The sequence below is a fragment of the Camelus bactrianus genome, chromosome X (assembly GCF_048773025.1).
Source record: "Camelus bactrianus isolate YW-2024 breed Bactrian camel chromosome X, ASM4877302v1, whole genome shotgun sequence".
NCBI classification, from domain to species: domain Eukaryota; kingdom Metazoa; phylum Chordata; class Mammalia; order Artiodactyla; family Camelidae; genus Camelus; species Camelus bactrianus.
In genome coordinates this window covers 104660960-104805138 of record NC_133575.1, presented here as the reverse complement: position 1 = coordinate 104805138, position 144179 = coordinate 104660960, and the positions used below count along the sequence as shown (strand labels likewise).

General features: G+C 42.6%; 3 protein-coding genes across 5 annotated transcripts; all 3 read right to left on the bottom strand.

Moving 5' to 3' along the window:
• Positions 1-43631: 43631 nt before the first annotated feature.
• Positions 43632-65566, bottom strand: VGLL1 (vestigial like family member 1). Of its 3 annotated transcripts, XR_006724048.2 has the most exons (6): positions 65343-65566; positions 60843-61061; positions 49973-50392; positions 47969-48028; positions 46382-46634; positions 43632-44862 (listed from the first exon to the last, which is right to left on the bottom strand). XR_006724048.2 is itself a non-coding variant. In XM_010952543.3 (5 exons), exons 2-5 carry the CDS (start codon positions 61042-61044, stop codon positions 44819-44821), a joined length of 726 nt encoding a protein of 241 aa, XP_010950845.2. In that variant the 5' UTR covers positions 61045-61061; positions 65343-65565; the 3' UTR covers positions 43632-44818. The 3 variants fall into 3 exon arrangements, 2 of the variants coding, with proteins under 2 accessions (XP_010950845.2, XP_074215430.1); XM_010952543.3 differs by lacking the exon at positions 46382-46634 and having other exon boundaries at positions 65343-65565; XM_074359329.1 differs by lacking the exon at positions 43632-44862 and having other exon boundaries at positions 44873-46634.
• Positions 65567-83801: 18235 nt separating this feature from the next.
• Positions 83802-100831, bottom strand: HTATSF1 (HIV-1 Tat specific factor 1). Its single transcript, XM_074358805.1, has 10 exons — positions 100623-100831; positions 100201-100441; positions 98312-98492; positions 97607-97654; positions 96984-97138; positions 94852-95015; positions 93475-93574; positions 87668-87757; positions 86611-86748; positions 83802-86082 (listed from the first exon to the last, which is right to left on the bottom strand). Exons 2-10 carry the CDS (start codon positions 100384-100386, stop codon positions 84829-84831), a joined length of 2316 nt encoding a protein of 771 aa, XP_074214906.1. The 5' UTR covers positions 100387-100441; positions 100623-100831; the 3' UTR covers positions 83802-84828.
• A 4118-nt stretch (positions 100832-104949) lies between these two features.
• Positions 104950-109482, bottom strand: BRS3 (bombesin receptor subtype 3). Its single transcript, XM_010952516.3, has 3 exons — positions 109055-109482; positions 107123-107474; positions 104950-105392 (listed from the first exon to the last, which is right to left on the bottom strand). Exons 1-3 carry the CDS (start codon positions 109480-109482, stop codon positions 104979-104981), a joined length of 1194 nt encoding a protein of 397 aa, XP_010950818.1. The 3' UTR covers positions 104950-104978.
• Positions 109483-144179: the final 34697 nt, after the last annotated feature.

Below are 144179 nucleotides of genomic sequence, written 5' to 3'. Positions count from 1 at the left end.
ACCTCAAAAAGAAACTCCATACTCTTTAGCTGTCACTCCCCCCTCGCTACCCCCACTCCTGGCCCTGGGCAACCACTAATCTTTTTATTTCTATGGATGGCTCTATTCTGGACTTTCATATGAATGGAATCATACAGTATGTGGTCTTTTATGATTGGACTTTTCCTTGGCATGATGTGTTCAAGGTTCCTCCATGTTGTAGCATGTGGCAGTACTTCAGTTCTTTGTCTGACTGGATTATATACCATTGCATGGATGAATATACCACATTTTGTTTCAACTTAAATAGAGGCAGTGGGGGAACAGTGACAGGGGCTAGGACAGGAATTAGTAGGCCTGGTGGACCTTAGGAGCTGATAAGTCTAAGAGTCTTTGAAAATAGACAGAGCACGTGAGTATCATGCAGGATTTGCAAGTCCTTCTAGAGAGACAGAGCCCTTTGGTCTGGGTTTGCATCAGAGCAGTTTCCAGAACTGATGAAGTAGAGATACCAGCCACAGGGAATCTGCCCTGCCCATCACTCCTCTTACCCTAAATGTCCATGAGACTCCCGCCCTTACTCATCTTGTCTGACTGCATCAGGATTGGTGGGCGTTTGAACAATGACGGCCCCTTCTTAGGCAGGCTAGTGCCCTGTGTAGGACTCTTGTGGCCTGGCTGACGGAGATGAATTTCAGCAATCAGATTCCCCTCTTGGGAATATGGTGATGGGGAGCTGAGCATCTGAGCCATCATCGAAGATGGGACTCAAAGGCTATAAGACAGACTTGAAGCTGGGCCAAATGTGAGGGACCATCTATGAGCCAGAGTTAGGAGGAATCCAGTCAAGAGAAAGAGAAGAATGGAATGGATGTGCACAGAGGAGCAGAGACACCAAAAGAGAGAACATGGGCCTTTGGAGGAAGAGCCAGGAATTGTAGCTGCCTGGCTTCCTGTTCCAGGTCCCGCTGTGGCAGCTCCCTTGAGAGTGCCGCGAGACCTTGGTCTCCTTACAATAACTTGTGCTCTACCCTCCTGCTCCCTCACACACTTTGTTGTTGAACCAGCTTGAGTGGGTCTCCGTTCCCTGCATCCCAAGGAGCTCTGACTGAAATACACACAGAACGAAGAACGGGTAGAGAGTCAAGAGAGGGAAGTGGGGATGGAGGGGCGCTGGGGCAGCAGAAGTTCAATAGGACGATGGACTTTGGCCGGGCAGCACTGGGGTGATCCGGCAGCTTGGCTGGGGAGATAGAAGAGCTGCCTGGTAACAGAGTGAAATACAGAGGGGCCAAGGTACCTCACGTGCTTCCTGTCCAGAGCTCCGTGGATGTGCATTTGCGTGTGTGCCCACATGTGTGTATGTCTGTGTGTGGTAGATGTACAGGGAGTGGGGCACTAATGGCAAAAATTTAACCTGAAGTGAGATATGCATGTAGATCCCAGAGGCTGAGTGACTCAAGTGATGGTCACACTCAGCTGGCACCCTGAGCACTGCCTGACCCTTCTGCCTCCTGCCTGAGCCACGTAGAGCTGCACTTTTCATGCAGCCGCTAGTGGACGTTGGCAAGAATAAAACCATTCTGCTTAGAACCGCCTCTGGTGACAGCAGCTGTTATAAAGCAGAGAAAAGCTTGGGGACAAGGGTAAGGGAAAAGTGTCTGCTGAAAACATTTTCCTAGATTTTTCTTCTTTAAATATATATCTAGAGAGATGCACACAGACTGTGGTTGCAAACCTACTAAGGCTTTAAAGCAATAACTCCAAACTCCTCAGGAAAATCTTGGGAAATTCTTAGTAAACTGAAGCAGAGGTGACTCTACAAACTACTGACATTGGTAAGTTGTGCCTGGCTTATGGTCCGGAAGTTAGCAAAGGCATTTCCTTGGGGTTCTTATGGGCGGATTCAATGCAGTAGAAGCTGTCAAAAATCTGGGCCTGGGGCAGCCTCCTGCTTGGGGAGGCAGGACTTGACATCCTTTAAAATTTTTCTTTAAAAAAATGAAATGCTCTTCTAAGAGTACAATATGTCCATATGGAAAAAATCAAAACATGCACAAAAACGTAAAGAAGATTTCTTTAAAAATCTGCAGTAACCTCGTACCAAGATATAGCCACTGGTCACATTATACTGTATGGTAATTGCAGCCTTTTTTCCCCCTATTGTAACAGGACTTTTCTTGGCATTCTGCCAGGAGCAGGCCAGCCTGGCAAGGAAAAGCAAAAGTTGAAACAATTGTGCCACCTGCTGCCCAACCTATTCTCCTAAGCAGCTTTTTGGCTCTTTGAAGCTCTTTTTCTTTTTCAAATCCTTATTGTTTATCTTTTTCTAATTACAAAGGTAATACATATTGGCTATAAAAATTCAAACACTAGAGAAGCGTATGAAATCAAAAGTGAAAGCTCCCTTCCATCAACCCCCCTGCTTAGAGGTACCACAATGACCAGCTCAGTGTATCCACCCAGATCTTCTATGCATTTACATACATATATGATTCATTCCAAATAAATGTTTCTTTAGGGACTCTTATGTGCCAAGCTGGACACTGGCCTTGGAGCTGTGAAAAAAACAAAATCTCTTCCTTTTTGGAGCTTACATTTTAGTGAAGAAAGATAAGCAGTAAACAAATTTACAATGAATCTGTAAAATGCTAGATGATGATGTGGAGAAAAGAAGACAGGGTGCATAAGCTGCAGAATGCCCGGTATGCATGCCCATGTTTAAAGGTGAGAAAGATGAGGAGAAGCCAGCTGAGGAGACTAAGGCATGGCCAGTGAAGTAGGAAAAAACCAAGGAAGGATGCTGATTTGGAAGCTAAGGGAAGAAAGTGTATTGAGGTGGTAGAGTAATCTACTGTGCCAAATGCCCTTGATGGGTCAAGGAAGAACAGGCTTGAAAATTGACCATTAGATTTGGGATTTCCAGTCAAGATGGCAGAGTGGTAAGACCACGAGCTTGCCTCTCCTCGTGACTACAATGAAACCACAACCGAATGCTAAGCAACCACCGGAAAAAGACTGGAATCTAGCAAAAAAGATCTGCAGCTGGAAACATTAAGAGGGAACCACAGCAGGATGGTAGGAGGGGCATGCTCATGATATAATTGGGCCCCATATCCCTCAGGTGGGGGACCCACAAGCTGAAGATTTGATAAGTCGCAGAGGCCCTCTCATAGGAGTGAGAGCCCTAAGCCCCACATCAGGCTCCCCAGCTCAGGTCCCGGCATTGGGAAGAGAGGGAGACCCCAGGACATCTGGTTTTGAAGGCCAGCAGGGCTTGGTGCTGGGAGCCCCACAGGACTGGGGGAAACAGAGACTCCATTTGCTTGAGAAACGTACATGGAAATTCACGTGCACCAGGTCCAAGGGCAGAGGCAGTGATTTCATAGGAACCTGGGCCAGACCTGCCTGCTGGATTTGGAGGGTCTCCTGGGGACGCAGGGGATGGCTGCAGCTCACTCAGGGTACATAAAAGCTGGTGGCAGACATTCCAGGAGTGTTAATCTACAAGAGCTTTCCTGGAGGCTGACATCTTGATTGGATCATTAGCACCAAGACCTAGCCCCACCCAACAGCCTGTAGGGAAGCCTCAGGTCAAACAACATACAGGGTGGGCAAACAGCCCCACCCATCATCAGACTTCCTGAGCCACAAAGGCCTCTAGACATAGCCCTACCCACCAGAGGTCCAGGACCAAGTTCACCCAGCAGGGGGCAGGCACTGGCTCCTCCTGCCGGGAAACCTGCATAAGCCTCTAGTCCAGCCTCATCCACCAGGGGCAGATAATAGAAATAAGAAAACAATAATCCCAAAGCCTATGGACGGAATCCACAAACACATAGAAAGATAGAGGATATGAGGCGGCAAAGGAATATCTCCCAGGCAAAGGCACAAGGTAAAATTCCAGAAGAAATAAGTGATGAGGAGATAGGCAATTTATCTGAGAAAGAGTTTAAAGTAATGATGGTCAAGATATTCAGAGAACTCAAGAGGAGTATAGATGCACAGAGCGAAGTTTTTATAAAATTGACCACTGGATTTGGAAACATGGATGCCACTGGGGAATGTAGATGTCATGAGGGGCCATGGAGGTCATTGATGACCTTGATATGAGTATGGAATGTGTGAGCAAAAAGCCTTATAGTAGCAGGTTCAATTGAGAATCTTAGCAGAAATTGGAGAGTTATTTTTGCAAACACTACAAAAAGAGAAAAATAATAGAATGAGAGGGGTAAATGCAACAAGAACTCAAGCCATAGAGCAGTTAGTTCTTCCCAAAATGTGGAATTCAAAAGGTAAGGGAGAAAGTGGGTGGAGGACTGTTTTATAGGAGACAAAAGAGACAAGACAGTTAAATGCAGTGCATGATTCTTGACTAGATAGCAGAGTGAAAAAGTTAGAAAAAGTATTATGAGACAATTTGGAAAATATTAATTTGGACTGCTAATATTATTTCATCCAGCATTACCTTTATACCAAAGCCAGAAAAGGACACTACAAGAAAAAGAAATTACAGGCCAATATCCCTGATGAAGAAAGAAAATTCTCAACAAAATATTAGCAAACCAAACTTAACAGTACATTAAAAGAATCATGCACCATGATCAATGGGCTTATTACTGGAATGCAAGTATGGTTCAATGTACACAAGTCAATCAATGTGATACACCACATTAACAAAATGAAGGCTAAAAATCATATGATCATCTCAATAGATGCAGAAAAAGCATTTGACAAAATTCACCCTCCTTTCAACAAATTAGATAGAATGTAACTCAACATAATAAATGCCATGTACAAGAAGCCCACAGCTAACATAATCAGCAGTAAAAATGGAAAGCTTTTCCTCTAAGATCAGGAACAAGACAAGGATGCCCACTCTTGCCACTTTCATTCAACATAGTACTGGCAGTCCTAGCCAGAGCAATTAGGCAAGAGAAAAAAAAAAAGGCATGCAAATTAGAAAACAAGAAGTAAAATTGACTCTGTTTGCAGAAAACATGATATTATATTCAGAAAAATCTAAAAACTTCAAGAGACTGTTAGAACCAATAAACAAATTCAGTAAAACTGCAGGATACAAAATCAATATACATAAATCAACTGCATTTCTATACATCAACAACAAACTGTTGGAAAGAGAAATTAAGAAAACAATCCCATTTACAACAGCATCAAAATGAATAAAATACTTAAGAATAAATTTAACCAAGGAGGTGAAAGATCTGTATACTGAAAACTATAAGACATTGGTAAAAGAAATTAAAGAAGACACAAATAAATGGGTAGACAGTCCATGTTTATAGGTTAAAAAAAATAATATTGCTAAAATGTCCATACTATCCAAAGCAGTCCATAGATTCAATGTAATCCCTGTCAAAATCCCAGGGGCATTTTTCACAGAAATAGGTAAAGCAATCCTATACTTTATATGGAACCACAAAAACACCCAGATACCTAAAGCAATTTTGAGAAAAAAGAAGAAAGGTGCAGACATTATACTTCCTTATTTCAAACTATATTACAAAGCTGTAGTAATCAAAACCATATGGTATTGACATAAAAACAGACATATAGATAAATGGAACAGAATAGACAGGCCAGAAATAAACCAATGCATGTATGGTCAATTTTTGACAACAGAGTTAAGAATATACATTGGGGAAAGCATAATCTCTTCAATAAATGGTGTTGAAAAAACTGGATGGCTACATGCAAAAGAATGAAGCTGGACCCCTATCTTACACCATACACAAAAATCAACTCAAAATGGATTAAGGACTTGAATGTAATACCTGAAACCATAAAACTTCTAAAAGAAAACCTAGGGGGTATGGTCCTTGACATTGGTCTTGGCAATGGTAGCATTAATTATTAGAAATATTGATTAATAATATTAACATTAATTAATAACATTAATATTGATTATGAATTGATATAAATTATAAAATAAGAGGACAGATACTATTTAGTAATTAATAGTATTTGGATAAATATAATGTCTATTATAATAACTTTGTAGATGAAGAGCGTGAGGGGCAGTGGTGGGCTGTAATTTGTCCAGGTTTGTACAATCAGTAATGGGCATTCGGTTCCAACACAGCCTGATTTCAAAGCCTAAGCCCTTTCCTGGAATTTCCTATTGGAACAAGAGTAACCGCCATAAGGAAGCTGCTGCATCTTTAAAATGGAAACTATATCCAGAGTAATGCATTCTAAGTGTCTCAGGGGCCTTACATTTCTTTTGTTTCCCAAACAACCAAACAGTGCTAGGCACCTACTGGGCACTCAATAGTTGATTGATTGGTTAACTGATTGATAATGATACTTGCACACATTCCTTCTGAAGAAATATTTAAGAGCCTGACAATGACGTGAATCTCATCATGATTTCCAAGATTTGTGCTATATTTTCACAATGACTGTGGGACAATTTCACATCCATGGCAATTTCATCAGTTGGTGAAAGTCTTGAGGATACAACTGTCAAAATGAAAGCTGGTCACATCATTTTTTAAAGGCCACCTATAGCGGTAGATTTTCAAGAGGGAAAAAAAAGACTAGAGACCCAATGCATTAGACCTTCATGCTGAAGTTGATAAATGGATATGAATCAAAATAGTTTATAGAACTAAAATCTTTTTTTAATTTTCTTTTTCATTCTACTTATCTTTTCTTTTAATTGAAATATAGTTGATTTACAAAGTTTTGGGTGTATAGCAAAATGATTCAGTTATACATATATACTCTTTTTCATATTGTTTATCATTATAGGTATAAGATATTGAATATAGTTCCCTGTGCAGATTCTTTTCCATTACAGGTTATTGTAGAACTAAAATCTTAAGTGTCATGGCCAGCATGATATATACCTTGAAATTCTTGACATTTTACATATTCATGAACTTGAAGGGATAGAATGATTGGAGGTAGGAGTTGATGTGTATTTCATGAAGAAAATAATGTTTGGTGTTTAAAACGATGCATTGTAATTTCATTTATATTATTTCAGATCAGGACCTCAGAGAAAACTAAAGATTTAGAAGAAACCAGGGAAAATGGAGTCTAGTTCTGGCCATGTTGCTACCTTACTATGTGACTTTGGGACATTGTCCCTTCCCCTCTCTGGAGCTCCATTTCCTCATCTGTACAATGAAGGTTTGAACATGCGATCTTGGACTTGCATTCTCTTTCAGCGCATTCTCTTTCCTTTTACTCCCCGGGTCATTATCACAGGAGGAAAAGTGAATGTTCTTGGGAAAAGTCCCTTTGATGGAAAATATCCTGTCTCATGAACATGGAGGACATTATGCTAAGTGGACTAGAGTAGTCATTGAAGGACAAATACTATATGATCTCACCTCTATGAGGAACCTGAAATAGTCAAACTCGTAGAAGCAGAGAACAGAATGGTGGTTGGCAGGGGATGGGGGAACGGGAAAAGGAGGAACTATTAGTCAAAGGGTATTAAGTTTCAGTTATAAGATGAGTAAGTCCTGGAGATCTACTCTATGGCATAGTGCCTATAGTTAACAATACTCTAGCGTATACTGAAAATTTTGCTAAGAGACTAAATCTCATGTTTAAATGTTATCACAAAATAATAATAATAGTAAAGGGGGTGGGAGGAAACTTTGGATGTGGCGGCTATGTTTATGGCAAAGATCATGATGATAGTTTCACGGTGTATCCTTATCTCCAAACTCATAGAGTTGTACATGATGATAGTTAATATACAGCTTTTTGTATGTCAACCATACCTCAATAAAGTGGCTTGGGAAAAAAAAAAAGCTTGAGCTGAAAGTACTTGAAGACTATCAGGCTCTTCACTCATTTCTAGAGCTAATAGCATGTTCAATGTGTGTATTTGTCAGGATTCTTGAGGCTGCCAGAGACTTAAACCCAGCTAGAATTTTGCTTGTGCCAAAAAGGGAGACATTAGTTAATACCACCTAGCCATAGGAGAGGCAGGGACAACTGGAACAAAAGGCTCAGATAACAGACAGGATTCTCTATCTCGCTCCGTTCCCCCTCCCTGTCTTTTTCAGACCCCCATCTCTGTCTCTCTGAGTGTCAACCTCATTCTCTTGGCTTACTTTCTTTCAAACAGCTGGATACATGGCAGCTGGCTAGATCCGTACTCATACCCCCCAAGAGTTGTTGTCAGAGAGGAATTTTGACTGGCTCTTCCTAATGTCAAGTATTACAAGTCCCAGGAAGGATTTTGATTGGCCTGGCTTGGACCAGGTGCCTATGTCTACATCAGTCACTGTGTCCAGGCAACAGAGTTTTGCAAGAACATAGTAGTCATCCTTCAAGAGCATGGTTGGGGTGGAGAAAAGAGCATTTTCCAGGAGGGTGGTGTGCTGCTCTAGATAGACAAAACACTAGCCACTGTGTGGGGCTTCATTATCTTTGAATCTTGTGAATTGTAAGCCAAGCCCACAATAACACCAGAAGATTCTATGGCATTTTTGTAGTCAGGAGATGCCACAGACTGAATGTTTGTGTCCCCATCAAAATTCATATGTTGAAATCTTAAACCTCAATGTGATGGTATTAGGAGGTAGGGCCTTTAGGATGTGATTAAGGTCATGAGGTTGGAGCCCTCGTGAATGGGGTTAGTGCCCTTATAAAAGAGACCACAGAGAGCTCCCTCACCCCTTTAGCCATGTGAGGATGCAGCGAGAAGATGCCATCTACAAACCAGGAAGTGGGCTCTCACCAGACACCAAATTTGTTGGTGCCATGCTCTTGGACTTCCTAGCCTCCAGAAGTCTACAAGATACATTTCTGTTGTTCATAAGCCACCCACTCTACAGGAATTTGCTGTAGCAGCCAAATGGACTAAGATGAGTCTTAGAAAAGCAGATACATTGCCACATTGAATGCCAAGGACTGAGGGGTTGAACGTGTTTTACCAGTCTCTTTTCTACAACGCAGATATGACCTGTGATTTAGCAAGAGACATCCATTTTCTCTAATGTCTCTCAAGGACTGAGCAACAGAAACTTCATCCATTTTTATTATTCATAACAATACTCGATACTTACATACTATGGCATTTTCATCAAAGGATCTCAGAACGTACAATTAGCAAGTATTAGTCAGTTTTCAGATGGGAAGTCAGGGGTGCTGAGAAGGCAAAGCCCTGCACTGTGAGTCTGCCTGGGATAGTGAACTTCTGGAAAGTACCTTTTCTAACCCTGGCCTACTCAGCCAGTTCGAAGGGGATGTGCCCTGCAGTCCAGAAGCCCCATTCCAGTCAGAAGTAAAAGAAAGAGGAAGGCCATGCTTTCATGGAATCAGAGACTCTCAGATGTGGAAGAGGGCTTGGAGGCCAGATGTAGCCTAACCTCTCATCCGTGCATACCCTCTTTCTAGATCATTATCCACCATGAGCGGTCACGCCACGTCTAGAGGCTGAGCACTATTTAGATCACTAAGCAGCATATTTTATTGTTGGAATGAGAAGGTTATTCTTTATGTCGGAATCTAACTACCCCTGGGCAGTCATTCTTTTTTTTTTTTTTTTTTTAATTCACTCTTGAAGGCATGTTCTGTGGCTGACACCCAGCTTAGTGTAACGATTCAGACATGAGGAAGAACCAGCACCTGTCCTCCAGGATCTCAGTGTCCAGGGGAGGAAACAGACATCTCTGTCCATGTAGGTGCTTTAGGGAAGGTGTGAGCAGGGGATCCCAGCAGCAGAAATGCTGACCTCTCTCCAGAGAGGTCAGGGAAGCTCTCCTGGAGGAGCTAGCCCTGTAGCTGATTTTTGACAAGATGAGTAGGTATCTGCCAGACGAACAATCATGGCTCCTGGATGAGGCAGAGGTGATAACCAGCATGTGCAAAGGCTCAGAGGTGAACAACAGCACGATCTATGAAGGAAACCCCAGGGGTGACTAGAGACATGGTGTTTGAGGTATAAGAGGTCAGGCTGCACATTTGCTGCAACGTGGACGGACCTGGAGATCGTCATATGAAGTGAAGTAAGCCAGAAAGAGAAAGAAAAAATACCATATGATATCACTCATATGTGGAATCTGAAAAAAATGACACAAATAAACTTATTCACAAAACAGAAACAGACTCACAGACATAGAAAACAAACTTATGGTTACTGGGGGAAAAGAGGTGGGAAGGGATAAATTGGGAGTTCAAGATTTGCAGACACTGCTATATATAAAATAGATAAACAAGTTCATACTGTATAGCACAGGGAACTATATTCAATATCTTGTAGTAACTTATGGTGAAAAAGAATCTGAAAGTGAATATATGTTTGTACATGTATGACTGAAACATGATGCTGTGCACTAGAAATAGACGCAGCATTGTAAACTGACTAGACTTCAATTAAAAAAAAAAAACCAAGAGATCAGGCTGCAGAGCAGGGTGGGGTCATATGATGAAGGGCCCCGTATCATATAGCAAATGCCTTCCCTATAAGCTAGCGGGTCTTAGCCCTTCTGGGCTCACAGATTACTGATGAAAGGTGGAGAGGCCTCTCCCCAGAGAAAAGCAAGGACACACATACACACACACCACAACGTTTCTTATCCTTTTGCAGATGTTCTAAAGCTCATCCAGGGCGGCATTCATTCATTTATTCAGTATTCCACTGAGGGAATTAAATATTAGGCGCCAAGCACTGTGTTAGGCGCTGGACGTGGTGCAGTGTTATGTATTGAATTGTATGCCCATCTCCCCCAACAAAAAAAGATGCATGGAAGTCCTAACTCCCACTGCCTGAGAATGTGACTTTGTTTGTAAATAAAGTTTTTAAGGTAAAAGTTAAAATGAAGTCATTGTTGGGGGTCCTAATCCAACATGACAGGTGTCCTTATAAAAGGAGGAAATTGAGACACAGGGAGAATGCCATGTGAACATGAAGGCAGAGGTCAAGGTAATGCATCTACAAGCCAAGGAACACCAAAGATCGCCAGCATTTAACATGGTGGAACACTCCTTTCTTGAAATAATTTCTTCTCCTGACTTCAGTGGCACCATACTCTCCTACCCAACTGGTTGCTTTTTTTCAGTTTCGTTGCTGCTTTGCTCCCTTTTATCACCCCCTTTAAATGTTGGAGTGTTCTAGTGTTTGACCTTTGGGCTTTCTCATCTGTCTACACTCTCTAGATGATTTCATCCAATCCCATGGCTTTATATATTATCTATGTGTGCTGATGACTCCCAAGTTTTTACCCTCAGTCCATACCTCTTCTCTGAGCTCTAGATTTATATATCCTACCTCCTGCTTAACCACTTCCCTTAGATAACTAAAAGACATCTCAAATTTAACATGGTCAAAGCAGATCACTTGATTTTCTACCATCTACTCCATACTTATAAACCTGATCTTCTCAGTTTTTCCCATCTTAGTAAATGACACCATTGTTCAACAGTTGCTCAAGCAAAAGCATAGGAATGATTATTGATTTTTCACTTTTTCTTCATCTCTTACATCCAAACCCTCAAAAATTCCAATGGGCTATATATATCTTAAAAGTATATTGAAATCTGGGCACCTCTCATTACCTCCACCATCATACCCCCACCCCCACTTTAAGCACGGTCCAGAGAAAATAGTCATCCTTTGCTTGGACCACTGTATAGCATCCTCTTTGCTCTCCCTGATTATATTCCTGGCCCCATTCCAATTTATTCTCTACATCACAGCTAGAGTGATCATTCTAAAATGTAAATCTGATTGAGTCATTCAAAATCCTTTTGAAAGTCCTCCAAAGCCTTAATACGTAAGTAGAATACTTTAGAATAAAATCTAAAGTCCTGACTAGGATCTCTAGGGCCCTACAGGATTGACTCCTGTCATTCTCTCCAATCTCATCCATGATTACTTGTCTCCTTGCTCATGCTGCTACAGCCACACTTCTTTCCTTGTTGTTTGTCAAATACACTTATCATCTTCCCATCTCAGAGCTTTTGCACTTCTGTTTCCTTTGCCTTGGAGGCTAGTCTCCCAGATGTATAATTGTATAATTAGATTCTCATTGTATCATCTCAGTTCAGACATTACCTTTTTTTGGCATTCCTTGACTACTCTATCTAAAATTGCACCCACCACTTTGTTTATGATGGAGAGGAAAGTACTTTCTAAAAATGAAAATGTTATGGAAAAGTTCTACAATATTACTTCTCTTAGTTCATCAGAGAAATTATCCTATAAAATTCTTAGAGTTAATCAGAAAGATTATCCTCTAAAATTCTTGAAGGAAGATAAAATATATTTATTTACAATAAATATTCCAGATAAACTACCATCATTTCATGAAGTTGACAGGAAGAAAACTGTTTCAAGGCAAACTCTGTAAGAAAATCTATTATTAAGGCAAAGGTATATGCATGCTTATTAAGGAGGTATAATTTGCAGCATAGACCAATTTTAGGTAGGAGGGATAAAAATGTCAACATTAATCATTATGAGAACATTTTCCTTAGTCAACATAATTTGTCAAAATAGTGGTAGCTAGAGTAGCAGAACAGTAGGTTTTGAGCTATGTCTCTATGGTCTTGGAAAATTCAAGTGAATAGAAACCCACGGGACTTCATGGAAGCTTGCAACATTACAATCAGGTTCCTTTAGGGGTTTCTAAAATCTTTAGAAATGGCTTCAACCCAGAGCAGATGCCCACAGGGTGATGGCTTCTAAGGGCTCAGAAAACTAAGTTTCATTGGAACTAAAGTCCACACATGTAGGCCAGAACCCACACACTAAACTAAGAAGGGCAACTACATGCTAAAATAGAACGTTTAAATAAATTCAAGAGTCTCCTGACGGGAAGGAGAAGATGGCGGAGTAGAAGGATGCTCGCAGGTCACCCTCTCCCACAAATACACCAAGACCCACATCTACAGACCCACTCAGCCAACCAGAGCACCTGCGGAACTCCGACAGAACATCGCCCTCTTCAAAAGATAAAGACGCCAAAAATCTGGTAGGAGAAAAGGAAAAAAGAAAGAACAAAAGGCAAAGCAGCGCGGGACGGGTCCCGCGGGGAGGGAGCCGCAAAGGAGGACTGGCGCTCGCTCGCTGGGTCTCCCCTCTCCGACTGAGAGGCCAGCGGGACGGAGCGGGAGCCTCCGAGGCTCGGATCTGTACAGAGCAGCCCTTGACTAACAGAACTAAGTTAAACGGGCACAGAGCGTCCCCCCGACACCCAGCCTGAGACGCGGGCCGGCAGCGGCGGGCAGGGCCAGGCTGCACAAGCCGGGTGGAGGACGGGGGCGGCTGCACGGAGGCAGCCCCGGGGGAACGCAAGGGGCTGCGCGCCGTGGCTGTGGGTGCACAGGGCAGAACAACCTGGGCCCTCCATAAAACAGCAAGGTTGATGTGCTCTCGGGGGAAGGGTGCACACCCCCATCTCTGAAAACCCGCGGAAAGTTTTCGGGGGAAGAGAGGCGGGGCTCAGGCACAGCCGCCATATCCTCCGCGCTGAGCATTCAGGCGGGGGCGGGGGCGAAACCTGCATCGGCACCGAAGGGCTTAGCAGCCGCAAAGGCCAGACTGAGACTGGCCTGCAGCCCGGGGCAGATAGGATCCTTCCATCCTGGTCCCTCAGAGAACTTGCTCCACAAAGACAAACAAGGAGCTGGGTTCTGGCTCGGAGCAGGGACAGGGCTGTCCCTCGATCTTCCCCGAAACCACCTGCGGAGCGCCGACCAGGGCGGAGCGCGCAGCCGCACAGAGCAGCGGAGCTACCGGCGGCGGCGGCGCAGGTAGAGCGAGAGCGGCCCCCCTGCCTTTCGGGCAGGAACACAGCCCCTGACCGAGGTGCTGGGAGGGGGCACGACCCGTCCTCCTACCCGGCCAGTCTGCAACATCTGACTGCGGCATCCGGAGGGGCAGCGACCCGCCCGCCCACAGCAGAGAGCTGCACCTGACCCAGTGTTAGGAGGAGGCGCGATCTGCTTGCCGACAGGTGCTGGGAGCAGCACAGAAGAGGGCGCCAACGGAGGGCCTCTGAAAACAGCAAGCTGAGCTTCCAAAACAGGACGAAGACAGAAAGACTTCACATTAAAAGCACACAGACTCCAGGAGAACACCGACAACCCCCCCCCCCTTTTTTTTAAATCTGTTTTTACCTGTTCTATTTTCTATTACTCTCTTAATCTTTACTTCTTAATTCATTTCTATTTCTCTTGGGTTTTGATGTCCTGCTATTGATTAGACACAGGTTTCAAATACATCTATTCATCTCCCCCCCCCTTTTTTTGTAAAGGTTTTAAAAGGACGTCTCAACCCGATTAATACTCTGCTTCAACTCACTCTTCTATTATTCATTATACACTGTTTTCAAACCCTCTTTCTCCCTTCTTTTAAAATTCTTTCTCTCTGTCTCTTATTTTTTTTTCTTTTTTTCCTAAGTTCTATTCCTAAATAGGCATCAGATAGATAAAATCCTTAAGGACCAAAATGAACAATTGATACTCCATAAGCCACAGTGCCAAAGAGGTATGAGCAAGATGAAGAAGCAGAAAAACCTTTCCCAATTAAAAGAACAAGAGAAATCCCCTGCAAGAAAGATCAACGAAATAGACATCGATAGCCTACTAGATCAAGATTTCAAAAAAGGAGTGATCGAATTGCTGAAGGAATTAAAAGAGATAGTGTTTAGAGATATAAAATATGTCAAAAATGAAATTGAAGCTATAAAGAAGAGCCAAGTAGAATGGGTAAACTCATTGACAGAGATGAGGAATGATCTAATAGCTGTGCAAAGCCGACTAGATAATGCAGAAGAACGAATTAGTGATCTAGAAGACAGGGCAATAGAAAGCACCCATTCAGAAGAACTACAAGAGAAGCAAATAAAAAATAATGAAAATAGCATAAGGGACCTATGGGATAATATAAAGCATCCCAATCTTCGCATAATAGGGGTCCCAGAAGGAGAAGAAAGATCAAAGGGGATTGAAAAGGTTTTTGAAGAAATCATGACTGAGAACTTCCCAAACTTAAAGAAGGAATCAGATATCCAAGTACAGGAAGCTCAGAGGGTCCCAAACAGGAAGAACCCAAATAGACCCACACCAAGACATATCATAATCAAGATGGCCAGAGTCAAGGATAAAGAAATGATTCTAAAGGCAGCAAGAGAAAAGCAAAGAGTAAGTTACAAGGGAACCCCCATAAGGCTCTCAGCTGATTTCTCTACACAAACACTACAGGCCAGAAGGGAGTGGCAAGATATATTCAAAGCCCTGAATGAAAAAAAAGATGCAGCCTAGGATCCTTTACCCAGCAAGGCTATCCTTGAGGATAGAAGGAGAAATAAAGAGTTTCACAGACAAAAAAAAAGCTGCAGGAGTTTAGCAACACTAAACCCATGCTAAAAGAAATATTGAAAGGGCTATTCTAAATAGAAAAGCAGCAGGATGCTACAGAAATGAGAAACACACAACTGGAAAGGTGATAACTCATGAATTACAAATAAAGTAAACATGAAATTATAAAAGAAGACATACAAATCACTGAGAGTGGGAGAGGGAGGCAGGGAAATATAGAATATTTTTTTCTTTCTTTTTTAAATTTTTTTAACAGTAGGATGGGTTTGAGATCATGTTACTATCAGTTTAATAAAAACAGTTATAGTAATGGGTTGACAGATTTACAAAAAAGGGTAACCACAAGCCAAAAATTTACAAAGGAGTCACAAAAATTAAATAAAATCCATGATAATACAAAGGAAAATTACCAAACCACAAAAGGAAGAAGAAAGGAACAAAGAGGATATACCAATTCAACTGCAAAGATAAGTTCAAAATGGCAATAAACACACATCTATCATTAATTACTGTAAATGTTAATGGACTAAATGCTCCAGTCAAAAGACACAGAGTGGCAGACTGGATAATAAAGCAAGAACCTTCAATATGCTGCATACAAGAGACCCACTTTAGGGAGAAGGACACATATAGATTGAGAGTGAAAGGATGGAAAAGGATATTCCATGCAAATGGAAAAGCCAAAAAAGCAGGTGTTGCAGTACTGATTTCAGACAAAATAGACTTTAAAACAAAGGCCATAAAGAAAGATAAAGAAGGACATTTTATAATGATTAAAGGAGTGATACAAGATGAGGATATTACACTCATTAATATATATGCACCCAATATAGGAGCACCTAAGTACATACAAGAATTACTAACAGAGATAAAGGGGGATATTGATGGGAATACAATCATAGTTGGAGATTTTAACACTGCATTAACATCACTAGACAGATCTTCCAGACAGAAAATAAACAAGGCAACAGAGAAATTAAATACTACAATAGAAAAACTAGATTTGGTGGATATTTTCAGAGCATTACACCCCCCAAAAATAGGATATACATTCTTTTCAAGTGCACATGGAACATTTTCCAGGATCGATCATGTACTTGGGCACAAAAGAAACCTCAACAATTTTAAGAAGATAGAAATTATCTCAAGCATCTTTACTGACCACAATGCCATGAAACTGGAAATCAACAGCAGAGAAACAAAGGAGAAAAAAAGGAAAGCATGGAGATTAAACAATATGTTATTGAAAAAACAATGGATCAATGAGGAAATCAAAGCTGAAATTAAAAAATACCTTGAGACAAATGATAATGAAAGCACAACCACTCAAAACCTATGGGACACAGCAAAGGCAGTGCTAAGAGGGAAGTTTATAGTGATACAGGCCTTCCTCAAAAAAGAAGAACAATCTCAAATAAACAATTTAACCCACCACCTGAATGAATTAGAAAAAGAAGAACAAAAAACCCCAAAAAGCAGCAGAAGGAAGGAAATAATAAAGATCAGAGAGGAATTAAATACAATAGAGATTAACAAGACCATAGAAAAAATCAACCAAACCAAAAGCTGGTTTTTTGAAAAAGTAAATAAAATCAACAAACCTCTGGCCAAACTCACAAAGAAGAAAAAAGAGAGAGCACAAATTAGCAAAATAAGAAAGGAAAATGGAGAAATTACAACAAACAAAATAGAAATACAGAATATCATACGAGAATATTATGAAAAACTATATGGAACCAAACTGGATAACCTAGAGGAGTTGGACAAGTTTCTGGAAACATACTGTCCACCAAAACTGAATCAAGAAGAATCTGAACACTTGAACAATCCGATCACTAGAAAGGAAATAGAAATAGCAATTAAAAACCTCCCTACAAATAAAAGTCCAGGACCGGACGGCTTCACTGGGGAATTCTACCAAACATACAAAGAAGAACTCATACCAGTCCTTCTCAAACTCTTCCAGACGATTGAAAAGGAGGGAATACTCCCAAACTCATTCTATGAAGCCACCATCACCCTGATACCAAAACCAGGCAAAGACACTACAAAAAAAGAGAATTATAGGCCAATATCACTGATGAACATAGACGCCAAAATCCTCACCAAAATTTTAGCAAATAGAATCCAACAACACATAAAAAAGATTATACATCATGACCAAGTGGGGTTCATCCCAGGGACACAAGGCTGGTTCAACATACACAAATCAATCAGTGTAATACACCACATCAACAAGAGAAAGGACAAAAACCACATGATCATCTCAATCGATGCAGAAAAAGCATTTGATAAAATTCAACACCCATTTATGATAAAAACTCTCACCAAAGTGGGTATAGAGGGAACATATCTCAACATAATAAAAGCTATATATGACAAACCTACAGCCAGCATAGTACTCAAAGGTGAAAAACTCAAAAGCTTCCCACTAAAATCTGGGACAAGACAAGGATGCCTACTATCACCACTCCTATTCAACATAGTCCTGGAAGTCCTAGCCACAGCAGTCAGGCAAGAGAAAGAAATAAAAGGGATCCAAATTGGAAAAGAAGAGGTAAAAGTGTCATTATATGCTGATGACATGTTACTATATATAGAAAACCCTAAAAGGTCCACACAAAAGCTACTAGAGCTGATTGAAGTATTCAGCAAGGTAGCAGGTTACAAAATTAACGTTCAAAAATCAGTTGCATTTCTTCACACTAACGATAAATCAACAGAAGAAGAAAGTAAAGAAACAATCCCCTTTAAAATAGCACCCAAAGTAATAAAATATCTGGGAATAAATCTAACCAAGGAGGTGAAAGAATTATACACAGAAAACTATAAACCATTGATGAAGGAAATTAAAGAAGACTTTAAAAAATGGAAAGATATTCCATGCTCTTGGATTGGAAGAATCAATATTGTTAAAATGGTCACACTGCCCAAGGCAATCTACAGATTTAATGCAATCCCTATCCAATTACCCAGGACATATTTCACAGAACTAGAAAAAATCATAATAAAATTCATATGGAACCATCAAAGACCTAGAATTGCCAAAGCATTACTGAAGAGAAAGAAAGAGGCTGGAGGAATAACTCTCCCAGACTTCAGACAATACTATAGAGCTACAGTCATCAAGACAGCATGGTATTGGTACCAAAACAGACATATAGACCAATGGAACAGAATAGAGAGCCCAGAAATGAACCCACAAACTTTTGGTCAACTCATCTTTGACAAAGGAGGCAAGAATATACATTGGAATAAAGACAGTCTCTTCAGCAAATGGTGTTGGGAAAACTGGACAGCAGCATGTAAAGCAATGAAGCTAGAACACTCCCTTACACCATATACTATATACTATGATATATAAAAATCAACTCAAAATGGATCAAAGACTTAAACATAAGACAAGATACAATAAACCTCCTAGAGGAAAACATAGGCAAAACATCTGACATACATTTAAAAAATTTTCTCCTAGAAGAAATAAAAGCAAGAATAAACAAATGGGACCTAATGAAACTTACAAGCTTCTGCACAGCAAAGGAAACCAGAAGTAAGACAAGAAGAAAACCTACGGAATGGGAGAAAATTTTTGCAAGTGAAACCGACAAAGGCTTGATCTCCAGAATATATAAGCAGCTCATACGACTCAATAAGAAAAAAATGAACAACCCAATCCAAAAATGGGCAGAAGACCTAAACAAGCAATTCTCCAAGGAAGACATACAAATGATCAAAAAGCACATGAAAAAATGCTCAATATCACTAATTATCAGAGAAATGCAAATCAAAACTACAATGAGGTATCACCTCACACCAGTCAGAATGGCCGTCATTCAAAAATCCACAAATGACAAATGCTGGAGAGGCTATGGAGAAAGGGGAACCCTCCTACACTGCTGGTGGGAATGCAGTCTGGTGCAGCCACTATGGAAAACAGTGTGGAGATTCCTCAAAAGACTAGGAATAGACTTACCATATGACCCAGGAATCCCACTCCTGGGCTTGTATCCAGAAGGAAATCTACTTCAGGATGACACCTGCACCCCAATGGTCATAGCAGCACTATTTACAATAGCCAAGACATGGAAACAGCCTAAATGTCCATCAACAGGTGACTGGATAAAGAAGTGGTATATTTATACAATGGAATACTACTCAGCCATAAAAACCGACAACATAATGCCATTTGCAGCAACATGGATGCTCCTGGAGAATGCCATTCTAAGTGAAGTAAGCCAGAAAGAGAAAGAAAAATACCATATGAGATCGCTCATATGTGGAATCTAAAAAACAAAAACAAAAACAAACAAACAAACAAAAACAAAGCATAAATAAAGGACAGAAATAGACTCACAGACAGAGAATACAGACTTGTGGTTACCAGGCGGGTGGAGGGTGGGAAGGGATAGACTGGGATTTGAAAATTGTAGAATAGACTACACTGTATAGCACAGGGAAATATACACAAAATGTTATGATAACTCACAGAGAAAAAAAATGTGACAATGAGTGTGTATATGTCCACGAATAACTGAAAAATTGTGCTGAACACTGGAATTTGACACAACATTGTAAAATGATTATAAATCAATAAAAAATGTTAAAAAAAGAGTCTCCTAACATAACAATTAAAATATACATACAATTTAAAAATCACCTATCGTATCAAAACCCAGGAAAACTACAATCTGAATGAGACAAAAACAATCAATTGACACCAATACTGAAATGAATCACGTGTTGGAATTATCTGACAAGGCTTTTAAACCAGATGTCATTAAAATGCTTCAATAATGTATTACAAATTCTCATGAAACTAATAAAAAAAAGTATGAGTCCCCAAAAGAGAAGAAAGTGTGGGACTGAAAAAATTTTAAGTAATAATGAATGAAAATTCCCCCTAATGGACAAAAGGCATAAACCTACAGATTCAAGAAGCTGAGCCAATCTCAGTTAGGATAACCCCCCACCAAAAAATCCATACCATGACAAAGACACAGCATCACGGAACTTCTATAAACCAAAGACAAAGTCTTAAAAGCAGCCAGAGAGAACCAAAGGATTATAGGTAACCCTATAAGGGACCGCCGATTTGAATCATAGTAGGTTTCTCACATGACATCATAGGGGCCAAAAGGAAATAACACCACATTTTCCAAGTGCGGAAAATACCTCTCAATCACAAATTTTGTATCCAGAGAAACTATCCTTCAGGACAAAGGGGAAATGAAGACATTCTCAGATTAAGGAGAACTAAGAATTTACCACTAGAAAAACGTTCTTGAAAGAGTAGTTCAGTAAAACTCTCCAAAGAGAAAGGAAATACCAGAAGATACCGACCTTCTGAAAGAAAAATATGGAATGGGTAGAAATAGAAGTAAACATTATAGACTATCCTTCACTTCCTGTGTTTCTTTAATTATGTTATGACTGAAGCAAATGATATAACACTATCTGATATGGAGCTCAATGCATGTAGGGGAAATAATTATGACAATTATATTTGAAGAGTAGGGAGATTAAAGAGTCCTAAATAGAATTAAGGTTTCAATAATTCATTCAAAGCAGTAAGATGTCAACAGTAGTAGTAAAATGTCAACAAAGTAGTAAAATATCAGCAACATTAGTAGGTGATCATTTCTGTAGGTGATAATTTATGTATGTGTGTGGTAGTAGCTATAGCAACCACTAAGGAAACTACACAAGCAGCCTTCCCCTAGCTTCTACCAAAGTGAACATCTTACGCGCTCCACAGCGCAGTATCAAAGTCAAGAACTTGCTACTGGTAAAACCCACAGGTTGCTCAGGCCTTTCCTGTGTATTTCTTTGCAAGCTCCTGTGAATTTATAATTATCTCAGCATAAAACATGATTAAAAAAATTTGTAGACCAAAGTGAGAGACTCCATATATAAAGCATGCAAGTGCTGAGTTTTGAACAATCTTAGGTCAGTTTGCTTTCTTAGGCCAGACAACTCCATCTACACCCGTGGAGCCGTCAGTCTCCAAGAAAGAAATGTCTGTGGGAAGAGAAGAGGCCCCTTCCTCTAGCCAGTAATTATCCCAGGGGTGACAGAGAGAGGGTTGTAGGAAAGGTAAAAATGGGATCTGGTCCAGAGGCTCTGTGTCTGCTGGGCGTATTGTCACCTTTAGGTGGTTGCTCGTAGTCAGAGGCAAGGTCTGACCGGGGCGGTAGTAGGCGGGAGTCGATACAAGTGCCTTTTCTCCAACTTCTCAGACAGGAAACGCCCCCCCATCTTGAAATCTTGCAGTTGGACTGACAATAAAATTGACACAGGACAAATTAACAGGAGAAAAAGAAATAAATTTTAATTCGTATGCATGGAGGTCTCAAAGAAATGGGACCTAAGAAGTGGGCAAAGCAGGCAGCTTTTATACTTTTTAGACATTCGTGAGGAATCGACAGGACAAAGAAACGTAGGTTTGGGTGCTCAATTAGTGAAGAATCTAAACAGAGTTTGGGCTTGGGATAGGCAGCGACAGAAGTAATAAGGTTTGTTTGTGCCGGCTTCTTGGCCCAAATTCCCCAGCTCTGGTGAGAAGGGAGCCCTTCTACCTCCAGATGCAGGAAGTGCACCTTTCACAGGAGGTTTATTTCCTGCTTTCGGGGAGACAGAGAGGAGGATTAGCACGTCCCTCCTGCACTGACCATTCCTTAAGTAATTTTGTTCAAAATAATCAATATGCAAACAGAAAGGTCCTACTGGGTACCATAGGGAATTATAGTCAATACCTTGTAATAACCTATAATGAAAAAGAGTATGAAGAATATACATAACTGAACTACTCTGTCGTACACCAGAAACTAACATTGTAAATCAACTATACTTCAATTTTTCAAAAAAGAACAAAATAATCAATAAGCCATTGCAACATATTTTGCAGTGGCCTGCCTTGCGTCTCAGCGGAAGTAACTGTACAAACACAATAGTACTGTCAAAAGCACATGGCACAGATTACCTGTGTTATGTAAAGCATGAAACACAAGCCAACAGTATAACTAGTTCTACAGCACTATTAAAATAGATCATTGCTGCAGTAGACTGAATGTTTATGTCTCCCCCCAATTCATATGTTGAAATCCTAATCCCCAATGTAATGGTATGTGGACATAGGGCTTTGGGGTGGTGATGAGGTCGTGAAGGTGGGGCCCTCATGAATGGGATTAGTGCCCTTATAAAAGAGACCCCAGAGAGCTCCCTCGCCCCTTCCATCGTGTGAGGACCCAGTGAGAAGACGCTGTCTATGAACCAGGAATCAGGCTGTCACTAGACACAGCATCTGCTGGTGCCTTCATTCTGGACTTCCCAGCCTCTGGAACACCGAGAAATCAATTTCTGTTGTTTAAGCCCCCAAGTCTTTGGTGATTTGTTAAAGCATCTCAAACAGACTGAGACAGTTGTTTTGTGAAGACAGGAAATTAAAACTTTAACATTCAATCATGTCATGTTAAAAAAATCAGCGCTCCCACAACCTTTTAGTCATGCCATTCCCAGGACGAAGGCGATGCATTTACCAATGAAAGTTCCTGTCTGGGCTGCCTTCTGGGTACAGCGCTGTAGGCTCACACATTTGGGAATCTTGCATGATGCCACTTTGTCAGTGGCGCTGTTTGTAGGCTCACACATTTGAAATGTCAGGCTAAACAGCATTCTATTCAGAGCAGCCAAGAAACAGACCCCTGGGTGAATGAAAGACCCCGGAACATCTGTTCAGGTAAAACAACTGAGCATTTCAGTTGAAGGCTCCTGCAAAGATAAAATAGATTCGGAGGATTATTCTTCTACATTGTCTCTGAGTTTTACTTTTTCAATTTTCATGAAGATTTTGGAACATGTTGCCTGCTAAGGGAATTACGAAGAAAAACAAAGGTACCTGATAGGCCTCCCTCGCCCCAGCTCTGGGCATACCCCTGAGTGGTTCCAATAGCACTTCTTTAGGGAAGCGTTCTATGATCTTCACTCCAGCCCCATTAGGTGCGGGCCCTATGGGATCTCTAGAGGAGCAAACATTTGCCAGCCCCAAATGCCTCTTGTGCGGATTATTTCAAGCTGCAAACAGTCAAGGCCCAAAAGACTCAGGAAGAAACTTTGACCTACCATCTAGTTGCCTAAAGAATATAGATCGGGGACCTGTTCCAGAAAGGGAGATATCACCATAGATAACTGTAGTATGAACTAGGTGTGTAGACAGGGAGGAACCCAGCAAAGCCTGTCTATTAGAATTCCTCTCTGTGTCCCATCGTGTCTGCAGGGCCCAGCAAACATGTATTTACCAAATAGATGCTTTTCCATCTCCATGTCAATTGCCTAACTGCCTCCACCCTTGAAGTCTCAAACCACTGCCCCCAACATCCTCTTTTGTCTTTAGCTGACGTTGGTATTTAAGATGAGAGTTTTGTGCATTTGGGGACTTAGCTCTCCTGGGTCTCTCCCATGTCTACAAGTTCTTAAACTTTTGTTTGATCTTCTCCCTTGAATCTGTCTCATGTCCATTTAATTTTCAGACAAGCCAGAGGAACCTAGAAGGGTAGAGGAAACATTCTTTCTCCCAGACAGAGTTCACAGTCTGTCATTCCTTTCCCTCAGAGCACGCATCACACTTAGATCACAAACCGTGTAATTGGGAGTGCAGTGTTTTTTCTTTTTCTGCCAGACTATACACTGTAAGAGGGCAGGGCCTGTGTCCAATTTGGTCACTGCTTCTGAGACTCCGAGCTCGGAACCTGGCACATACTGGCTGCTCAGTAAATATTTCTGAGTGAATTCAGTTTCCTCATCATCCTTTATGTGAACTAGCTTTATGAACTTCTGTGCCTTACAAATAAGGAACTTGAATAGAATGCAAAAGAACAAATGAAAGCTCAAAGTCTTTGAGAAAGCTTAGCTCAGGTTTCTTTCCAAGAGTTTATTTGCCAAGGGATTCATTGTGTTTGTAACACGAAGAGCCTCCAGCGCTCTCCCGGGGCTTGGGGAACTAGATCTCCTTCCTCTTCTCAGCCAGGGAGTAAAATGGTACACTACCCCTTCTGTCCTCACCTCATTCTAGTTTCATTTTTAGGTTGCTCATCTGACCTTTAGGTTTTTTTTTTTTAAGGCACCAAATGCAAAGAGAAAGTAGGTATTTTCCCCAGGTGTTATTACCAAAGCGAGACAACATCGTTTCTTTCTCTATAGTTAGAAACCCTCTTGCTGTTCAAGGTTCCTGCTGCTCACGCATATGCCGGAGTGTAAGCCTTCCTTCTCCTGAAGCCAATTGTTCCTGAAAAAGTTAGGCTGTGGTGTTTATATGAGTGTGTATTATGGAGAAGAGAGGGGTGTGGTTTCATTTAAGCTTTGCTTGGGAAACCCAGGGGCTTAGCAAAGATTAGACTTTTTTGAATATAGGGCTTAGTAACTACCCCCTTAGATGAGGGATTTGGTCCCATTTACTTCAGAATTTAACAGAAGCACCCAGTTCCCTCCCCCACCCCCTGCCCCAACCCCTACAGTGTTCAGGCAGAACTTAGAAGCCCTTGGTCAGACCTGTTGTAAAGCAAAGCCCTCTACTGAATTGGAGGCTGTCTTAGAAACTGTGGCTCCCTCATGCCCACAAGACAACATAGCAAGAATTACACAAGCTCGAAAAAGACTGAGGCCCTTCTCGAGAATTCCTTTTAAAAATAATTATTACTCTTTACTCTTATGCAGAATATGTTGGGAACATATTTTAATACATAAGACATTGTTTTGCTAATAAACTAAGTTCAGAACACTAAAAAAAAAAAAAAGACACTGTTTTTCTACCTCAGTTTCCAAGAGACATGGCTGCTTCTAACGATCTTTTGATCTCAGCTGAAGATGCCACATCACCTCCTCCAGGAAGCCTTCCTTCACCCCCACCAAGAGGGTATCCTCCTCTGTGCTTCCAAAGTGGCCGCAGCAGAGCACTTGACCGTACATCTCCTTTAGGCTGTGTCCTCATTTGTCTCTCCCACTAGACTGTGACCCTCTGAAAGCAAGGAATGCATCTTTTCCAGTCAAACAATTTGGCCCTTACTTGCTTCTGGGCCTTCGCTCCTAATTATCCTTCAAGGCTTTTGTGTGAAGCCTTCCTTAATATTTCCCCGTACTTCCCCACCTTAGGCTGAAATCCTATAGCCACGTGGCCTCCTGGATTTATTGAACCCATGTATTTGGTACTTTGTGTCCAGTGGTGGGCGGGTAAATGTTTAATAATTAGTTTTCTGAGAATAAAATTCCTAGTTGATGGTGATCGCTGATTTCCATGGTGTAAACACTTCTATCATGGCCAATTTCAAGCTTCCGGGGTAAGGGCGCTCAACACTGACCCAGGAAGAAAGGCGCAGCATTGTACCGTATTTCTACTCTACAGATACAGCGGGCGTGGAGGATCTCAAGAGCACAGATAATAACAAAAGGCAGAAAAAGGATTAGGAAGTGAGAAGCTTTGGGTATGGATTGTTTGTTTTCACTAGATTGTATTTAATTGTAAGTTTATATAATTTAATTTTTAATAATGGTGTATTGAACAATTGGTTTGCAAAATTTCTGAACATTTATCCACTCTCTCGAGCCAGCTAGACCTGGCTCCAGCACAGCATGCCCTGTCTCCCTCACTAGACTGTCAGCTCCTTGAGGACTGAGTCTGGGACCGTCTTGTCCTCCCTGCACCTCCTGTCCCCGGCACAGAGGAGACACCCACCCATGTTCACTGGAGGCAGCCAGGTGAATCCATCCTTTTGTCCTCCCTCTGAAAGAACTTAAGAGAGCACTCGGTGTGTTTAACCACGGAAGTGTTGGGGAGGAAGAAGTTTTCCTCTGCCCTTTTAGGTTCTTCTGGCTGGTTGACACGAGACAGATTCACAGGAGAAAAATCAAGGTAAAGTTTAAGAACACGTATACATGGGAGAGCCCCCGGAGAGCCGAGCAAGTCACAACATGGATGAAGCCCTCTCTTAAATACCATCTTCAGTGAAAGACAAAAGAGGATGCTGGGGGGAGTGGTTTGGGGCTTCACGTGGGGTGTGGGGGTGGTAGGTAATTCACATGGAGATGCAAAAGCAAATATTTGGTAAACACATGCTTGCTGGACCCTGCAGACACAATGAGACACAGAGCAGACTCTAACCTCTCGGCCCTGCTGGGTTCCTCCCACCACACCTTGCCCATATTCTTTGCAGGTATCTCTGGGGATAGCTCTATTCCGGGAACGGGTCCTCTGTGTAAATTCTTTGAGGCAGTTAGAGGGAAGGTTAAAGTTTCTTCCTGAGTCTTTGGGCCTTGATTATTTTCAGTTTCAAATAATCCACATGCCAAAGAGACATTTTGGGGCGGCAAGTTTTGCCCCCCCCACAAAGGTTACTTGGCAAATACTCTAGAGGAAGGCATCCGGCCTCCACTAAGAACAAGGTCAGACCTCTGTTACATGTAACACCTCATGACCAACTTTCTACCCACTGAGCTAATGTGTCACCCGCTCCCCCGACCCTGCCCGGCGCCGAGAAACTAGACAAGGCCCTGCCAAGTCCTCATCCTTTCCTCCAGGGGTTAGCACCGATTTTCTTCCTAAGGAAGCAAGCAAAAGAGCACCAGCCTGATCTTAAAGCCAAATTCACACCAAATCGCATACAGCAAGAGAGAATTCTTGCCTTTCCAAACCTCAGAATTCAACCAATTATTCCAAGACCCATTAGAGTTCACTGAATTCCAACCCCAGAGGAGAATTTAGACATTTCCCTGAGGTTTCTTCTACAAGTGTTGACCACCCCAGAGCAGCAGGCCAGACACCCGCAGGACAGAACCACAGGAACAGCCACAGCGCGTCTGAGGCCAAATCCCAGTCATAGTAAGCCTACCTTTCAGGCGCCGTTGGGACCCTCTGGAAAAGAACTTTTGATAATCAACTGATACCTAACACGCGACAGGCACCTCCTACCTCTGTGCTGAGCACCATGTGAGGCCATCCTCCCAGACTAATTAATGACACCGCACAAAAAGCCCTCAACCGGTGGCGCCCTCGCTTAAATCATCAGCCTGCTGGGCCTGTTGGCAACCCAGTAAGATCAGACCGCGATCGGGACCAACAAGTGTCAGAATGATGTCGTGGCTCTCGAAGAAATCGCAGTTGGGGGGGAAACTCTCTCAGTGACTCTTTCCCTTTTTGCCAAGATGGTGCCATTCAAACTGGCAGGAGATGTGGCTTCCTCGATAATGTGCCCAAGTCACCTTGAATCACTCCGTGGTGAAGCATGGCAGAAAGAGATCCCAAGGGCTCAGCTTTGCCCGCCTCTGACATCCGTTCAGAGAGTTGAAATCCGTTGGCTTTTCAGGGCAGTGGATGACACTACCCACGGGCCTTACAGCTCTTCAAGGGGTTGACATTTTGCATTATTTGAATAAATCAAAGTGACAGAGGTGCATCAAGTTGCTGAGTCGGGGAGATGCTCATAGAGAAGTGAAAAAGACATTTTCATGTTCTTGCTGATGAGTGAAATAGGTAAATTTTGCAAAGGAAGTGGGAAGCTTTGGGGGAGGAACCTTCTCAGGGAGAGAGCTGCGGTGGTACCTCTGTCTTGACCAGTAATAATAAACTGGTGGGGACGTGTTTCATAACCACCCATCATGTGCACCCTAGAACCCAATATGAGAACACACACTCTCCCTGGGAAACAAGACAGCCCTGCTGTGGAGAATCCTGACCTTGGAATATAAACTCTCAGTGTAGCGTGGAAAATGGACTCTGGTTTCCTCTAAGTGAAACTTGAGCCTTGGTTCCCCCCATGGCCTGTTGATCCTTTATCTTTCCCTGCAAAAACAAAAAGGAGTTTTTCTACCGTTGGTGGAAACACAGCTTAGATAGGCGCTCTGGCATTTGCGTGCACGTCCAGCCTACCTCTGCTTCCAAGCTGCTCGGTTCAAAATGAGTTTCAAGAATTTGGTGAAGGAAAAGCCAAAGCAAGCAAACAAACAAACAAAAACCCGAAGTTGTCCTGCAATTTGGGTCAGAAGTTGAAAAACAGAATTGCGAGGCCTCATTCAGGAAGGAAGATCTTTTTCATGCTAATCAACTACTAATTATAAAAGAGGTGAGAGCTGGCGCTGTGGGGAACTACAAAGGAGGGGGCGGGGGTGGTGCTACTTCATAATTTAGTCACCCCGGATTGGAAAGTGGGCGTTGTAAGATTTGGCACCAAACCCCAGCGAGTCACTCTGTAGCGTGGGTTTCTCTCACTTTGGGCTTTCAGTTTGGACACCACTGGCGGGGGGAGCTAAAGTCATTCTAAGACCAAGTGATACAAAATCATCAGTGTCGACTGTCCAGAACCAGGTCAAGGGAAGTGTATTTGCGGTCCAGGAAGTCAACCTAAGGCAATTGGTCTCAATGTTCCTGCATATTAGAATCACCTGGAGAGCTTTAAAACTTCTTTTTTTTTTAACTATTTTTTATTGATTTATAATCATTTTACTATGTTGTGTCAAATCCAGTGTTCAGCACAATTTTTCAGTCATACATGGACATGTACACACTCATTGTCACATTTTTTTCTCTGTGAGCTACCATAACATTTTGTGTATATTTCCCTGTGCTATACAGTATAATCTTGTTTGTCTATTCTACAATTTTGAAATCCCAGTCTATCCCTTCCCACCCTATGCCCCCCTGCTTTAAAACTTCTTGATGTCCAGGCTGCCCTCCAAATGAATTAAACCAGAATCTCTGGGAGGGAGACCCAGGAAGCAGTATTAATTAATTAAAATTAAGTAACTGTTGATTGATCGATTGATTTACTGAAAGGTATTGGTATTTTGTTTTTTTGAGGGAGAGCTTTGAATTCTCTCTATTTTTTAAAATAGAAGTCTAGTTGATTTACAGTGTTGTGCTAGTTTCTGCTGTACAGCATAGTGATTCAGTTATACATACACATGTATATATTCTTTTTCAGATTCTTTTCCATTATAGATTATTACAAGATACTGATTGAATGTAGTTCCCTGTGCTCTACAGTAGGACCTTGTTGTTTATCTATTTTATATATAGCAGCGTGTACCTGTTAATCCCAAGCTCATAATTTCCCCCTTGGTAGCCATAGTTTGTTTTCTGTCTGTGAGTTTATTTCGGGTTTGTCAATAAGTTCATCTGTATCATTTTTTTGAAGATTCCACATATAAATGATTTACTTACTTATAGGTATCACTAGTTTTTAAGTCCCTAGGTGATTTCAATGGGCAGCCACGATTGAGAACTATGAATCCAACAGTAATAAAGCATAGCTAAAATAATAAAGTGTTCTAACGTGTGTATAGTCTGTTTCTTTAAATGGTACCTTCTCTCATAGTTGCACGCAGCATAGGCAGTTAATGTCAGTGTTCACATCTCGTTATCAGATTGCAATATATGTAAAGTGAACACCTGATCAAGGGGCCAAGGCTGGGGCCTGCTGATAAGCAGACAGTGGGCTGGCAAAGCTGATGCCCTCATCAGAGAGATGGGCTCCTGAGAGCGCATGCACTTGGCACTTGGTATGGTTGGCCAATCAGTTGCTACCAAGTGATTAAGGTGGAGCCAAGGTCGGAGAGCCAGGCAGGCAGGTAGAGACTGGTCAGAGCAGACAGGGTGATCTGGGATTCGAGGTTGAGACAGAGTGTGGAGGCATGGGAGCCCCAGAGATGGGCTGGCGCCCTGGAACAGTCTCAGAGAGGGAGGGAGCGTCAGTCTGCCCACGCCAGTGTTCTTTATTCAGGCGCAGTCAGTGGCAACTCTCCTCTTCAGCAGGGGTTTTGGAGTTTTAGGGGAAGGATCTGTTAAGGCATCAGTTTCCCGGTAAGTCTGAGTTAGTTTCATGTTCAGCGTGTTCTCGTCAAGAGCCACCCATCTGATTGAGGATCAAGTTTCGAGGTGCCTAAGATTCTCCTGGCTAGGGCAGCAGTGAGCTGGTGTGGTGGGACTGGGTACACCAGCCCATTCCTCCATGGCTGAAGTCCTTGTTGCCTTCACGGTCTGATTGTTAAGATGGCACAGAATAAATATTGAGTTACAACACATTTGAAGACGTTCATTCACTCAGCAAGTCATCACGGAGTACGTGACGAATTTCAGATGTTGGCAAGAGACGAATGAACCAGCTAAGCGGGTGATGGGGGGGGGGGGGTCCTAGTCTTTCAGGGAAGACAACTCCATCAGGGCTCGAGGAGTCCACCCCACCGGAAGGAGGAAGAGTTCCTACATCATGAATCTGAAAGAAGGAGTCGGTGCTCCCTAGGCAAAGAGAGCTGGGAAGGACGTTCTAGGCAGAGGAGATAGGGAATCAAAAGCATGTTTCTGGAGGAGGGGACCATGCGCAGATCAGTGTAGCTGGGGGGTAAGGTGTTTAGTTGAATGAACTAAAGGAGAGGGAGGAATCAAGAAGGACTCCCAAAGAAATCTGACTGTCGTACATCGCTGGTGGGCTTGTAAAATGGCATATTCATTTTGGGAAAATAGTTTAGCAGTTCCTCAGAATGCTTAAACATAGATTACTGTATGATCCAGATTAGTTGGAGGAGGGGGCATGGGGAGTGATGCTAATGGATAGGAGTGTCATGAAAAGATGCAGAGAAAACAGGTGACAGAACACATTTCAGATGCACTGGTGCCTGTGGGAGCTCTGGGGACTGATGTCCAAAAGACAGGGCGATGACGAGTCTCGAGTTCCCAGGAGAGGTCTTGGTGGGAGATGGAGATTTTGGAGTAGTCACCCTTGCCCTCAGTGGTCATGGACGTTATGGGAAAGGATGCAGTCACTTAGGAAGAGGGTGTAATGTGTGGGGGCTGCAGGCCAAGGAAAGATCTGTGGAAAACACTCTCGTTTAGGGGAGGGTAGAGAAAGAAGAACTCAGGAAGGAGCCAAAAAAAGAGCCTCAGGGAAATTTGAGGAGAAGCAGCCAAATGGGAGGAGGGATTGTCATGAGATCCCAAAGCCTTGAGATAGAAGATCCAATTTAAATACTATTATAAAATTAAGCCTTTGCCCATGTTCCTAGTTCCAGCCCATGCTGACTCTGTCTTGCACGTATGGGTAAGATGAATTTTGTGCAGTGATCAATTGTCTATAATTAAAAAGTTCTCTTTAACAAGAGAATTTTTTCAACAGGAATATTTTTTAATTCTTTTGTTTTCCCTTTTGCTACAAAATGCATTTACAGGCACACTTCGGATGTCTTGTGGGTTTGGTTCCTGACCATGGCAATTAAGCAAATATCTCAATAAAGTGAGTCACATGAACTTATTTTTGGTTTCCCAGTACATATAAAAGTTATGTTTACACTGTACTGTAGTCTGTTAAGTGTGTAACAGCATTATGTCTGAAAAAAACAAAAAACAGTATATATACCTTCATCTAAAAATAACTTACTGCTAAAAAATGCTAACCATCATCTGAGCCTTCAGCAAGTCATAGCAGTAACATCAAAATCACTGATCACAGATCACCAGGACACACAGAATAATAGTGAAGAAGTTTGAAATATTGGGAGGGTTAGCAAAATGTGACACCGAGACATGAAGTGAGCAAATGTTGTTGGAAAAATTATGCCGATAGACTTGCTCCATGCAGGGTTTCCACAAACCTTCAATTTTTAAAAGACCCCAATATCTGCAAAGCACAATAAAGTGAAGCACAATAAAACGAGGAGTGTCTGTATTTACAGCCAGATCAAATTCTCCAACTGCATATGTGGGTACATGTTATAAGGGCTTTCTTTGATAAATGTCCTGTTAACAAGAGCCATTTCTAATTATTAAAATGTAAACCAATAAACTACAAGGATATATTGTACAGCACAGGAAATATAGCCAATATTTTATAATAATTTTAAATGGAGTATAATGAATAAAAATTTTGAATCGCTCTGTTGTACACCTGAAACTAATATAATATTGTAAACCAACTATACTTCTATAAAAATTTAAATTTATATATCAAACATCTTTGTCTCTTAAAATATAATTTAATTAAACTGCTAATTATAAGCCCTAAGTTTGGTTACTTATTGATTTTATTTATTTTTTTTAATGGAGGTGCTGGGGATCGAACCTAGGACCTTGTGAATGCTGAGCATGCGCTCTACCACTGAGCTATACCTCCCCCATAAGGCTGGCCATGGACGTGGGTGGTGCGGATGACTCACTGGTGCGTCCAGAGCAATGTTGACACATCACCTGACAATGAGGTTGTTTTTAACAAGTACATTTTAAAATCCTCTTTTATAAGTCCTGGTCCCTGCTCCAGTTTTCCCCCTGCCCCTAGAAAGGCAGAGGTTACCCCCCCCCCCCAGGGTAGAATTCGTTTCTCCACCTTCTGCAGCCCCATTATTCCTGCAGGTCCTCTTCGAGACAAGAGGAAGCGGTATGGACCCCGGAAGACTGAAAAACGAGCCATGAGAAAGGACTCGTCACACGTGCCCCAAGTTGCCTCACGTGTTGACGGTGATATTAAGAGCTGACACGTATTAAGGGCTAATTATATGACTGGCATAAACCTTTACTCATTTGGCCCTTGAAATAATCTTATAAGTACTATTATTCTTCCCATTTCAAAGATGGGGGAAGCAAGGCAAAGAGAAGTAAAGTGATTTGCCTGGCGCTGTGGAGCTAGGACCCTGGGAGCACCTGGCCTTAACCAAGATCTACCCACTTCTCAGGAAGCAGCCCGGAGCAGCGTGGCGCAGGAGGAAACGGAGTGGATTCGAAGTCGGCCCGTCAAGTCCAAGCTCTGTAACCTAACAGCTAGCTGTGCTACATTTGGCCACTCATGCACCTAATCTGAGCCTCGGTTCCCTGATCTATATCATGGGGATGTTAATACTCGCTCTGCGTACCTCGCCAGTGAGTTGTGATGATCAAATAAGACGTGTGCTAACTGAATGCTTAAAACGAGAAAGCTCTACCCAGATGCAAGTAGGTGGAATTATTATTTTCCCAGACCGGACTCGGCAGTTGACACAGTAGGAGCTCTGCACTGCTGCTGGGGGGAACTCGGGGATCCTGGTTCATGCTCCCTAGCAACACTAACCGCACTTTATCGTAACTCTCCATTTGGGAATCTGTCCGGGACTTGTCGTCTCTGTCTCCGCAGGACCTGGCTCCGTACCTGGCACCGAGAGGCACCCGGTACACGGTACTGGTCTGTGGTGTAAATAGTGGGAGCCGCAATAGAGCCGCAGCACTTTGAGCGGGTCCCTTTCCAGGCGGCTGCAGCACCAGTTTTCGGCCAGCAGAGGGCAGCAGAGACCCGTTCCCCCCCTAAGCCAAGACGGTCTCCACATCAGCCCCGGTACCCGCCAGGTCTCCGTGCATCTCTGACCTTGCACAGCATTTGGCCTCTCTCCAAAGGGGTGGACGTTGCGCTCAGTTTGGCTAAAATGTTAACTTAAACCTTAGCAGTTTGCAAATTTCCCTGAAACTAGGGCAACAGGAGCGGTTTTAATCACCAAGACCATTACCAATGTTCGCTAAGCCACAAGATCCATGAGGTCTGCAACTCTCCAGGTCGGGACGGCTTCCCGCTTCTTTCCACAGAGTTCAATGCGTTCTAAAAAAAAAAAAAAAAAAAAAGGTCTTATCAAATTTGGACAGAGTTCCTGGCTTGAGGAAATTGAGAACTGGAGACTTCTGCCTTTTTGTTGTTGTTGTTAACAGTGCATTCAAAGGTCCAGGCTCTCCAGGCTTAGGGAGAGCTGCCATCAACATAATTATTTTGATGGTCTGTACTTATTAGAGAGCCCGATGAAAGTCCAGTTTGGGAGTCATTTCAAGTGGGTGAATGGATGGTAATTGTTTTAGCTAGCAGTGGGGAGAAGGGCCCCGCATACTGGTGAAGTGGCCTGCTTCTACTAATTGATGAACCGAGCTCATTATGTTTTCCATTTGACACCAAAAGGCTGCTGGAACTAATGGCCTTTCAAGAAAAGGCCAAAGCTTTCTATTTATTTACTTTATTCCCTGGTTTTTACAGGGTTCCATTTCAATATCCCTTAATTACTCGACAGCAGTTGAGTGAAGGGGTTAAGAGTATGGGCTTTGGAGGCAGACAAAACCAGGCTTGAATCCCAGCTCTGCAGATTACCAGCTGCCCTGGCTTGGCCACTTAGGATACCGCTCGGAGCTTTCATTTCCTTATCTGTAAAATAGCAACGTTAATTCATGCCTCGAAGGGTTATTACGAAGATTCAATGAGATGATGCATCTAAAGCACTTAGCCCAGAGCCTGTACACGTTAAGTGCTCAGTAAATCACAGCCCTTAATATTACTCAAATCTTGTAAGAATGCTAACACACACACACACACACACACACACACACACAAAATTATGAATGCACCTTGAGAATAGTCAAAGGCCATGATAAAGTGCCCAAAACAAACCCTGACAAAGTTAGGAGGTCAGAGGGATGAGGTAGTTGGCCAAAGTTGGTCAGAAAGTGCTAGAGATGGACCTTAAACTCAGTCTGTTTGAGGCTTGAACTAAGCCTCCTCTGACAACTTCGTCCTGGAAGGGCAGTCGACGATTCCCACCAGCCCGAGCTCTCCCCAAGCCCCAATGTAACGGAATGCCCTGGGCCCCTTGGAGGTCCATCCCTGAGCTCCCTGCTCTAACTGGGCTGGCTCCCAGGAAGCCAAGTTATTTGCCTAAGGTCACACAGTTGGCTGAGCAAGGAGGCCTGGAGAAAGAGGGGTGAATCCACCATTCCTTAACCTTGACCCTGTACTTCTGGAACATAGAGTACAATTAATATTCCATGCATCCAGTCACTCAGAAACATGGCGCTGGGGGTGCAATGATGATCAGGGCAGACCCAGCTTACAGTCTAATGGGAAAGACAGGCGAGGGAGTGGTCAGTCGGGATAAACACAGCTGTGATGGGGATGCCCGGGGAGCTGTGGGAGCTCAGAGGAGGGCAACTAACCCAGACCTGAGTGAGGGTGAGGGTGTGGGTCCTGGAAGGATCTGCAATCATTTGTTCATTTGTTCTCTTTGTTGGCCAAGAGTGATAGCAATTGGTTAGTGGCACAGAGCTATTTTCATCCATTTATTTTTTTGAAGAAACATTTACTGAACGAGGTCCTTGTGCCAGGCCCCGTGCTGGGCACGAGAAAATACAAGGAGGACCCAGCCATGGGTACTCCCCTCCTGAAAGCCAGCTCTTTCCTTTACAAAGTGGGCGGTAGTGTGGCTTTTTGGTTTATTAGAATTATCAACTCCATCAGCTTTGGGTAACAGGTAACGATAACTATGTCTGAAAAATTCATTGGTTGGGTTTCTGCCTGGTAAAAGCATCTGTTGATTACTTGTTCTTTTTACATCATAAAACGTGTGAGTTCATGAGCAGGAGTGTGCGCCTGAATTTCCGGGACCTCCTGCACAGTTATATGTCATGGTGTTAACTAAGGGAGTCTTGACTGACCTTCACCTTTTGAGGACGAAATCAAACTCAGCGTCAGTGGCGTGAGCGGACATGTTTTTTGTATATATATATATATATATTTTATTGAAGTATAGTCAGTTTACAATGTTGTGTCAGTGTCTGGTGTACAGCACAGTGCTTCAGTTACATAGGAATATACATACGTTCATCCTCATATTCTTCTTCATCATAAGTTACTACAAGACGTTGACTATAGTTCTCTGTGCTATACAGTAGGAACTTGTTGTTTATTTATTTTATATATAGTAGTATCTGCAAATCTTGAACTCCCAATTTATCCCTTCCCATCCCCTTCCCCTCCGGTAACCACAAGTTTGTTTTCTATGTCTGTGAGTCTCTTTCTGTTTTGTAAATAAGTTTGTTTGTCTTTTTCTTTTAGATTCCACATATAAGTGATATCATAAGGTATTTTCCTTTCTCTTTCTGGCTTACTTCATTTAGAATGACATTTTCCAGGCCCACCCATGTTGCAGCAAATGGTATTATTCCTTTTTTATGGGTGAGTAGTATTCCATTGCATAAATATACCACAGCTTCTTTATCCAGTGAGCAGACATGTTAACACGGATATTTGTCTTTTTTGATTTGGCTTCCATTCTTAAATTCTAGTTTTATTCCATTTCAAATCTTGACGTTTTACACCCTAGATTTGTTCTACCTGCTTTTTAAAAAACTATATATAAATGGAATCCTGCTGCTACTTTTGGTCCTCCAAAGTGTTTCTCTTTTCAATAAAAAAGACAATACACTCTCAAGGTACCAATTTCTTCTGACCTAGAATTGGAAATGCTTCTATCATAATTTCAATAATTCTAGAAGTTACTGAGGTTAAGCCAGTTAGGCTGAACATATCACCATTGCCATTAGACTTGGGGACACAAAATCCCAGCGAAAGGGTTGGCAAATCTTGAAAATGTGGCTGTTTGTCTTTTCTGTCATTAGCAAGCTGGAGGCCAACTAACAGAAAATGAGAAGGTAAGGCTATTTTTTTCCAGATGTTACTTCCACATATTTCACTTTCCAACTTCCCAAAGAATATATTCAGAGTATTTCCAATGAAATCCTCTGCTGTTGCCTCTTTTTTCCTTCTGGGATGTTGTTTAAAAGTTTCCAGCACTTTCTAAGAGATTTTGTTTTTTAAGTTCACATCTGGTAAAAAGCACGTAACATGAAATTTACCACCCTAACTATTTCTAAGTGTACGGCTCAGGGATGGTAAGCAGATTCATAACATCCTCATACAGCAGGTCTCCAGAGCTTTTCATCTTGTAAAACTGAAACACTGTACCCATTAAATAACTCCCCATTCCTCCTCCCTGCTCTAAGACATTTTATCAAGGGATCACTCATAGCCAATCCCTTATGGGTCAGTGTTTTTACTATAAAGGAATAATTGTGACAAAAACTGCTCTCTACCTTTCCTTGCCCCCTACTTGGGAACAAAAGAATGATTCTGAAGTAGTGATGTTTTTATCTTTTGTTAAGAAAAATCTCAGAGCTGAGTTTCTGTTTGCTCCCATCCTTCCCCACGAGGGCTGAGAGCAGAAGTTTTGAGACCTTGAGATGCAGGATTCTGTTTTCTGTAAAAATAAAAAGTTGAAATGAATTCTTTTTGAATTGAAGGATTAAGTCAAGAGGATTTAAGGCTCACCAGGGAAAAGTTGCAAAGAGATCCCAGTGGGCTAATAGACAGAACATTTTCCTTAAAAAGGGGAGAGCTGGTTTGGAATTCTGGCTTTGCAAAGTTTCAAGCAATGTGGCTGTTATAGGCTGAAGTTTTATGTCCCCCCAAATTTATATATTTTGACCTAACCTCCAGGTGATGGTTTTTGAAGGTGGAGCCTTTGGGAGGTGATTACGGTCACGAGGGTGAAGCCCTCATGAATGAGATTGCTGCCCTTATAAAAAAGACCCCAGAAAGGGCCCTCAGGATGCAGCAAAAGATGACTGTCCGTGAACCAGGAAGTGGGCTCTCACCAGATAGTGAACCTGCCTGTGCCCTGATCTTGGACTTCCCAGCCTCCAGAAGTGCGAGAAATCAATTTCTGCTGTTTAAGCCACCCAGTCTATGGTAATTTGTTATAGCAACTCAAACGGACTGACAGTGGCCTTGAGGGAAATGACTGAAAGTCTCTAGTTGTCATAGTAGATGATTTATTTTTACTTATTTCATTGTTCTTTTTTATTTTCCCCTCTAGCACATAGGTCTTCTCTTTGCATCTGTTTTTACATCATTAGTGACAATTTTATGGATTACAAAAAAGAGGACAACAATATAATTTAAAAAAAAAAACCTCACAGCCCTGGTGTCCTTATCTGCAAGGCGGGAATAACAACACCTATATGTTGTGAAGGTGAAATTATGTAAGTTACGTACTGTAACTTGCACATGGTAGATGCTCATGAAACATTTGTTCCCTCCTTCCTCCCCATGTTGACGATGCCGATACCGCTACCTTAGCCTTGGGTTCCTCATTGGTCAATTGCACAGGGTCACTGGAAGGTTCAAAATGTGACAATGCATGTAAAAGGAACTTCATAACAGACAAATGTTTTTTAAAATTCATTTTTATTTCTACAGGGTTGTAACTAATCGAGAAAGAAAACAATCATTGAATACAGGTAATTAATATTTCTCAAGGGAGATTATTAGCATTTTCCTGATAAGCAATAACTTGTCCTGGATCACTTAAATAATTTTTCCATCCGAAGGCTGGGGCCTGGCCTTGGTAATCTCTTGAGGCTCTGTCTGCCTGCAGGAGTGAATGATTCTCTTCCAATCTTACAAAAGGAACAAGACCTGAAAAAAAAATTGGTCTGGGTTATCAAGGAAGCTTTGAAAGAGCAGAACATATTTTGCTGCTTCACAATTGTCACACCATTCAGAGATAATCACTGTTCATTTTCCTAAAAATTTTCTGCATAAGACAGATATTAAAAATACTTTCACATGAAAGCAACCCATGCTTGTGAAACGGTCAAACAACACGAAAAGGTATAACATGAAAAGTACAATTTCCCTGATCAACATCACCACACACAAATACACACACACACACTCTCCCCAGCCCCACTCCCCAAAGGAAATTGCCATTAACAGACTGTCTGAGATTCTCCCAGTAATTACCTGTGCATTTCCTCTGCATGTACAAATGCACATAGACTGCATACATACAGTGTGTATACATATATACATGCACACTCCTGTGTTGCAGGGAGAGTCTTAGTCACATAGACTATAAAATGTGATAAAATGTGCATTGTACCTCCTAGAGTTTTGCAGCATTTTGCAAAATGACAACTCTACCCCCACACACTAACATCTCCTTTTTCAAAAAACAGGAAGAGGATAATACTAAACTGGCTACTTTGTGACTTGCCTTTCTCAACGAATGATATATCTTAAATGTCTTTTCATATCAGTGTCTATAAATAGACCTAACTGTACATACTCCAGAGTGTTCAATAATACAGCTGTATTATCATTTAGCCAGTTTTTGACAGATACTGGGATCACTCCTAGCTTTTTTTGCTATGACTAATGAAATTGTAATAAACAATTACACCTATTTGAATTATATATGTATATTTTACAAAAAGCTTAAAGTACATGTGTGTGTACAGTGTGTGTATGGATAGCTTTTTGTACTTAACAATATGCATTTTCATGAATAAATATAGATCTACAGCATCGTTTTAATGGCTATATATTGTTATATTGGATGGATGGAACATAATGTGTTTAATGAGCGCCTTACTATTAGGGATTTATGTTGTTCCCGATTTTTCACCATTATAAACAATGCAGGATTAAACATCTGTGCACTTCAGTGTTTATGCATTTGTCAAACTACTTTCATGGGACATATTCCTAGAGGTGAAGTTGCTGGGTCAAGGGGTATGCATATTTTTGTGAGTAGTTACTACATTTAAAAGAAAAACTGCCAATTCTGTCATGTAGATTTGCTTAACAGAGGGCCTCAGATATGACAGCCTTGGGAAGGAATGTTTATATCCTCGGTTGGTGGCTTGAAGACAAAGGCAGGACACCATGAGCTGGAAAGGGTAAGGAGACAGATCCTTCCTTAAAGCCTCCAGAAGGAATGCCACCCCGCAGACACCTTGATTTCAGCCCAGCGAGGCCCATGTAGGACTGATGATTTCCAGAAATGTAAGCGAATTAATCTGTGTTGTCTTAAGCCACTAAATTTGTAGTGATTCGTTACAGCAGCAATTAGAAACTGATACACTTGCTTACATGCAAGACTAATGGGTGGGGGTGGGTGAAGGGTAGAGGAGTAAGTCTGAGGCAGAACCAATAAGTATTTCTTTTCATCATGCTCCCCAGGTCGTAACATGCATCCAGTGGGGCTTCTGAGAGTCACTGACATAGACCACATCGGTTTGCAGAAGTAACCATCTTCTGTTATATAGCCAGTTATTTGCTGGCCTGGAGGCTAGTCCAGGTAGGTGATTGAAGATGGGGCTGACCTGGGGCTGCAGTCTGGCATCAACCTTAAATCCATCTCCACGTGACAGTCTCAATCAGCTTGACTAACCTGACCCCAAGCTACCTTTCCAGCTTGATTTCCAACTGCTTACCAACCTGAATGCTCCCCTCCAGCCAGACTAGTCTAAGCATCATCTACTCAACGAGTCTTGAGATTTCTGTGTCTTTGCTCTTAAAATACAGCCTGGGTCCTCCAGCTGGGTCAGCTGGGTCCTCCAGGAAGCAGGCTCTGAGAAAGAGTCAAAGGTGCACGAGGTGTCTGAGGGCTTGGTGGGTAACATCTGTGAACGATAAAAGGAGGAAGAAGCTGAATTGAGCAGGGGAGACTCAGACTGGGATGCAGATCAGACAAAGTCTCAGCCAATTCAGCAAGAATTCTGGAACAAATACTGCCCAAGAGAGGAGTCCCATGTTGGGCAGAAATGGCCAGAAACTAGGACCCCAGTAATGCTCAGTCATTGGCTGGGGGCTGCCCACAAACAGCAAGGCTGAAGCGGATCCTAAGGTGCGAATAGGAGGAGGCACTCAGCTAACGGCAGTTCTTCCTTCTGGTCTTCAGTTGTCCAGACCCTGTCCTTCCTTTGAGCTCCACAATGGCAACTGTTGATAGGTCTTGTCATAACTACTGCATTTATTTCAACATATGGGCGGTCTGAGCTGGAAGTGTCCTTAGGGATCATCTCATTTAACACATAAAGAAAATGAGATCTGGGGCGAGGTGACTCATTCAAGATGATACGACTAGCTAATGGCAGAGCCAGGACTAGAACCCAAGTGTCCTAATACTCCGTCCCAGCGTGCAGTAGCGTGAAAAGATTGCTCACCCAGTAATCTCCCTCCTGGGCATATATCCAAAGAAAATTCTAATTCAACAAGATAGATGCATCCCAGTGTTCATAGCAGCACTACTTACAACAGCCAAGACATGGAAGCAACCTAAATGTCCATCAACATATGACTGGATAAAGATGTCCAGTGGATATACAATGGAACAATACTCAGCCGTTAAAAATAAAATGCCATTTGCAGCAACATGGATAGACCTAGAGATTATCATACTAAGTGAATTAAGTCAGAGAAAGAAAAATACGGTATGATGTCGCTTATCTGTGGAATCTAAAAAGATACAAATGAACTTGTTTACAAAACAGAAATAGACTCACAGACATAGAAAACAAACTTACAGTTACCAGGGGGGGAAGGGAGGGGGAGGGATAAATTAGGAGTTCAGGACTTGTAGATACTAACTGCTATATAAAGAATAGATAAACAAGGTCCTACTGTACAGCACAGGAAACTATATTCAATACGTTGTAATAACCTATAATAAAAAATATGAAAAATAATATATATGTATGTATAACTGAATCACTATGCTGTACACCAGAAACTAGCACAACATTGTAAATCAACTATACATCAATAAAAAAAAAGCTGATCATTTTGGAAAGATTAGTACAGGGTCAGTCTTCACCTAAAAAGTAACTGTAACTGCTGTAAATTAAGATTCAGTTTGCTTTGAATCATGCAGAATCATTAAGACGAAGGAAAAAAATAACCAATCTTCCCTTTGAAAAGATCTTTGTGGCTTAGTTAAATCTCAATTATATTGCTAAGAAATAGTGACAAAACTAATCCTTATGAAAATTCTATAGTCCAGTTCATTTCTGTAATCACCACTAATCTATAAAAACTCATGACATAACTGTTTTAAAATCTTACATGTTAAAGGAATTGAAATGGACCACTGCATTACTCCTTCACATTTTGAAAATACAAATGGCTTATAAAATCGTTTTCAATTAATGATAACAAGCTAGAGAAAGTTATGGAAAGGGCAGAGATTATTGTTTATACGAGAAAGATAACTTACAACGATAACTACTTAGCTTTATTTCTAGAGGGATGACTTTGTTTTCAGTGTCCACGTGATACTGATTTTTAGAATGGAAAAGTGCTTGAGCACAAGTCTCAGTTGGCTTTGCAAATGACATCCTTATTTGGAATTCTTGCAAGATAGTCTTTGCTACCAGAAAAAAAGGAAATTGTCAGCTTTTATTGCTTTTTTAGCCCAGGCATCATTCAAGTTATGTGAGTTTCTAACTCCTTGGAAACAATTCCCATTCTTCCAGATTGTGAAGTTCAGGAACGGGTGTGTTGGGGGAGCGGGGAGGGGGGTAGCTGGTGAGTCAGTCCATCAGGCCACTTGTCAACTTCTCAAACCTGTGAGAAAAATGTGAATGAGGTTTACAGGCTCTAGCCCTATTGGGCCCAATTCCCCAGTTTTAAACCTTGATGGATCTAATTCCACCTCCCCTCCACTAGCATCTCACAAGTTTACCCACTAGGAATGTAGGTGATGCCCCACAGACAGGGAGGCAGCTACCCCCACGTTTGTGTGTGAAGTGTGGCACGCGTCTTGTGTGTGTTTGCCATTAACAAGAGTAAAATGCCAAAGGGAGTCAAAGTAATGCTCTTCAGGTTAGCTTTTGGGACGTGAGGTGGGAAAGGAAAAAAGGATGGATCTAGAAAGATAGAAACCTAAGTCTGAGATTAAGCAGTTGATCTGGGCAGTGATTTACCTGTCACAGGAGCAGGGGCCTCTCAGGGGCAGGAGGCCTTCTCTTCCCTCTTTACTAACGTGGGAACATGATTACTGCTTCCAGCTTCACTCGAGAGAGCTTCTGGGCCGAGGGATTTGCAGGGAAATATTATCAGATTACCTGGGCTACATAAAATACCGGCCCTCTTGGAATCATTAAGAGTTCCGTTCGGATGGTACACGTTACTGTCGACCACAAGTGAGTCTTTCTACAGCCATGATAAACACACACTTAGATAATTATGCATCAGATGTCCTGGAATCAGCCTCCACCCTGAGTTTTTCCAACCATCACCTAAAAAAAGACCATGGCTTTTGAAGGTAAATAACTTTGACAGAAAATGTACTGGCTAATTTTTTGTCTTTTGCTAAATCTCAGAAACATATATAACACACTGGGAAAACTTGAGACAGGATGACTGTGTTATTGCCAAGATCGCCAGTTCACTCCTGCAAGGGCTGTGGTCTCTATTCACACAGCAGATGGGAGGACAAAATATCTGAGAGCCATCCTGATGTTAAGCCTTGATAAATATCAAGGTGGAGAAAAGACCCCTGAGGCCAGAGGCCTGGGCTTCCGCGCTGGCTCTGCTGCTGGCTGTGTTTGTGACCTTGGGCAGGTGACTGGCCAAGTCTAAGCCTCAGTATCCACATATATGACGTGAAAAGAGTGATGTCAATCCTGGGGCTGCTGGGAAGTTTGCATGAGATGGTGGATGTGAAAGAACTTAGAATTAATAACATAATCCAAAAATGTCGTTTTATTATTCACCCTCTGAGCTGGTACCCGGGAGCAAGGGGGGTGTGCGTGGGAAGTGCTGGTGGCAGGGGCTTCTGGGCTTGTCAGGGGCAAGTACCCAGCTCACACTGGACACCAGGCTGTCTACCGGATTGGAGAGATGAGTGAGTTGGAAAAATCTGTGCTTTTATCTGGAATAATCTGCAGGGAGGACCTACTGCCACGACTTGGATCCAAGCCTTGCCTTCCACCTCAGATTTAAGATGCTGTGGGTATCCACACGGGTGGCCCCAACAGTTCTGTGCTGACAAATTACTATTGCCCAGATGTCACTAACAGTGGAAGCGTTACAGGGAAGGTTCTGTTGTTTATGGAAAACAGGCAGACCCCTGCAGGTGCCAGGGTCTTCCTCCTCGAAGCAAGGGCATCTCATCTAAGAGATCCTCTGGGTACAGAACTTACTCTAGGCCCATGCTTGGGATGCGGCAGTTTGCTTACTAATTTGCAATAAATTAGTTCTCAGATTTCTCAGTCATTCCACTTGGAATCACTTTTGGAACTGAGGAATGAAATCTGCCAAGTGAAAGTATCTCATTCATCAGGGCCAGCCTGAGACTTTGGCAGCTTCCTTCCAGGCTGGAAGGATGCAGAGTACCCAGCCTTGAGCTACTCTCGATGGATCCTGCCCACCCCACTTCCATTTTGCTTTTGGCAGAGGCAAGAGTGAAGATGCCAGAATCTGGTCAAGGCTAGAAAGCCTCAGGTTGGTCCTGGTATCTGTTTAGTCAGAAGTGTGGGACAACCCCATCAGATACCACGTGGTCAGTCTTGATGTGAAAGCCTCTGCTGATGGAGGTTAGCGAGGGGACCGATTTCTAGGTAGGAGGGCAGTGTGCGTGGGGGTTTGGGGGGGTGGGAGGGGCACACAGCCGGGTTCTTATGCTCCCTCCCACCTCCGCTGAATAGCTCTTTTAACCATCTTAGATGCTACGGATTCACTTAGCAAGTTAAAAAAAACCCTGCCGCGGGGCCCGGGTGCCAAGGAAGAGAAGTACAGAACTTCCAGGAGAACAAACTCTGCTCTTATAGTGGCAGAAAGAGAAAAGGACGGCGATGTCTCTAGACCCTGTGGATTCACAGTTGGAATCTGTAAGCAGGTTTGAAGAAAGGAACTCTTTTCTTCCAAAACGAAGCTCAGTAGAAGAACAGATCTTTTCTTCTCTCTGGAGATTGGCTTTCTGAAAAATAGGATAAGCACCATGAGGAAGAAGCTGGCTTGGGGTCCGAGGAGCCCAGGTTTGAATCCTGACCTCACCACTCCTTGCTGTGTGACCTCAGGCAAGTTACCTACACTCTCTGATCTGGCTTCTGGCCAAATGATATACAGAAAACTGCCCTTAACAAGGTTATCCAAATCTCTGATGCTACATCCAATAGAAATTTCTCTATCCTTCTTTTATTTGATCTCTTGGAAGCCTTTGCCACCATTGATCACTTCCTGTTTGGAAACATTCTCATCTTTTAGCTTCTGTAACACCAACCTCTCTTGGCTTCCCCCACCACCTCCATCTTCCCCCCAGCTCTTCCAAAGCTGGCTCCCTCACTTTCTTCGGGTCCCTGCTTACACATCACTTCCTCACAGAAGCCTCCTTTGACCAGTTGATCCAAAGTAGGCCCCCATCTTTATTTCAACACCTGGTATGTTTCCTTCATACTTATAATTTGCAAAGATTTTTGCTTTTTCCTTTTTTATTTTTTTTGGTGGTGTCAACCTTCCCCACTAGACTATTAACTCTATGAGAGCAGGGGCCAAGACAGTTGTATACACTATTAGATACAGATAAATAAAAGAGCACCATGTCTGGCAAACAGCAATATCAATGTGATTAATATCTGTAGATATTGAAGTAATGTACAATGAATCAGTGTCTATTTCTACAGATTAAAAGAAATCAAATTCACTAAAAATTTTGGCACCAGTTTTGGGGACTCATGTCCAGAAAGGATGCTCCAACTGCCCTTCCAGCAGATTGCTCTTCTGCTCCGCATGGTCTCTGCCTCACAGGCGTGCGCCAGCCGGCACGAGGGGGCCAGACAGAGACTCTGCCTTCCTGCCTTTGACAAATTATTTATCTGGGGCCTCACAGAGATCTTTCAGAACTACCAAAATCCTTATCGAAAGGTTCATCCAGTTCACTTCAAAATCAGGTTAATACAAAATATATGAAGAATCAAACAGATAGATTTGACTGGGTCCCATGCCAAATCCACCCAGCTGGGAAGTGAGGCGCAGAATCTGTGCGTTTCCCAGGCTCCCCCTGTGGTTCTTGGCATTAGGCAAGACCGGGAGACTGGAGGTGTGCTTAAGGGCATAGGCTTTGTTGGGGGGGCCCTAGGAGGCACCCCCTTCCCAGTCCCCATGCCCTTGCAGCCTCCCTCTGCAGGATAGCCTACCCATTCCCCACCTCCTGTCAACCAGTCTCCGCATGGAAAGCTCACCCCGTCGCCCCTTTCTCAAGGTGATAGTGCTCCTTTGCATGCTTTCCAAGCCTTCTGCGGCCTCTCCCCTTATTCCAGGGCAGTGTCCTGGCCACAGAGAGTCATGAACCCATAGACAGTGAGACGACCATACTAGTTGCTAGTCTTCACTGTTGTCCACTTGATTTAAGTTGGAATTGTTTTGGACGATTTACATTCAGTAGAATTTCCAGTTTTGAGGATTGTCTGACACCGTGAGAGCAGAGTCCATAGTAATACCTCTGCCAGTTGCTGCTGTGTGATCTTCAGGCAAGTGCTTTCATCTGTTCCAGACTCGGTCTCCTCATCTATAAAATGGGGGAACTCACTCATTCATTCATTCATTCCAGATTTTCGGGATGCTTCTTGTGTACAGCACCTAGGATGTCCTCGTGCACGTATCACAAGGTCAGCGTGGGGACTGCGCAGGATGCAGTGGGCGGTACCCGGCGCAGAGCTGCCACCCGTACATGTTGTTGCTGTTATTTTGGGTCTATGAACAATTTAAAGCATCCAGTTTTTAGTAATTTTAAGGCTTACAATTTTAAAATGTATAAACTCTTAACAAGTACTTAGACTTTATAATCCTGATTTCATGACTTGGAAGGCTAGCAGAGCTCATACCTTCAGGCAGAGACTTCTATGAAACCTGACGCAGCCATACTAAGTAAGGCTCCCGAACTAGCCCTGAATCCATCTCCTCACTTGGGCACGGCCAGTTCCTCACCGAGGGTGACTTGTGGCTTGTTTGTTGGTTTCTTGGTCTTACCCAACAGCTTCAAACAAAATAATTTGTACTGTATTGGCAGACAGATTTGTACCATTTCCTTTCTTAATGTTCTTTTATTGTTTCCAGCATCCGCTCACTCATGCATTCAACACACATGGACCAACCTCTGTGCCAGGCAGCGCTGCAGGTGCTGGGGATGGGCGGGACACCCTTCAAAGTCTCAGCCCTCAAGGAGCCGACATTCTACTGAGGCCTGTATACTGCCCTCACTCCCACTCCACACTAGACTGTAAAGTGCCTGAGACCCAGGGCCATGGTGGCGGCCCTTTCTTCGGTGCCTCTCAAACACACAGCTGCAGGCACCGGGGTGCCCTCCAAAAGGGCGCATTTTGCTGCCTTACTGTGTGGCCGGGCTTATGGGGGCTAATTTCCATTAGTGTAAATTCTAAGCATTTACATATATTATCTCATTTAATCCTCTCAGAAATCAGATGAGATGAGCACTATTTTAATCCTCATTTTATAAATGAGGCCACAGAAGTCTGCAAAGGTGAAGAAACGTGACCAAGTCCCTAAAGTTACTAAGTAATGAAGTCAGACTTGAACCCAGGCCATGAAGACCGTCGTGTTACCCCCGCTAGATTGTCCTCATTTGGCCGTTCCCACTGACACTACTTTCAAATTGAACTCGGGGCCCAGAGTCCCAGCCTTTGGTGTCAGGTGGCATTGCCTTCTGACTGCAGAGTCCCGGGTTGTTTCAGCCCGTGTTCTAGGCTGAAAACTGAACATCTGGCAAAGAGCAAGCTAATCCCCATCAATTTGTTCATTTTCCTGCGTCACCTTGGTTACCTCGCTTAACCCAGTTCAGAGAAAAGAACTCAATAGAGTTGCTTTTATAGCAAAATAAGAAAATGCACAAAACATTTTACAAGATATGAAGTGGTTCTTCTCTTTGAGACTAAAATGAAACAAATTCTATGGGTGAAAAAACTAAATGATAGGACTGAGTATCATTTCACTGCCTGGAGATCCTGGTTTTTATGCTACCAGTTTGTTCTCAGGATACAGAAGTATCAAAGACAGAAGCACATCCTTACTTTCAACTGCAAGGCTGGCGCTGGCAGGTCCACCATCTGGGGGGAAGTAGATTTTCTTAACTAGAAAAGAAGAAAATATGATTGGAAATGAAATCTGGGGCTGAGCTAGAAAGTGCCCCATAACACCCCTGGCACCCCAAATCGCCTGCCCCTCAGTTTATAGACACTCAACATATTTTCTTTTACCAGATGCTACAAAAACAGAGAAGCTTGTTTTTAAGGCCCTGTAGGTTTTGTTCTCATCTTCCAGGCAGTGTTTCTGATCAAGGGTCACTGACTTCCTTAACAGACCCTGGACCATCGACTGCCAATTAATACAATGGATTTCAGGACTTGGAGGACATTGTGAAGAGTTTGTAGTGTTTGAGACTTTAGCGATCAGCCTTTGTTTGAGTCTGTGTCTAGAGCTTTCAGGAATAGGATAATGCCTGCATTACAGGTGGGCCAGGATGTGCCTGGCATAGACTAGATGCTCACTAAATATTTGTTGAACTAGATTTCAACTGCACACTCTTGTTATGTTTGGGAGGTGATGATTTGAGCCATCTGTGTTCTAACCAGCTGTCGAGACAGGGCGTTGCCGTGTGTGTGCACGAGCATCTATACACAGTTGGCCTCATTTTCCCTCCGAATCCAGGAGAAGCAGAGTTTTGAAAAAGAGTGGAGGGGTAGGAATCTTCATAGGTTTCCCAAGCGGGCCGTTTTTATGATTTACTCTTTTTAAGTCCATTCCTATTCAAACTTGGGGAATGATGGAGTGGTATTTTAATGGAAAATTTGGTTTCAACATTAGGATGGAACACAGCACCTGATTTAGGTTGGCTATTCTGAACAGGCCCTTAGTGTAATATATATATACTTAGTTCAGAAGTAAAGGCAGGGGAGGGTAGAGCTCAGTCGCAGAGTGCGTGCTTAGCATGCATGAGGTCCTGGGTTCAATCCCCAGCACCTTCATCAAAAATAATAATAATAATAATAATAATAATAATAATAATAATAATAATAATAATAATAATAATAATAATAAAAAATAAACCTAATTACCTCCCCCTCAGAAAATTTTTTTTAAAAAGTAAAGGTAGCTAGCTTCTAGCAATTTCTTTTCGGGCAAGGAACACTAGAACCACAGACATATATGGACCAGGGAGCCGTAAAAGTAAATTCCTCTAGGTGCAGAATGCCAGAGGGTGGAGACTTGGCCCCAGGAAACTAGAAAATATCTATTATTACCAATATTTATCTTGTAGCAGAGTGGCTTGCTGTTTGGGTGAAAGTACACCTCAGGCCAATTCTTCCCCATCCTCTTACAAAGAAGGGAGTCTTGTTTTTCGATGGGCATTTTGCATCTAGGAGGCACTAATTAAATATCTGTCGGGTGAGTGAGTAAATGAAATAGTGAATGAGCCTTAAGATGTTCTTGTTTGGGGGAGGGGTGGGGGTCCGGAGCAGGAGCCCCAGACAGCCAGGCACCGGCACGGCCCCCAAGCAGCAAGGGGGGCGCCTCCACAACGGCTTTGAGTTCTGATGTGTGGAGCAGACAGACGGCTGGTGTAGATTGCCCGTGTTTTTGCCCAGGAGTCTGGCATTATTGCCAGTTGCCAACCTGTTGGAAGGCCAGAGTTTTGAGCCGGTAGGGATATCACAGAGTTCTGTTTTATAGATGGATGGATTATTTGGTGACTCACAGCTAGGTGAAGGCAGGACCCTAAGATCTGAGGCAGCATCCGTCATTTTTCTAGGGCCAGTCCAAGTCAGCAGACCAGGGTGAATGCTCTCGGCTGAGCACATCTGGCCAGATGTCTATGTAACCCTTTAGTCATTAAACGGTGAACACTGACGAAGCCTAATGAAGATATATGGAACACTTAAGTAGGATGTTCAGTCCCTAGAAGCCCAGTGTCTGGAGTGGCAGCAGTTAGTCTGGGCACCCGATCACCAGCCCACTCATTCTCAACCACAACCAATCAGAGGCAACCCTCCACATCTTCGGAGGCATCTCCTTACAGTGAGCTGAGCTGGGAGGCAGGTGGAAGAGCAATCCCGTGCTTCCGGCTGCCGGGGCAGAGTTGCAATCTTCCCATGAGGCAGATTCCTGAGGATGCGCGTGGCGTCTCTCCTGCTGGAGGACACTCAGGAGGGGCTCATATTTCCCATCAGGCTGGGGCTCTGGAGCCAGGTGCCCAGCGGAAAAGGCGGGAGGGTAGCCAGGCTCTGGGAAGCTGGGGCTGGGTAGGGAGGAGAAGGGCCGCGGCTCGCCAGGCTGAACGGAGGGGCTCCCGGTCAGGGACGGTGGGTACACATCCATAGCCATGGGGCCACAGCCATTCAAGCTGCAGGTGGCGGCACCATTTGCAAAAGACATTTCCGGCTGTGGCTTTGTCCGTTGAGAAGAGAAACGCCATTGATTTGGAGGCATGTCACTGTCTGTGGATGAAGACATTAAGAAGACAGGTTTATGCACTGTTTTCAAAATGGAATTAGCTTAATTTACTTCTAGGTAATACATGCTATTTTTTTAATGTGAAAAAATGTAGAAAAGGTAAAAAAAAATTGCTGTAAGTGTAATATCCAGAGACTACCATTATCGACCTGCAGGTGTACTTCTTTCTAGGATTTGTTTCTGTTCACGTATGCATTGTTTTCACATCCCACATCATTTTTAAGTTTGCTTTTGTGTTATTAAAATATCCCCAAATATCCTCCAAAGCAATGAATAGAGCCAACACCAGGATTTTAAATGTCTGGGCAGTATCCCATCATAAGGCAGGAACATGACCAGCAAACATGGTACTTGGGCAGCTGAGTTATTCCCATTTTTTCAATTATATTAGCAACATTGGGATGGATGCACGTCTCCGTATATACATCTTTGTACTCTCGTCCAACTAGCCCCTTGAGGAAATTTTTCAGAAGTAGAATTACTTGATTAAAGGTGATTTGTTTGTTGCCATTGTGTTTGTTTGTTGCCATTGTTTGGCTTTATTTTATAGCTGGTGTTTGGAATACACTGAATAGGAGGACTCCACAGAATTTTATAAAGGGTTGAACACCCGCCAGCGCCACACAAGTCTAGGCGTTGAAACTCCATTTTCAAGAGGGGTCTGGGGTATGGGGCTGTTAAGACGCTGGACCAAGTTAGCAGAGTAGATGAGCCAAGGAAGGATCTGAGCTGGAGTGATCATCAGTAGCGAGGGAAGTGGTTGCTGGGATCTCTTCCTGCAAAAGCAAAATGCTCAGTGCCAAGTGGTGACTCAGTTTCTTCCTTCAGAGTTCTTGTGGACTAGCTGGTGGTGATGAGTCTCCTTTGGTTTCACAGACACTATTCAAATTGTGCCTATAACAGCAGCTGAATTGGAGTTGTCAGAGAGTCTAGGGCAGCTCATGACGTGGATGGATGTTTTCCCCCTTATTAACACCCACTCAGGCAAGAGAGGAGGAGGGGGAGAGCTCTGGCATATGGTGCCTAAAGCCTGGAGCCATTCATCTATCCAAGGTAATGAAGAGGGAAGCGGGTGTGGAGACAAGGGAAGATTGGAGGGCTGGAGAGGCTGTCTGGTCCCCTTCCCCTCATGCGTGCCTCCCAGCTCTCCCCAGTGTTCCATTTGCCTGCCGAGGTCTGCCCAGTGATACTGGAGAGCCCCCACCCACCACCAGAGCTTTTCATGTGATACAGATGATAAGACCAAGAGAAGCCCGAAGACACGGCACAGATGTGCTGCTCAAATCTTCACATTGTCCACAACCAACAACGGACAACGGTTGGCCTCTTTGTGAAGCCAAGGGCAAGGAAACATCTATCAAGATTTGCTCCTGGGGATGAATGCTATTTTTGAAAACTGATATCTGCGGGCTGGTAGCAGTTCCGGGCTCTGTGTCGCACAAATAGAGTGATTAAGCTGACTTAGTCTAATCACTGTCCGTGCTTCATATTGAATGAGGGTACTGCATGCCCTAAGCACAAATCGGAAACAATGAGTAGCCTCTGACAACTGGGCAGTTTCCATCTAAACTGGCCTTACAGATCTCACACATCGGACCTAGGTTTTGAACGCTTGAAATGTGGAAGGCAGGGCACCCCTGCGTGTTTTGCATATTTTTTTAACTGCTTCCCTTTCAGGATTCTCTGCCAGAGATGTTAAGGGGAGTGGGTGCTGTGCTACTGTCCTAGGTCCCATTGGGCCACTAAGTGTGCCAGAGCAGTCTGGATGGGAGTAGATGGGGAGGGACAGAGTGTCCCAGTCCTGAATTCACAGCAACCCAATAGTAGGTCTTGAGTGGCCTGGGACAGCCACCTTTCCAGAGCAGGCTGGGGTGTGGGTGTCCCATGGCGTGGAGATTGTGGATTTGGGTGGGCAAACTGCTCCAGCATTTACGCCCACCAACCCTGGGAACCAGTGAAGGTGCCTTGAACGGTAGCCTGGACAGGCTTAAGACTGCTGCAGCTAGAAGTGGCCCTGGTGACACCTCCTTACTCAAGCTCCCCCTGAGTTACCTCTGGAGATGAGAGGGAGCCCCAGGGAAAACTGCTGCCTTTTCAAGCCCCAGCCTACACAAACGAACGGAGAGCCGGCAAGGAACACTTCCGGGACACCTAGGGAAGACTGGATTTTTCTTACTCTTTTTTTCTTTCCTTCAGATGTGAGTCAATACCAGGCAGTGTTAATGAAATGTTAACCAACCCATATCTTTTGATGTCTTAAAGTGGAGCTGGCTTTAGTCTTTTTTTCCAATTGAAGTTTAGTTGACTCACAGTATTATTTTAGTTTCAGGTGTACAACATAGTGACTCATTATTTTTAGAGATGGCATACTCCATACAAAGTGATCATAAAATATTGACTATATTCCCTGTGCTGTACATTACATCCTTGTAACGCACTTATTTTGTACCTAGTAGCTTGTACCTCGTAATCCCTTTTCCTTATTTTGCCCCTCCCCCTCCCCCCCGGCTGGATTTTTCTTTCAAGTAGGAACACACAAGGCTTCCATCCCACATACCCCACCTCTGGGCATCTAGACTGTGCCTCTTAGTCCCATCCATGCCTCTAGAGTTCCTGAGGTCCCTGGTCCTAAGACCAGGTCCTGTTCAGACAGCAAGAGCCCCCCACCCCATTTCCCACCCTGCCCCTGCAGGCTATCCCCCTGTCTCCAAAGCAGAGAAACCCAGAGACTGCCTCCATGCCCACCTACAGACATTTCTTCGAGCCCCCAAACCTTCTAGAAAGCACCTCCAGGCATCGAAGAGTCTGCTTCCACCCCAGAGGACCCTCCTCTCCACTCTATCCTTGCATGTTGGCCCTGCCTCCCTGTTTCAGACTAGTTTCTGGACACAGATTCAAATGTCACCCCGTTAGAGAGGCTCTCCCTGAACTGTCCATCTGAAGTTTGTTAGCTCCTGTCTCTGACCCTGCCCCGCTCACTTCCTTCTCAGCAGTAATCATATCCCGTGCTTCCCACCCGCCTGCCTTCCCTCACTGTTGGTCAGCCCTACTGGCCACTAGGCTTTGAGAGGACTGAGGTCACTTCTCCTTTATTCACCATCACATCCTCAGAGACTTGCACTGTGCCTGGCACAGAGCGGGCCCCGACTAAACATGATTGTCACGAAGGTGCACAACACAGGCACGTGCACAAACACACATGCACACACAAACATGCACACCCCTCTCCCCAAATCCTTCTGCATGGAGGAGAGCACGCAGGGTGGGTAAGAGGCTTTGAAGTCAGGCAGGCTGGGAGTCCAGTCCCAGCTCTGCCGCTCCCTAGTAGGGTGACACCGAGCACGTGCCCTTCCACCCTGGAGCCTGTCGGGGCTGTGGTGAGGCCAAATGGGACAATCCACGACAAGGGCATGGCACTGTGCCCAGGACTTGATGGGCACTCAGTTGGTGATAACCGTTGCTGTCATTACTGTTATTAACTATCATTTGGGTTTAGAAACCCGGCGTAGGCTCACACAGGTTTCTTTCCTGGTTTGCGACACTCCACGTAATCAATCAGGAAAAAGCAAGATGGTCACATCCGAGGCCTGAGAGGCCTCCCTGCCCTGAGTCACCGAGTGCCACAGAGGGGAGGGGAGAGAAAAACAGCCCAAGAGCATGGGAGGCAGTGGCAGCAGAGACTCAGGGCTGATGTGGCGGACGGAATAGACGGTGGCTATAAAGGAGAGATTGCAGAAGGCTTTGCTTGGTGTGTCCATTCCCAGAAATCACCCGTCTGAGGTGGGCGGAACGACTGCATACCTGGAAGAGCTTTTGTTTAGTGAGTGCTTACTCTGGGCCGGGCTCTCTGTTTAGCATTCAGCAGGCATGATCTCATGGCAGCCTGGTGCTTCACCAGCTTTGCCTCCCCATTATTTTATAAGAATCCAGCCGGGCTGGAGGGATGGCAGAGCGGCATAACACTTCTGGGAACAATCTGTCGTTTATAGACTGAAACCCTAGAATTTGAGAGTATGCTTTGATCCAGCCAGTCCACTTACAACGATTTATTTTAAGGCTATCATCAATGATGTGTGCCAAGGCTGAGCGACAAGGATAGTCAGTGGGACATTTACAATAGAGGGAAAGATTGGCAACAACCCAAATGTCCAAAAATTCTCTCTGCCCTCTCTGTCTCCACCTTTAATACAAATCCTGCTTTCTGATGAAGCTGAAACCAAGAGCCGTCTGAATGCATGCCCCTATCTTGCACCACAAAGGTCCCAGCTTTGGCCTGCCTGATCTGCACGCACCGACTGCCCCCTCTCTGCTGTCTTGGCTGCTGCTACTGGTCTCTGATTCATTCACTCCAGAAACAAAGAGGAGATTCTTGGTATTAGCAGAGATTGAAAAATCATGGGACACAGAGGGGCAGCTTATGCAATACAGTCCCCCTCGCCTCCATCAGTCACCTGCATGGAGTACCTTGTCTTTGCTGACTACCTGGGTTCCCTTTCCCAACTGGAAGTGGAGAGGAAATACAGAACATGTGCTTGTGTTCTGAAAGTGGCTAAGAGTTCTGTATCGAGATTCAAATGCTCTGGTTGTGAACAGCTGCCCCTTAAGAGCTGTGGGATCTTGGACAAGTCATTTGCCTCTCTGAGCCTCAGTTTCGGCATGGTGAGAGTTAACCAGTAGGATGGTATCAGGAGCCAATGAGGTAACTCATGTGACAGCCCCCAGCAAAGGGCCCGGTACACAGGAAGCACTCAATAAATGTCACCATTCACCCTCTGGCTGGGATGTTGTCAGGGTCCACAAAGGCAGTCAGGACACCAACTCTGGAGTCTGACTGACCTGGGTTTCAGTCTCTATCAATCACTGGCCTGTGTGACCCATCCCATCACTAACCCTCTCTGGGCTACAGTTTCCTCTTTCTAAAATGAAGATATTCACACCCACTCTAAAGCAGTTTGTGAAGCGCAACACACACGCACAGGTCTAAGTGTGCAGCTGGGGGATTCTCCCGAACTGGGTGATGAGCACCAGATCAAGGAACAGAGTATGACGGCCACTCCAGGATCTAACCCCCACCCTGGTCCCCCTCCAGTCAATAAACTCCCCCCAAATAAACCCCTCCAAATGTACCCAGTTCCCTGTCTCCTAATATCATAGATTCTGTTTACCCAGCTTTGACCTTTACTCATCGCAGATTTTGAGGACTGAAGTGAATGCAGTAATTATAGCACAGTGTCTGGCCCCCGGTGGGGCTCACCATATGTTAATGTAGAGTCCTCTCCCTTGTTAGAAAGGAAGATGTGATGTTGTCAGGGTTCACAAGGACCCTAAACAACTCGCATGACTATATCTCATCTAGATAGTCACAATAAAAAGAAACCTAAGACATGGAAGCACCATCCACCAACAGATGAATGGATAAAGATATGGTGTATATACACAATGGAATACTACTCAGCCATAAAAAGGAAATAATTCCATTTGCAGCAATGTGGGTGGACCCAGAAATTATTACACTAAGTGAAGTAAGTCAGACAGAGAAAGATAAATGTATCACTTATATGTGGAATCTAAAAAATGACACAAAAATGGACTCACAGACATAGAAAACAAACTTACGGTTACCAAAGGGGGAAAAGGGTGGGAGGGATAAATTAGGAGTTTGGGATAAGCAGATATAAACTACTACATATAAAATAGATGCACAAGGTCCTACTGTACAGCACAGAGAACTGTATTCAATACCTTGCAATAACCTATAATGGAAAAGAATCTGAAAAAGAATAGATATATAAACGTATATGTAAAACTGACTCACTGCTATACATCTGAAACTAATAGAACATTGCAAATCAACTACACTTCAATTTAAAAAATTTTTTTAAATAATAAAGAAAGAAACCCAGCATTTCTTCCCCACCTCCACTGGCTTATTGAGGAGGGGAGAGAAGGAGGTGGGGCCCTGTAAGACGGGCTATAAAAGACCGAGGGCTCAGGTCTACACCGTCACCTTCTCTCAGCAGCCCTTGAGAGATGTCGCCAGGCCTGGGGCTGGCCTCACGGCTGGGACAGGAACACTATGGGGTGGGTTGTACACCAGCACCATGCCATGCCCATTGCCTCCCCTAGAAATGCTAACAAATGAAGCTTCTCAGGTTACCTGCTCTGAAATCCCCAATGTCCTTTTAACAGGCAGATAATTCAAAGATACTTTCAGCTTGTGTTTTCTTTTCTACAAGTAAGGCCAGTATAAATTATACAGAAGTAAATAAAAAAAAAAATAACTGATTTGGGAGAAGCAGCCAGGAAATTCGATGGCATTTCCTAGCCACACGGGTCTCCGTGTTTGGACTTGGCGTATCTGGCCTGACACAGCTCCCTCAGAATGGGGGCCAGTGGGTGATGGGAGCCCATGAATGGCAGCCTGTTCTCGGCGTGGCTTCGCTGGGGCCTAGCTAGGGCCAGGCGGCCTGGGGCCAGCCTGCAGGGGTTGAGAGGGCACGAATGGCCAGTAATGAAGGGCCACTTTATGGATTTCCCACCATTTTCGAAGCTGCGTGTTTCTCATTTAACACCTCCAGTGAGAACCCCTGGGGGCCCGTCTTCTCTCAGGGGACCCTCCCCAGAGGCAGCAGAGCACAGGAGAAACTTGACCCCTAACTGTGATAAGAGAGGCCTTGAGGAAGACAAGCTCTCTCTTTCATTTGTTCCATCAGCTGGACAAACATACACCACACTCTGCGAGGGGAACAACAGCTTCACAGTCAAGGGATCTGTGAGACTCTCGCAGAGAAAATGCAACAACCACGAAGGCAGGTGGAGAAGAAAGCCAGCCACCTCTCCGCCTGGCCGGGGAAGACTGTCTTGGGCAAGTAACAAGGCCATGTCCGCGTCCCGTCGGTGGGCAGGGGCTTCCCAGAACACAGAGCGAAGTCAGAAGTCCTAAGAAACAGGGCAGCGGCCACTGAGCAAGGAGACGTCTCTGGACCACTTGGAGGCTGATAAAAGGGGCCCAATGCTTTGTGAGCCTGAGGTCTTTTGTTGTTGTTGTTTAGTTTTCTTTTTAATTCTTACTTTTTATTGACGTGTAGTATATTCACAGTGTTACTTTCATGTGTGCAGAACCTGAGGGCTGGAAGGCAGGCCCTGTCTCCATGCTAGCCATTCAAGAAACACATGTCAAGCTTTCCTACCAGCACCACCAAATAGCCACCACCCACATGGCATTTGCCATGTGCCACTTGACATGTGTCATCGCACTGATTCCTGGATAGTTGAATAATACCCAGTTTTACAGCTGAGGAAACGGGGCCCCCGGGAGATGAGTGATGTGCCCTGAGACCACATGGTTTATCAATGACGGGAGCTGGTGGGCCCCAGGCTGCCTGACTAAATCCATACAGCGAATGATGCTCTTTCTCTACCATGACTCCCTCAGTGATGGACAGCAAGACCTCGTGATCCAAATCACAATTTCATCCATTCAAGCAATATTTCTTGAGCACCCTTCATGTGTCGGACATTGGGCTGTGTCCTTGGAAACCAGCACTTAACAGACTGAGTCTGCTGCTACAGAATTCAGAGTCCAGGGGGCAGGAAATGAGAAGGAAACACATAAATATAGAACATGCCCCGTGGTGACAAATGCTGAGAAGAAATAATGTTCTGAAGAAATGTCTGAAGAGATGACATTCAGATGGATACTTGAATGAAGAGGAAGTCATGCTTATCTGGGGAAAGAGCATTTCAGGAAGCAGGGAGAGGAAGTGCAAAGGGCCTGAGGCAGGATCGTACTTGGCATGTTCTCCAACTAACAAGGAGGCTAGACTGGAATGAGTGAGGTGGGAAGTGGTAGGATTTGAGATGAGAAAGATACCAGGGGCCCAGATGAGGCAGGGCTCCATCCAAGACTTTGCATTGATTCCAAGTGAGATACAAAGCTACTGGAGAGTTTAACAGGAAAGTGATATCATCTGATGACTTTCATTTTAATGATATTATTCCGACTGCTACCTTGAGAACAGACTGAAGGGGAGCAGGGGCAGAAGCAGGGAGACCAATGAGGAGGCAACTGCAAAAACCCAGTGGGGAGATGATGGCCTCTCAGACCAAGGAGAGGGCAGTGGACAAGAGAAATGATCAGAGCTTGGATATATTCTGAAGGTAGAACTTATAGAATTGTTCAAAGGATTGGATGTGGGGTATGAGATGGAGAGGAGTTAAATGTGACTCCAATCAAAGGAGGCAGCTGCCTATTACTGAGATGGAGAGACTAGGGATGGAGCAGGGTGAGGGGAGATTAACAGCTCAGCTTGAGACCTGTTTTGTTTAAGATTCCTATTAGATATGTGAAGTGAAGGTATCGAGTAGGCAGCTACCTAGACAGGTCTGAAACCCGGTCCCGGCTGGAGACACATTTGGGATCGATCAGCACATAGGTGGTATTTAAGACCAAGAGACTGGAAAAGATCCCATAGGGACCACGTGTAGAGAGAGAAGTTGTCTGAGACTGGAGTCCTGGGGCCCTCAGGTGTTTAAGGAATTGAAGAGTTGAAGAGAAGGGGATATCTAGCCAAAGAGACTGAGAAGGAGTGGCAGGGAAGAAACCAGGAGGGAAACTGGGACAGTGTGTGCGATCTTAAGGAATCTAAGTGAAGGAGGTATTTCCAAGAGGAGGTAGCCAGCGGCTGCAGATAGTGTCAGGAGGTCAGATGAGATGGGGACAGAGAAGGACCATTTGATTTGGAAAGTAGAGGTCCCTGGCTGGCCTGGAGAAGAGAGGTTTCCAGCAGCGATGAGGACAAACAGCTGAGTGGACTGAATGCAGGAGAGCAGGAGAGGAGAGGGCAGAGTGTGTGCACGGACACCAGGTTTGAGTCTTGCTTCAAAACGAAGCTGAGCAATGGGACAATAAGCCAAGAGCTGGTTTGATCTCAGGTTGGGTTCAGCAGGCAAGCAGGATGCAGGGCCTGAGGGAGTATGAGCTGCTGGTGCTGACAAGGGAGTGACTGATGAATCCAAGCCAGTGGGTTTCGAACTCACTCAGAGTGGGTGGACGACTTGCCTCTGCATGAAGAACCCGGGGTTTTGACCCTCCCGAGGAGCCAGTTAGATCCTCTGAGTCCCACATATCACATGTATTGGCTCTTAACACATGTCAGTTCCCCAAATTCCTGCTTCTGCCCTGAAGTACTCAGCACACTCTTCAACAGCACCTCCCTACTCTGCACCCAGCCCCTTATGCCAGGTGTTTCCTTTAGTACCTACGGTGACTATACCCACTTCCACACGTTTCCGCAACTCCCAAGAGTCTCTGAGAAAAGTGCATCACCTGATGGAAAAGTTATTTCTAGGAGACAAGTAAATTCTGAAAAGTTATATGAGATAATACACCAACTCCCCGTCCAGATCCAAAGAGTCTGGCGAGCCAGGGTGATGGCGTCTGAAAACAGGTGAGCTCTTCACCCAGAGGCAGAGGCTCCACCTGGAGGCACGTCCCTCTTCCAATGGGAGCAAGGTACTCAGCACAGGAGCTTGGCAACCGTCAGAAAGAGTTCTTTAAATTGACTAGACCCTAGTCTATTTGCACATTTCAAAAAGGTGACAAGAAAAAATAAATATAACAGCATGACTGAATCTATAAAAGTGAATCCAGCCTGGATTATATTTGTTTTTATACCAGTATCGTCACAGAATGTCCTGGTCTGTATTTTTATGGAGGAAGGGGACCCGTGGAGGCAATGTCTATAACGTCTAGGGGCCAGGAAAGTCATATCACAGTCCTTGCTGTCTCCAGACCTGGATATTTTGATGAGCAGCTTTTGACATAGCTCTCTTGAAATAATTGCTTTGAAATCAAAGAATGCTTTTTTTTTTTTAAAAAATTACCCAATAGTGTGTGTAATAGACGCCCCTGATGCTGTTACAAGAGGGGAGATGGGGAGAAGGATGCAGCGAGAAGAGAGACTTCTGCCTCTGGCCCCACCCCTGCTCCCCAGATCCCCCACTACTCACTGAGAGGAGGCTGGGTGTACCTATAGGGGACAGGTGTGCTCTTACGGGTCATTGGGTGCTCCTGCCCTGTCAGGCCAATAAGTAATTGTAGCAGCAGCAGCAGCAGTAGTAGTAATAATAATAATAATAGCAGTAATAGTGATAATGGTGTTAATAGTGAGCAGTTGTGGTGCTCTTATTGGACAGAGTAATGAACCCAGCATTGAACACAATCAAGGACATAATGAAAGAGGTAAACCAATTTGACTGAACAATGTCCATTGTCACACAGTAAACCTCTGAGAAAATGGTGTGGCTTCTCACTAGACAGTGTGACGTGCCTTCAGCAAATACACACACGTCTAAGAGCATCGAGGGTATCAGAACTGGTCTTTCGGGGACAGCTGGATAGGGAATTCCAGCCCCTCCCTCCCACGTGCTCACCATTCCTCAGGATCACGTCTTCACTCTGGCTCGAAGGGCTCAGGCCCCGGGGGCTCTTGACATTGCTCAGAGCTCTGGAGAAGTGTTCATCCACGACGCTGCTAATGTCCCCTTGGAAATAGGTGAAAAGGACACAGCGGGAATTCCATTCAGTCTTTACAGGACTCTGCATCTGGATGGCGGTCTTCCTCACTTCTTCCATCGTGGCACCAGAGGCAGCTGCGGATCAAATGCAAAATGTCACTGGCACTCTTTTCCCAAGCGGTTTGGTTATGGCTTGGGTGAGCGGCATCCTTGAGGGCAAGCAGTTTGCTCCTAAGGTACAAGCTCTCTGCTTGGGGCCCAGGGAGCCACCCAGGTCCCGAGCAGTGTTCAGGAAATAAGACAGAGCTCTACAAAGTGCTGAAGGGGCCTGCTTTACAAATGAGAAAAATTGTCTGAGAACATGATTAGAGGAGCATCAGGAAGTGAAAAAAAAAAAAAAAAAAAAGACACTGAGGCCAAGGAGTGGAGTCACCTGCCCTCTGAGGAAGTGTTTGCCCCTACCCTCCACCCCACACCCTCTGCCCAGAACTCTGTGTAGACACCCGCCCCCGGACAAGGGCACAAGTGCCCCATAGAGCTTGGCTAAGCAATCCAGTGGGTATTGACAATTTCTGGTTCCCTAATAAGCACTGCCTTCCACCCCGGCCACTTCCATGCAAGAGCATCAAACACATCGAAATCCTCCCACTACCCCTAACGCCATACGTTGGGGTCCTGAACCCACCCCACCCCATCTTAGAAACCGGCAATTACAAACAATACCAGTCCTAAGGTCTCCAGACAGATATATTCTGAACCAAATGTAGATAACACTTTTCACACTAATATTTTGTGGCAACTTTAGGGAAAAGCACCTGAAAGATGGTCAGATTGTTAGCTCTGTTCACCACGCTTCCTCTGTGCCTAGAAAAGTGCCTGCGATCTAGCTCAATATTGAGCAAATGCCCAACAGGCATTTGCTGCCTTAAACTTGGCCTCCATCATTGGATTGTATTCACGAGCTTCCTGAGGGCAAAGGCTGTCCTTTTGCCCCCGGCTGGGACGTGGCACACAGTCGGCACTGGAGACAGGCTGTGGCCTTCCTTTACTAAGGAAGTAACCAGTCTGGATGTTTCGTTACCTGTGGCCATCCAATCTGGCTTGCCCTGTGCTCTGGTGTAAATCTATTCATTCCGTTTCCCTTTCTAGTCTCTGAGATCCCTGAGGATGGGGGCCATTTCTTATTCATTTCTTTATTCCCAGCACCTAATAGTAAGTAAACAGTGGCTGAATGACAGAATGCCATTTCATGCAGAGAATGCACCATCAAAGAAATCCCACCGATTAGGAGTCAGAGGATCTGGGTGTTTCCTTGGCTGGCTGTGTGCCTTTGGGGGAATCACATGGCCTCTCTGGGCTTCAGATTCCGCTAGGGTAAAATGAAGAGGTTGGGGGAGATGAATTCTACAGCTTATTCTTTTAGGGGTCTACTGGAAGTGTCAATTAGACTATGATGGAGACATAAGGAGGGAATCTGGCAGTGAGCAGGGGACCCATATGTCGAAGTTCTCCTTTCAGAATCCTTTTAGCCCCAGTCACAGCTGGATTCTGTTGTTGGCAGGAGTTTTTGATTAAGCACGTCAATCTGTTTCCCTTGGGGTAACAGCTACACTAAGCATCACTAGGCACCACCTGAAAAATGAATCCACTGTTCCCTTATTTCAAAAAACATGGCAACAACCACTTTGAAAAACTGTTTGGCAGTTTCTTATAAAGTTAAACGTGTGCTTACCATATGAGCCAGCAATCCCACTTCTAGGTACACAGAACCAAGAGAAACGAAAACATATGTCTGCATAAAGACTCCTACGTGAGAGTTCATAGCGGCTTTATTTATAATAGCCAAAAAGTGGAAACACAAATGTCCATCACCAGGAGAATAAATAAACTAGCTGTGACATTTTCATACAATGGAATGTTCTTCAGCAATAAAGAGCAACAGGCTACTAATCCACCCAGCAACATGAATGAATCACAAAAACATTAAGCTGAGTGAAAAAAGCCAGACCACATATTATATGATTCCTCTTACATGAAACAGACACACAAAAAATCTATGGTGATAAAAGTCTGAGCAGCGGTTGCCTGTGGGGTGGAGCTTGGGGAGGGGCATGCAGGAATTCTCAGGGATGCTGGAAATGTCTTAACATCCTGACGAAGGTGAAGGTTACATATGGGTGTATACATTCGTCAGAACTCATCCAATTGTATACTTAAGATCTGTGCATTTCACTGAAGGTAAATTATTTCTCAGTGGAAAAACACATGATCTATTCAGGTACTTGGACTTGTAGAAATAAAGCAAAGGAATAATCCTTGAGCATGTTATGGGATAAGTCAAAGTACTGTAGGATCTCACTGACACGTGGAATTTTCAAGAACCAAACTGGTAAAAATAGAGAATAAAATGGTGGTTCCCGGAGTGGGTGGGGGGACAAGACAAATGTTTAAGAGAACAAGCGTGGGGTGTGGGTATAGCTCAGTGGTACAGCGCGTGCTTAGCAGGCATGAATGAGGTCCTGAGTTCAATCCCCAGTACCTCCATTTAAAAAAAAAAAAAGAGCAAGAGAACAAATGTGCAACAAGTAGTGAACAAGCCCTAGAGATGTAATGAACAGTGCAGTGAATACAGACAACAAATTTATATTATAATCATCAAACTTGCTAAAAAATGAGAACTTAATTGTTTCAATCTCTAAAAACCAAAGATAACTATGCATCTTGGTGGAGGTGTTAATTATCGCTGCAATGGCATCCACATTATGCTATATAAATGTATCCAATTAACATGTCGTACACCTGAAAGCTACATAATGTTTTATGTCAAATATATTTTTTAAAAACCAAAATAAAGAAACAAAGTGACGGTGTTATGAATTATAAAGTAATTATAAAATGTGGAGGCGGCAGTTTTTCTAAAGCTGCAGTTTACAGAATTACCTATTCTGTGCCAGAAGTTCTACATATTTTCTCCACTCTTTACTGCCCTCAAAGTAGGTCTTAGTATCCCCATTGTAGAGACGAGCAAATTCAGGCTTAGAGAAGGGAAATCAAGTGCCCAGGCCACACAGCTCGGGGGTGGCAGAGCCGGGGTTTGAACCCAGGTCCCTTGGCTTCAATATCCTTTTGTCAGCATCCCTTTCTATCTAAAGACTAAGGTCCCTTCCCTTCCATGGACTCTGGCCAGGACCCTAGACAAGGGAGTGCAGGCAGGCCGTCCGCGTGCTCTCTCCGGCTTCTCCTGGAAGCTGTCACCTGCAAGCGCTGCTTAGCACCTCTGTGGGCTTTGCCCTCTTACTCTCTTCCCGGTGGCCACTGCTCTAGGCTCAGGCTTAACACAGCCTGCAGTCTATCCTTGCTGTCTCCCTGGAGCCATGAGAAGCGGCCGGCCAGACCCTTGGGACACATGAAGCACGTTCCTCACCCCATCAGGCAGAGATCACGGAGCCCATAGGCCCACCGGCCGCAGCCAGGAAAGCACAGAGATAAAGTCAGAGCCGTGTCTCAGCCCCTCACGTCAGGGGCCTCAGACATTACACAACTGCGGATCCAGAATAAACCCCAAGTCCTTCCTCTACTGCTCGCCAAACACACAGACACAGACTCAACAGAAAGCCATGGGTTACGTCTCCGGACTCAGCTCACAATCAGCTCTCCCTGCTGTCCTCAGACCTCAGTGAAGAAAGAGGATCTGTGTTTCAGGGTGATTCCAAGTCTGAGAACTGTTAGCCGGTTTCATCCTTTGCAGAAATGCATCCCACTGCACCACTACAGAAACCGGAGCAGTTTCTTCCCCACCTGAGCCCTCTGTGAGGGGGCTCTTTATTCAGGGGTGAATTGGCGGGTTGGGTCCAGCTTAGAACGGGGTGCTGCAAAGCTGGAACTGGGGGGAGATCAACGAGGCGGAAGGAAGGCGGGGGGTTTTCCTAGAGAAGGTGTTTCTGTACCAGCGCCCGGCTCTGTAGGAAAAGCCACTTGCAGATAAAACCTCAGGGCCAAGCTTTGCCCAGCTGTGAGGTTCGAACAGCATAATGACAAAAGGACATTCTAGCTTGTAATTTCTCCAACGCATAAAATGTAAAGACATCAAGCAGACCTCAAAATGCTGCCCAGTCTTCTGCACAAATATCTTAACACGGAATCCAATACCAGTGGTTCGGCCTCAACTCTACCAGTCTGCCCACCTGGACACGTTTACCATCCTTCTGCGAAATGGTACCCAGCACCCTGAGGGTAGCGTGGGGAGTCAGAGAGGTTGTCACAATGATCACTTGGAACAAAAACCCCAAAGGGACAATATTGTATCTCATTGAGCAAAGCATGTGATGCCCCCTACTAACCCCCTCCACCGCCCCAATTCCTTCCCAGTTGAATTTCCATCCCTTCTGCCTCCCCCAGAGTCCCCAACTCTCTTACCTTAATTCTCGACCATCGGCTGAGACAGAACAAGATGCTATGGCTGGGCAAAGTTGCGTTTTGATGGCTGGAGCTGCCTGGCCCACTTTAGAGCAGTGCGGGCCCAAGCAGGGCCTGGCGATTTTGTGCCCTCCCCTCGCAACTTTCTACCCCTCTAGCTGAGCATATACAAGGCATTTCCTGCTAGCTATCTATTAAGAATGCAGAAAATGTACTCCAACAAGTCAATCGGGTTGGGCACCTGCAGGAATGAGGAAAGTAGGTAGTTCTTTTTTATTTCTTTCTTTTTGCATTAAAAAAAAGCACTTAGAGATATTGTCTCAAAGTGGGCGGCCGATTGTTTGCCCGGAAACCACACACAGAGTAGTAACATCCAAAGCGTCAGTCGTCAGTCGTGGGGCTGGGATCAAACGGATGTGAATTTCAGTCCCGGGAACTGAGAAAATCAGTTTGGCTTGTCACTCATGTCTTCCTCTCTCCCTGTGGGAAGAGAAGGGGAGCTCAGCCCCCTAGGATTCTGGACTTTTTGCAACTTCCATGGGCCCCAGAGGGATTGAGGACTTCTTTGAACCTGCAATAGATGAAGCAGTTCAGGGACTCCAGCTGGTGATTTGGCGCCAAGGAGTCCCAATCCTCATTTTGAAAAATCTTCAAGGGGGTAAGAGGTGGGGTGGAATAACTCAGTGGTAGAGTGCATGCACGCATGCACAAGGTCCTGTGTTCAATCCCCAGCACCTCCATTTAAAAAAAAAAAGAAAGGAAGAAAAGAAACAAGAAAAATCTTAAATATGTCTTCAGTAAGTGGCACCATCATTCAGACCCCAAGCCCTGGAGCCGTTTGCTCCTTCCATTCTCTATTTCAACCATACCAATTTAACAGATATTTAAACACAAATGACTAGGTACCAGGCGCTCTTCTGGGAGTTCTGCTCCATAGTGAACAAAACAGATCAAATCCTTGCTGTCATAGAATAAATACATACATGACATATGACATGTGTACATTACATGTACTTGTCACATGGCAATAAGTACCACAGAGAAATTCATTAAGAAAATGAAGCAGGGAAAGGGAATAGGAAGTGTCTCATTTATACAGGGCGTTCATGAAACAATTTTCTGATAAGGTGACATTCGAGCAGAACCCTGAAGGGAAAACCTGCTCTCCTGCTCTCTGGGGGAACATCTAATACAAAAGGTGGCATCATGCTGGGCTGGCCATTCACAGAAGGACGAGGGGGCGGGCGTGGCCGGGGAGCCGGGAGTGAGGAGAGCCGGGGCCATGCTTAGACTGGGGGCTTTTCCTCTAAGTGAGAAGGAAATCCGTTGGAGAGGTGGGAGGAAACCATCAACAAATCTTGAGACGCAAATCCTTCCAAACGCATTCCAATCCTACTTTTCTTGACACTCACTGCCCCCTTGCTCACCCACATCCAAATCCCCATCATTTCTCCCCAGAACCACTGTCAGAGCCTTCTAACTGACTCAGTGCTTCCACTCTTCCCCCTTTCTAATCCTTCACCCCAGGACAGCCACAGCGAGCATTTGAGAACATGCACAGAATCCTGTCAGTCCTTGTTGTGAACGAAAAATACTGCAAACTGTATCAGTAAAGAATGCTGAAGCCATCAAGTCATCAGCGGCTGCCGCCACCCCCCCGAGTGAAGACAAGCCTGCAGCCCAGCCTCTGCAGCCACTCTTAATGGTGCACTCTGAGGGGACTCAGAATAAGAAAGGACAAGATATGGCCCTAGATAGCTAGGTGCTTGTCAAAGGAATGAATTCAATGAGCCCAAATGTTTGCTTCCTCCCATACATAGAAAAGCACTAAATTCTTTAACTTGAGATGCCTGGTTTTCTTCAGTTAACAAGTAATCTTTTAATGTTCCAACTACCTGGTCTTTGTTGTAAAGCTCCTCCTATATATCCTAGCTCCTCCCCTGCCTCTTCAGAGCAGTCCGTCAGAGTGATCTGGGAGGCTGTCATCCTGGGCTCGAAGGGGTTCAAGTCTTCAGAAATGTCCGCCAAATAAAACTTAACTCTCAACTTTTAGGCTGTGCATTTATTTCAGTCGACATTGTTTAAGAGCTTCTAGTGGCATTTCTATCTGTCTTGCGGCCCCGGCCTTGCTCCCTGTCCTGCTCTGTCACCACTGTCCCTGTAGCTCCACTCCAGCCCCACTGACTTCCTGCCTGGTCCTCAAACAGGTTAAACACCCTCTCATCTTCATCCTTGACATTTTCTCTCCCTGTGATATTCATTCCCCAGACTTGCTCTCCCCATCATTTAAACCTCTGTTCAGTTCTTTCCTCCAAGAAGCCCTCCTTAACCATCCTATTCAGATCAGCAGCCTCTCACACTCTCCATCCTATTACCCTGCTTCCTATTTCTTCCAGGCACTTTTCACTTCTTGACATCATTTTGCATATTTATTCATTTATAGTTGGTCACCCCATCTAAAATAATGCCTGGTATATAGTAGAGGCTCAGCAAATATTTGCTGAATGAATGAATGAGTAGTGGGGAAGAGAGAAATTAATTCAAGTATTCACACAAATAAATATACAACCACAATGGTCATCAATAAATATCGGGTCCCAAGAGAGCCTCTGATAAGGGGCCTTGACTTCATCAGGGAAGGCAAGGGAGCCTTCCCTGTGGAAATAACGCTCCAGCTGAGATCTGAGCAGCTGAGAAGGAGTTAACCACACAAAGAGGGGAGGGATGACTGTTCCAAGCAGAGCAAACAGCACGTGCAGAAGCCTTATGGCGGGAGGGGCCTGGCAAATACGAGCAACAGGAAAAAAGAAATGTAGACAGAGGGAGAAAGTGTACACGGTGAGCTGGAAAGGTTAGCGTGGCCAGAGCAAGTAGGGCTTTGCGGGCCATACTGAGGAATTTTTGTCTTCTTCCTAAGAATAATAATGAGCTGTTAAATGGTTTTCCGGAGATACGTGCTGAGGAGAGTGGGGAAGAGGAGCGGGTGGGAAGTGACCTAATCAGATAGGCGTTTGGAAAACATCGGTCTGACTGCAGTGTAGACACAGGATGGAGGGAGCACGTGGACGTGAATTGAGCAGTTAGAGGGCGGTTCCCATAGTCTAGGGGAGAGGATGGGAGCTGCATCTGGAGGTTGAGGGGAGAAGAGAGAGAAGTGGGTGGATTCAAGATGTATTTAGAAAATATATCGACAAATTTGATACTGAATTGGCTCTAGGGAATGCGGGGTACCCAGGATAACTCCTAGGTTTGGGGGTTGCATAACTTGACTGATTAGTGTGCCTGTCACTATGGAACATTGTAAGCGTGTCTTTTTTAGGAGAGAAAATAAAGGTTTCTGTTTGAACGCGTTGATTCCGAGGCATCTTTGAGCTAAGGAGGAATGACAGTAACCAGGAGGGAGAGAGGTTTGAGTCGGAGGTATAAATTGGGAGGCTGATCTTATATAGATGCCCACTGGAGCCTTGGGCTGTAACTCACCCAGGAAGAGCAGAGAGTGAGACACAAAGAAGAACTGAGCCACTTTAAAAATAAGGAATAGAACAACCAAGACCTGCTTGTGTAACCACAACACTTACTGGCCTGGTGGAAGCCATGAGCCAGCAAACATTACTGAGAGGGAACGGCCAAGTAGGCAGGATCAGTAAACATCAGGAGAGGCTCAGGATCCTACAGCCCAAAGAAGGGCATGTTTCAAGGAGGTCAAATCCATCACCTGGGTCAAATGCTACTGGGATGTGGGAGGATCTGATGCCCAAAAAGTTTCTGTTGGATTTAGTAGCCTGGAAGTCATAAGTGGCTTTAGTGAGAGCTGTTTGCTGGAGTGATGAGGCCAGAGGCAGACTCCAGTGGGATGGGAGAAGAGGAAAGTTCAGACAATGTGAAGAAAACTTTGCAGGAGTTTGGAGGTGAAAGAGAGTGGAAAGACGCAGCCGAAGCTGGGAGTGGGAGGATGAGGGGTTGAATGACTTTGTTGTTCCTTTTTCTTGAAGGGATAGATTTCCATATGATTAAAGGCCAATGGAAAGGATCCAGTTCAGAGCAAGAGAATGAATACACTACAGAAAGAAGGTATTGTTAACAATCTAAAATATCAGAGAAAACAGGAGAGGATGGGATTAAAGTCTAGTAGCAGAATGGGCTTTAAATACAAGGAGGGACTGTTCTGTTGTAAGGGGAGGAAAGAGGTCCAGAATGGTCACAGACATACATAGTGTGTGACCTCGGCACCAGCGGTAGATGCTCATTTACTTATTTTCAGTGGTAGGAGAACTGGACTCAGAGGCAAGAGATCTTGACTTTTGTATAGGATCTTCCCCTAAATAGATTCACAGCCTTGGGCAAGTTATTTCTCATTTCTTTGCCCAGTTTTAAAGGGGGAGTGGTCTTTTAGATGATCTCTAAGGTTTCCTACAGCTCTGCTTCTTCTAAGTAAATCAAGAGAATGTGAAATTCAAAATGTTAGAAAATTAACAACCTGGAATGTCTATTTTTATTGTTTTCAAATGCAGTGCTCACTTCCAGTTCAAGCTGATGGACGTAGCCAATGTATTTAATCTCATCTTCCCCCTCAAATCCCACTAAAATGCCCAGAGACATGTATGAATAAGAAGAAAATCCAGAGCAGTACTAGAAAGCCAGAAAAAGCACTTTCAGACCAGAGAAATAGAACAGCTAATGGTTATTCAGGGCTTTCAGTGAACCAGCTACTGCACTGAACAATTTACATGCATTAAACCACTTAATTCTACAAGGTAGGCACTATTATTATCCAATTTTAAACAACGAGTAACCAGAGCCACAGAGAGGTGAAGCACTTGTCCAAGCCGGGCAGTCTGACTCCACTGTATGTGACCTTTCAGAAACAGTATGAAATTTCTGGAGATTATAGTGTGGAATCCACACCCCACTAACACAGGACTAGGAGAAGGATATTGGAGAAATGATTATGAACCTTCCCAACAGAGCCACAGAAAAGCTCAGAACTCGCAGGGGCTGGGGGCTAGCCTGAGTCACAGAACAGAAAGTGGAGAAGTTAGTTATAGGTCTGCCAAAGCAGTGGGACCATTCTCCAGCTCTGTGCGCGTGTCTCGCTGTACTGCTGTCCCTGGCCAGAGCCAGCCAGTGAGAGCAGCTTTCTAAATAAAGTCCTTCGTGTGTACAGAGAGGGAGCCCAGCGTTGACTTTGTGGTTGGAAAGAGAGGTGGAGATTGTCCAGGTAATTTGAGGGCCACCATAAGGCTATGGAGACAAATGGCATCTTGGCACAGCAGTTGGATCCTCCAAAGCACGACTCATCCAATAAGACACTCTCCCAACCTCTGATTGCCACCTGTGCCCTCTCCATGCTTCATAAATGGGAATCCTCCTGTTGGCCAATCCTAACCATTCACCCACCTGTCAAGTGAAGAGTGACCTTTGCAATTGCTGGGGCCTCCAAACCAGTGTTCCAAAATGTAGCCATTGAGATTTAAAAGAAAAAAACAATTTTTTTTCTGTATAGCACAGGGAACTATATTCAATATCTTGTAATAATCTTTAATGAAAAAGAATATGAAAATGAATATACATATGCATATGTATGACTGGGACATTATGTTGTACACCAGAAATTGACACATTGCAACTGACTATACGTCAGTTAAAAAAAAGGAAAGAAAACAAAACGTAGCCGTAGCCATCGAGTCCTTCATTCACATGAATGGCCCATCCCCCGATGCTTAAGGAAAACCAACAGCATGAGAAAGAAACACTAGGATGAACCAGAAAACAACTGACTCCTGAGGGAAAAGTTAATTTGGAAAATATTTTACAAATTCTAACTCGCATCTTGAGCAATGCCCAAGAGATTGCATCCGTAGAACAAAATTAGCCTCCTAATTTAGTCGTCAGAGAAAAAAACAGTTACAAATGGAAAACCACTGCTGACATGAAACAGGTCCATTGCAATGGGCATAACTTGAAAATGGTCCTAGTAGCTTGGAAGCCCAAGTCATGGAAGATCAGTGGGGCAGACTATGGAGTACAAAGGAGCATTTCATATTTTGAAAGGTTTCAAATCAATAGGGAACAGATGGACAAATCGATCGATGGGGTCAGGACGATTGGCTATTCATTTGGATACGAATTAACATTGAGGTGCATCTTTTTTTAAAATATCAGTACAATTTTATTGATCATTACAGTGAATATAAATGATTGAATCTCTACAATTAAGTGGTAGATTGTCATAATGGCTGAAAAAGCAAGACCTAAATATACACTGTCCAGAAATTCACTTAAACTATAATTACATAGATAAGTAAAAGTAAAAGGGTGAATATATATATATATATATATATATATATATATAATGAAAAGACTAATGAAAGCTAGAGTGACAGTATCAATAGTGAGCAAAGAAGGTTATAGAATAAAGAATATTATTAGGAATAAAAATGGTTTCATAATGACAACAGAATCAGTTTGTCAAGCAGACATAACAATCCTAGCAGTGTGTACACCCAATTAAAGAGATTTAACATAAATGAAGCAAAATCTGATGTAAAAGGAGAAGTAGAGAAATTCACAATTAGAGTTGAAGATTTCAATACTGCATTCTCAGCTAACCTATACAAATATCTGCAAAGAAACACAGGAGAAAATCTTCATGACATGGGGGTAGGCAAGGATTTCTTACATAAGACACAGAACACAAAAATCATAAAAGAAAGAATTTATAATTGAGCTACATCAAAAATAAAAACTTCAGAAAACAGCATGAAGAAAATAAAAAGGCAAGCCACAGACTGGGAAAAATATCTGCAAAACAGATAAATGACAAAGGACTTGTGACCAGAATTTATGAAGAAATTCTACATATAATAGTAAAGATGTAAGTAACTCAATTTTTTAAATGGGCAAACGATCTGATCAGACATTTCACAAAACAAAATATATACGGGGTACCGAGAAACAGGAAAAGATGTTCAATGTCATCAGCCAAATTAAAATAATAATGAGATACCACAGTTGCTTATCCAATAGAATGGCTACAATTAAAAAGACCGGCAACACCAAATTTTGGTGAGGACGTGAAACAAGTGGAACTCCTCTGCATTTCTTGTAAAATTGTGCAACCTCTCTGGAAAACAGTTTGGCAGTTTCTCATTAAGTTAAATATACACTTACCACACAACTCAACTATTTCACTTCTAAGGATTTACTCAAGAGAAATAAAAACATATTTCCACACAAACTTTTATACGCATATGTTCATAGTATCTTTCATAATAGTCAAAAAGGAGAAAGACTCAAATGTCTATTTGCGGGTGAATAGATATACCAATGGTAGGTTATTTGTTCAATGAAATGAAATCTCATGAACAGATAAATAGGCACAAAAGAATACATCTTGTAGGATCCTATTGGTACAGTAAAGAAAAGATAAATCCAAGCTAGAATGGCCCAAAGCAGACTAATGGTTGCTTGGAGACAGAGACGGAGATGATACTGATCTCAAAAGGGATGAGGAACCTTTTTGGATCATGGCGACATTCAACATCTTGATAACTTTGAGGCATATCTTAAACCTCAGTTATCCCCTTTCTCTCCCATTGCAATTTCTTCATCTCTACTGGATCATTTCCATCTTTACTCAGATATGCCCACGTGTCTCCTGTTTTTAACACCCCACCCACCTCCATTTCCATCCCTTTGTTCCCCTTCGCAGCAACACTTCTTGAACTTGAGGTCCTTGGTTGGTCACTGTCTCTACTTCTCATCTTTCCTTTCCCTCTTAAATCCAGTCCACGGTGGGTGTCACTACTCCAACATTTCTGCTCTTGTCAAGGTCACCAATCACTTCAGCGTTACTAAATTCAATGATATCTCTCTGTCCTTGTCCTACTTGACCTCTTAGAGGCATTTAGCAGGGTTGATCACTTTCTTCTATTCTTCCAGCATCCTCAGGGATTATCTCTGGGCTCTCTCCTCTGATTCTATAATCTCTCGTTTGATGATCACAACCCCAAATCATCAATATCTTCTTTGTAACAATGACTCACAATTTTACATCTCCAGCTCAGACCTCTCCTCTAAAAGGCACCTCCAACTTCATATGCCTGCAATCGAGCTCTTAATTCTCCCCACTCCAATCTGTTTCTCATGTTTTATGCAGAAGTAAATACAATGAGAGTTAAAGATATAAACATAAAAATTAAACTATTAAACTACAAGACCAAGGGCAGACTGAGAGAAACTTCTTGCAGTACTTATCACAAATGGCTACTATCTAGAATAGGAAAAGAACTTCCACAAGTCTTTCAGAAAGTCAAACGAGTCAACTGAAAATTTGACAAGCAATATAAACAAGCAAATCCAAGAAGAAGAAATGTCGAGTGAAGAGAGATTTAAACAGATGCTTCACTTCCCTAGTTTTTAGGGAAATACAAGTTAAAATGAGATCATTTTCAACTATCAGATTGACAAACATTAACAAAATCAATAACAGTTATTACTGTGGAGAAACAGAACACTTTCACACTGTTGTAGGGAGCGGTGGTGTGAGTTCAACATTGCTGGAGTGCAATTTGGCAGAACCGATCAGAATTTAAAATATATACATGATTAATGATGCAGCAATCCTACTTTATGACATCTATTCATCTATTTTAAAAAAAATGAAAAGATCCTTAAAAATCAACTGCATTAAACAAAACCCAAGTTCTGATTTATAACAAGATAACCACAAGTCAACTATCATGTTTCACCATGGACACCGTTCATCTGTGCAAACCTCCAGAGAGACTGATAACACTGTTGGTCTCTGCTCAATTTAAAAGCAAAGCAAAACTAAACCCATGTAAAGAATGTCAATCTATAGAGAGGTACAGTGATATTCTCTCTTTATCGGAGGGGTAAGTCTACAGCTATTTAATAAGCAAAGGTTTTCTGGGAGGAAGGAGAATAGTGGCTATTCATCTAAAGTATTTATTAAGAATTTATTATAGATTATGGTAGGAAATGAAACTCACTCGTGTCCTGCCTCCTTTCCTCCTTTATAAATGAATTAGGATTCCCATAATCTCAATTCACTGTAAAGAAATAGCCAATTGTCATTCAAATCTTTTCCTATCATATTCATTTAGTCAAACTAACACATCCACTAAGACTGCATTACCTAAAAGCAGTGTTTCCTTGCAACGGTTGGCAGCACAGCAGATGTGTTTGTTCATTACAGTTGTGTTAACAATCAATGTCAATCGCTGCATGATCAATTTCATTTCCGCTGTCACCACCACAAGAAATGCCCTCCCTCTTCTCCTATTCTTGGCATGCCCGACAAATGCATCTTTGCAGCCCACATATTTTTCCTATGAAGCTTTTCCAGATCCCCACCTCCACCCCACCACCAAGGAGACAGGCTCGGTGCTTCTTTGGGGCCCCACTCTTTCAGGCCAAACTTCTATCAGGACCGGCAGCACCAGCAGCACCTGGGAGCTTGTTAGAAATGCAGAGTCTCAGGCTCTACCCCAGACCTACTGAATCACAATCTCTGGGGGTGAGGCCCAGTGTTTTAACTAGTTTTTCAGGTTTTGCATGCTAACGTTTAAGAAGCACTGACTTAAGGGCACTTGACCAGAGCCTCATCAGTCTCCCGGTACAAATGAAGTCACATTTCCATCACTGCCCAAATGATATTAGCTCCCTTGATCACCTCCATTTGTAGGACCCCCAAACCCTTCCCAGGTGTGCTCCATTCCCCTCTAACTATTTCTGGGAGTTCCTAGTGTGTGTTCACCCGTGCTCCAGTGCTGCTGCTCACCTCTGCTGTACCTGGTCTCCACTGCTGCTCAATAGGCAACTTTTAAGCTGATAGTTCTACATATTCTACTTAAAAGCTAGTCCAGTCCTTCAAGTGAGTAAAAGTACAAACTAGGCTTTAGCCTGGTGGAGTGAGACGTGGTTAACTGCTGGTCATAGTGCAAGGCTAAACATGATGTTCGCTGCCCTACAACTTGCATTGAGCAATTAAGTAGCCCAGCCAAAGGCAACTTGTTTGCATCTCTCCCATTGAAACAGCCTACTCAAGAGTTTCAACATGCAATTACCCTCTCCTCCCTTGTACATGCATTTCTCTGCAGCATCCTATCAGCAAAAATGTGAGATAGATACACACACACACACACTTCTTTAAAAAGACTTTTGGTTTTGGTCTGGCATTTAAGAAGCTTGGAAGTCACCACTTCATCCTAACAATAAGTGAAAAGCAACAACTCTTCTTAGATTCATAAGAGAAGTGAGGTCACAGGGCCAACCACTGCACCCAAATGAAAGAGACTGACAGGGGAATGCAAAGAATCACAATTTCCTGGATGGAACAGAAACCACTGAGGAAAGTGCTGGGACAGGAAAATCTGAACTATCATCGCCGATTTGCTGGAGGCTCAGTCTGGACAAGTCTGAGAGATAAAATCCTCCAGGGGGACCCATCATTAGTGAGTCTCCACATTTTGTGAGTTTTACCTCTAGGAGTGCAAGCAGGTTCTCACAGTAAATATCCAAGAAAAATCTCCTCCTGCTTCCAAAAGGGGGAAGGGAAAAGGAACCGTTTTGAAATACACCAGAGCACCCTGTTTTTCTTAACAAGGTCTGCCCTCAAGAGAAACTAGTTAACCAGAGCCTAACCTACTGGGGCTTTTATGGGAGCCTAACTGACCTGAGGGAAGGGAAATACTCAGCTCCAGCCCCCTCTAGCCATCCTGTCCCACTTAAGCGGGAGAAAAATACTGAGAAACACTTGTGAGGTTCACAGTCCAGAGGTATAGGCCCAGCAAAAGACCGAAACCTAATCCTAGGACTGTAGAATGCCTCCCCTCCTCCTACACCTTACCACCATACCACTAAAGTCCTATTTATCAGCGTTCTTTTCACCTGGTACCAGATTTCAAGAAAAAATATTACCAGCATACTAAAAGGTAAAATACACAATTTGAAGAGACAGAGCAAGCATCAGCACCAGCTATGGCAGGGATGTTGGAATTATCAGACCAGGAACTTAAAACAGCTTTGACAAAGATGCTAAGGGCTCTAATGGATAAAGTAAACAGCGTGCAAGAACAGATGGCCTAGGTAAGGAAGGAGATGGAAATTCTACGAAAGAACCAAAAAGAAATGCTAGATCAAAAGCACTGTAACAGAAATGAAAAATGCCTTTGATAAGTTTATTAGTACCTTGGACACAGCTGAGGAAAGAATCTCTGAGCTTGAGGATATCTCAGTAGAAACCTCCAAAGCTGAAAAGCAAATAGAACAAAGACTGAAGAGAAAAAAAAAAAAAAACAAAACCCCAACAGGACATCCGAGGACTGTGGGACAACCACAAAAGGTGTAACATACATGAAATGGGAATATCAGAAGAAGAAAGAAAGGAACAAAAGAAACATTTGAAACAATAATGACTTGAGAATTTCCTCAAATAATGTCAGACAGCAACCCACAGATCCAGAAAGCTCAGACAACACCAAGCAGAATAAATGCCAACAAAACTATACCTAGCTAAATCAGTTTCAAACTACAGAAAATCTGAGATAAAGAAAAAATTCTGAAAGAAGCCAGAGGGAAAAAAACACCTTACCTACAAGAGGAGCAAAGATAAGAATGATATCTGATTTCTTAGAAACCATGCAAACAAAAAGAGAGTAGAGTGAAATATTTAGTCGTGAGAGAAAAAGTCTACCAACCTAGAATTCGGTAGCCAGTGAAATTATTCTTCAAAAGTGAAAGAGAAATAGACACTTTTAGACAAACAAAACTTTGAAGGAATTGCTGCCAGAAGATCTGCCTTATCAGAAATGCTAAAAGAAGTTCTATTGAGAGAAGGAAGATGGTATAGGTCAGAAACTCAGATCTACATAAAGAAAAGAAGAACACTGGAGAGGGAATAAGTGAAAATTTAAAAGAAAAAAACCCTTCACCTAAACCTCACGTTCTCCTCCAGAGTCTGCCCCATTCTCTGCTCTCCTTCATAACGAAAGTCTCAAAATAGTTACCTGTGGTTTCTGTCTCCATATTCTCATCTCCCATTCTCTTCTAAAGCCCTTGCATTTGCGTTTCATCTCCAGCACTCTGCTGAAATGGCTCTAAACAAAGATCACCGACCACTTCCAATTTACCAAATGCAATGATCTCTGCCCTCTTTTTCACCTCCTAATGGCATGCGGCACAGCTGATCACTCCTCCCTTCCTGAAATACTTTCACCCCGTGGCATCCAGAAACCCAAACTCTCCTCTTTTTCCTCCTGTATCACTGACAACTCAATCTTTTTCTGATCCCTCCTCCTCTGTCTCACCTCCAAATGCTCTTGTGCCTCGAGGATGTGTCTGGTCCTCTACTTTTATCTCTTCACCGTCTCTCCTGAAGGCTCCTTGTCCAGTCCCCTAGTTTGAATACCGCCTCTATGCTGATGTCATTAAATTGCAATCTCCAGCTCTGACTTCATCCCTCAGCTGTAGAATCATCCATTAAATTGCCTGTTTGCCATCTCCCCATGGATGTCATACAGACGTCGCAAACTTAACATGGCCGAGACAGAAGCCTTCAGTTCTGCCCCTCCTCAAAACCTGTTCCTTCTCCAGTCTTCCTTTCTATACCTTAACAGCACCACCAGTCACTCAGTTGCTTGGGACAAAATTCTAGAAAGTCATTCTTGATTCTTCTCTTGCTCTCAAACCCCACATCCACTCTATCAGCAGATGCTATCACCTCTCCCTGCAAACTCTATCCAGAATGAATGCAATCATTTCTCACCATCTCTGCTATTTGCCTAATGGGACCCACCATCGCCTCCCCCCCCCCAAATACTGACACAGCCTCTTAGGGTTGCCCTTTTCCTCTATTGTTGGTCCTCCTCTCAGCAGTCAGTGTGATGTTTCTGAAGCAGAAATCGGATCATGTCACTCCTGCTTAAAAAGCTCCAAAGGCTTTCTTTTGTAGAATCTCTGCGACAGTGTGTCTTTCTTTGTTGGAAATTACTTAATAAGTAATAGGGGACTGTGGTTGGGATAACACAGAAATTGTGCTGGTTAACGTGCCGTTTTTCTAGCATGTGAACATTTTGAAGTGATCTGTGGCAAACTTCCTCACCATTAAAAAGGCCTTAGCGATAGACGGAGACCCTCAGCAAAGAGGAAATCTTCAGACAGACCTTCCTTTAGTACTAGTGTGGCTAGTGTAGTGCTTTCAGTAATGGCTATGGTCTTTTCTAACGTAAGCTATCTGTCCAGGCCGTGCGTACAGATGAAGAGGCTGCAAAGGCATTTCTCCCCTGTTAAAATGATGAAAATTTAAAAAAAGCTACGTCCTGAATCATTTATTTAATATCAGTGAGGGCGGTCTTTATTAGAAGTGAATGCCCTCAAGGGCTCCCATCTTGGGGGAGGAAGCTGACTCAAGGTTTAAGACTGTAGAGGATTAACTGGCTGGGATACTGGGCACAAATGCCATGGAGACGTGACTCCGCTCTTACTGTCTTTGGAATTGGTATTGCTTTCTTAAGGCACCGGATGCAATGTTCCTTGGGTTTTGAGTGGTTTGCCCTAACTCTGCATTTCCCATAAACCTTAGAATTTTTAGCACATACTTTTGCAGAAGGTGAAGTTTTTCAGAGGCATCATTATAACAGAAATATCTGTACTTATCAAATCCAAACGTCTTAACATCCTCACCCCTCATGATAGATGTCCCTCCAAAATATGCCCTGAATTTGATCACCCCTCACCACTTCCACAGCTACCCTAGTCCAAACCACCATCTCTGCTGGCCTGGCCTACCGAAATAGGCTCCTTTCCACTCCCGTCTTTCTGGTTTGTTCTCTATAGAAATCAGATTGCCTCAACACTCTGTTTAAAAATTGACTCTCTAATGGCTTCCTGTTACATTCCAAAAAAAACCCAGGCCCTTTCCATGGCTCTCAAACCATGCCTCAGAGCCTTTTCGTTTGCTGCTCCCTCTGTCTGGAACCATCTGCCCCCAGCACCTCGTCTAGCAGGTTCTTTCTCATCATTCAGGTACTGGCTTTAATGTCATCTCCTCAGGGACCTTCCCTCCTCCCCACCCTAAAGAATTTTCTCCCCCCACCAAATTGGCTCTAGCACGTCATCTTGATTTGATTTGTTCCCAGCATCTACTATCTGAATTTAAAACTTAAAACTATGTGTGCTGTCTTCCCTCCAATTCCCCCTTGTTCATTCCTGTATTCCCAGACCTAAAACAATGTTTCGGTCATCGTCTGTATTCACTGAGTGAGTGAACAGACTAACTAGGACTTCTGAAAGTTTTATAAGCAAATTCCTAATTCCCTGGGACTTAGATGTAAATAGTTCTAAGATGTGAAAGCCTGTCCTCGTATTCCATGGATGTACTTGAACTCTCCCACTCATTTATTTGAAGAGGCTCGTTGACTTCATCATTATCCCTGTCATCATTCTGGGTTATTTCAGTTTCAGTGGGACTGGAAATGAAGACAAGACAGTGAGTTTGTAACAGAGATATTGGTAAATATACAAATAAAATATAGTCTTCTTGTCAACTGGCCCAAATCCCTACTTTCCTGCAGTGATGCTGACCTCTGCATTTGAATCTGGCTTTCATTTCTTCATTGTCATCAAAGACGGAGATATTTCTATTGGTTAATGATAATGTGTGTAGTCAGACTGGAGAGCCCTACATTAGTTTTTGTAAAGACACGGCATTTTGGTAAAGTTTGATTGTCTGCAGAGCAGGTGGAGAGAATAAAATGACAGGGAAGAAGCGTATAGGGAAGCCAAAGAGTGGAAATTTCCCGTTATTCATTTAGGAAAGACATTTTCTATCCAGTGAGATTTTCAGAAATGAGGGTTCCATAAGCTCCCCCCAACCCCGAGGTCCTAGGGATTAACTGTCAGAAGGCTTAACATATTTTACCAATGCCCTTTGCTATCATTCAAATCCAGCTCTTCATGAAGATAAAGAAAAAGAATAAAAGTGTAATAATAAAAATTAGTATGTTCCCAAATTGAGACTAAGTGTATCCACGAACCTAGTGTTTTCAAAATCTTATCTCCTTGGTTTTATATCACAGACAACTGTTACTACTCCCCTTCCCTTGGCCGACTTCACTTCCTTCTGAAAACATGGAGGTTCTCACAGAACACAACACATTCATGATGATGATCCCCATACCTGAAAAAATCCTCTTCCAGGCACTGGAGAGACAGCAGAGAGCAGGAGAAAGCACGGCGATTACAGAGCTTGCCTGCAGCCAGGGTTGGGGCAGGAGGAGGGGGTGGGGAAGGCAACTAAACAAAGAAACATAATCTGTTGCTGTGAAAAGGGTCCAGCAGTAATAGCATCAACGGAGAGAGGAGGGCTGGGTTACGGATGCTCAGGATTTCTAAGCAAGTGATCCTTAAGCAGCGTGAAGGATGAGAAGAGACCTAGATTAGCCAGGGAAAGAGCATCCCAGGCTGAGGCAAGTGCAGGGTCCCTCCTGGGATCATAATGAGAAACCAAGATGAAGGCAGCGTGGCGGAAGAGTGGGCCGCTTGGGAGCGTTCTGTGAGCAGTCTGGAGGGGCAGGCAGGGCAAGGTCGACCAGCGCTTTCTGGGCAGGCCACAGGAACGAGTTTGAACTTTATTCCAAGTGCTACCGGAGCATTTTAATAGAAAGCTATCAGGGCACGGTGGGCAGTAAATGTGGTAGAAGTGGACATGGGGAGAAATATTCAAAAGTTGTGTGTATTTGGAATTAGAGCCAACATGGCTTGGAAGGTGAGGTGAAGGAGAGAGAAATCAAAGATGATTCTTTGCTTTGAGGTTTGGACAATTGGGCTGCTGAGGTGGGAGGACTGGAGAAGAACAGAATCATTACTTCGGTACTGAAATCACAAAGAATGTTGATGAGGTAGTGGTAAAGCCAAAAAACCTCTTCAAATGAATGAATGGGAGTGTGCGAGTGTATCCATAGAATAAATTCATTCAACAAATATTTATTTGAGCCCCTATTATGTGCCAGCACTGTGCTAAGGCTGTAGAAATGGTACTGCTGGATCAGTGCCTCATTTTTTTTTTGGCTGTCTTATCTCAACATAGATTATGGCTGCCATTTCAGTGTCCAGACCTAATACTGCCTTTATCCTCACTGTCCCTTATGCCCCATCACATCTAGCATATATCTATTGGATACACACCAGCCCATTCTATACTTGCTAATGGACTGAACCAAATTAAATAGATGTATAGTTGAGTGTAAATACACCAAACCAATAGCCTAACGCTACTAGCATCTTAATATGGTAATCAATATATTCCTAGCAAAAAGCACTGAAGTGATATACACATTTTTATTACCCTAATCTACAATTTCTTAAGAATCGCCTGAAAACCAAACCTTATCTGGTTATTTAAAAGACAGTTTAAAAATAGTTAAAGAAGAAAAAAAGAGCTAATGATACCACGATTTCAAACTTTAGACATCTAGTTGAGTCTGGAAACGTTTACATTAAGATGTTGCAGGTTTATCATCATTATTATTCAAGGCCAATCTCTGAAAAAGCTGGGCATGGCAAATCAAAAACTGCTTTATTCTCAGAGCTTTAATCTTCTAACATTATCATTGCTATTTTAGCAGAAACATTACAAAGAGGGTGCAAAAAGTAGAATACTGGCAGCAGAAAAGCCACCTTCGTGCTGCTGTGACTGCTGTCCTAGCTTTCTTGACCTAGCCTGGGACGACCGGTGCATCTGTATCTCCCAGCCTGGAAGCGCTACAGAGAAATATAAACAAGCCCACCTGCTGATGCTGTTTGAGCGTAATGTACCTAACATACCGTAAGATCAGTATCCTCTTCTTTCTAAATGAAAAATAAAACAATCTGTTGGGCAGATCCGAACACCTAAAAATAAACTTTAAACTATTAAATAGTTTTCTCAAGCCATCGATCCCACTGATAATTGGTGCCCAAGGATTTAGGCTATTTGCAATATTAATTTGTGATTTCAGAAAGGAATAATTTTAACATCTTTTGGTCTCACATCAGGCGGTGTTTCACTTAGAGAGATACGAAGCCAGTCGGGTAAATGGGGTGCGGCAAAAGATAAAAATAATTTGAGCAAATGCAAATGGATTTTAAATGAATGGAAGTGACTGTCTAGAAAAAAACAATGTATAAGAATATTGACACATATTCAGAGGGCAAATTTATAAGCCTTCTACTGTTGTCCAAGCCATGGCATTGTTCAAACTAACAGCGCTTCTTGGCATTATTTGAGGGAGACGTATTCAGAAAATTCAGCTAACTCCCACCTTTTCTCCAAGCCCGGGAATTACCAAATAGTTTACATCAGGAAAATACATTCTGCTCTAAAAAGGAAGCGGTAGTGGCTTCCCAATGGGCCAGATTTGGCAACCCAGGGCTTCAGAAAGAGCCCAGAGTTATTATTATTACTTGAGAAGGAAAACAGATCCTTGGAACAAATTACTGCAATTTTGCGGTCAGGCTTCTTTTGTAGAAAGCAGTAATGATTTCAAGGATTTCATTAGTATCGGCCAGACCAGTGGTATCCTTACCTTCTCACGTGGAGTTTCAAGTTCGTTCCTATACAACGTTAGTTGTAGACTCAGACATTCAAGCCTTTCAATGGCATCCCTGAAGCAACTTCTGGTTCATGCACTGAGGGCTGAATACATTACTTGATATTTATATAAAGTATACAGTCTTAAGGAGCATTACTTTTAGAAATTATCAGGTAATTGTTGAGCACTGCTATGCTTACCATCCACCCCTACCTCTTCATTTTCTTTTGATAACAGGATGCATTGTTGTTTCACAATAAATTCCATTTTCAGGACCAATAAAACCTGGTTAGAAAACAGGTGTCTGTGCTTCATGACTCTTCATGTCTGTTCATCAGTACCACCTTATAAATCACGTAGCATCTTCCAGCTGTTTGTGACTTTTGTTTCCAGGGTGTTTATACGAAAGGAGCATGAGTATTTGGTATCAACCAAATTAATGAGCAGGGGAAAAGAAGTTAGAAGGAAAACAGCCTCCTTCTAACAACAGTCTTAGAGTTAATTTATGTTGTAGTTATCTGTTCCAATCATCGTGAGTGGAATATAAAGCATCCTTTTCCTTTCGTTTTAGAAAACCAATTCTCCAACGAATTACAATAAATTGTTAAAAACACACACAAACACACACACACAATAAATATAGTGTTTAAATGCTTCTGGCTTACCCTTAAAGGGAACAAACACTATTTTGGTTTGCAATTTTTCTATATTTAACTTTCTTCACCTCATTTACAGATTTCTCCTTGGTGAAAATCCTGAAGGTTTTTCATAGATCCCAGACATCAACTAAAAAATTCTTAGCTGGCTTCAAGTGCAAGAACTCTTTTCTGTCTAAAGAGGGTAATGATTACACTGACAGACGGTATAATGAAAAAGCACCAATGCAGTTTATTTTAATTCTTCTAAATTTATGAGAAGAACTTCTTAATGCTACATCAGAAGTCAAGTCATCAATACTTAATTTGGAAAGCGCAATCAAGAAAGATCCAAATTCTTATCAGGACTACACAACTTAGCATAGTACTAGGTACCATGATCCTAGAACAAAATCAAAAACAAAAAAACCTAAAATATGAGTGACAAAAGTTCTTAAACTCCAGGGAATCCACGAACCTCCCCCAAACTGCAGACACAAAAGGTTGTGTAGTGTGTGCACACACTTTCCTGGGGAAAAATCCTGTAACTGTAATCAACGTCAGAGGAGCCCAAACAGTACACAGTAGAATTCTGACTTCCTCTAGATTTTCCTTAATGGAAGCTGTGGACCTCGGGAAGTTCACTTGTGCACATTTAAGAGCCAATTTTTGTGGGAATAGGGTAGAAAAGAGAAAAGTAACTGGCAAGGACTGGGCAGGGAAAACTCCAAAGTATTCTTTGCTTTCTAAGTTTTAGTAGCATGTTCTGGTTAGAGAGGGAAATGGGGACATCTGTGGTAACAAAAGCTGGAAGCAAGGAGACTCCTAACGGATTTTTCAAGTCCCTGGAAAAATCAAACTTTAGTATGAATAGAGCAATAGCAAGAATTTAAAAATGCAATTTAACTCAAGTCCAAAATTCAGCTTCTGCATATTAACAACTTATTTTTTATTTTTGAATATCACAAACTTCAATTAGAATACTTTAAAAAATATTATTCTGCATGCATTTAATAAATCTGACAAAGGACAAGTATCCAGTTTGCTTGTATTACGCTATGAAGTTTTAACTGAACAGCCAATGAACATACACTTAAAATCATTAAGTACAGTAACAATGAAAAAATTCACTGCATTAATCTGATGGCATCCTATCACTATGCACCGCACACGTTCATGTAACACTACTAGTAATTACCCTGCAGCAGAGGCAAAATGTAGATGGAGGAATCTCCCTAACAAAGCAAGTTTAAGGGATTAAATATCGTCATCATCATCATCACTACTGAGGACAAAGCTGCTGCCTGTGGACGGGGGCCCTTCTTCCTTAACTTTCCCTAAACCACCCGTGGTCCCTCTCTCATCAGAATCCTCAAATAATTTGTCACTGGAATCTTCTTCGTCAAACAACTTCTCGTTGGAATCTTCATCTTCGAACACCTTTTCATCTATGTCTTCATCTTCCTTCACATTTACTTCTTCCTCGTCCTCTTTTCCGTCGGAATCTTCAAACACCTTTTCATCTGCATCATCTTCTTCATCCTTTTCATCAGCATCTTCGAGCCCCTTCTCATCTGCATCTTCTTCGTCCTCTTTTTCCTCCGACTCATCATCAAATACTTTCTCATATGCCTCTTCCTCTTCTTCCTTCTCATCTGACTCGCCGTCAAACTCTTTCTCAGAGCCTTCTTCATCAAACACTTTTCCCGAGCTGTCATCTTCGAATTCTGATTTTTCAGAGTCATTTTCTTCTGACTCTTTTTCAAGAACGTTTTCATTAGACTCCTTGTCAGAGCCCTCCTCGGCACAGCCCTTCTCCAGGCCGTTTTCTTCTAACTCTTTTTCAGAGCCATCTTCAAACTGCTTTTCCGAGTGGTCTTCAGACTCCTGTTCTGAGTCGTCGTCTTCGGCTGCCTTTTGGGGGCTGGCCTCCCCATCAGACCCCTTGCTGGGGCCTTCTTCTTCCAGGCCATTCTCCTCACGATCCGTTTTGAGTCTCTTCTTTCTGGCCTCTCTTTCAGGGCCATTTTCCTTTGACTCCTTTTCAGGACTATCCCCTTCGCACCCTTCCTCGGGGCTGCCTTCTCCAGACTCTTGCTCAGGGGTGTCTTCTTCATGCTCTCTTTTGAGACAGCCTTCCTCAGACTCTCTTGCGAGGCAGCTCTCTTCAGATTCTTTTTGGGGGCAGCCTTCTTCAGCCTCTTTTTCAGGGCCACTTTCTTTTGCATCTTTTTCAGAAGCAGCTTCTTCAAATTCTCCCCCATCTTCCGTTTTTTCAAATTTCTTTTCATCTATAGGTTCTTCAAATGCCATTTCGGTTGCGCCTTCTTGAACATTCGTTTTAGATGATGTGCCAGGGTGCTCTGAAAAATGCCTGACTCTAGAAGGTCCTGCCTTTTCTGGAGCGCAGACGGAATTTGAACGCTGAAGGCCTCTGTTGGCCTCGGGAGCATTGAGGAAAGCCTCCCATCCTCTCAGCCTTTCCTCCCTTTCTCTCGTGGTCTCCTCCACCTGTGTGCATAAGAAAACTGCCATTACAATATGTTTTGGGCAAAAAGAGTAACAGTGGCTCTGAGCATTTGTAACATCAAAAGTACTCTGATTTTCTAAGGCATCTCTTTTAGGAAATTGAAGCAATTCTCTATCTTCAGTTTTCAAAACTTTCCATCCTGATTTACTAGAGCTGACCTTAGGATCATTTAAATAAATGCCCAACACCACAGTACTGCAGGAAAGCCTCATCAATTAAAAAGTTAATCTTTGAACTGCCTGTATTTTACGACGCAGGAAAGAAGAGAAACGCTTTGGTTTAACGTGTTCTTATTGCTTATTCTGAGCAAACTTCAAGATTTCAGGGCTATAAACCGAAAGAATGAAACACTTCTCTTTCTGTGCTCTGAATGTAATGTAGTACTTAAAAGAAGTACTGGTTTACAGTAAACAGATTAAACGGAACCCAACACTTACGTGAAAACCTGCTAGATCAGTGTTTCTCGGTAATGGAACAATTCATGCACCCTTGACAGCTGCAGAACTCACCTGATAATCTGTAGTCCCATCCCAGGCTTCGGCAGTGATTTGACGGCCACCAAACCACCTTCCATCGAGGGTTTGAATACAATAATCAGCTTCCTCCGGATCCCTAAAGGACACAGATGCCACACCATCAGGGTGTCTCTAGAAAGATAAAGAAAAGATGAATGAGAAGGTTTAGGATAAAACATATACATTTGACGAAGTAGGTAAGTAGTGTTCTTCCTGATCATTTGAGCTAAAGACTTTACGTATGAAGTCTTTCTTCCCTTTTACGCCAGCCAGTGACACACACCTAGCTGCTTCTTTAGCTGAACCTTGTCTAGCAAAAACCAAGCATGATATACTTTGAAATGTTTTTGCCGATAACACTGTCTAATGAGAAGCAAAACTGTATGGTTGCTACAAATGTGGACTCTGAAGCTGAAGAGCCCTGGGACTGAAGTCTGGCTCTGCCACTGACTAGCTGAATGACCTTGGGCAAGGCGCTCAATCTCTAAACTTCCCCATCTGTAAAATGGGTAAATAAAGAAAATGGGTCAAACAGCACCTTCCAATGTCCAAGGATTATGAGGATTAAATGGGATAACAGGTAAAGTGTTGATTGTAGTCTATGATCAATAAATGGTGACTCAATTATTGTGTGTCAGTTTTGGATGTAAGCAGAAGGTGAGGAGGGGAACATGCGGGAGAATATTTTTCTTGATTGTTCTTCTCCAAATATGGAGGGAGAAGTAACTCACAAAGAGGGGGAAACGTGGGCAAATACGGAACTGTAAGGTCTCATATATGTTTTCTGTGCTTTCTTTCACCTGATCATATACTCCAGAGTGATGATAAAAGAAAATAACCAAGGCACACCAAGTCTATCAAAACCTTGACCTGTAATCCATGTTCATCTAAATATCCTATCTAATACTGCTAACAGATAACTACCACTAGATAGCAGGCCTACTATATAAAAACATTAACCCGAAATCTGGGGGCATACTGACATCTGGCAATAACTTACTAAAATGGAAGCAAATTGCTTTAGGAAACATTGTCTAAGTCATAAACTTACATCAAAGAGAAGGAGCTTCCTAATTTGTCCAAACTTTGAACACTCTACTCGAAGGTCTTCTCTGATCTCATTCAGCACCAGTGGATCATCCTGCAAACACACACATGATTATTACAGGTTTGCCCCCTTCTTTAAGTCCAAATCCTGAGAATCAAATTTCTTTGACAAACCAACAGATAAGAAAAGGTTTTGCTTAAGGTTAGTTATGTTTGTCTGCAGTCTGCAAAATGAAAAAAATCAAAATCAAATGGAGTTAGACTACCATGGCTGCTGCCACCACCACGGGTCTGCCCTGCTGTAGGACAGGGGGATGGACAAGTGCCGTAGGCGGGAGGAGGAGTGTGCTGGGGCAAAAGAGAGGGAAGGCAAATGGCAGTGGAAATCCCAAGTAACAGCAGCTGTAGGGACAAGAGAAGTCCTGTGACAGTATTAACTCAGAGATCGCTGATTCCTATGTTCTGCACGGGCATCACCATGACTGTCTCGATAAGAAACCTTTGCTTTGTGTTTTGTATAGATTCCTATTTACAGAAATGTTGCAATGGGGAGAGATATATCCCTTTCATTGACTAAGTGTTCTAAGGTTATTCTTTGTGCTTCCAAGACTCGACTTTAATTCTCAGGGTAACCCCCCTTATAAGGGTTCCTGTTCATTTTGTCTCCTACCACACTGCAACAGGACCACACAAATAAGCTGTTGTTAAGCACACAGTAAAACACGTTCTTAGCTACTGCCTTCTCGCAACTATGAGTCTATGAACAATACTCAAGCACTGCTGCTTCTCGTGGTCTCGAGTTCCGGTGGGCTCTCCCCCACCCACCCCCGCCCCAGCAACAAAAGGATTTAAGGTTCCCTGTGGGAACTAACAAACCTTTCTCCAAGTCCCAGTGCATGAAAAAGGCTCATAAAAAGTCACATTATCAACTTGAATTTCAACTACATACAAATATAAACAAGGATATTCGATCTATGAATTTCTGCTGAAGCAGACTTATACTTTTTACACTTTTTAGGAAACATTTCAATTCATCTATCTCATAGGTTTTTATTTTCCTTGCCAACTAAAGAGGAACAGCAAAAAATGACAAGTGGCTTATCCTTTCTAAAGTTCTAACAAAAAGCAAAAATAATCAACTGGCAGGCAGTTACTGAAATCACATTTAAAGTCACAAATATAAAATCATATAAACCTGAGGCTTCTACAGCTATAGTGGCAGGACGCTGGATTTCTCCCACTTATAAAATCTAACTTTGGAGAATATGCCAATTTGTTTTATAGAGAATTCTCAGACCTGAGAGGAATGGGGAATGGAGCACAAAAGTCATCTGGCAAAGTCACGCGACGGCTTTAGGGATGTGTGTGTGGTTAACTCCTATCAGATGGTGTGCTTTGCGCAGGGAGGAATCTTGTTTGACTGAATTTTGAATACCTCACAGGATACAGCACAGTCTTTTACACACGATGAACAGTCAATAAAAGCTTTTTCAGAGTCTGATAAACTGTTCCTAATACCTCCATTTTGTTTACCAAGAGAAATCAGGATTATATTAAAAACAAAAATTGTTTCAAAATATTTGAAAAATTTAAGCATGATTCCATCATAGGGGGCGGGGAGCACTACCTTCTTTATCAAAATCTATGTACCCTTCCTACCAGGGTGTCAAATTTCAGCGGAGTCTTCCCAGACCCCTGTTTTCATTTTTACCAGCTTGAAAAACTAATATATCTTCACTGCTATATAGTATCATGAGGTTTAAAGATAATAATCCCCTCCTCTTAGAAATATTTTTAACCTAAAGCATGAAAATTTTTTTAAGAACAACACTTTGCAAGCAACAGCCTTAGACTGAACTCAGACTGATACGCTGAAACATTCCGCAGTCAATTTTTTTCCAGGGTGGTGTTTTCCTTTCCTAGGAATAAGCCATATTCCTCATTCCTTTCCAAGCTAAACCTACACCATCCAAGAGAGTGGATACGAACCACAAGTGGCTGCCAAGCACTTGAAATGCGGCTACTCCACACTGAGGTGTGCTGCAGGTGTGAAATGAATACCAGATTTTGAAAATTTAGTACCAAAAGGAAAAAAAAAATGTAGCATAGCTTTTTAACATTTTTATACTAATATTGAAATTATAATATTTCAGATATACTGGGTTAAATAAAAATCATGATTAAAATTAATTTCCCCAGTTTCATGTTGTATTTGTATTGTTACTACTAGAAAAATTTAAATTACACCTGTGGCTCACATGATACTCCTACTGGACAGCGCTGGTATACACAACGAGAAAGCTCCCTTTGCATCCGAGTTTTGGTTCTTCATCTCTTAGGGTTCAAATTTTCCAGGCATGAATTTTTAAGTAAGGCTTTGAATTAAATACTGAATACCCCCTAAAGTTACATTTAAAGTATCAGTCTTCATTCACCCTAATACCAAAGAGTATTTTTAGGAATTTTGATTCTAACATTGGTGAACTGTTTGAGATGAAAATATACAGGCATACTTTGGAGATACTGCAGGTTCTTTTTAACTGCAGGGCAATAAAGGAAATACCACAATAAAGCACGTCTCACAATTTTTGGGGGGTTTCAAGTGCATATAAAAGTTATATTTATACTATACTGTAGTCTACTAAGTGTGCACTAGCATTATGTCTAAAAAACAATGTACATGTCTTAATTAAAAAATACTTTATTGCTAAAAAATACTAACCATCATCTGAGCCTTTAGTAAGTCATAGTACTAACATCAAAGATCACTGATCACAGATCACCAGAACACATAGAATAATAATGAAAAAGTTTGAACTGAGAGAATGACCAAAATACGACACACAGAAACGAAGTGAGCAAATGCTGTTGGAAAAATGGCACCAACAGACTTGCTCCATGCAGGGTTGCCACAAACCTTCAATTCGTTAGAAAAAAAAAATGCAGTGTCTGCAAAGTGCAGTAAAACAAGGTATGCCTGTATTCCACGCCCTGAAATCTGATTTCTGACACCCTTGGTGACCTGACAATTGTTTTTGTTGATGTCTGCTCTTTAGATTCATATGGAATCTTAAGTCAAATCAAACACTCCCCCAAAAAGTCTAATGAAAGCAGTTTTCCAGTTGAACACCTCTAACAAAAATTATATAATATAATATATATGTAATACCAGTGTTGTCCAATAGAACCTCCTGTGGGGACAGAAATGAACAACTCCATTATCCAGCATAGTAGCTAGTAGCCACATGTGGCTAGTACAACTGAGGAACTGAATTTTTATTTTATTTCATTTTAATTAATTTAAATAACCACATGTGGCTAAAGTCTAGCACACTGGACAGTCTACTACTGGTAGACTGTCTATACTGTGTAGACAGGTCTATACTGATACACTTCTCAGGTCCAGACCCACAGAAACGCTAACAAAAAGCCAAGGTGGCTGACAGGTTCCCCTCAAGCTGGTCAGACCACACGAGACCAGGCAGATGGGCAAACAAGGACAGCGCCAAGGGCTTCTCTGCCTGTGAACTCTGAGGCCCATCACTGCCCTCCCAGCCTTTGTGCCATAACCATCTGAAAACGTTCCTTCATTTGCAAAGACGTTAAGAGAAAATGTTTTATTCCCTGAGTGAATGAAAAGACTCTGCCTTGTGAGTAAAAAGGGTTTCATTCAATCATTTTTTCACTTTTTCTTCATATTAATGAGAATGTTGAGGGCCTATTAATATATATTGAGGGCCCACTGTGTGCCATGTGTGCCAAGTACAATTCTAAGCCCTGGGAATGTCACAGCAGATAATAATAAATGCTATCAATAACATAAAACTGGGTAATATAAAGGCTCTATAACTCTAAAGTTTATATTCAACCAGTAAGGGTTTTTCTAAAAAAAAAAAAAAGTTAAGAATTTACAAGTGTGAAAATCTATCCTTGCAAATATCCACTGGAAGGAATTTGTAGGAGTCAAGGAAGAATAAATGTGGCTTTTTGCAGGAAAGAGTATTTGTTAAGCTAGGAAAACTTAAGTCTGCCCAGGGTGATAATTAGACTTAAATTATGTATCTCAATGAGCAAGGTAGGAGGCAGAAACATGTAAAAAATTATTACACAATAGACTTCAAATTGCAGAGGTCCCAGATACTTTGAATTAAGTTTGCATTTATATTCACATTCAAGTGTTAGGAGTATGGAATGCTATGAATGAAGGACCTCAAGTGACAGAAATTAATGGGTCAATTAATTAAAAAAAAAAAACCTAATTCTTTACCAGGGAAATAAACTGTGGATAAATTGTAGGAAATTCTGGAGCTGTACCTACTAGACTAGATACCATGATCCATCTATGCATGCCTTTCACAGCCCCAGCCGGCAGGGACAGCATTTCAAAAAGTAGCTAGTGTGCATCTGTACATGTGTGTTTTTTAAACATACTTCATTAACGCCGTAAGCCTAAATACAGCAGCTCTATTCTATTTCAAGATTCTTCAGGATTCTAGTCAGAACAGACATCAAACATTATAAACAGACCATTGTATCTTCCCAATGATCTCAAGATACAGACTCCAAAGGTGTCTGGTAAACCTTATCACATCACTATTTGCAGGGATGGAGCTCGACAGACCATTTTGGGGCTCTCTCTACAGGGCTAAAATGATATTGCCATTCTGACTGTTTACATGCACAAAAGGAACAAGAGTGGGCTAAATTTTTCATTATGAATGTTTTTTTCTTATGCGTAACTTGTTCTCATTAATTTCAGAACCCAGGTAGAGAATAAAGAGTTGTTCTTCCATGAACGAGCCCATCCGTCTACGCCAAAACACGAAGATGAGGACAAGAAGCAGGACGCAACACAAGGTACCCGGAGGGCAATTAATATTCCTTAAACCTCTCTAGTAGCTCTTCCTCCTTTATACACTTTTTTACTTGCTGTTCCTGGAATCTTACATGGACGCCAAGTATTATAAAGTCCTCTTGATAGCCACTAAAGAGTTTTGTAAAAATTAGGTCCTGAAAAACCACCTCCACCACCTAAATGTCAGGGGCTGTACTTGATTAACCTAAGAATTTTTCAGGATCAAACTTTTAGTTACTGAAGTGAAGCTTTCATTTCCAAGTGTGAATTTGGTCCTCCTCACCAAAATCAGCTTGTACTGTTGCACCGCACTCAAAATCTGTAAGCAACTCCCATAAATCTTTTAAAGAATCTTTAAAAAAAAAAGAACATAAATAGAAAACAGAAACAGACTCATAGACATAGAATACAAACTTGTGGTTGCCAAGGGGGAGGGGGGTGGGAAGGGACAGACTGGGAGTTCATAATTTGTAGATACTCACAGGCATATGTAGAATAGATAAACAAGATGATACTATATAGCACAGGGAAATATATACAAGATCTTGTGGTAGCTCACAGCAAAAAAGAATGTGACAATGAATATATGTATGTTCATGTATAACTGAAAAATTGACACTGGAAATTGACACAACATTGTAAACTGACTATAACTCAATAAAAAAATGTTTAAAAAAATAAAGATTATATTTTTAATCACTTCCCATACCAAGTAGCTGCCATTTGGGTACAGAGTATGGGTATTAAACAGGCTTCCCTAGGAGACAATTAAAAGAACACTGGGCTAAACACGGGAAAACCTGAAACTTTCGATTGATTCTTGGCTCCATTTTCCTACCCTGACAACGACATGAACGTGCAGGATGTGACACGAGGAAGATGGGGTGAGGCAAGCTTTGGGCTCTCTTGAAAGACAGCATATCCATCCTTCTCTCAGTAAGAACACTGCCTCCTACCTCAAAATCCATAGGATGAAACATATTTTTGATGATGACAACTCGCTCGTGGCGCATTCGGGACGGGCCAGCTCTCCTCTCAGGTCTCCAATCCAACTGCCTAATGTCACAAAGCAGGAATAAGAAGCTGTGAATTTTGTTTCCGACTTGTTGGAGAGAGAGAAAAATGAGCTGTTAATACGATCCTTTATCGAGTATTTTTAAAAATTTTGTCTTTTTTATTTATTTATTTGCTGTTGGGGGGAGGTAATTAGATTTATTTATTTATTGTTTAGTGGAGGTGCTGGGGATTGAACTCAGGGCCTCATGCATGCTAAGCACACACTCTACCACTGAGCTGTGCCCCCATGCCCCTTATTGAGTATTTTTTGAGAATCTGATTCCGGAACAATAATGTGTATTTTAGTCACAGTTCCATTAGAACTTTCTGAAATAAAAATAGTGTGTAGGTGAAAGATGGACCTGAAATCCCCAGAATATATATTTTTTCAGAACTGCTATCTGGTTACAAACATTCCAATGAGACTCCAGAAAAATTGCTAATTATTTAGTACCTGTGACTATCTAGGAAAATATACTTTGAGGCCAAGAAAATGTTCAAATTGTACTGGTTTTTGGGTGTTTTATGATTATAAAAAACAAACTGCATCGAAATTTGTAAAACTACTCACTCTGTCACAATCTTAAATTTTACTGATTTCGTTTATAAAATTTTCAGGTATCTATTTTAACTGTTTTTCTAAAAACTATAGGCATCACAACTAAATGCTTTCATGATCATTTTATCGTTAGTTCAAGCATACTGTTAGGAGTGCTATTAGAATTCTCTCTGATAAAGGTACTTATCACTTTGGCTACTTCCTTAAAAGCAACATATTCCAAAAAATATATTAAGTAAATGGATTAACAGAAACATGGTGATATCATGTATATACTATACACAACCACAAGTACATGATAAAGTGATAAAACCTGTTGTTTCTCATTTCTAACTCCTACTAACAAACCTGTAGGAAAAAATTTAGTTCCTGGTGTAGCTTATTCAAATCCACATCAAGAATGAACTAACAGCTCTGGTATATAAACCTAAACCATCTTACTTAGTCTCATGCTCAACATTTTCCATAGAGATGGCTTTCTTATTTCATTTAAGCCCCCATTATATTAAAAATAAACATCCCAGAAAATGAAAACATTGCCACTGCCAAATTATACAGACTATTGCCTATTATACAGGTTACTGAAGGTTTCTGACCATCTAACGAAATCATTTAAAAATATTTTGTAGGCATATTTGGAACAAAACTAGGTGGTTATTACCAAAAATATACTCTAGGATTTTTACGTGAAATCTTTCAAAAAGAAAACAACACACACTTTTGTTGCATAGACAGTTTTTTCTTGTAGTCTTTGCACTTCTTCTTCTTTTTCGAGGCGTCATATTCCCCCTTCAGTTGAAACTTGGCCACCTCTACATGTAATTTGTAGCCTCTAATTTCATCTTCATCCAAAAGTTTTAATGCGAGATCCACAGATTCCCTCTTTATAAAGGGAAAACAAGATACAGTCAGTCAGTAAGTTACACACCAAATTAAAACTCGTAAGTTCTTTAGATGAATGATGACTATACAGAAAATAAAGATTTAAATATAACCACCTACACTAGGATAAAGAACTCTAGAATGCGTATCAGGAGACCTGCATTTAAGACACAGCTGTCCGCAACCAGTTACGTGAACTTAGGCAAGTTATTCAAGATCATTGAGCCCCAATTTCTTAATCTGTAAAATGGGAATGGAAATGTCATCTTTGCAGAGTTCTTGACAAAATTAAATAAGACACATAAAGGGTAGTGACTGGCATACAGTAGGTGTTCAAAGTTATACCATCATTGGAATAGTAGTTTTCTTCTTGGGGTCTCTAAGTTCTCATCTATACAGTGAGGCAAATGGACTTGCATGATTTTTAAGGTGCATTCCAGTTTTAAAATTCTAAGATTCCTACTTAAAAAACTAGATGACTCAAGGAACTGGGAATAGCATAGCTAGTCTTTAATTTTTTTGTTCACCAATTAAAATGTAGGTCTGTGATATACTGAGAAGAAGATGATTATCTGACAGCTTGAACACTAAACACTTTTGCAGATTCTGGGTCCTGAACAGAGGGGACAACTGTCAGCTCTACAGATTCAAAGATCTGAAAATCTGAGGAGAACTCAAAAGAACTGAACTCAGCCATGCAATCAAATATGGATCCTGGACCAATTAACTATATTCTTCTGGAACTCCATTTACTGGGTTGCCAATCTTGCATTTTTATGGGTCATAAATTTTACATATCAAGTTTGTCAAAACCCCATTTTCTTCTTTAAAAATTTTAAAATCCAATCAAATCCCCCAAGAATCTGTTCACAGATTGTTAGTAATCCTTGAAGAACTTATAAAACTCTCAATCTCCCTGCATTTGAAAATTACATAAATACCTTCCTATAATGGGCATACTTATGTATGACCCCATCGTGTTCAAGAACAGGTCAAAAACCTCTCTCCCTCAAAGCTGCCAGTTTAGTCCTACTCTCTTCTGATTTCACTGAAGTGTTGTATGCTCGCAACACACTCACGATGCTGGTACTGTTGTTTTATCACTTTGACTTAACTTTGTAATTATTTTCAGGGTCCATGACACATGTACATGCCATCATTAGGTCCATTTCTCTTGTACCCTGCAATAATGCATAACACATGCTCCTAAGGAGACAAGTGTTCCAAAAAGGATGGCTGCCTTTGACAATGAACTTTCCCCATGCAATTTATTCCCCATGTAATTTATGGTACCATGAACACATAAAGTTCTGCAAATTTCTGTTAACACTACTCTCTCTTCTCTCCTATTCAAAATATATTTCAAAGCAGTAAGCATAAGCTATCACCTCCTTTATGGTCTAATTCAGAGGTCAGAAAACTTCTTTTGTAAAGGGCCAGTGAATAAACATTTTAGGCTGTGTCGGCCACGTGGTCTGTGTTGCAACCACTCAACTCTGCTGAGGTTGAAAGGAGGTATAGACAAATGCGTAAATGAATGAATGTGGCCGTGTTACAATAAAACTTTATTCATAAAGGCAGCCAGTGGGCTGAGTTTGCCAAACCCTGGTCTAAATCATTCCAACAGGCAAATAAAATGTTACCGGCTTTCTCTTCTTTGTGGATTTTTAAAACGTGTTTTGCACTGACTATATGCATATACTCCTAAAGAGATCTTTGCGGCAAGGATTCTTTTAAGACAAAAGAAGCACTTTGGACCTAAGACTTACAAAACACCTTGACCTCATAACATATTTTCTTAGAAGAGCAAGTGAATGTGATACACACAGGTACGATCTGAAATTTCCGTTTTCTTCACATCCTGCTTTGAATAGCTCTCACTCCCGGTTACCACCTATACAAAATTATAGCCCTGGTTCCTGAGTTAAAAATGGAGATAGGAGAAACTTATTTGACCACATAACTGACCTTCAAATAACAGCAAAGCCCATCTCCTTTAAGATTTCCTTGATTATCTTTGTAAAGTTTGACCTTAAATTCTTCTGTTTGAGGATCTCTCATTATAATGCCAAACTTGGACATGAGCTGTATAAATTCATCCACTGTAATGTCTGGAGGCAAACCTGTGACATTAAGAAAAATTTCAAAAAGTTATAAACACATCTACAATAATGGTGAGGGCTACTTAAGAATTCAACCAATTAGAATTCTGTAACTTAGATGAGTGCAATTTTGATTTTCTAAAAGTATGTAAAAATCTCACATTTATAGACCTGAAGAAATTTCATGTTTTAATGTATTCAAATATACATTAAAATCATGCTTTGCTTAGGCCTTGTATCAATGAATCTGAAGGGGCAAACTGCTATGAGTTACCTAAAGCAGACAGAAATGATGGCATGCAGTTACACACACTTAAGTTTTCCTAGTTTTGTAAAAAACATATTCTTCATTCATGTAAATGGCTGAACAAATAATGGCACAATGACAAAAAATAGAATTTAGAGAAACTGAAAACTAAAAATCACTTTGTGAAAAATCTCAGTATCAAATATTTTCTACTCTAAATTTGGTTAAAAAGGTATACATACCAGACACATAAACATTTGTATTTCTATCTTCTTCAACATGAAACCACCCTAAAAATCAAAATAAAATAATAAAACACATGCAAGAAAAGGTAAGAGTCCCCTTAGGAAATCCTGACAATGTGGCAGTTTCTCAAAACATCCGGAAACTTTTTCTTAACCTCAAAACAAGATAAACTAACTCCAATCGCTGTGCAGCTTTCAAAGTATTTGGATCTTTGGACAGATAATTCATTTCAGGGCCCTATCTGAAAAAAGATGGGTAGTTTATCTTGGTTCTTTATGAATCTGATACTACCCTAAAAACCCTCATCTTTGCACTGACTTTAGGCCTTGGCATAAGTGGCTTCTGACTCCAATCTACTGTGTTAGACCCGGCCAAGCTGAAGCAAAATTAACTTGAGTTCAATTTAATTAAACTCAAAAAGTAAAAAAGAAAAAACCTACAAAAAGAACTTTAGATTATCTATTAATAGTAGCTCTATTACGCGAAGGAAGAAACTGAGCATTGAATTGAAACAGCCCACCCGATACCCACAGGTCAGGGCGAGAGCCAACATATGAACCCAAATAATAATAATAATTTTAAAAACCCAGCTTATGATTCTGTCAAATCTATTTTAAAATTCTCCAAAAAGTAACTATACACACACACACACACACATTTTCAATTTTTACACTCATGTTTTCCAAGCTGAATCCACTTGCCTGATTCAGCCTTTCTCTTTTCTCCCCTCTTTTTGGGATCACTGGGTTCGGGGGTTTTTCTTTGTGGAGGTTCCTCCGCAGTCCTAGCACTGACATCTTGGACACTTGCAGTAGAGCTAGATGCACCATCGTTAGAAAAGCCGTAATTGGCCTGATATGTAGCAATGAAATCTTCAGTGATCTAAACAAGAAATTTAGTACACACACATACAGAAATTCAAAAATGATTTCCTCCCGTAAAAAGTTTACACTGTGTTAAATAACAGCATATTCAGTTATACAACCTAACATACAAGTGTTTCTGTGGATAATAGTAATTAAAGTGTAAACGAAAGAACGGTCACCTTATGCAGGAAACTGCGCATAAAATGACAAAAAATTAAGACACGGGTACTTGGATTATCAACACAAAAGTCTGAGATACTGTTAAAGGCATTTTGAGTGATGTTGGCACCTTTTCTAGTTGTTTCATTTATAAGTTACTGTATCTGCAGTCTACTTAACTAAAGCTACAAGTAAATTTAACAAGGAAGTACTAGATAACCATGAAACAGAATAAAAACCAATAGTCAACTAATAATCTAACAGAATCAAATTTTCTTTTACTATATAGATGAGCAAGAGTATATGTAGGCTAAATATTTAATATCTGTAAGCAGAATACACAGGGTGGAACTCTAATTTGGTGTATAAAGAATGGGGCTACTAACAACTGTAAAATTAAATGCTTATTTTAACTCCATCGCTGATTAAATCACATTATCATTTAATGTCAGAACAAATCCAACCCACATCTATCCTCCTGGCTCTTAGGGAAAAAAAGCACAATTGCACAATGAAAGAAATGTAGTTATATCTTCATACCAATCAATGTCAGGTAAACACGGGAATGAGGAAAATTTAAAACTCAAAGTTTGAAGAGGTACGGGCTTCCACAACATAAAAAGATAGAGTCACAAATTAATCCATTATCAGATCACGGTCAAAGCGCTCAGAAGGCTGAAGAAACCAAGCCTGCACTCCACCTGGCACTACCAGTACTGAAGAGAAGTAGTAAGTTCAACAATTCGGAGTGATTGGAACATACACACAAATACGAAACGAGAAAGAAGAAAGTTAAAATAAGTAATTTTTTAAAATAACACTCAAATTACACAAGAGACATGGTTTGTATTCCTGGCTTGCAAGTTGATTAGCCTGCGATTAGTATCCTTTTTTCCACCCATAGAAGACTTTGATTAACAGGGTACTTTTATCAAAAAGTTTACAGAACTAAGTTTAACATTAGTCTTTTTACTTCCAAGCTGAAATAAAATACTCAACAATTACGAAGTACTCTAAGCAAATATGCACAGATCTTTTTCATCCAATATTCAGTGCACCTCTACTTGTATTCTTGTGGTGATATGGTTCAAACCTACATGTCTAGGAACAAAATTTAATAGGAAGGTAAAAAGAAATACAAAGTTCAGTAAGTAAAGATTTAGCAACAGCGACTTTTTTTCAAATCAAGAAGTTGCGTTTTGCACATAAAACATCTGAATTCCTGGGGTAAGTGAGGTTGGCTACCTGAGATCAACAGCTACTAAATTTGCTCTCGGTGTTTTTCCTCTTTGTAATAAAAAGCAGTCACCAATGCAATAACCAACTATGACCTTCACAGATATAATTAATAAGGCATAGAAAAGACTTAAGAATTAAATTACATTTAAGACATACCCCTAAAGTTTTACGTTCCTTTACACGTCGGTTCTGCCACAGAGACAACAAAAAGAAGCGTCACTATCCAGAGGGGCTCTAACCCAGGACCTCAGCAAAGAAAACATGAAAGCGCCCCGCGAGGCTGGCCAGGCGGGCCCGCTCTGCAGTGCCGCCCGTACGACTCTTACCTTGGGGAACCAAGCCTTCTTGTCCAGGTCCCACTCGTACGGGGTGTCAGCCGACTGCTGCCCGAAAGAATCAGTTTCTCCGCCGGGATCTTTCTGGGTGTCGCCGTCCTTGGTGTCTCCGTACAATTCTTGCATTCGCAACTGCTCATCAAACTCGTCGTTCGCATCCAAGTTGTTGCCGCTCATCTTGCCGACTTAGCCCAGGGACAGGGTCCGGGCGAGCGAACAGGCCGATCTGACTCTGGAGGGGAACAGAGAAAAGGAGGTCGGCCACGCTCAGCCCGCGCCCCGCCGCCCCCCGGCCCGCCTCCCCGCGGCGCCCCAGCAGCCCCCGGGAAGTCGGGGCCGCTCGCCGGCCGCGCCGCTCCCCGCTCCTCCCGCCCTCCCTGCTGCTGCGCGCACGCGCGTGCGCCGCCGCCCACCTGGCTCGCCCCGCCGGGCCTCGCCGCGGATGCTCGATCCAGGGCGCGGCGAGAGCGCGCACGCGCGCCGCCGCGGCCCACGCCACCGACCGGGTCTGCGGCGACTACGGCTCCGGCGGGAACGTCAGGAAATCACTTGAAAACGGAGGCCCGCTCAGGCTGACGCAGCCGCCATTGTCGGCGCGTCGCGACGTCGCGGGTCGCGCCGACCCGCCCCCAGTGGCGTCAACAGGCGCCGACGCGAGCCGGCGGCGTGGGGCCCCGGGGGCGGGGCTCCGGGGGCCGCCTTGCTGCCGCGCGGTGATGCCCGCCCGGGCCGCCCGGGCGCGGGGCGAGGAGCGCGCGGCACCTCGGGGACGCTGGGCTCCGCGGCGTCCCCGCCGGGCCCGGGCGCCCGCAGGCGCGGGAAGGTTCCCACTCGGCCGGCGCCGGGCCGGGCACCGAGGCGGCCGCCATCTTGGGGGAGTGGACGGGGCGGGCGGGACGGGCCTGCGGAGAGAGGAAGGCGCACCTCCTCCGCCCCGAGGTCCCTCCTCCGCGTGGGAAACGAGTCTTTTTCTGGTTTCGTTACAAGTCCCTGGGAGCGGCGATGGCTCTAGTTCATCTTGGTAACCTGAGCTCCTAATACGGGGTCTGGTGTTAGTGCGTATGTGGTGAGTGAATGAATGAATGAACGAATGATGGGTGGAAGGACCAACCTTCTTTCCCAAGCCTGTGCTCCCTCCTTTGTCTCTCCGATACCTTCCTCAGGCTGGAGATGACTCTGGGAAGGAAGGGCAGCAGTTGCCTGCCCCTTGTTCTCTGTAATGCGGACGTGCTCAAGCTCCAAACCTGAAACTTTTAACATTCGGTACACACACCACTTTTACTGCCCGACTACCGCCGTTTTTTGGTCTGTCTGTTAGGAAAAACATGCATACATTTAGAACTTGAGTGCGTTTTTATAATATAGATAACAAGAATTTTATTAGGGTCAGTTAAGCATTGCTAAGTAGTTCTTCCTGGATCTAAAAATAGTATACAGCTGTTTTCAGCAGTGTGTTATTGGGCTCCCATTTCATTCCTGAGTGAGTTCAAAGCATAGGTGATAATATGCTACGCAGCTGCACGTGATACTGAGCGCCTGCTGTATCCACAGGCTCCTCTGAGCAGGTGGCCAAAAACTTTCCTTATACTTAGGTCCCACGTGACTCAGCCAAAGGCTACCCAGAGGCCTGTGAGGTGACCTGGCAGTGTAGCTTCGCATTCTGGACTGAATTTGACTCACTGAACCAATAAGCCTCTCCCAGAAAGAGGGATGAGTGTGGAACAGACAGGGACATGGTCAGAGCAGCACAGGAGCCGGGAGGCCCACGTAGGGAAGGTAGGAAGCAGAACAGAGGCCTTCTGTGGTGAAGTCCTCCAGGGGTGAGAGGAGAAGCCCAGGCAGTGCGGCGGGGTCATGGAGTCACCGAAATAGTGGAGTAGTGGAATTGGGAGCTAAGCATGCTTGTACCTGCAGTGGCATCCTATTTGGCCTTGGACCTGACAGTTGTTTGCTTTTTCAAAACAATGCTGTCTTTCTGAGGCCTGGTTCCTGTTCTTATTTTCTTGTTGATTCCTAGAATTAAATTCCTAGTAACTGAGGTAATCTGGAAGTATTTCTGTCTTAATAAGCTGTATCTTTTCAAGCTTTTTTGCAAGTCACAGAAACACTCAAGGTAACAAGCAAAAATGGGGGAGGAGGTGTCCTTTGTTATAAAGATAGGGAGTAGTTCCTGAAACTCCAGGACTGGAATGTAAATGGGCTGTGTGAGGGTCTGCTGGACCCAGGAAGACAGAATCCAGACAGCCAGCTTCTCCCTGAGTATCAAGTACATTCTTCTCTCTTTGACCTCTGTGAAGGGTGATCTGTGCTGTGCTCCTGGCCTAATAGGCCATGGCCTTCTTGGTGGATAAAAATACATTAACCTACAAAAGCAGAGACTGCCTGGCCAGAGAAGTCATCTACCTGGCCTAGGAACCATTTGGAAAATTACTGAACTATACAAAACTAGATTTTTTTTTTTCAGTGGCCATTCAAGCTCACTCTGGGAACTTTCCTGTCCCCACTTCCTGCAATCTCAAGACTTAGTAGAAATAAAAATAACTTATTTTGAAAAATGACTGATGGATCCCTGACTTAGGATGGTTATAACTGCAGAAATTCTTTAAACCCAAATTTGCTATTTTCCAGAGGTATGCCGGTGTTGAATGTTTTGTAATACTTTCAACGTCAATGACAAAGACTTACCTCAGTTGGTGACTTTGTTTTCCTGCTTTGTAGCATATTATATTATTATGCTCCATTATTCTAAGTCTTGGGTCAGGGCAGACCCTGAGCAAAATTGAGAAGTATGTGAAATTTGTTTTTCATGTGTCCCAGCGCTCCCTCACCAACCCCCTCCCCATTTAGGTCCCTTTCCAAAGAAATGAAATATTCCATAGTACCATTTCTGACACTGCAATAGGCAGTGTTGGAGAAATTGTGGGTATTTGGGCCTGTTTGTAAGGTTAGCTCTCATGTGGATAATCTGTTAAAAAAGGAGACCATCCCCTTCCCAAAATAAAACAAAGCAGAGCCATGAATTTTAATACCCATTCCTCAGCTCTGGATGGGAGGCTGATGCCCTATGAAGCCATTTAGGGAATGATTTTATATCCGATCCCTAAGTCACCTAGGGATTACTGAGAATGAAAATCAGAGTTCTTTGAGTTCTAGTTTTATCAACTGCTAAGCTCTCTTAGTTTTTGTAATCTGGTCCTTTTATCAAGTTATTTCTAAAATGTTATGCTTAGCAGAGTAAAGAAGTAATTTTTACCCAGAGTGAGGAAAATAGTAAAATATTTTGGAGCTTTGGGACTTGAAAATAAACTTGGAGTTAAAAATGGATTCTCAGTGATATTCTGTCAGAAGTATTATTTTTAGAATATAAAGTTACACAGTCACTTAAAATTTTATTTCATATTTATTTGTTTTTCCCCACTTATTACAATGTCCAATCAAAACAATACTAATACAATACTAACACCCCCCCACTTTAAGTAAACCAATTTTACAGAAATGTAAAGTCTAGTGTTAATATATATTCCCTTTTCAAGCCACATTTTAAGCAAAAGTTCACAATTACACAAGGCATTTAAAGAGAGCTCAAAGCTACCAAAAGCACACCCCCAAATCAAGTTTTAGAAAGTACAGATTTAACTATCAATAGTGCCAAACATATGCTTTAATTTGCCCCAAGAAAACATTGTCTGAAACCACAGATCTAAATCTGACACGTCTATTGACAACAGTTGTTTGCAAGAACAATTGTTAACAAGTTTATAGTGTTAGCAAGTAGGAGCAGAGGATAGAAAATCAGAACCTTCTACCTGATTCGTAAGGGCAGAAATTAATTAGGTCATACTCTTACAGGACTTAGGCACACATCGGGCTTAAGGAAGTCAAGCAGGAAGAAGATCAGATAACAACTGCACACCTAGGTGTTAGGGATTTCACGTGGTACTTCTACATCTTTTAGAAAGAGGGCACTGCTCACCAGAAAGAAAGGCATTTCTTTAAAGGAAGCATTTCAGACAATGGCAGGCTCCTGCAGATTTTTTGAAAGGGGTCCTTCTTTGGAACCCTCAAATGACACCATCGTGGCCACTTACTCTGCCTGTGAAGAAGGCAAGTTCTTCCCAATATTTGTGAAAGATAACTTTGCCCAGTTATCAATCAGCAGTAGTTACAAGTAGAACTATATTAAGTCAGTAAGCGCTGACCTAGTAAGGCAAGCACCCTGCCCCAGATCCTTACTCAGTACTTTATACTCGCTAACCCCAAAACATTTTCTTTGCAACTGGACAGCTTTAGTTCTAATGAATGGAATAGAGATTAACAGAAAAGAGGTGTTCTACTTCTCTTTGATCCCCTTTCATATGCAAAGTATAATCTCTAGATTTACACCACATAATAAACACACAGTTTTATGCAAATCACAGGAGTATATGAGAAATTAGAAGCGTCATAGATGTGATGGAAACAAATTAGATTTTTAAGTGTCATCTTGTTTATTTCACCTTCCTTCCTCTTCCACCTCCCTTAGGACCCACTGATGTATACAGATGTGTCTTTCTATACCTAGTGGGGCTTCATTTTATTTAGAAAGCCCAATAACATTCATGTTTGTACACCGAAGAAAATCATGGTTTGTCTTTTACTTGTAAGGATCCTCCCCTCCTCAGATTTCAGCACAGTTCATAAACAGCAAAACTCTCAACACCATATACCCACACATAGCTCAGAGTCGAATACACACGCTGGGAGGAAAAATACCATTTTTAATTGAAAAGCTAGACTCTGTTCTCTTCCTTCTTCACACGACACCCAGCGAACAAGGTCACACTAATTTCAGACACCTGAGTGCTCGCGGCACCCGGGACCCTTCCCGTCACAGCCAGGTTGTCAAGAGGGGTGTCAGCAGCAGGAGGGTCAGGCAGCCCTGCCTTGCAACAGAATAACTGAGCTTTAAAATGCTGCTGGAAGGTTTTGCTCAGCCAGTAAAGAGCAAAGGGGTTTACACAAGAATTGCTGAAAGCCAGAACCCGAGAGAGAATGGTGACAATAAGATGAATGGCAGAGGGGTCCACGTAGGTTTGAGAAGTGAATGAGCGGTAGAGATACAGGAGGTGATTTGGCAACCAGCAGAGAGCAAACAGAGCCACCAGCACCAACACCGTTCTGGCAATTCGCCTCCGGGATTCAATCTGTAGGGGGAAGAAAAATGGCAAAAACAACAACCCCCCCCAAAACAAACAAGCAAACAAAACAAACAAACACAAACACAAACAAAAATATTTAGCTGGCATTGATTTTTAAAAGCCATTCTCTAGATTTACATAGAAATTTACAGTTAACACACTGGTGTGCCTATGAACATGTCTGTGAGATTACTGGCTGGCACGTCCAGGAAGGCAGCCTGTGGTTATAGAATACAGCAAGTTAATTGACATGGTAACCCATGATCTTGGTCTCGTTAGCTCTAATTCAGACTCCCATTCCCGGTTTTAAGATACTCTAGGCTGTCTCCAATTTTCTCAGGGAGTGTTGTGGAATTATTGAAAATTTATTTTAATTAAGAAATAGATGCTATACAAAATTGCTTTCACTGCATCAGCAGAGGCTGACTAGGTTAGAATTGTCTTCTGGGGTTCCTGAAAGTTGCCAAATTGGTACCCAAGATTGTTTTTAATGTATAAGAATTCTAAGTATGTAGTCAAAGAAAAAAAAAAAAACAATGTGCCATCCTTTATGTGTGAAAATATCCAACATACACCTCTTAATAAGAGAAATGAACCAGATTAAGTGAAGATACTGCCTGTGGTCACAGATAGAGCAAAGATAACTTCATGTGGGCATTAACATGCAATTTTAGCCTCCTGAGCACCCCTGTTGAACCAAACGAATGGACTAGCTCAAAAAAAAAAAAAAAAAAAACGGCACTGAACAAGAAGGACCTACTGTGTAGCACAGGGAACTATATTCACTTTTTTGTAATGAGCTGTAATGGAAAAGAATCTGAAATACATATATATATGTGTGTATATATATATATATACATATATATATATATATATATATATGTATATATATATATATATACTCAGATATATATATCTGAGTCGCTTTGCTATACACCTGAAACTAACATTGTAAATTGACTACACTTCAATAAAAAATAAAAATTAAAACATAACAGAAAAGGCACTGAATTCTCCATGTACTGGTCAAGAGGTAAATGGAATTATCTCCTCCCAACCAAGAAAGATAGAAATCGTGTTGGGTTTTTTTTTAATCAAGTGGAACAATGTTTTGCTAATATTCTTTTTATTCTGTTCATATTTACAAGAAGAGAGCACATCTGGGTCTTGCAGTGGTCTTAAGCTTCTGGGAGTCACTGCATTCTCTCACCACTGGCACTTTGCCCCTCCAGACCCCAGCTTGCTCATCTGTGTGCAAGTGGTTTGCATTGAATAATGTTCTGGCTTCTTGCCAGTCCTACCATCCTGTGTTTTTCTCTCACGCTGTAACCGTCTAAAACAAAAGATACTTCACTTTAGAGTCTCACCTTGTGCAATGTTCCTCACTATTCCAGGGGGTGATTTTGACTGATCCTAAACTTCAGCTGCCCCCTTTCTAATGATAGTCGTCCTACCATTTACTGAATGTTTACAGTGCAGCTGGAACTATGCTAAGCATTTCATATATTTCATCCAGTCCTCATCGTCGTTTCCCACATGAGGAAATTGAGGCTCAGAGAGGTTAAGTATCTTGCACAGGATTGCTCAGCTAGTATGGAATTAAATCCTGGGTCTGACAGACTCCAGAGCCCATGACCATAACAAAAATACCATAGTGCTATTGCCTCTATTGCTCACAGGTGCAAAAGCAGGCATTTCACTTCTAAATTCATGTATGAGTCCTGATTAATACATACCTGCTTGCGGGCTTGGCTTTGTTGCTCAGTAGGTATGTTCAAGGTACTTTTGTAGAGAGTCCTAGCAATCAAGGAATAATAGACAGAGATAATCGAGAGTGGAATAATGTAGAACACTAAGAAGCACAGCAGAGAATGTATCTCTTGCAGGAGCCTCTCAGAAACAGGATAAGAGGTACATGCTTCAATTGTCACATTTTTGTTGGGATCATGAAAGGTATAAACGTTTGAAAATATAGCCTCTGGTAGAGCAATTATCATAGACATGATCCAGATGCAGCCGGCTTTGGCACAGGTCTTCAGGATGGCATTGGAGGGCTGACGCTCCAGGGGCTTCACTACTGCCTTGTATCTAGAAACACAGAATCATAGTGAAGGTCGAAATCAATATCAAAATTCCTGACTCGTAGGGTTAGAGGTGACCTTAGTGGTCATCCAGTTCTACCTCCTATCCATATGTGTATATAACCAAGTCAACACTAACCAACTGGAAAGGATTATGATTTCAAATACACATAATAGCTCCTGGTATCCTCTATTGATGCTAATCACCTCGTCCTTTATTCACTATAACAAGATTGTCCAGATTTGCATTTTTAAAATAATTTTTCTTCTAGATCCTCTATTTAGGGCAAATAAATATTTTCCAGCATGATTTTGTGTGTGACTGAGAGTAATTCATTACCTGTGTATTACCTTAAGTGTTCTAAAAGACTTCCTTTTAGTATAAGTGACATATTAAACCTAATTCTCCTTTCTTCGGGAGTGAGCAGTCATCAATTTTTTGAGAAAAGAATTCCCTAAGTTTATGCAGGAAAGAGGAGAGGGTTAATTTCTTCCCTGTTCATAAGTGCTAATTTCTTGCCCAAGCTGATCTGCAGGTAGATTCAGGGCAAGGCAAGGGTGAAATTGGAAACTCTGTACCTGTGCAAAGATGTCTCCTTATTCTGACAAATCCACCTCAGAATCTATAGCCTTTAAGCAAATCTGCCCTCAAAGAGAATATAAAACTGGTCAAAGCAAAATCCCATAAAAGACTCAGAGAAAGCTTTTCCTCCTCTCAGATTCTAGAATCTGAAGAAGCTATTCCTCCTGGTACTGCCAGGCATTGATTATTTACAGGCTTCTTGCAGGCTTTTTAAAGCATCACTTTTAACATTTGCAGCCTCAATTTTTTTCCCCATGCTTTCACGGTTATCATTCTACAATAGGAACACAGAAAAACACACTACTTAGACTGAAAATATCCTAACAGAGCCTGAACACCCTGACTGCCAGCGGTTCTCACACGCTCCATCCATAGAGCTCTAAAAGTCAACCGGGATTAATGTATGTCTCTGGAAACGAGAATGTCATTGAATGTCTATAGAGAAAACAAATACAGTTAAGTGATGACGGTATGCTGAGTTACCGGGAAGCCGAAAGCCTCCCTGTTTTGCTGCCGTTAATTAATTTGATGCATTTCAAATACATTAGATGCACGTATCTTTTTACCATTCTTCCGGTAGACAGTAATGCATATGTGGTCAATTTCACACCTATGCGGATGTTTTAATGTTGACAATATTGCACCACTAGGCTGCACTGATGTATAAAGCATGGATTGTTTTTCTTTTACACCTGGAACAATTTCTCTTACTTAGTAAACTGGGGGGGGGGGGAGACACCGTTCAGTATTCTTTCAAACAATTACACTTCAAAGAGAATAAATGATCCCTAAAGCACGCAATTACAATCTGTCCTCCGATGCTAACACAGGATTTTTACACCAACTTTTATTTAAAATGCCCACCCCCCCATTTTCCAATCTTACATACAGGTTACAGAGTGTGAGAAAAGCAGCACAGTAGCCCGTTAATGCTAAGTACAAGCTTTCCTTTCTTTTTGTCTAATTTCACATCCTGGCAAATATAAGTGAGAAAAGAAACCCACCTGTCAGCGCTGAGAATTGTTAACGTGAACACTGATACACCAACAGAAGTGAGCCGGATGAAAGAGAGCACCTTACAGCCAATTCTTCCGAACAGCCACCCTTCTGCAAGGTAGTGTGTTGCATCCACTGGCACACATGTTAGCAGAAGTAAAAGATCTCCAAAAGCCAGGCTGGTGATGAAAATATTTGGAACTGTCTGCATGGATTTGGTCTTGAAAAAGACTTTGATGAGAATAGCATTTCCAAGGATGCCCACTGAAATGATCACAGCATAAGTGATATAGATGGCACACAATGCTTCTATTCCTGGAGAGTTGTCTCCGGTCCTTCCTTTATTTGTGGTATGATTAGGAACGAGAGAGCTTGATGATTCTGTGTCATTTGTGGTTGAAATTGAAGTCTGATTAGGTGACTGCCTTTGAGACATTTCTTCTGAAGCCTATGCCTTTAATATTTCTTCTGTTCAGTTCAAATGTGGTTGATTGTCACGTCTAATGCCTACGTCTAGTAATGAGATGGCAGGAGAACAGAGCAGAATGGCAAGCAAATTCAAGACATCCGGATACTCCTTTCCTTCAGTTGTGCTGTGTCTCCCAGCATGCTTGGCTAAATGCTTACTGATCTGGCACTTGAAGAGTGGGAGGTGGAGGAGTTTTATTGGTGTTTCCATGACAGAAGGAGGGGGGTTTGGGAAATGCTCTGCAGTTGCTTGTTCTTCTTTGTTGGGGAATCCTATGACTACCTAGGTGTCATTAAATCATGCTTATTGTTTATTAGAATCACTCTGTTTCCATATCCAAGCACGAAGATTCCTATAGATTTTTGTCAATTTTCTCCCAGAATGCGCCCATTTCTCTGCAATCAGAAGATGGTCTAATGCATTCTCTTTTACATGGCAAATAAGTATGTGTGTCCCCTGAAACACAAACTTGAATCCGGTCCTCAAGGTTTAATATCAGATGGCTGCCGAAGTAAGAAATCATTCACATTTTGACAGGACTGATGTTAGTTCTAAGGAGGAATAATTTAGGTGACCTGGGCTCATCACCTAGCCCTGATACATGGTAATTCTCAACCTTGCATATTACCAGGGCTGTGCTTCACAATATCAAAGCAATCTTTACAAGGTGAAAAACCCAGGCAAACCACCAGTTGCTTTGTCTCTGAATGTCCTAATAAAACACTTTTTTATTGTTTAAGTGTCTGTTTTAATGCCATATATTTTTAAAAATGCTGTTGAGGGTTTCTCTCTTTAGAAATGGTTAAGGCGAACCTGCCTTGTTCCAAAACAAAATCATGCAGAACACAGCTCAAGATCCTGACCCCAAAGGACTTGGAAGAATGAAAATCATTCTTTTCAAATGAGAAAATCCCACAGGTTACTCCAAAGGTGATGCGCAGGTAGATAATGTTTACATCAACTGAAGGAAGCAGAAAATTAAGGCAATTACCTTAGTACCAGCAAGAAATGCCCCTGATTACAGAACATGTAAGTATGTGATTTTGATGTCTATGTGTCGGGTAGGGGGTTGTTTGGGAGTGGGAGGCCAGCAGTTGAAAAGCATTTGATAACATAACCTGCTAAGAAATAGTCTCTGAAATGGTCACATTTGAAGGATAACGTCTCAGTGAGGAGAAACTTTTTGTAGTAAGGTGCATGTAAGCATATCCATGTTAGAATTAGTCTGGGAAGTGGAATGAGAAGCAGCAAAGTATCTGGCCAATAAACGGGAGGCGCAAACAAAGACGGCTCTTCACACCGACAGAAATAACAGGCGCAATAAATTCTCCAGGGAAAGTGAATTGGATGAATTCAATCAATTACCTGGTTAATTGGAGCAACCCAAACCACACCTATCCACCACCCTTTATGAAATGATCTCCAGAGGTTGAATTACCCAGTTAAATAATTGTTTTTGATGGGAATGAGGAGGGGGAATGTTTGGAGAAACCCAAATCCCTTAGCTTTTAAGTATATACCGTTAAGTAATTTTATGCACTGGGCTGGCTCTTTTAAGACCGGCTCTATGGAAAATGGCTCTATACCGTTCATATCTTGTTCTCACAGAGCTAATGATAAAATCTCTTTGGGATTCCAGCATAGCATTTAGCGAAGACCAAACAGTACCTCCCAATTCACACCTCAGCTGATGGCCACACAGCACTGTTTGGTAAGCACGTGATGTCTAAAATTATTCGAATTCCGAAGATCTCAGGTATGCTTGCCTCAGGCTGCGGCTACCAGTGTGCCTTTCCCGCTTCCTCTGCCCTCTGGTCAGAAGTCAGGAGAGAGCAGTCATGTCCAGGGTGCTTCTGGTGTTTTGGGACCTCTAGGATTCTAGAATCCCAGTGGATCAGAGTTGAAAGTGACCTTAGAGATGAGGAAATCAAATCCTCTATTTTCTTCAGAGACAGAAATGAGGTTCAGAGTGGGGAACCTTATCTCATGCAAGGTCACACAAGCTTTCCGTAGCAGAGCTAAGAAACAGGTTCTTCCTGGACTCTGAAAGGTTAAAAATTAGCGTCAAGAGCTGAAAAACACTCCGTTCCTGACAATGAGCCGTATTTGCTCATTTGGCATCGTGGACTTAGGTTTTGTGTATGTCTTATTAACTAAAAAACAAGAGATTTCCAGGCTAACAAGCAAATCATGATAGGTAATTTAAATGTATCTGCTGTTATATCTACTTCTTTTACCCTATAATTCACCCACAAAATACACCCATGTCTAGTTAATCATTTGTAGTTAAAGTTGCAGGGCATTTAGCCTATACAAAATGATAAAATCACTTCTTGTTTGGTTTTGGTGCATAATTGGCCAATATTATCATCCAGGGTTTTAAAACCAACTACTTGGTTACAGATTAAGCAATTGTAATACAACCTTAATGTAGCCTTTTGGGTTAGACATTGAACAAATAAATTACCAATTTTCTGAAGTTGGGTTTCCTGGTTTCAGTCCAATTCAGTTAGCATTGGCAAAATCTTTTTAAAATCTTTGTGAAACTGGGACGCTAAGGGTGCTGAAGAACTCTTCTCTGCCCCTAAGGTGGTGGGGAGAGGGATTAGAAAACGGTTGCTAGAGAGAGGCTGCAAATTTGGCTCCAAGGTTCTCAGCCAACAGTTGAACAGGACAGTGGTTCTCAAATTTTGGCTTGCATCAGAATTGCCAGGAAGGTTTATCAAAACACAGATTGCTGGGTCTCACTTCCAGAGTTTCTAATTTGATAGGTCTGGGGAAGGGCCTGAGTATTTGCATTTCTAACAGGTTCCCAGGTGATACTGATGCTGCTGACCGGGGACCACACTCTGAGAACCACGTACATAGGATAAAAATAAAAATAATCCAGTTGTTCAGGAGATGCATGGCTTTCCTGATGTTGAGGTCAAAGAAATATTCCTGTGAATATTCATTAAAGAAAAAGGAGTTCTGTAATGCGATGGACATTTCTAAAATCCTCCCTATGTGTCTCAGTCTCTGGTAAACCACGTCTACTGAACCATCGGGTACCTATGCTCAAATCACTCAGGGTGCTTGGGGGTGATCTTTCCAATGAGAGGGAGATGAAATGGTTAAACTTTTTGCCTATGACTCAAGCACAAATTCTGTCTGCATATTTGAGAACTGAAAAATGAATAACCAGAATTCTCCATCTATAAGTCTTCAACAACGGAGGTTCTTTTTTTTTATGCTCTTGTGTTGGGTAAGGATGGATTTCTTTGTTATTAATTAACTGGGTTAGATCAATTTTCAGAGGACAAATTTGACTTGTGGGTGTATTTGGATCTATGTAATAGTGATTCCTGTCATCACAGACTTCCCTGTTCTCCCTCATAATTTCTTGCTCCAAAACTTCATTGGTAGAGTTTCATATTTCAAGAGGAGACTACTATTCAGAATGGCCTCTGCAGAGACCAGGTAGAAAAACAATACAAATAATGCAATGGTAGCCTCTCCAAAGAGTAGAAATTGCAACTGAATTTTGAAGTGGAATTTCTTGTTAAAGCAAATTCTTGTCAATGGCTCCCTAAAAGTGGACATCCATGTCAGCTGTTCAGATTTTTAGGTGCCTTTCTATGCCTGATCATTGTACTTGTCCACCCACACGTGCCTAATATTGTATGCTGCAGTCAATGTGAAGTTCTACAATTAGAATAAATTGAGGCAGTTTTGCATTTGATAAAATGTTTAGGCTTGATGAATATTGCAGTACAAATTATGAAGTAGATTATTTTATCTCTTAGTGCATTTCTGCCCCTCTACTCAGTAATCTCCCTTTTGCTAGAATTCTCTCACAAACTCCTAATCATGTGTCCCATTTCCACAGGGCTTACTTTCAGCTTCCTACAAGCTTAATCCCTGCTAAGGTGCTTCAAATCGATAAAGGCCATACAGTTACCATAGGGCCCCACAATTCCACTCCTAGGTCTCTATCCAAGGTAAATGAAAGCATATGTCCCCACAAAGACTTGTGTGCAAATGTACCTGAAAGCATTATTCATACAAACAAACTAGGAACAACCTAGATGTCCATCAGTTAGCAACTGGGTAAACAAAATGTGACTTCTCCATACAGTGGAACACTAGTCACCACTGAAAAAGAACAATCTTATTTTTTAAACCCAGTTATCAATTTTACTTTTTTATGAGACATGAATATTACCATTTTGTGGCTATTTAGTTAGCAACGTAAAACTCATGATCTATTATCTGTAGTGGGATTTGTCCCAGGTAAAAATGGTGACTGTTGCAAACTGGAAATTGCATACTAAATGCATTTTCATTGTTCCCCTTTCACCTTCACTGTAGGATTGAAATAACTTGGGAGAGTTGGTTTTCCTCCATATTAGCACTAAACTTTCATGAGTTCAAATTGGCCACTGATCCCAGATAAGAACAAACTACTGATATGTGCTACAACATGGGTGAATCTCAAGCACAGGCAATGAAAGACGCCGGATACTCTGTATGATTCCTTAATATGAAATTTCTAGAAAAGGCAAAACTATAATGATGGAAGACATATCAGTGGTCGCCTGGGTCTGGAGGTTGGGGCAAGGATGACTGCTAAGGAGCACAAAGAAAAATGTGGGGATAATGGGAGTGTTGCATAATGATGTGATGTGATGATGTTTGCGGGATTGTAGAAATGTATTCAAACCAAACTGGACACTGAAAATGGGTGAATTCATGGTATGTAAATGATATCTAAAGAAAGCTGAAAAATGAGGGAAAAAAGGAGTAAGTCCCAGGCTCGATGCTGTTGGCGGGTGGAGATGAGTAAGACATTTCCAGCACTGGGGAGGGTGAGGCGGAGGAGACTCGCCTGTGCTGGGAACCCGTGTGCTCTTGCTGGCACTGCGCTGCTCCACCAGACACCAGACTCTGCCCTGCAGCGTTTTGCCAGGACTAGGGCTCAGGCTTTCGGGAGATACAGAGATGAGTAGAACTCAGCACTTGTCCTCAAAGAACTTAATGAGAGAGAGCAGGTAAGGATACAACCAAGAAACCTGAATTTCTCGGTTGTAGCTTCTTGCCAGGTTCTCCACCCCAAGCATTTCTGGCAGCCCCTGAGGATGGGGGTGGGGGTCTTACCTGTAGTTTGGGACTTAGGCTGTGCTAAGAGTGGTGGCAATGGTTTAACCCTTCATAGTCTTTCATAGCATCTTCCTTGTGCTCATGAACACAGGCACGGTGGCTGCCCCACTGGATGCCCCAACTTCTGCCCTGCAGTCTCTGCATCACTCTACCAGGCTTCCTAGTCTTCTCCACTGCTCCACCGAGCACTGCAGTCCCTCTCCAGTGATCACCACTGATCTGCGAGGTGCTGCCAGCACGACAGGGTATGATAAGCCTGCAAATTAAAAATAAGATCCCCTTAAATCTTAAAAGTTCTCATCATAAGAAAAAAAATTTAAACTCTGCATAATGATGGATATTAACTAGATTTATTGTGGTGATCGTTTCATGATATATACAAATAGCGAATCATGATGATGTATACCTGAAACTAACATAATGTTGTAAGTCAATGATACCTTAATTTAAAAAAAGTTTCATCTTTCAATATCCAGATTACAGTGGCAATTCAGATCCCCCCATACATACCCATTTTTTTCTGACAAGAATTCTAATGGTTCTCCTCCTTCAATAGACCCAAGAATCTCTAGGGTTGCTTCCACATATGCATGAATCGGTCCTCCACTTTATTTGTTTGATCTAGTCCACTGGGTTATTGGCGACCTAATCTTGCCTCCTGAAATGGACTTCACAGCTGTTAACATCAAGGTAGTCCCACTTGCTGCTCTCAATTGACTGATTAAGTTCTCCTCATTTATGTATGAGGAAGCTGCTGAACCCAGGTAGCTGGTTCCAGAGTCCTTGGTCCTAACCACTACCCTCATCAAACAGAGATGGGCCCAACCTGACCACCAGATTGGACTGGTTCCAGCACAGAGTGCTGACTTGATCCATCCTCATCAAGATGGTTCCTCAGGGAGCCATCTCTACTCCGTCAGACTCAGGTCTGAAGTGTCCTAAAGGAAAACTGCCTGGGCCCTGGAGGAGTCTAACTCTCTAGTGGCTTACATGTAGCTCCTTCCTTTGGAGGCTCATGTACAAGATATCCAGGATGCCTGCATGTCCTGAACCAGACCCCTTCCAGTGACCTAGACTCTGATCACCCATCCACATTCTCCTTTCACGGAAAGCCTACTCTGGGAGCACCCTCCTTGTTCCTTCACAGCAATCTGACCTCGTTTGGGACCACCTCAGGCCTTTAGACATTGTTTATGCCTTTGAGCCTCAGCGGGCTGTGTGAGGGAGAGCCGGTCAGGATCTCATTCCTCCTGCTGCCATGAAAATCCTTCTTGGATGCAAACAGGTACCTGGATAGGACACAGGCAGACATCCAGGGAGGCGGGGCTGGGCCGATTCAGATAACAGCCATTGTCTTGGACTCCAGTTTACACCTTCCTACTGCGGACTTGGGCTTTGTGCTTGAGTCAGCTGTATCATGCTTTGTTATTTCCTCCCCTCCGGAGGATTTATCTCCTCAGAGGCCCTTAGCCCTACCACCGTTCCCTCAATTTACCAGACTGCGAGTATGCCTGAACCCCAGCAAGGGCTGCCACCGAGGTTCTAGCTAGAATCCACGCCAGAAGCGAGACAGAAAATAAACTCCGTCATGGTTCCCAGGGAAGAGAGAGCTGCACATCCAGTTGGAGGGTTGCTGAGGGAGCAGGAAAGGATTGGTGGGAGAGTCCATTTTTTCAGAGGGACTTGAATTTCAGTAGGTAGTGATGGGAGACAGGGAAGAAGTCATAAATAAAAATAAAAAGCAAAGACGCAGGGGTGGGAGTGTATGGGAGCATGTTCAGGGGATAATCAGTCCAGTTTGGCTGAAGTGTGGGTGTGAATAGGGAAGAAGGTGAAATAATCCTGGCAAAGTGGGTTGAAGTTAACTTGTGGAAAACATTTGAATGTTGTGGGCTGAGACTGAATTTCATTCAATAAGCAATAAGAAGTTATTTCAAAGTTTCGAGCAGAAGAGTGATGGCTTCAGACCCCCTCTCCACAATCTCAGACCGGATTCCCAGGGAGCATTCTCATATATTTTGGTTGACAATTGAGGGCTCCAGCCGCCACACTACACTTGCACTTAAGAGAATGAAAGCGGGTGTCCAGGTTAGCTTGGCTCCTTTTAGAACACACAAGGCACACCTTGTCCCTTAAGAAGCGTACTGAACCGTACCTAAGAGGCGTACTATGGCAGACTTGCTGTGGCTCTGGAATCATTTCTGAACTTCACCTTGACCTGCCCATACCTCATCTTATCTTTGACCACATAATCTCCAATTGTCTTTGGTTTTAAGATCTGGTCTTTTTTAGCTTTTGTAGTTCCGTTTTTCCGGGCCTGCCCAGCGTAAGCAGTGATTGTTGAAGCACAGTGAAGGGCTGGAAATGAGGAGGGGCTTCAAAAGGAGGTTCCAAGGGCCACGCCCATTAAGAAAAAGCTGGTTTGCCAGAGCTGAGGCTGAGGCAGAGAACCCACGTGGTTGTGGAGGGAAGTGCTCCAGCTGAGGAGTCGCTAGGTTCAAATATGAAGAGCGGAATACGCACATTGGGCCACAACCAGCCTTCCACAAGGTGGAACAGATGCTGCCTCAGTGGCTCGCTCAGAAGTGGAATAACAGTCACCGTGAGCTTGAGCACCTACTGTGCACTGGGTGCTATGATGTGTTCTTCATGTACATTATCCCATTTAATCTGGAGACAGCTCTGAGAGGTCGATGATGTGCTTTTGCATTTTAACGGTGAAGAAATTAAGGCTCAGAAGGTAAGAAAATTTGCTGAAGGTCACACACATTTGTAAGAGGAAGAGCCAGAATTCAATTCCAGAGCCTTCTATTACCAAGGTCAATTTTTTTTTATTCATCTTTAAGACTAGACAGAAAAGGAGGAAGCATAAGGACAAGCTGGAAGAAGGAACAAAATCAGATGCGCAGAATGCAGGCTGTTGATAGTTGAGTCCGTGCTGGAGTAGCTCTTTTCTGGACAGATCCCTGGCGCATGTTCTAGGGGCAGGTGAGGCTGTTTAGATCTACTCTCTAGGAGCCTGGACTTTCTGATTAGTGACCCGATGATCTTCAGTCGAGATTCCTTTGGCACTGCCTTGGGACGCCCCAGGCCCTTGTGGGCAGCCCTGACTAGCTGGATTTGGTCTGGTTTCTACAAGTTGGGTTCATCTTTGGGGAAGAAATAGACAATGAGGCTAAGCAGCTAGAGCTTCTTGAGTGACTGTAGGAGGAAGGGGAGGTATGTAAATTGGAGAAGATGGGATATGTGGAAGGGGGAGGACAAGGATTAGTGACCAGAGCAGTTTCAGGGATTCTTCCAGAACCTCACAGTAACATTCCAACCTATGAGTTGCCCACCTCTGCCCCCCACCAAGAAACAAGAGAACTTCCAATGCAAGGAGGAAAATGAAGTGTATTTTGTAAATTTATCAAGAGAAGGACTCAGACCCAAGTTTAGATAAGGTAGGAAAAAGGGAGCATTGAAGTCATCTAAATTAAAAGCAAAGGCAGGACCACGAAATCAAAAATGGCAGCTTGGAGCCGAGCCCCAGATGATGGCTGGAGCTCCTTGTACTCTCCTTTGTCTCAAAGCCAGTGCTGGTCATATGAACTGGGAGTTGGCACTGAACGCAGGTGAGCATCCTACGGTCCCAGGAATAGACGCAAGGATGTGACAGTCTGAGAATATGACAGGGTCTGCACTGCCCCTCTCACAGGCCAGAGGAAGCGCTTCAGGTCTGGGAGAAGAAAACAGTGCCTTTCCTGGCCAGTGCTTACCCTCAGAACATCTGCCTCTCAGAAGGTAGACTTCAGACTCGAGGGACCAGGCCTGTGGCGTCTTTACTACCCAGTGATATTTGGGTGTAGCAGAAATACAGACAGCGTCCCATACCATGAGACAAACCAAATAGCAACCCGAGGAATACAAACATGGAGATGAGCTGAGATGATAGTTGTGAGTAATCATGATAGTTTGAAGCTTTGGAGATGCACATAAATAATAACAAGGGGTAGACCAAGAGCTCCTGACAAGCACAGCAAACCACGGTGCCATTGTGGATCTGCGGTTGTGCTTCAGTTCACATTTTCCTTCTTTTGTTCCTTCTGAAATGCTCTTCCATCAGTTTCACACTACCCACTCTCTTTCCAGCAGAGTCCCCGCATCACCTGGCATGTGTAAGAGCGAGGGGGCAGCCCTTTCCATGGGGGGAGAGCATGTCGCCCCGGCACCAGCAGGGGGCAGTTAGGACTCAGCCGGGAGCTCACCGCACAGCTGGCCTTTCCGCTCCAAAGCCGACCTCACCCGGGAGATGGCTTCCCAGTGCCATTGGTTAAATGAACCAAAGTTCTCATTTTTCCTTCCTGTCTGGAATTCAAGTACGCCTGACAGACCCTGAGAGGCGTTGGGCAGGCCTGCTCCTTCAAGTGGTGTGAGGCTGGGAGAAGGTTCGGTGTCCCAGGTGACTCACCGGGGTGGTTACATGGACTTAGATGCTGAGTCTGAGTCTCACAGCCTTGGCTAACTGGGGGTCCACGGCGGACATGGGCTTGGGGAACAGACATCCCCAGATTAACCTGAGGTTGGTTAACAGAGGCAGGATGAGAAAAAGGCTGCCAAAGCGAGACTCCCCGCAACCACCCCCAATTTTCCTGTCTTTAAGAATATATACGCAGCCTGACTTAGGAATTTTTGTGCCAGGGTAGCAAAATGAACTGTTTTCTATGTCCCTCTCACACACACCCCATGTTCGCTGCACATCAATATGCAAAGTTACTTACATAATCTCAAAGATGATCTCTCAGAAGACTTTGAAAAGAAGATGGAATTACAACACTCATGGGTACGGAAGTGGGGCGGGGGGGTTGGGGAGCCTGGAACGACGATCTGCCCACACAGACACAGTGGGATCAGGCAGGGCCAGAGATAATCAGGAGCAGGGGGTACTTGGAAGTGTTTGATGGAAACATCTGGGCTTTTCTTTACTTCAGGCGTGGCGCAAAGGCCAGACCAGCAGGCAAAGAAATGACTATGACAGGTAATCGGTGTCGGAAGTAGAGTCAATATCTGTGCTGAGAAAAAAAAAATGGGAGGCTCTGGTAGATGGCGGAGGGGAGCACCTCAGCAACGCAGAACCTGGTGAGATACCAGAGGTTCCCATAGGAAGGAACAGACAAGGCAGGGTAAGTAGGCTTAGGATTGGCTACTTTGAATAATTTCTGTGGGCTCTGGGCACAGGGGCTGTCCCTGGTTGTCTGGTACCTGGCCTTGATGTGATTAGAGTCCATGGATGGTGGCTGGAGTAGAGAGTTGGGGGCGGGTGGACTCTGGATTGGCTGATTTGCATTGAAACCACCTCTCTGGCAAATTGTTTGTTATCTCCAGGAATTGGCTACCCTGAGAGTGGCAGTCCCTCCAGGGTCAGCAAGGCCCCAGATGTCAGGGCATTAGAATACAAAAAAATAAAAGGCATGGTTATGATAGATGGGACAAGATCAGCAACTGAGTGTCAACTGAAGAAAAAAAGTCTTTGTTTTGTACTTGCAACTTTTCTCTAGGTTTAAGATTATTTTGAAATTAAAAAAAATTTAAGAGAGAAAAGAAAAAAAAGGGGGGCCCATCCAGAATACAATATTCTCTGAAGGAGGGCCCTACCTCTTCCTCTCCTATATTTTGTTTTCACGGCCTGACAGACACCCAGCCCAGCCCAGCACAGTGGGACTCATTACTAGTGCCCTTAGTAACTAGACCTCATGGAAGAATGCGGAGAACTGTTGGATAGACATGAGGTGGTCCCCTAGGTCTACCATTTTGGCAAACACCTAGAAGGCAGAGCCCTGAAGAGTCTCCTAGACCAGGCACTATTAGGAGTCTTCCCCAAACTACGGGGCATGCCTGCTGCCCCTAACTGGACAAGCAGCTCCTGTAAAAGAGGCCCTGGAGGGATGCGCCTTATGAGTGGCCACACATCCTGATACCGCAATCTACCAAGCTGAAACACAAAATAAACCCTTTAAACAGAGGAGTACTGATAATGGTGCCGATAAGGCCCTCTGGACCTCAACATTGCAAGACCTCCAGCAGACTCACTGGTACTAGGAACAGAAAGATCCAGCCTTCTGCAACAGCTAAATAAACCTCAGTAAAAAACAATCTTGGGACAACAGGCTAGCTTAGAATTGGCCACACAAATAGCCAGACAGATGCAGCATCAAACTAAAACATTTCACAGTGTAACTAAATTTTACATGAGGTGCCGGGAACTCCCGCAGACCTTTCTCCTGGGCATCCCCTGCAGCCTGGTGTGACTGGCTGTGCACCTCGTTCCAGGGCCCCTCCTGCTGGCAGGTGGACTTTCCATACCGAGCTGGGGATGGCAAGCCAGTACCACCTACGTGCAAGTATACTTGCAAGAGTCCTGGCATGGTAAGCTAGTGTCAGGGCTGAGTTGTGGGAAAATAAAGTTGAACGCAATAATTCACTCTGAGCAAAGTGACATTTGGCCAAACCATTGACATTGGCCAGGTCAGAAACTGTCAGAAGCCCCAGCTGTACTCACTATGCCCGATAAATTCCTTACAAGGCTACCTGCCTTGCTTCTTTTGATCTCCCCACGACCCCTACACTGGGATGACTGCCCCGGTATTATTTTAAAAATCATGCAGGCAGGCTCTTGTCATGTATGTCTGTGTGTGTGTGTGTGTGTGTGTGTGTGCGCGCATGTGTGTGTATCCCTAGGACCGGGTGTGCTCTCTCTCCCTCCACTTGAACATCAGAGAGCCCTCTAACTAGCGGATCCTCTCACTCAGGGATGGGCCAAGCAAGGGGAATCCCTGGGGTAGAGAGGGCAGGGCACAGGCAGACACCTGGTTCTGGGGACATATATATAAGAAACTTCTGAATTACCTGAAATCACCGGCTGTGGTATGCTGTGTTTTAACATTCAATACTTGTAAGCTGGGGAGAACAGCAGACCTGGCGCCGAGCTGAGTCAGACCATAACGACCGGAGTCCTCGGGGAAGAAACATAGATCCAGTGACTAGAACAAGGGTACAAAGGGGCCTGGACCTTGGGACAAGGTGTGTGCAAAGTGGTAAAGAGCACGACTTTGCAGCCTTTCCATTCATTTAGAGCATCTGTCACGTGCTGGGGCAGGTGCCGGGCTAGGTGCTGGCTATACAGTGACAACTAAGGCAGGGTGGTCCCAGCGCTGGTTAAGGTTGGTGAACAGAAATGGCTTCAGCTCTACCGCTAGCTCTGTGATCCTGGGCAAATCACTTGAGTGCCCTGTGACTCAGTTTTCTCAACTGTAAAATAGGGAGGGTGATACGTACCTTACACGGTTGTATTGAAGCAGTGGCAGCTCCTGGATTTCCAGACAGGAGTGACTTAGGCACAGTTTAGTTGGAGGGGACAGCCTCGGGGAGCTCATCTTGAATATCCTAGCAGTGTTTTTTCTTTATGTATATAGTTATTTGGAGTTGTTTTCAGGGATATGATGGAGATGGGGAATAAAAGCTATTTTTCCTCCCCCTCAACCCCCCTGCACCCCACAAGCCACTTTGTGACGATAAAGCAAAATAATGTGTCAAGTGCTTGCTGCAGTGCCTGGAACACAGTGAGTGAAACCTTCACAAAATCCAATTATACAGTTTTGTTCGCAAAGACTGGACTTAAGCATAATCAGCAGGTTGGACTAGATTTACAGTGATTCTGAGTTCTCACTATGCCTCAGAATTGGCCGGGGAGCTGTTAAAAGATTCCTACGCCTAGGCCCAAGCCCCGGAGGCTCTGAATCAATTGGTCTGGTCTGGATCCCTAAAATCTGTATTTTTAAAATTTTAAAAAATCTCACAAGGTGATTTCTAATGTGCAGCAAGGATTGAGACCAATATTAGGGCCTGGAGATGTTCTTAAGTCTGCAGCTGAGGGTCAAACGATCATTGCTGGCAAGAAGGGCAGCCTGCAGACCCTGGGACTGAGTGAGGGCCTTTAAAGTAGGGCTGGGGGCACAGTAAGTGACCACATTGATCAAACTACAAGGTGGATGGCTGCTTCCTTTTCCGTTTCTTTTTGCTTTTAAAGATACAGCATTATGTCAATAGAACTCTAACCACAGTGTTCTTTCTCATGCTTTTCCCAGTGGAAATGCCACATCATAAGACACTTTGGGAACTCACTGGCTAATTGAATGAATAATTCAATCTTCAGGAAGTTAGAAGCTGCATAAACATCCTTTTTTAAAATTTCTACTTTGAGCTCAAGATGTTACTTGGCAAATACATTTGAGAGTATGTGTGTCTTGTTTAGTTCTGGTTCACAGCATCTATTCCAGTGGCTTTATACAGAGTAGGCTCTCGGGAATTGTTTGTTGAATGAAGGAACGAAGGAAGGAAATAAATGAACATGGCTCCCTACACTGATCAATGGAGCTGAGCTTAGGTGCTAAGAAATATTCTAGTTCAAGAATGCATACCTGTAAGACAGGGCTTTTGTCTTTATATTAGTGAGTTAATATTAACTTTAAAATAAATTATTGTAACTAAGATTTCTTGTGTGTGTTGTGCCCTCAGAAGACTTAAGTGTGTGAGGAGGTAGAGTTATGACTATGAGCTGGTATATCAATAGTTTTGATACTTCCTCCTATGCCACTAGATCTGTGCAAACTTGCATCTTGATTATTAAAAAAAAACAGTTGGGTCACAGTGTGTAAAAAATAACGAGGAATGAACCAAAAAAAGCTTGTAAAATTATTGAGCTAGCAAGATTGCTGGACCCAAAATTAACACACAAGATTCCATCACATTCCTATATAGAAGCAACGAACATGTGGAAGGAAATTAAAAATACAATATCATTTTTAATCACTCTGAAGGAGATGTAATACCACTTTAAATAAGTGGAGAGACATACCTTGTTCATGGATTGGAAGACTCAACACAGTAAAGATGTTAATTGTCCCCAAATTGATCTATAGACTTAATGCAAATCAAAATCCCAGCAAGATGTTTTGTATCTATAGACAAGATTGTTCCAAAATATATGCGGAAAGACAAAGGAACTAGAATAGCTAAATCATTTCCAAAAAGGAATAAAGGGGAAGGAATCACTATGTAATGTTAACAGTTACTATATACCTAGTAACCAAGATGGTATGGTATTGGTATATCAGTAGCTCTGATACTTCCTCCTTGAATATGAGCCACTAGATCTGTGCAAGTTTGCATTCTGATTACTAAAAAAAAATAGTTGAGTCACAGTGTGTAAAAAATAGACAGGTAGATCAATGGAACAGAATAAGGATCCTAGACTAGATGAACACAAATATGTTCAATTGATTATGAAGCTGCAAAAGCAATCCAATGGAGAAAGAATAGCGTTTCCAATAAAGGATGCTAGAACAATTGGACATCCATACGCAAAAGCAAAATAACTCTCAACCTAAGCCTCACACCATACACAAAAATTAATTCCAAACGATAACAGATTTAAATAAAAACAATATTATTTTTAACAATTTAGAAGAAAACATAGGAGAAAATCTCTGATAACCAGGGCGAGGCAAAGAGGTCTTATGTAGCATACTTTTAGATGAGGCAGGTTTAAAAACTGTGAAAAATGAATTAAGTCTTTAGTTAATGGTATTATATCAATGTCAATTTTCTGATTTTGTTATTGCACTACAGTTATATAAAATGTCACCACTGGAGGAAGCTGGGTGCAGGGTATGTGGATTTTTCTATTATTTTTGCAACTTCCTGTGAGTCTATAATTATTTCGAAGTTTTTTTTTTAAAGGTCTGAATGCCACGTATGTGGATTCCATTAAATTGTCTTAATCACCTTTGTCAGGGTCATCAGAGTTATTATAAAACTCTGTGTAGTCATAATAAAGATTTATCGAGCACTTACTACACGTGCACTACTGTGCTAAGCATTTTACATTCATTATCCCATTTGATTCATGCTGTAGTCAGAAGAAATAGGTAGCATTATGTTACCTGCCTTTTACAGATCAGGAAACTGAAAATCAGAGAAGTTCTGTAACTTGTCCCAGGTCACAGAGCTATAAGGAGCAGAACAAAGGCTTGAATGTGAATCTATCTGCCTCCAAAGCTTGTGATTGAAAACACAATGCCATGATGGCTCCATACTTGGGCAGTTGTGAGGCCAAAATGAGGCATCATGTGTCAGTTGCCTAATTTAGTATCTGGCACATAACCAACATCCAGTGACTAGCCTGCTTTTATTATCATCATCTTCATCATTGCAGATGATCCCTGACTTACAATGGTTCAACTTTAGGATGCTGCAAAAACGATATGCATTCAGTAGAAGCCCTACTTTGAATTCTGAATTTTGACTGTTTTGCAGGCTAGTGCTATGCGGTCCAATACTCTTTCTTGCATTACTGGGTAGTGGCAACCACTGCAGCTCCCAGTCAGCCAGGCGATCATGAGGGGAAACCACTGATACACTTACAGCCATTCTGCACCCAGACAACCATTCTGTTTCATGTTCAGTACAGTAGTTTATAAATTACACGAGATAGCCAACACTTCATTTTCAAGCAGACTTTGTGTTAGAAGAGTCTGCCCAACTGTAGGCTAATGTAATTGTTTTGAGCCTGTTTAAGGTAGACTAGGCTAAGCTATAATGGTCAGTAGGTTAGGTGTACTGAATTTTCGACTTAATGATATTTCAACTTATGATAGGTTTATCAGGACGTAACCCCATTGTAAGTGAAGGAAGACACGTATTATTTGCTGATTGTTGTCTTAGCCTTGGCACTGAGGAGCATCTGGTCCTTATGCTTAGGGCAATGTGAAGACCGCTGTAAGAAGAATCAGATTCCTATCTGTAAAATCATAAAACTAACTACCACATAGGGTTATTGTGAGTTTTGAGTAAAATTAGAGATGATAATATATGTGAAGAGTGCTCTGTAAACAGCAAAGCTCCCCGCATGCTAACTGCGGATTCCATTTTATTCTATTACTTTACCTGAAGATTGGCAGCTAAAAAGCTTTTTCCCTCTCAGCCATGCCGCAATCCACAAGCTCATCACCCTGCTCGCTCACTGTGTGTTTCTATGGCATCAATCACCATAGTTTCTAGATCTTCTGACAGAAATATTAGGTGAAAGGCAGTTTAACGGAAGGACTCTGTGAATTTGATTCAAAGAACTCCATCCTCTTCAGCTTGAAGCAGTGTTTAGCTGAGCAGGAGCAAGTCACATATTCACTGCTTCCCCCATTCATTGCTTCCAGATCCCTTTTGCCAAACTTAAATGAAGTGACGAACTCAGAGTTACTTTTGTGTATTTCAATAATTCATAGGTTTCTCCCAAATCATCTTTCCTCCTGGTATAGAATTTCACAGTCGTTCCTCTACATCAAGGTTGGCCACCTATGACCCATGGGCCAAAAATTGCTTCTCATCTGTTTTTGGATGGTCCTCGAGCTAAGTGTTTTAGTCTTTGTTTTTACATTTTTTAATGCTTGAAAAAAGTTTTAAAAAAGAATATTATTTCACAACACATGAAAATTACATGAAATTCACATGTCAGTGTCCATAGATAAACTCTCATTAGAATGTAGATACTCTCAGTGTTTAGGCAGAATTGAATAGTTGTAAAGCTGAAAATATTTACTAGCCAGCCCTCCCCAGTAAAGTTTGCCAACCCCTGCTTTGCATGGTAAGAACATCAGTGATCCAATATGGAGGCCAATAAAAGCTAGTTAGGTCTAAACTCAACCTACACTTAGCCCCACCCTTCATCCCTACACACCGCTTTCCTCTTCTTTCCCCCCACCCCCATATTTGTAACCATACTTGTCTCCCACACTATATTGCAAGCTCTTTGGAGGGAAAGATCCATTTTTTTTCTCTTTCATCTTTGTATCCCACAAAGTGCCTGGCACAGTGTTTTACTCATAATAGACAAGTGAAGAGTGTTTTTTTATACAACAGAGCTGGATCACATTTCCATAGCAACTGGATTTCTGAAGTGTCACCATGCAGAATTCTTTATATGCAATCCATTCCATTCAGTGTCTGAGGTCAGATGTAGAGATGCTACTGGTAAAATCGTATTTACACTCTATAGCACAAAGACTCAGGAATCATGGTTCTGTTTCAATGTCTGTTGTTTTTACTCTTGGAGTCAAGAAGACCTTCTCAATATGTCAGACAACCCCAAAACCATAAAAGAAAAGATTGAAACATTTGACTACACAACAATAAAGAATGTATGCATGACAGAAACCACTAAACAAAGTAAGAAGACAAATGAACTGGGGATAAGAGGGGTTAATAACAGATAAAAAGCAAATTTCTCTAACTGAATAGCTTTTGCAAATCAATAGGAAAAAGACCAAAAAGCCTCCAAAAATACGTAAAGAAGAGGAACAAATAGTTCACAGAAGAGCGAATACGAATGGCTATCAACATATGAAAAGATGCTCAGGTAGATCCTAAGTGCAACTCTAGGGTCCTGGCTAGTTCCTGTCCGTGGGAGGCGGTGGAACCAACAAGAAGTCCTACGCGAATCCATTCTCTTACATCCACGTCACTTAGGGCGAGGTCATTCCATTCAGCAGTCACTTAACACGCACCTGCTACAAACCAGACACTGTGTGCGGTGCTTACATGCTTACCTTTTATCTAAACCGAGGTTGCATTCACACCGACCGTCTATCAAAATACAGAATCTTTTCATTGCCCTGAACGAATTTCTCCTGCTTCTTCCCAGTCTATCTCTGACCCCTGCCTTTACTTCAATTTCTGTCATCATAGATTAGTTTTGCCTCTTGGAGAACTTCATATAAATGGAATCATACAGAAAAAAGATACTCAGCCTTAGTATTCGTAAGAGAAATGCAAATTTAAATTCTACCCTGATACCATCTTTTTCACCCATAACATTGAAAAAGCTTAATGACACATTTCATTCATGAAAGTATGGAGAAACAAGCACTCTCACACATTGCTGGTAGAAGCATACATTTTCTTTGTATAAAAATACTCATGCCTAGAAAAAAACAGAAGAGAAAACAAAATATGCATACCTTTTGACCAAACAGTTCTACTTCTGGGAATTTATTCTACAGATGTACTCATATATGTGTTAAATGATTGACACCCAAGGTTAGTAGCTGCAGCATTTTTTAAAATAACAGCAAAACATTAGAAACAATCAAAATATAAATCAGCAGGTTACTGGTTAAATAATTGATGTTAAATCTATAAATACAATACTACACAGCCATAAAAAGAATAAGAAAAGATAGAATTTTCAATGTATGTCTACCCTCTTGTAAATTTTGAATTTGTAGCATGTAACGCATTACTTATACAAAAGTTAAGTTAATTTTTTTAATGTATGTTTGTTTCTTGTCTCTTGACGGTGGATACTTCAGAGTTTGTTTCATTGTCATTCCTTAGACGTATGCTACACGTGTCTATCTGTTCAGTAGTTAATAAAATCTATTAAAAATGAATGTTTATTTTGAAGAGTAAGGCTTTGTCAATTTAGAGAAGACTTTAAGCTATTGGTCATAAATGTTAGGACATAAAGTTTGAGTCTGGGGCTTTGCAACGAAAATCAAAGTTTGTAGAAATAGAAACACATTTTAATTTAGTCATAGGCGCTGATAGTGATGAATATAGGTAAAACCTTTCACTTATGGTGAATCATTAATTTTGACAATAGCAGTGTAAATAGGACCATAAACAGAATTTCCAATTATTCTCCTATGCCAAATACATCAGATAGGGTTTAGTCATGACATATTTATAATGAGTGATAGTTCTGCCTTATTGTCAGCACCAAGTTCTGTGCAGCTTAGTATTGATAATTAGAGAATGAAGGACTCTGCCTCTCCCCAGGTCTGTTTTGGTTTGTTATCCTTCCAGACAAATGTCAAACAAATTGGAATCTTTATTGGCTACTTCATAAGTTAACCAAATGAGAAAAAGTCTTTATTTTCTGAGTGTCTTATTTCTAGGGATGAGATATGATTTAAAGCACATCCATATGCATATAAAATTAACTATTATACTAGTATTTAATTTTGCTTAACTAGCTACTAGTTCTGAACATCCTCAAAATCCAATGTAAGTCTCCAGTATATGATTTTAAAACTCTACAACTCGATGCTTTCCAATGACACTAACAATATCACACTCAATTGCAAGTGTTATCACCCATTTGCTGATCTGTCTCCCCACTAGCTTGTGAGCTCTGTAAAGGCAGGGATCATGCATATTTTCATCCTTTTAGCTTCCTCCTCTAGGTTCTCACAATCATTGGCATAGAATAGATGTTCAGTTGGTTGTCAAATGAATGAATAAGTACCCTTGCCCCATTGTTTTCTGCAACATTCTAAAAAGCAAACGTAGAGACTTTATTGTGTAGGTTTGGGGGTAGAAGCAATAGGCACAGAGAAAGCAGGACCCCCCGGGAGTGCCGTACTGTCCCTATGAGCCCCTGACCAACCATGTCCTAAGTCGGTCAACAACTACTATGGTCTACACCTACTGGCACTCAAAAAGTGTAAGAACCCCAAAGGATTACTAAGCACTAACTTTAAACCGCTGCGCTCTTGGTCCCCACAGTAATTTGTACCTTGTTAATTTTATTTTGGTCTTTGCTGCTTGATTCATTTACCAACATGGATAAAACAGGTCCAGACAACATCTGATAGAAAAGCTTAGAATTCAAATGAAACTGTTTATGCGTTAAACCTTGGCTCATTGACTTAATGGAAATTAAATGATTAAAATTCATTTGAGTACATGTTCCTAACTAGATTTACGGCTTTTATCCATTTTTGTCTCTACATCTCTTGCTACTGTATAAACCAGGAGTTGGCAAACTACAACCCATGCATAGACCGGTCACTTGTTTTTGTGAATAAAGTTTTATGAGAACACAGAGACACCCATTTGCTTATATCTGTGGCTGCTTTCACAGGAGAGTTGAGTAGCTGTGGCAGAGACTGTGTGGCCCACAAGCTTAAAATATTTACTATTTGGCCCTTTACAGAAAAACTTTACTGACTCTTGCTATTTCTGCACGATCATATGACAAAAGATCTAAAGGAGGTTATATTGTCTCAACAAATAACTAATGTCTAACTGATCTCAAATATGTGCCAGATACTAAGAATTAAAAGATGATGAGGACCCTGAAAAGTATTTGTACGAGACACATTTTCAGCACCAAGAAAAGTACATAGACCCATTCCAGGTGACAAGGTAAACAACAGTGCATCTGCCATCTAAATATCACAGTGAAAAGCCACCAGACATAGCTTGAAGATCTGAGGCAGGCTAACTTGCTCTGCCTATCACAGAAAAATTCTATACTTTCCAGAAACCTGGAGAAATCCATTCCAGCGGACAAATACCTAATGCAACCAACCAATGTACTGGCGAGCATCTTGAACTGAAAGTAGGAAGACTCCCAACTCTATAACTAATAAATAATAATAGCTAATACATGAAGCATGTATTATATGCCAGGCATATATATTAACTTGCCTAATGCTCATAAAAACTCTATGAGTTAGGTGTTTTATTCATTATCCTCACTGTATACATGAGGAAACTGATGTACAGAGAGGTAAAGTAACTTGTCCAAATCACAGAGTTAGTAAGTAGAAGTAGGAATCTGAACCTATGTGTCTTGGCTTTGCAGTCTAGGCTCTTAACTATCCACACTGCCTTTCACTGATTCGAAAACTTAGTACAACTCACTCAATCTCCCTGAACCTCAGTCTCCTCAGCTATCAAATAAAATGTTGGTCTTGATCTTTCGGGGTTTTATAGCTATGCTATTTCAAGATTCTTGATATTAATAGACATTTACATGTACCTAGCACTGTGGGAATTACAGAAGACAATATAAGACACATATTGAATAATTCAACAAATAATTAATGAGTGTCTACTATGTACCAAACTGTGTCCAGCAGTGAACAAAACAAAACAAAACAAATCCCTGCTCTTGTAGAGCTAGAATAATAATGAAAAACACTTGCAGAGCAATTACAATGTGTCTTACACATGGGTCATGGTCTCTTTTAACCTTCACAGTGGTCATGAGTCCTATGCTACAGATGAGAAAACTGAGACTTGGAGAATGTGAGGCACTTACCAAAGGTCATACCTAGTGAGTGGCAGAGCCCAGATCTGTCCACTTGCAGAGATCACGTGCTAATCCATGTTCACAACTCTCCTTACAAAGACTTTATAACCAACTAACTGGCCAACATACAGTTATAGGGAACTGGCTTAAAAAGAATCTCTTGGTATTTTGACAGTTTTTTAAAAAGCGAAGCAAGAGTAATGGTAGGAACCTAATCTGCGAAATCACATCAGAAACTCTGAGAAACAGGCCAGAAGAAAAGGATTCCTATCTGTCTGGTGAACTCTGGGCCTCTTGAGAAGAATCACAAAAGGGATTTAGAGATTGAGTCTCCCGTACTAGGATTAAAATTCTGAGACGAAGTAGGAAGGCAAAGAGTGCCTGAACCTCTGGCTGGGGATTAGGGGAATGCCCCACGGAGACAGAGGACTTGTTCTAAGGAAGAAGATAGGAAAAAAGAAAGGAAGGAAGGAGGAAGGATGGAAGGGAGAGAGGGAGAGAGAGAACATACTTGTGTCTTTGGTCTTGACTTTGACGTGATCAAAGAATGCATTTGGGACCCAGAGTGGTCTCAATCAAATGCTCTCTAGCCCAGATCCTGGGAAGAACCTGTGATTCCTCAAAGTGTACTGCCAAGCAGGGAATTGAGTCTGGCAATTTCAGTTATCAAAACTGAGCAAGGATTCAGAGCCAAATTTTGTGATTGTCCTAAAGTTTGATGGGACATTAGGAAACAACACTTGCACAACCTGAATGGATTTGACCATTCCAAGGTCCACCCTCAGTAGACTTTAGAAGGTCCTTGGGTCTTTAGTCCTTGTGTTTATATAGCTAAAGCCAAAGGCTGTGTAACTATGCAGTGAATTTAGAATATTTCACTGTATCAACCATTATATGAATGTCATAACAATTGCTACACAATGGATCCAATTGGCTGGGTAGGGGCTAGGATTTGGCTCTGTCAATAGGATGTGTGTAGGGGGAGAGCCATGCAGGTTTGAATCTCAGCTAGGATTCAGACACATCTACATTCTTTTTTTTTTTTTTTTTGATGTTCACCTCTTTTATTTACTTATTTATTTATTTTTTTACATTTTTAAATTGAGTAATAGTTATTTTACAATGTTGTGTCAAATTCTAGTGTAGAACACAATTTTTCAGTCATACATGAACATGTATATATTCATTGTCACATTTTTTCCCCATGAGCTACCACAAGATCTTGTATATTTTTCCCTGTGCTATACAGTATAATCTTATTTATCTATTCCACATTTTAAAATCCAAGCTGTCCCTTCCCACCCCCCACCCCCTTGGCAACCACTAGTTTGTATTCTATGTCTATGAGTCTGTTTCTGTTTTGTATTTATGTTTTGTTTGTTTGTTTTTTTAGATTCCTCATATAAGCGATCTGATATGGTATTTTTCTTTCTCTTTCTGGCTTACTTCACTTTGAATGACATTCCCCAGGAACATCCATGTTGCTGCAAATGGCGTAATGTTGTCAGTTTTTATGGCTGAATAGTATTCCATCGTATAAATATACCACATTTTCTTTACTCAGTCATCTGTTGATGGACATTTAAGCTGTTTCCACGTCTTGGCTATAGTAAATAGTGCTGCTATGAACATTGGGGTGCAGGTGTCATTTTGAAGTAGGGTTCCTTCTGGATATATGCCCAGGAGCAGGATTGCTGGGTCGTATGGTAAGTCTATTCGTAGTCTTTTGAGGAATCTCCATACTGTTTTCCACAGTGGCTTTCCTTGCTTCTCTCTCCCACTCTTAATGATTTAAATGTCTTCTTTTACAATTTTGTGTTTATTCTTTTTGTAATTCATGGCAGTTATCTCCTTTCCAGTTATGAGTTTCTCATTTTTGTAGCATCCTGCTTCTTTTCTATTTAGAGTAGACCTGTCAATATTTCTTTTAGCATGGGTTTAGTGTTCCTAAACTCTTTTAGTTTTTGCTTGTCTGTGAAGTTCTTTATCTCTCCTTCTATTCTAAAGGATAGCCTTGCTGGATGGAGTATCTAGGCTGCATCTTTTTTTCATTCAGGACTGTGAATATGTCTTGCCACTCCCTTCTGGCCTGTAGTGTTTGTGTAGAGAAATCAGCTGAGATCCTTATGGGTGTTCCCTTGTAACTCACTCTTTGTTTTTCTCTTGCTGCCTTTAGGATCATTTCTTTATCCTTGACTCTGGCCATCTTGATTATGATATGTCTTGGTGTGGGTCTGTTTGGGTTCTTCCTGTTTGGGACCCTCTGAGCCTCCTGTACTTGGATATCTGATTCTTTTCTTTAGGTTTGGGAAGTTTTCAGTCATGATTTCTTCAAATACTTTTTCAATCTCCTTTGTTCTTTCTTCCCCTTCTGGAACCCCTATTATGTGTAGATTGGCAAGTTTTATATTATCCCATAGGTCCCTTATATTGTTTTCATTGTTTTTTATTTGTTTTTCTCTTAGCTGTTCTGATTGGGTGCTTTCTGTTGTCCTGTCTTCTAGGTCACTTATTCGTTCCTCTGCATTATCTACCCTCGTTTGTACAGCCTGTAGGTCAGCTCTCATCTCAGCAAATGAGTTTACTAATTCTACTTGGTTCTTCTTTATAGCTTCTATTTCATTTTTGACATATTTTATATCTCTAAACACTATTTCTTTTAGTTCCTTCAGTACTTTGATCAGTCCTTTTTTGAAATCTTGATCTAGTAGGCCATCAATATCTATTTCCTTGATCATTCTTTCAGGGGATTTCTCTTGATCTTTTAATTGGGAGTGGTTCCTCTGTTTCTTCATATTGCTCATATCTCTCTGGCACTGTGGCTTAAGGAGTATCAGTTATATAGTTCTCCTGGAGATAGTGTGTTCTTAATGATTTTATCGAGAGGTCTTTGTGTCTTCGCCCTGTTTTGTGTACTCAGCTTGCTGTTTCCAGAGGCCCTCTGTTGGCGCCCTCATCTGTGCTGCTCCCAGTGGCTATCAGCTAGCAGATCGCCCCCCCCCCCAACACTGCGTCAGGTCAGGAGCTGAGCCCTTATCCAGTGGGCGGGTGGGTCACTCCCCCTCCTGATGCCGCAGTCAGGTGCTGCACTTAAGGGGAGGCAGGTGGGCGGATTGCGCCCCCTCCCAGCACCGTGGTCAGCTGCTGCATTCCTGCCAGGAAGGCAGGAGGCCGCCCGCCCTCTCCCGGCGCCGGTCGCTCCACTGCTCTGTGCAGCTGCCCGCTCTGCCTCAGGTCAGCGCTCTGAAGGCGGGCTCGGGGAAGACCGCGGAACAGCCCTGCCCCTGCTCCGTGCCAAATCTCAGCTCCTTGTTTGTCTTGGTGGCACAAGTTCTCTGAGGTGCCAGGGCAGAAAGATCCTATCTGCCTCAGGCTGTAAACAAGTCTCAGTCCTGCCTAGGAGGTTGCGGAGCCCCCGGGTGCGGATTCAGGGCTTGGCCCCGCCCCCGCCCGGGTGCTGTGCACAGGAGGATGTGGCGGCTGTGGCTGCGCCCTGCCCCTCTTCTCATCAGAAGTGCCAGTAATGGTGGCGCAGGTCTGAGGAGACAAAGGCTACGGTGCCCCTCCCCCTAGGACACACCAGCCCTGTTGCTTTGCTTTTTTCGCTATTTATGGGGCACCAAGGTTGTTCTGCTCCATATCCCCTCCCAGCCACGGCGTGCAGCCCTCTGCAGTCCCCCAGGGCCGCCTCAGTGCAGCTGCCCCAGTCCTTCGCCTGGCTCAGGTGGCCTGTCCCGGCCCCAGCTGCCAGCTCGCGTCTCCGGCTGGGTGTTGCGGGGACCCTTTGTGCCCATTTAACTCAGTTCTGTCGGTCAAGGGGTGCTCAGGGCAGATCTGAGCCTCAGAGGCTCCCTCTCCATCCCGCTGGCCTCTCCGGTGGAGGGGGGAGACCCAGTGAGCGAGTGCCAGTCCTCCTTTGCTGCTCCCTTCCCGCGGGATTGGTCCCGCACTGTTTTGCTTTTTCTTCTTTCTTTTTTCCTTTTCTCCTACCAGATTTTTGGTATCTTTGTCTTTTGAAGAGGGCGATGTTCTGTCGGAGCTCGGCAGGTGCTCTGGTTGGCTGAGTAGGTCTGTAGATGTGAGTTTTGGTGTATTTGTGGGAGAGGGTGAGCTACAAGCGTCCTTTTACTCTGCCATCTTGCTTCTCTCTCCCAGGTACATCTACACTCTTTAACCTCATTGAGACCTCCAATTCACTACTCCATTGCTTTATCTCAGTTCTTTGGCTTCCTCCCATCCTCCCTTTCTTGTCCATATTACAGAAGAAGAAATGAAGGCTGCAAGAGATTAAATGACTTACCTGAGGTCATATATCTCACATGTGGCAAAGCCTGAATTGAAATGCAGATCTGCCTTACCCAAATCCACACTGTATGTTGTTCACTCTGCTAACCTGGAAAAAAGGCAAAAGAAAGTGAAGAAAAATGACAACGGGTAAAACATAAATTATGACACTGAAATGCCTGAAGATATCACTAATTTGTCTCCAAATTTTCTCCCACCCCCAATATAACTGAAAGGCTCAGGACAAATAAATATATTTCAGATGAAAATTAGGCCATCTGTACAGCTCCTCAATCATCCACATTTTCCTTTTTCCTTTTCCAAGAAGCCACTCACTGGTGCCATGCTGATGTGATACTTGTCCCTATGTTTAGAAATTTGAGGTTTCAAAACTCAATTTCCTAAAATATCAAATTAATTGCAGTCTTATTCGCCTCTTGAGGTGATCACGGTGCAAGAACCGCCGCCCCACCCCGCGCCAGCCTCTAGCCACAGTCAGGCTGCACAGGAAACTACTAATCAGTCCCCAAACCCATTCTGCTAGCCGAATTCCTGTCTGTATACACTGCTCGCTGCCCCTCCTTGTGAGTGTAGGTCAGTCGGGTCTGGGGGCAGAAAATTAACCAGGATACAGGCCAAAGGTGGTTGGATTTGGATCCCAAGGACTGGAGGCTCAGATGGGGAATTACTCAAAGCAGCCAGGAGTAGAAAGAGGCAGAAGTACCAGTCCTTCTGGCATCGAGAAGTCCTTAGTGGGTACTGAGAATCAAGCTAAGGAAACCAGCGCTGTCACTATACAGCAGAAGCAGGGTGGAAAATGAAAGAGAACAGTGGGAACAGAATGGAAAGAAGGTTGGAAGCTGATTGAAAAGGTCCCTGAGTACTGAGCGGTCCTTACAAACACCTTCGCATTCTGAATGCTCACACTTCCTTCCCAGCCTCCTTTCTCACCATCCTCCCCACACCTAACCACGTAAGCACAGCCAGTTCTTCCACATCCCTAAGGTCTCCCATATGCTGGTCCCTCAGCCTGGGATACCTTTATTCTACACCTTGGCCCAGAGAAGCCGATTCATCTTTCAAGGATCTACTTAAAACCCTCCTTCTCTGTAAAGCCTACCTCATCTTCTGCACCTTAAAATTAGTGATCACATCCTCTGTATTATCATTATGAGGGCCTACAAATCTCTCCTTGTCTGAAGAAAACCTGCTATTTCCCCAGGAGTGAGGCTCTGTCTGAAACCTTCCCCACTCTCTTGGCCAGTGCCCTTTGTGAGTTGTGGTTATTTGTGAACATGTATGCATCTCCTACTAATGTGTAAGTTCTAGGGGGGCAATTCTGTTTCTTCCTTATATCTAGTTCCTGGAGGACAGACACTTTCTTTTTTTTAATCTTTGTCCTATTTATCTTTGTGTCCCCAGGGCCTAGCCAAGGAGCTGTTACAAAGTGAGGGTCTTGCTAAATGTTTATTGAATGAATGAATGAATGACTGTTGGATGAGGAGTTAATGAATGAATTCTGGAGACAAACCAGGGCATAGAAAACACTAGAACAGCAGACAAGGCAAAAAACACCCACCTGTTTTATTTACACACCATCTTTTTCCAAAAAGGACTTGACGTGGCTTGAAAGTCACGCATATTTAGATTAGGACAAATGGAAAATTAGGACATTGCTGAAGAGAACATCAAGTGAGTGATTTTGTTGTAACAACTTGTCTCTTGGTTTAAAGCAATGAGAAACAAGTATCGATCTTTGAAAACCCATTTTCTGCTTTTACACTCTTGACAGAAGCACACAATTCTCAGTAAAACAGTCACACTCCGGGAAGAGATCGAATATGCTGGATACTAACACACATGTCCTTTCTCATTAATTTTTTGTTATTCTTTTCTCAGCACTAACTGGTAAAGTACAAAGGTGAGAAAACAAATGTCAAGAAGAGATGAAGAAGAGAAGTGTCAAAAAAAATTGAAGATTCAAGGTAAAAGATGAAGTAACCTTTGCCCACTGGGATATGCTGTTAAGTGAATCAGCTGTTCTTAAATCTAACAGCCATCAACATCTAAAGAAGATCCGAAGGGGCTTTCCTGTGAGAGGAAGAGAGAGAAACAGAGGAAGACAGAGAGAGAGAGAGACAGACAGAGAGACAGAGACTAAGAGACAGAGAGATAGAGACAACATATACCCAGGTAAGCTAAAAGAAAGATAAGAAAGAAAAATCAGCAACTCCGTCAGGAAAGGAGGAAGAGGAGTGGACTAGGACGATAGAAAAGTTACCACAACTGAATGTTGAAATTCTTCTGACCTTTCTGGCAACTGAGAAAATAACTCATGAGGGCCTACAAATCTCTCCTTGTCTAAAGAAAACTTGCTGTTTATCCAGGAGTGAAGATCCAGGAGTTTCTGTTTGAAACCTTCCCCACTCTTTTGCCCAGTGCCCTATATGAGTTGTGACTCACACTGGCACAGTTGGCTGTGACCTTGAGAACAAGGGAAGCTGAGAGGCCTACGGGGTTCTGAACATGTGGAATTGTTAGCTCTGTGCTCCTACCCACCAAGCTGCTCAGCCATGGACTTTGACAAGTGATAGATAAGAAACCTTCCTCCAAAAACTACACTTTAAAAGAAAAGGTTAATTCTTAAAATGCAAACATTTAGGTTATTTGCCTTGACTTCCTTTTTTAGAGAAAACCGTTGTAAATTACCATGATGGTTTATTTAACTTCTCAATTTAGAAAATCTTTTCAGAATCTAGGGAAGTAATAACTAAAATTTTCTGTTTGTTAATTAACTTTTCCCATTGCCAACAGCTTAAACCTAGTCCCCTCCTCCCCAGAAAGACAAGTTATAGCTAACGCTTAAACATTCATCTCCCCCTTCTAATTGCTGTGTAGGAGTAGTTCTGTGATTCTGGAAGGAAACTTCAGTGAACAAATGAACGACTCTCTCATTGCTATTTGGAAGTTATAAAAATTACAAGACATCATTCCATTATATTCTCTCATTTCCTTGTCATTGGAAAAGGTTCCAACCTTTCATCATATTAAAAAGCAATTATCAAAATGTTTTATTCCATAATAAGTTTGACTACTAGGAGAGAAAGTATTCAGAAATCAAAATAAAGGGGTTCTTTTTAGCATATAAACAGGTGAGTCAATCTTGCAAATCTGAAAAAAAATTATCAGTGAAAGATTACTCTTAGAAGCAACTTTTTGGAATTTGGTGTCTTCACTTTGGTGTTTCTGTACGGCCTAATTCCCGTTAAACCACTGTGATTGCGTGAAAGATGTTATCTTCTTGCTGACTCTGCTGACTTGAATTACAGCTCCTTCCAAGTTTGGCGCACAGTGCATGCGCCAAGGTCGCTGGGTTTGTGAGAGAGAATCTGGAGAGTGCACTCTTCTGGAGTCAGTCGGTCGACCAGTAGTATGCTCTGAAGCTGCCATGTGCAAGGCACTGTGCTTCAGAGCTGGGGAGAATTACAAAGGGATTTAGAGATATGCCACCCAACCCTTTCATAATAATCCTTAACATTTGTACAGAATCTTACAATTTACAAAGGGCTTTCCCCTAGTTTATCACTTTTGATCCTCACAATAACCTAGAGAAGCCAGAAAAGCAAGTCTTACCAATCCTCACTTGTTACATGATGAAACCAAGGCTCAGAGGCTTTAAGTGCCTGGCCTGACATCATGAAGTGGGTTAAAAAAGGACCCAGGGCTGGAGCCTGAGTTCTGTGATGAAGAGTATAGTGCTCCTTTACATCCTGTGTCTTCTCACATATCAGCAAATGCAGGGGCACTCTTGGAAGTGACAGAGCAAAATCAAATTGTATAGGGAATCAGCAACCTGAGTAAACAGTCAGAAAGGAACAAAAGCTACAAGAGTGAAGTGGGCCAGGGTGTCACTCATGACCAAGGCTGCTAGACCATATGACAGCTTTGTACGAATTAGAAATAAAGGTGTTCACTTCTGATGGATGCGGTGTAGGAAGTGCGTGGAATTTAGAGTCTTTGTGAGAAGTAGCCCTTCCTCCCAACAGATGTGGCCAGTACCAGGGTTCAGGGTCTGGTGAGCACAGTTTAGCTTTCTACCCTCATTATCTTCTTCTGCTGGGTGCCCAGGGGCCAGGCGTTTCTACACAGCCGTAGCTGGTGGCTCTAACTTAAGTGACTCGAAATCCTGAGAATAGGGAAAGCTGGTTAGAGTCTCTGCTACTCAAAGTGTGGTCCTTGGACCAGCAGCATGGGTGTCACCTGGGAGCTTGTTAGACAGACAGAATCTCAAGTGCCTCTTCCAGACCTCCTGACTGAGAATCTGCATTGTAATAAGATGCCCAACTGATTTGTGTGCACAGTGCATATTTATGTTTAAGAAGCTCCAGGCTACAAAGAGGAGGTGGGCCAGGTATGGGATTTCTGGGAGTTGGAGACAGGCGAATCAGTGCTTATTCGTGGACTGGCAAGGCTCGTCTGGCTGCAGAAGAGGGCACTCAGTAAAGAAGAGCCCCTGCCCTCCAACAGAGGTGCTCTGCTCGGAACTCAGTGTGGCAGGAACTTGTACTCTTCCCGTGTCACTTCCTTCCACGTTGTTTGCACCATCGCTGATGCATCAAGCCCTACACATCTAGAGCTCATAATCCCTGTTCTCAGGCAGGTCACCATCTCAAAATAAGAGAGAATATTCAATCCAATGCAATAGGCACCCTAGTGACGAGATAAACAAAGCCCTGGGGGAGCGCAGAGGAGCAGTAAACGCCTCTGCTTGTGATATTTGAGAGGAGAGTTGAAACACGAGGAATTGCTCACACAGCAAGAAGGGTGTCTCTCCAGGCAGAGAAGTTTTTTCTCCCTCACTGAATTGTGGACTTTTTGTGAGAGTCTGGTTTAGTTTATATCTTCCCCCTCTCCTTCCCTTGTTCCAGGGCCAAGCACAGTGGCCCGTGCACAACTGTTAATTAATGCTTGTTAAGTGACTGATGAACCGATAGGCTGACTGGATAAATAAGTGAATGGCTTTGGAAAGAGGAATCACACAGACCAACACGGGAGGTGGAGAGACCTTATAATTGCCTAGGAATGCGTGGTTAAGATCTGCATTTGGGCTATGGCAGAAGAAATGAGGGAAAGGTCTAAGAAATACTGTACTATGCTAAGATTTCTTGTCTGAAAGAAAAATGTAACAATGAGATGGAGATATTCTTAAAATACACCTTTGTTAAATCTGAATACTCCTTAACAATGAGCTGAGCGAACCGCAATCAGATCCATTCTCTCCAAATGGGTTGAGTGGTGGGCACTGGGAACGGCTGCTGCCAGGAATTAGGCCTGCTTTTTCCAGCTCACCGTGGGGTTCCATTTTGCTTGAGGTGAGAGAATGGGCATTTTCCTCTGACAGATCTTCATTACACAAATAAGGCAGGAGTCCCCTGAATGAAATCCGGTCATTAGTCTATGTTTTATAACCTGCCTTACACTTCCAGGGAGGGGCAAAGGGAGGGAATCATAGACCAGCAAGCCAGGGACCCAAAGGGGCTCATCTGGGCTCTGTTACTACAACAAAGCACATTGCAGCTCATCAATGGCAGAACCTCCTCTCATGAATATTCAGTTATGCAGCATAATTGGCTTGGAGCCTGCATAGACTGTAGGTTGAACGCAGATGGCATTTTCTACAATATAAGAAATACATCGCAGACATATAAGGAAGTTAGACTCTACTCCTTAGTGTAAAACATTGGTGGATTTTTCAGGGCAGGCTATGACTCTGAGATTCCTAGTTGGGGCAATAGCATAGGCTGGGGCAGAGGGGATGAAGATAATGAGTTTGGGCGTGAACACACTGAGTTTGAGGTGTCTCTGAGTCATTTAGGTACAGCTGTCCGGTGAGAGCTGGAAATATAAGTCTGGCATTCAGTAGAGAGGTTTGAGCAAGAGATACAGACATGAAATCTATAAGCATTTTATTGCTAACAAAAGCTATAGAAGTGAATTCTCTCTCCTAGGGAGACAAAGCAAGAAGAGGAGAAGACTGAGCGAACCCAGGGAAATCCCAACAAGAGCCAGGACGGAATGGGGTCCAGGAAGCTGAGGGAGGACAAAGTTTCATGATGGAGGGGTTGTCAATAATTTGGAATGCTACAGGAGGTTGAAGAGGATAAGGGCCTCTCAGCCCTTAAATCATTACATTAGTCAGTTAGTAGGTCCTTGGTGATCTATGCCAAAGCAGTTTTAGTAGTGCAAGGGAAGAAGCAGCTAGCTTGCCAGGGGGGAAAAATGACTGAAAAATGAGAAATGGGGACTATGAGGGGTTTGGTGTAGGAAAAAAGAATAGGATGCTGGCTAGTCAGAGAGACAGGTTCTGGGGAAGGAATTTTAGTATGCTAGAGATTTGGGCATTATGAGCAGAGGACAGATTTGGATAATGGACAAAAGGGAACTGATGGAGGATAGGTCCCTGAGGAGGTGATGGAAGAGTGTGTCTTAGAAAGGAAGAACACCTTTCCTTTGAAACAGGAAGGAATTAACAAATAAACACGGCAGAACGTGATGTTTTGAAGAACAGCATCATTAATAGAAATATTAGTGCCTAGAACATTAGCAAAGAGGAAAGACGCAATTAGGCTTGACTGTGTGAAAGAATAATTAATTTGCGTCATTCATGCTAACAGCTCACCACTTACGCCCGACTAACATATGGTACACTGACTATCATTCATACCAATACATATTGGCCATGTTAACTTCGTTTCTAAGTTTTATTTTCTTTCACAACTAAACTCTTTTCAGGTCAGCTCAGGCTCCTTAACTTGTAACTTAAGTAATAATGTTTGTTCCTCATCTTAAAAAGATTTTAGAAGGAGTATTGGCTTGGACAGGAGAAAATTCTCAGATGTTAGTTTACTTCTGTGACATTTAACTTGGCAATTAGGAGATGAGAGAGGAAAAAAAATAATATATATACAGGAAAAAAAGGAGGGCAACTTTATGGCCTTGTCACACTCAACAGGTACGCCTGCTAATGGATCTGCTTGTCCCATTTTGAGAGAAGATTGTGTTTTTGAAAGAAGCTTTTTTCCCTAGGCCTCTGGTAGTTACATATAATTACTGCATCCTAGGGAACACAAATGTGATGAAAACTCAGCAGATGTGTTCTTTGGAGGTCATCTTGTAAGACGTGGTTTGATGTGCTCTACAGCAAAACTTATTCTGAGATTTTTTGTTCTCCCACACAATGACTCATCTGTGGCTCTAAGACACTAAAAATCTGTATTATTTTAAAAGGTATTAGAATATGCTTTTAATTCTATTTTAATTTTATAATGTTTACTGTGCAAACATTATAAAAACAATAACTACCTTTTACTGAATGCCAAATACATGATAGACACGTTACATGCAATATCTCAGTACACAAAATTTTTTTATTGAATCTTCTTTAATTTTTTCATTAATGTTGGGAGATAGGCAATACTATCCATCCCTAAGGCATCATCTGCCATGCACCACACATATCTTTGTTCCCATTCCAGCAAATATTATTAAAGAGCTATCTCTACTCCCTGTCTCCAATTTTTTCCCCATGCTACCTCCAGTCAGGCTCTTGACTCCAACATTTTGGAAAACCTGCTCCAGTTAAGTTACCAACAACCTTCACATTCCCAATCCACAGGTCAGTTCTCAGTCATAATCTTCCCTGGCCCATCAGAAGCACTTAACACAGCGAATCACTCCTTCCTCCTTCATGCACTTCCTTCCTTAGCTTTCAGGACACCTGGCTGTCTTGATTTTCCTCCAACTTCACTGATCACTCCTTAGTCTCCTTTGCTGGTTGTGCCCCATCTCTGACTCCTTGATGCTGTGGGACATCAGAACTCAGTCCCCGGAGCTCTTCTCTATTTCAGCTCCTTCCCCAGGTGGTCTCATCTAGTCTCATTCTGTCTCTACACCCACGATTCCCAGATGTGTACCTCCAGCCCTGACTTCTTCCTTTAACGTTAGACTTGTGTTGCTACTCAACGTCATCTCCACTGGGGTTTCTAATAGACATCTCAACATGTCCAAAACATTGTTCCTGATCTTTCTCCACAACAAATGATAAAGATGGAAAACCTGCTCCAACCTCTACCTTTCATCTGATGTAGTCAGTAGCTAAGCCCTTCATCAGATGTAGGCAGTATTTCCATCCTTCTGGTTGTTCAGGCCAAAAAATTTGGAGTCGTGCTTCACATCTTACCTTTTCTCAATCACCATACCCAATCTGTCTTGAAATCATGATGGATTTACCTTCAAAATATATCCAGAATTCAACTATTCCTTACCCCCTCCACTGCCACCTCCCTGTTTCTTGATCTGGCCAGGAATACCTCTGTCCCCTACAGATAGCCATATGGCTAATTTCCTTTCCTCTTTGCTCAAATGTTACCTTGTCAATAATTACCCTGACCATCCTATTTAATAGTGTAACCTGCACCCTCTCCCCAACCACCCAATGCCCAGGTACCCTTCTCAACTTTGTGCTTAGTCCATGATACTCCCTACCTTCTAATACATCACGTAATTTACTCATTTTTTAAGTTAGCTGTTGTCTATCTTCCCCTATTGGAATGTCAGCTCCTTGAGGGCAGGGATTTTCATCTGTTTTGTTTGCTGCTGTACCTCCAGGCACCTAGACCAGTACCTTGCATATAGCAGGCCCATGATATTTGTTGGATTGTATCAAAAAACTTAGGTATCTTGCCAAAGGCTGGTGACAGGTTACACAGTGACAGGTCTAGCATTCAAACTCCAGCCTCTCTGATACTAATAATGATTCTGTTCTACAGCCTCCCATTGTAGCCTGGGACAGTGAGTCTCAGCAAGTATGCCCTGAACCCTTCTGGTGCGCCAAGGAAGCAATGTACTTTTGCTTTGACCCAATATGCGAAAAGTTATGATGATGACTGTCATAAAAACTATTGTGGGGTAAGGGGTATACCTCAGTGGTAGAGCGCATGCTTGGCATGCACCAGGTCCTGAGTTCAATCCCCAGTATCTCCATTAAGGGGAAAGTTTTTAAAATTTTTTTAAAAATTAAAAAAAAAAAGAATATTGTGTTCTGTAGACC

Excerpts from the sequence above, each read along its gene's own strand:
- VGLL1 (XM_010952543.3), bottom strand. The coding sequence starts at position 61,044 with ATGGAAGAAGTGAGGAAGACCGCCATCCAGATGCAGAGTCCTGTAAAG. Across the intron at positions 50,393-60,842 it reads AGACGTGATCCTGAGGAATG|ACAGTGACATGCCTCCAAAT; the intron begins GTGAGCACGTGG and ends CTTCATCCACAG. Across the intron at positions 44,863-47,968 it reads CGCCAGCCTTGCAGTTGAAA|AAAGCCAATCTCCAGAGAGA; the intron begins GTAAGGATGTGC and ends CCTATTTTTCAG.
- HTATSF1 (XM_074358805.1), bottom strand. The coding sequence starts at position 100,386 with ATGAGCGGCAACAACTTGGATGCGAACGACGAGTTTGATGAGCAGTTG. Across the intron at positions 93,575-94,851 it reads AAACTGTCTATGCAACAAAA|GCAGTTGGATTGGAGACCTG; the intron begins GTGTGTGTTGTT and ends TTGTGACATTAG. Across the intron at positions 86,749-87,667 it reads GGAAGCTCCTTCTCTTTGAT|AGACACCCTGATGGTGTGGC; the intron begins GTAAGTTTATGA and ends TTATCTTTCTAG.
- BRS3 (XM_010952516.3), bottom strand. The coding sequence starts at position 109,482 with ATGTCTCAAAGGCAGTCACCTAATCAGACTTCAATTTCAACCACAAAT. Across the intron at positions 107,475-109,054 it reads ACAATTCTCAGCGCTGACAG|ATACAAGGCAGTAGTGAAGC; the intron begins GTGGGTTTCTTT and ends CTGTGTTTCTAG. Across the intron at positions 105,393-107,122 it reads AAAGCCAAGCCCGCAAGCAG|ATTGAATCCCGGAGGCGAAT; the intron begins GTATGTATTAAT and ends TTCCCCCTACAG.